This window comes from Petaurus breviceps, unplaced genomic scaffold (assembly GCF_028583685.1).
Source record: "Petaurus breviceps papuanus isolate PSGF00001 unplaced genomic scaffold, PetGlider_PUasm1.0 90977, whole genome shotgun sequence".
In the NCBI taxonomy this organism is placed as follows: Eukaryota; Metazoa; Chordata; class Mammalia; order Diprotodontia; family Petauridae; genus Petaurus; species Petaurus breviceps.
In genome coordinates this window covers 36,932,499-37,074,112 of record NW_027187391.1, presented here as the reverse complement: position 1 = coordinate 37,074,112, position 141,614 = coordinate 36,932,499, and the positions used below count along the sequence as shown (strand labels likewise).

Genomic DNA, 141,614 nt, shown 5'->3' with positions numbered 1-141,614 from the left:
GATTTGGTATGGATGTAATGGTTGGACAGTTTGGAAATCTGTCTACTTGATCTGTTTCTGTCTTTATAATTCTGCCTGTATGCTTTGAAGTTCGGGGTGCTGACCTCTTTCCCCTGAACAAGGTAAACAATATATGTCTGACTGATTAAAGTAAGCTTGTTAACCCATCTTGAGTTGCTTTCCTTTAACAAAGCAGATCCAAGAACCTGTGCTAGCAGCCACCCTGGGAACGCTGGGGCGCTTGCTGCTACAGAGGTTCAACTCAAATAAATCAGAAATAGCAATATTTTCTTTTTATAGTGTAGCTTTTCACCACCCCCCCAAATCTCAAAGTATTGTAGGTAGAAGTATTTACATACCCATTTTAGAGATGGGTGCTATTGAAGCTAGATTTGGTCAAATGCACAAAGGGTTAAGAAAGAAAAATGAAGTAGAACATCAGATATGAAATCTAACAATTTTAGCAATAGCAAATATTTCAAATAGAATTCTTACTGTAGGGGCAGCTAGGTGGCGCAGTGAGTAAAGTGCCGTGCCAGCCCCAGAGTCAGGAGGATCTGACTTTGGTTCCGGCCTCAGACATTTAACACAAAAATACTAGCCGTGTAACCTTGGGCAAGTTATTTAACCCCAATTGCCCTCCAAAAGGCGAGAAAAAAAAAGAATTCTTACTGTACAATGTCTATCATAGTATCTAACACATAGTAGGCAATAAATATTTGCTGAGTGAATGAATTTAACTTAAATTCATTACAAGTGTGACGATCTTAGGATAGTAGATTCAGAGTTGGAAGAAACATTAGAGTTTATCTAATAAAACCCTATCTTATAGATGAGGAAACTGAAGTTGTGAGATGAAGAGACTTGCCTAAGGTCATATAGGTAGTAAATGGTAGAGTTAGAATTTTAACCCAGGTCCTGTGACTCTAAATCCAAGTGTTGTTTGTTGTTTTTTAAATATATTGACAAAGCCCGTGGTTTCTAAAAAGGGAGCCACTATACCAGGGGTTCTTAACTTGTACCTTGTGAACTTTAAAAGTATTCATTTTAATAACTGTATTTGAATATGATTAGAATGCTGGACCTGAAGTCAGGTTGACTGGGTTCAAATCTGGCTCAGACACTTACTAGCTACATGACTCTGGGCAAGTCAGTTAACCCTGTTTGCCTCAGTTTCCTCATCTGTGAAATGAGCTGGAGAAGGAAATGGCAAACCACTCCAGCATCTTTGCCCAGAAACCCCCAAATGGGGTCATGAAGAATCATAAATGACTGAAAATGACTAAACAACAACAAAATTTGAATGTAATTGATTTTATTTGCAATCCAAAGTATTTTCTCATATGCGTTTAGAAATATCAAGGGGTCCAGAGGCTTCACCAGACTGTCAAAGGGGTCCATGAAACACAAAATAGTTAAGAATCTTTGCACTACACCAATTTTTAGGAAACATGTTTAAAATCTGAGAAATTTTTTTTTCTTTAAGCCAAAAGAGAAAAAAAGAACTATTTAGCATGAACTGAAAACCACAATTCATTCATTGATGGTGTTATCTTGGCTAGGAACACATGGGAATGTTTTTTGAGCCTGCTATATAACCAGTTGGTACAATTAGATGAGAGATTAGATAGAACTTAGGCATTCTGATATAAAAATCACTGTTTAGAAATGAATGGATATGTCTACTTCTAAACACAAATTACATCTATATCACTGGAAAACAAGAAGTCTTGACATGTTTTTGTTTGGGGGAGTTTGATAAATGTCCCTCTCCCCAAAGGCCAAGGAAACTTAATATAAAAATGTATTTCTAAGAAAAAGATTTTGGCTCCTAGTTCATCATTTAAGTCAAGAAGCACAGATTTTCAGTTAATAATTGTATTGGGGAAATATTAAGAGTCTGTGTTTGCCTCTCCCATAATATTTCAGAAGATTTAGTCCCTTAGCTTTTAAAATTTACCTACAAATAAGGGTTACATTATTTCTAGCAAACTCTTTGATGTCTTCAAAATTAATTGCTTACTGAATTGATTGCCACTGTCACTTTGAAAGTGGATGGGAATTTCACCGTACAATGCTCTCTGTTTTACAAGGTATATGGAAATTTTGCTAACTGCATTTGATGTTTAAGTTCAGAATAAAAAAACTATTAAAATGAGAAAAACAAAAAAAGGGTTGGGCACAGAAATAGAGGTCATGGGACTTGGAGAGCTAAATAGTATGCAAGTCTATATATGCATTTACAGATGTAGATATACATATATAAATGTATATATACATATATACATACACAAATATATATACATATATACATACATACACAAATAAAAATTGTCTTTTTTCTCATCTCAAAACCACCTTCAGCACTGTCATGAATTATACCATTTAAATACAAAGGTTCTGGGGTCTCTTTCTCAAGCTTATTTGAAACTGAACACATGTAACATCTGTTCTCTGTGAATGTTGAATACTTGGCACTGAAATGGGATATTTTTTTTCTTTGGCATGAAGTGATCTTGAAGATTCATTTAATCAAAACATCAATTTTCTTTCCACTTTGCAGCTTGGAGAGTTGGTTGATTTCCTGAGCTTCTCCTCTACAATGGACAGCTGAGACTCAGTCTCCCTTTGTGTGCAGGAGGGTAGCTATGGGTGTGGGTGTGGGGATGAACATGCGCAGGAGTCCTAAGGCCATGATGAATCCTGAGACACATTTTGCCCAGATGGAAAGGATTTAGTTAGAATTTCATAAAAAACCTGAGCTTTTTCAGGGTAGTCTGCTAAGAGAATAGAAAGTATATGTTTTACCACATACTGCTGCTTATAAGACAGTTTCTCTTTTTCTCTTTTTGGAAGAACTTGATGTGAGCAAAGATTTTCCTATTAGTAAAGTGGGTAGATGTCAGAAACATCATGGTTTATGGGGTTGCAGCAACTTCCTGTTCTCTCCTTCCTTGCTTTCTTCCCTCCTTCATTGATTACATATCCACTAAGCCAAGCAAGTGCTTAGTGGGTTGGATGCACTGAGAACTTGACAAGAAAGAAAACAGAGCCATTGGTTCTTATTTTGTTTCTACTTCCTCTGCCAAAGAGAATGACCTTTGCACTGGAAAGAACAGAATAAAATTGTCTAACAAGGAGATGAAATCCAGCATAAGTGAAGAGACTGTAAGACCTCATAGTTTCCTTTGATGCACCCAAATCACCTGACCCAGATAAACTGCTTGCTCAGCTACTGCAAGATCTGGGGGATGTGATTGTTGAACCCCTGTCAGTGATCATTTGAAGATTCATGGACAACAAGAGAGGCCCCTCAGAACAGGAGAAGGGTAAGTATTGTTTCAATTTTCAAAAACGGTAAAAGAATAGAATCTGCAAATGGCAACCTAGCATACTTGATATCAGTTCCTGGGAAAATTCTAAACCATAATATTAAAGAGATGGTTTGCAAAAATCTAGATAAGGAAGGGCTGATCAGAAAGAATGAGCATGGACTGATTAAGAACAGTTCATGTCAGACTAAATTTATTTCCTTTGTTAAAAGGTTTATTAATCAAGTAGATCAGGGAAATACTGAAGAACTTTATCTAGATTTTAGCAAAACATTTGTTAAAGTAGCTCATGTTGTTATTATATATGGGGGGGGATAAAAAGATGTGGGTCACGTGATAGTAAAATTAGATAGATTTTGAACTGGTTGAATGGCCATGTCAGATTAGTAGCAGATGTGGTGTACTCCAAGAACGAATACTTGGTCCTGTGCAATTTAATATTTTATCATTAACTTAAAGCATCGATGACATGCTTAGCCAATGTGTAGATGCTACCAAGCTGGGAGGGACACCTAACATCCTAGATAACAATCAGGACTCCCAAAAATAGTGAAAAATTGGGCTGAATTTAATAGGATGAAATTCAGTGGGTATAAATGCAAAGTCTAAATATTATATCACTAGAACTGGAAGGGACTTCATTAGCCATCTATTCTGACCTCTTCATTTTATAGATGAAGACACACAGGCCCAAAGAGGTTAAGCCCAAGAGGTAGAATTCAAACTGGAATTCTCTTGACTCCTGAGCCAGTTCCTCATATACGATGGGGGAGCAGAATGACTAAATAGCAATTCATTTCAAAAAGTTTTAAGAGTATCAGTGGACTACAAGCTCAATATGAGTCAACAGTGTGATATGGTAGTCAAAAAAGTTAGTGAATCTTGGGCTACATTAGATGAGGCATAAATTCTAGGAATAAGAAGTTGATGGCAATATAGGGTTCCTCAGGGGGTAATGGATTCTTTTCAATGGAGATATTCAAACAAAGGCTTCCTGATCCCTTAGCACGTAAATTACAGTGGAGATTTCTTTTAAGGTCTGGGTTTGACTAAATGGCGGCTAAAGTTCCTTCCAATTTTGAAATTCTGTGATTTTGTGTTTTGCAGGCCAGAAAGACTTAAATGGGTCTGAAGGACAAATGTAACCTCCCTCTGAGGGCTTTTGTCTTCTGGGTTTCTTCTGACTTGAATAAAAGGGGGGACTGACCAATGAAGGCCCAGTCCTTGGAGGATATGTGTATTTATCCTTCCTGATGGGTTGTATAGAACATGTATATGAAATATTCTCCACCTACTTTGAATCCAACACATAAAATATTGATAATCCTACTTTTCACCATGTGAGTGGGCTAGCTCAATGGTCATGATGAGTCTTATCATTTGCTGAGAAGCCAAAACTGAAAAATCAGACAAAAGATTCATTCAGAAAATCTCTCTCTTCCCAGGTAGCATTGGAGTTAGGAGGGCTGCTATGGGCTACCAACAGCTTAACATTCCCTTCCCCTCCAAAGTATTTGAGTTAAAGACTTTTCAGAATGATTGTCACCCTGGCTTTCTGATTTAAATAAAAAGAGACAGAGATTGACCCTGAGTTTACATATTAAACCAACTGACAACCCATACCAAACCAAACCAAACCACACAGCAGAGGTAAGTTCACAGATGACCAGAAGGTGGCAGCAGATATCAGAGTACCCACAGGTAACACCCATCCATCCGTCAATCAATAAACATTTATTAAGTATCCACTATTCTAGCCACAGAGTACCAGAGAGAAGAATAGCCCAGCAGTGCAACCTGGTAGCCTGCACTTGGATGATGTCACCCAACCAGATAAAGTCATTTTGTGGCTCTTCAGAAGCAACAAATGGCAGCAATGGGAGCAAGTGACAGGCAGGTGATAGCTTTGGGATCCAACACCATGCCCTGGCTATCCATGTTCCTTATAGGTGCACCTTTCCTTGGGACGTACATCTGTGCGAGGATGGATTTATGGAGGGTGGAGGAATTTTCCTTGTCATTTTTTTCCATGTTTAATTAAGAGCTCTTTCTGCTGCACTGCATTGCCTCCCTTCATAGGAATAGTATGGAAAGCTATCTGCAAACCTCGCAGCACAAGATAAAGGTAGGCTGCTATTTAAAAGGGGAATAAAATCCATCTCATAAAGTCTTCCTTTTCCTTATGCAGGAAGGAAAACTGTGTTGAGAATCAAGATGTTCAGAATTTTTCCAAGATCCTACAATTGGAGATTTACAGCTAGAATAGACTTTAGAGTTCAGTTACTTCCAATTCTTTAGTTTGAGGGTCATCAAGGGCATCAAAAGGAATAGAAGTGACAAAAGGGCTGCCTGAGTGTGTGTGTGTGTGTGTGAGAGAGAGACAGAGACAGAGACAGAGAGAGACAGAGACAGAGAGAGACAGAGACAGAAGGGGAGAGAGAGAGAGAGAGAGAGAGAGAGAGAGAGAGAGAGAGAGAGAGAGAGAGAGAGAGAGAGAGAGAGAGAGAGAGAGAGAGAGAAGGGCAGTCCCAAACCCTAGAACATAAGCTCCTTTAGAGTAGGGATTGTTTCCTTCTTTATACTTGTGTCTCTAATGAGTAACACATAGGTGTCTAGCACTTAGTGAGCATTTAATAAACACTTGTCTATAGATTGGATAAGAGTTTTGCCCAAAGGAAGTTGAATTTAACATTTAGCAGAAGCTTTCAGTCCAGCATATCCAAACAATAAAGCTTAGTACCTAGTTAGCAAGAACAATTACTTTAAAAAGGAAGCTATCAAATGGATATCCACTTTCTTTCAATTTCTTTGCTACAACAAAAAATATAGGGCTATAGGTATTTTTGTGTTCCTTCTCTCTTTCATAAGATCATGGATTTAGAAGTGAAAGGTCATGTCTAAAACTCTCACTTTACAGATGAGCAAACTAAAGCTTAGAAAGATTAAGTAACTTACCCATGGTTACACAAGCTTGAAAGTATATGAGGTAGGATTCAAAATCACATTTTCCCAACTCTAGAGCTTACACTCTAGCCACTATAACACATTGCCTCTCTTGATTTCTTTTGGGTATATGCCTACTAGAGTATTGCTAAATCAAGGGATATGCATAGTTTGATTACTACTTTTGAGTGTAATTCCAAATTGCTTTCTAGAATGTTGGGTCAGTTCATAGTTCTACCAGTGATGCATTAGTGTGCCTGTATTCTCACACTGTATTATGGTTCCAATTCTGCCATATGCTAACTAGGTGTTGTAGAAGTTCAGAGCAGGGGAAAAAAATCAGTGTTGGCTAAATGAGTAAGTGGAGACTTCAGGGAGAGCACAGGTCTTGAGATGGACCTTGAAGACTAGGTAGGATATAGGCAAGCTAAGGCTATTTAGGGAAAGGCAACAGGTACTTACACTCTCTATGGAATAAGCTAGACAATCATTTGCTGTGTAGCCAAAGTCTGGAAAAGCTTCTGGTTTTGCTGGCCCAAGTCCTCTGTCCAACAGGCCATCTATGCCCTCATCATGATCCTCATCTCCTGCTTGGTAGCTCTTCCCCCTTCCACTCTGCTTCTTCTCCTGAACCCTCATTTTTGGGAAACACTCCAGGGTAGAAGAAACATCCAGTTTCCTAGTTGATTGTAATCTCAGGAGCAAAAACAAAGTCATACCAGCCTAAGCTAGCCCCTCTCTCCTTTCCCTCTAAAACACCTAGAATAGCCTTGATATGTGAGATGAGATGATCCACCAGAACCAGGTGAGGGAGCAGTCCTGAAGCCGACTCAGGGGTGCTAGGCAATCATGGACTTCCTCATTATGCCATAGCCTGAAGATGAGTGTGCTGTAGGTTCTCTGGCTGTATCTTTCCCAGTCCTGCTTTGAGTAAGTTCCCAGTCTCAGAGTGAGGAAGGTCAGAGGCCTAACCTTGTCTGGTGGTGACAGGCCTAACCCGCTGATGGGAAGTTAAGAGAAATTGATCTAGTTTGGAGGTATAGTCTTGACTCTGGTGTGAGCTGTCTAGCACCTTCCCCCTGCCTCCCACTCTCTTGAATATCTCTCCTTAAGTCAGCTATTCCCTAAATATATAAGTAAAAGTGTTTTCTTTTGATTTCCATTTTGAACCCAGGTCCTCTGACTTAAGATCCAGCACTTCCCCCTATGCCTCAAGTGTTTCTGGAGAATTTTCAGACGTTATCAGGCTCATACACCTTAATGGACAACATCCACATTTATTTACCAGTGTTTCCCATAGCTTCTCCTACCAATCCCATATCACTGGGTTGAGAGAACAGAAGCATCACGTGAAGCAAGTATACTCATTTGCTTACAGATGTAGGAAAGCTCACTTTGACATGATGCCATAGGATTTAGAAAGAGCTTTCAAGTAATATCAAAAGCCAAGTCAACAAACATTTACTAATCATCAATTGCTAGGCACTGTGCTCACTACTTTCCTCACACAAACCTGAGAGATGGATGGTGGGAGTGTTATCCCCATTTTCAAGATAAAGAAATTGAATATTAGAGAAGCAAAGTGTATGGTGCAAGGTCGTACCCATTGGTCACATCACTGAACCTTGGGGGAAACTTTTTTTTTGCCTCCTTGCCATGAAGATTAAAATGAGAGTAGAAACTGTAACACCTCTCCCTAGTAGTTGAGGTCTTTCCTCTCTTCCTCAGTGGCAGGCAGCAAGTAATGACTGGCATTCTTTGTTCTATATCATCAGTCAATCAATTAACAAGCATTTATTAAAAATCTACTATGAGCTAGGCACTGTTCTAGGGGCTGGGTATTTAAAAGGGAAAAATAATGAGACGACTCATTTTCTCTGTAGGAAAAGGGACAGTCCTTTTCCCACCACTATTCTCCTGAGCTCTGTAATTTCAGAGTGCTCTCTGCCAGCTTTAGCTTCAGCACATAAACTGTCCACCTGGAATGAGTTTATAAGTATGATGCATAATTGCTTAAAAGTCTTGGAACTCAAAGGCTTGCAGCTGGTTTCCAGAGGAAATTCACATTCTCATACCCCAATTCTCCCTTTCACTCCCATGTCAAGTTCTATTATACTCTAAATTCTGTGGCTAAAGAGTTTTGGAAAAACAAAGTTCTTTTTTAAAAAAATTAACTTGTACCCAGAGTTCCAAACTGGGACCTTGGATTTACAATCTAATAATAGCTGGCTTTTATACAGTACATTAAGGCATATAAAGTACTTTACAAATGGTAACTTATTTTATCCTCACAAAAACCCAGAGAGGTTGGGGCTATTGTCATGTACATTTTACAGATGAGGAAATTGAGGCAGACTAAGATTTAAGTGACTGCCCAGTGTCACACAGCTAGTAAGTATCTGAACTTAGGTCTTCCTGACTCCAGGTTGAGCAGCCTGCCACTATGTTACCCAACTGCTTCCATCTGGTCCTTGATCTAGAACATAGATCTTCAGAGTAGTCAAATCTTCAATAAATCATGATAAGACACTAACAAGATTTCAAAATGAAAAGACCACAATAATCTGGTTTCCTTTTCCTTTCCTAAGAGTAAGATCAGGGAAAGCCTTGATCTAAATGAGGAGTTTTCTAATTAACCTGATAAGATCACAGGGCACTGGTCCCTGATCAAATTGAAGAGTTCCTCCAATCATACATGAGATCCCAGGGCTTGCTTGGGCCATTGCCCTTGGAAGCAGCTGATGTGACACTGAAGCCTCCTATTAACTGGCTGATTAAAAATCTGACACATTTCCTTGTACATGAGCTAATCTTATTCTCTGAAATCTAGGCTTTCTGAAGTCTAGGCTTTTTTTTTTTTTTTTTTGCTTTTTGGAGGGGGAAAGGTGGTGCAATTTGGGTTAAATGACTTGCCCCAAGGTCCCACGGCTAGTTTTTTTGTTAAGTGTTTGAGGTCAGATTTGAACTCAGGTCCTCCTGACTCCAGGGCTGGTGCTCTATTCACTGTGCGGCCTAGCTGCCTCAAGTCTAGGCTTTTTGGAGATGATCTTGACTCCAAAAAGGCTTGATTTGGACCCTTTCCCTTGTACCTCTTTTTTCTTTTATTTTTCCTTCTTTTCTTTTACAATTCAAAATAAAAGATTATGTCTATTTTTACATTCATTTAAATATATTCTGAGTTCCAAACTTTTTCCTCCCTTATATCCCTCCCCCACTCAAAAAGGTAAAAAATGTGGAAGAAAGGTTATATCAATTATACATGTGAAATCATGCAAAATACATTTTCATATTAGCCATGTTGCAAAAGAAAAAAAGTAAGAAAAATAAAGAAAATTGTTTTTTAAAAATTTGTGCTTCAATCTTTACTCAGACTCCATCAGTTCTCTCTTTAAAGGTGGATGGCGCACCTTCCCCAAACCATGTAAAAAGGGGACTCTAAACAACATTTGGAGCTGCAGAACCCACAAAATGACACAGAGAAGCTAACCTCCATCTGAGGACAGCCCGGCAGGCTGGCAGGAATCAGCCAGCACAGCGCTCTGGGAGCAGAGCCCAGCCCCACACCGAGGCTTTAGCCCCAGGCCGGGCCTGACCAGCCACTGGCCAGAGGGACTCCAGATCAGCAGCAGCTGTGGCCGTTTCCAGATTTATCAATACATAGATGCGAAGGACAAGGTGAGAGGCCAGTGCAGTCTGGACTTTGGGACCCAGTAAATGGGAGTGCGTGGCTTTTAGCGCGGGGGAGAGAAACCGCTGAGACCAAGGCACAGCCAGCCAGCACCACGTGGCGGCTTCAGCTCCTGGCCTGCAGAGTGTAGGGGGACCAAGCACCAGTCTGAGGGGTAATCACACTTGCTTTAACCTGCTTGGATCTGGATTGCAGTCTAGGGTGGAGGTCTTGGGGTGTGTGTCCAGCTTGCCAGAGCGTGTGGAGACCTCAGAGAGGGCACCCATCAATACCTCCGGCAGCTGAGAAAACCCCAGCATTTGGGACAAAAACTCCCCTGTCTGATGGCAGTCCTACTGTGGCAAAAAGCCCATAAATCAAGGAATTGAGTGGCAAAATGAGCAGGCAAAGGAAACAAAGCAGACAGAAGATTCCAACATTATACTCCTATTTTGGGCGCAAGAAGGAGCAAGGCATGGATCAGGAGGAAAACAGTGAAGTCAGAACTCCTGCACCAAAAGCTTCAAAGGAAAATACAAGCTGGTTACAGGCCATAGAGGACCTTAAGAAGCAGATAAGAGAAGTGGAGGAAAAATTGGGAAGAGAAATGAGAACGATGCAAGAAAATTATGAAATGAGAGTCAACAGCCTGACTGAAGAAAATAATACCTTAAAAAACAGACTGACTCAAATGGCAAAGGAGGCTCAAAAAGGCAATGAGGAGAAGAATGCCTTAAAAAGTCGAATTTGCCAGATGGAAAAAGAATCTCAAAAGCTCAATGAGGAGAATCATTGCTTCAGAATTAGATTGGAGCAAATGGAAGCTAATAACTTTATGAGAAATCAAGATGTTGTTAAACAGATCCAAACAAATGAAAAAATAGAAGGCAATGTGAAATATCTCATGGGAAAAACCACTGACCTGGAAAATAGATCCAGGAGAGATAACTTAAAAATTATTGGACTACCCGAAAGCCATGACCAAAGTAAGAACCTAGAAAGCATCCTCCAGGAAGTTCTCAAAGAAAACTGCCCTGATGTTTTAGTACCAGAGGGCAAAATGGAGGTTGAAAGAATCCACCGATCACCTCCTGAAAAAGATCCCAAAAAGAAAACTCCTAGGAATATTATAGCCAGGTTCCGGAATTCCCAGATTAAGGAGAGAATATTACAAGCAGCCAGGAAGAAACAATTTGAATATTGTGGAAACAATCAGAATAACCCAGTATCTGGCAGCTTCTACACTGAGGGAACGAAGGGCTTGGAATGTGATATTCCGGAGGTCAAGGGAGCTGGGACTAAAACCAAGAGTCACCTACCCAGCAAAACTGAGTATTATGTTCCAGGGGAAAACATGGTCATTCAGTGGAATAGAGGACTTTCAAGCATTCTTGCTGAAAAAACCAGAGTTGAATAGAAAATTTGACATTCAGATACAAGAAGTAAGAGAAGCATGAGAAGGTAAACAGGGAAAAGAAATCATAAGGAACTTATCAAAGTTGAACTATTAACATTCCTACATGGAAAAACAATAATTGTAATTTATGAAACTTTTCTCAGTAGTTGAAGGGATTAGAAATATATATATATGAGGGTATATGGGCATATGAATACATATGTAAATGTGTGTATATGTTTACAGGTATACATAGATAGAGGACACAGGACCAATTTAACAGGAAGGGATGATACTTAAAAGGTGAAATTAAGAGGTGAGAGGAATATAATGCGAGGAGATGGGGAGAGACAGATTGGGGCAAACTATCTCATACAGAAGAGGCAAGGGAAAAGGGTTACAATGGAGGGGAAGAATAGGAAGGTAAAATGGAATGGGTCAACCTTATTCCCATTGAATCTGGCTTGAGGAGGGAGTGAAATACACACTAAATAGGGGATCTCACCCTCCAGGAGAATAGGGGAGGAAGGGGATCAGAGGGGGGAGGATGGAAGGGAGAGCAGGCTGTGGGGGAGGGAAGTTGGAAGCACCCACTTTTGAAAAGGGACAGGATCAAAGTAGATAACAGAACAAGTGGGAGATGGGATAGGAAGGAGGGAAATATAGTCAGTGTTTTACAATATATCTACCATGTTATTGTTTTGCATTAGCTGCACATGTACAACCTTTACTGAACTGCTTGTCTTCCCAGTGTGGGTTAGTGGCAGGGGGGGAAGGGAATGAATCTGGAATTGAAAGTTTTAAAATCAAATATTCAAATATATATATATGTGTGTGTGTGTGTGTGTGTATGTGTGTGTATGTGTGTGTGTATGTATATATATATATATATATACTATTATTAATACCATCTTACATGTAATTAAGAAATAAGATATACAGGCACTGAGGCATAGAGATCCACTGGAAAAGTCGAAACAGGTATGGGAGAAAATATGGGAGAGAGCAGATTGGAGGTGGGGATATCCTGTAGGACTGCTGTTTTGGGGGGATGGGTGGGGGAAAAACGGGGAGAAAATTTGCAACTCAAAATCTGGCCGAAACGAATGATGTAAATCAGAAGTTAATAAAGCATTTAAAAAAATAAATAAATAAATAAAGGTGGATGGCATTTTTCATGATAAGTCCTTGGAATTAGCTTGGATCATTGTATTGATCAGAGTAACTAAGTCTTTCACAGTTGATCATCCTTACAATGTTGTTACTGTCTACAATGTTTTCCTGATTCTGTTCACTTCACTTTGCATCAGTTTATATAAGTCTTTCCAATTTTTTCTGAAACCATCCTGCACATCATTTCTTATATCACAATGGTATTCCATCAGATCACATATCACGACTTTTTCAGTCATTCCCCAACTGATGGGCACCACCCTCAGTTTCCAATTCTTTGCCATTACAAAAAGAGCTGTTATAAATATTTTTGTGCACATAGGTTCTTTCCCTTTTTCTCAGATCTAGTTGGGATACAAACCTAGTCATGATATTGCTGGGTCAAAGGTTATGTACAGTTTTATAGCCCTTCAGTTCACAACTCACAGTCAGTTCACAACTCCACCAACAATGCATTAGTGTCCCAGTTTTTCCACATCCCCTCCAACATTTATCATTTTCCTTTTCTGTCATGTTAGCCAACCTGATAAGTATGAGGTGGTACCTCAGAATTATTTTAATATGCATTTCTCTAATGATTTTAACATGTTTCCATGACTACAGTTTTTTATTTATTCTTCTGAAAAGTCTGTTCATATCCTCTGACCATTTATCAATTGGGGTATGACTTGTATTTTCATAACTTTGCCTTGGCTCCCCTTATATTTGAGAAATGAAGCCTTAATGAAAGAAACTTGCTGTAAATCCTCTTCCCCCAAATTTCCTGATTTCCCTCTAATCTTGGCTACATTGGTTTTGTTTACCTTGTACCTTCTTTTTAGAGTGCAGCAAATGGGTAAGGGAAGGAATATTCTTCTATCCTTTGAGTAGTAACGGTGATTTACAACAGGTGGCTATGACCATAGGAAACATGCTTTCTTGCAGCCTGAGAAAAGAGTTCAAAGATACTGCTCCTGAAACTCAACCTCTTATGTAAAAGAAAGTGAGGAAAGGATTTGGAATTTCCTAGGTCTCATGCACTTGGAATCTAGGTGGGGGAGGGTAAGAAGAAGGAAAATATGATTTTTGCTAATTATTTTTTTGAACTGAGAAGTTGGCAGGGGGAAAGTTATAGATGTGGAGCATTTAATGTGGTTTCAGATAAGGTCACTATATTGTTAATTTTGTTTTACTTTGAAGTAGTAGACCTCTGATAGAGTAAGGGTTATCTGTAAATGGTTGTAATATAACAAAAATACGTTAACAAAACATAAAAAAAGGAATTAAGCCTTCTAAAGAATTCATGGACAGAAGCACCAGCCTTGAAATTCGCCTCATGAGTAACTCCAAGTTCAAAAGTTTCTGAGTTTGAGGCTTTGGGCACTAGGTCTTCCAGAGAAAGAAAATTTCCTGATGCACTCTCTTTTTTGGAGAAAGAAAAGCACACAACCCTTGGTTCTTGCACAGTACAGCACGTGGAAAGAAAAGCCAGTAAGTTATTCAGATAATGCAGTTCTGATGAGAAAAGGTTGCCTTACTTATCAAACCCCAAAACATTCTTTTTCCCTTTAGGGTAGTCTAATTCTCAGTCCTCATGTTTAATGCTGACTTCCTAAAGCTCTACTTTTTGCATAGGCAGCAAACAGAGAATATTGCTCATGCTCAGTATAACCCACTAAGAACAGCAAATTTAAGTATGACCCAAGGACTGGGCCCTCCTTGGCCAGTACCTCTATTCAGTTCAGTCTTTTCAGTTGTACCTAATTCTTTATGACCCCATTTGGGGTTTTCTTGACAAAGATACTGAAGTTATTTGCCATTTCCTTCTCTGGCTCATTTTATAGATGAGAAAACTGAGGCAAACAGGGTTAAGTGACTTGCCCAAGGTCATAGAACTAGTAAGTGTCTGAGACCTCCATTACACACACATAACTGGAACCAAGCATGGACTATTTGACACGCTTTGTATGACCTAACAGGAAGGGCAGACCTGAGTATAATCACTCCATTATGCAAGCAAACAATCCATAAAGCTTTGGAAATTAACTCTTCCATTCAGTCCAGAATTGCACAAATAAGCTAGTGGAGGCTGGTAGAGAGGTCATACCTCTGTTATGGAAGTTATGGAAGACCCAGAAAGTTCTTGCTTCCAAAGTCCTTGGTACTGTCAAATGGTTCAACATCAAAAACTGATACTTTATTAGTGGAAATGACATCACCATATGCTTTGTGACTGTACCCAAAGGACTATGCAGCTTAAACGTAAGTGTGTCTCCCTCATTAGAATGTTAATGCTTTGAGAGTAGGAACTAGATTTCTTTTTTATTTGTATGTACAGTGCTTAGCATAGGAAGAACTTAGTAAATTTTTTAAATTAATTAATTCAACAATTCCAGTAAAGTAGCAAGGTATAAAATAAAGTCATAGAAATGATCAACCTTTGTGTATATTAACAACAAAAAACCATCAGGAAGAGATTGAAAAAAGAAATTCTATTGAAAATAATTACAGGATGTTAAGTTTCTGGGAGTGCAGTTACCAAGTCATACTCAAGAATTATATAAATATAATTACAAAAAATTCTTTACAGAAGTAAATATAGATATAGATTTAAAGGTCCCATCATAAACAATGTAGAGAAGCAGAAAAGGGATACTTTTGACAGTTATGATAGGGGAAGAGTTCCTGGCTTATCATTGAATGGAGGGGACCCTCTATCAGGAGAAAAAATGGGCAACCATTATTACACAAAATTGAAAAGCTTTTGCTCAAACAATATTAATGCAGTTTAGAATTAGAAGGGAAATAGTTGATTGGGAAAAAAGTTTTTGAAGCAATTTTTTCTTCTAAAGGTTTGGTATCCAAGAAATGTTGGTAATTCATTCAAATATATAAGAACAAGGACTAGACAATTGTCAAAATAAGAGATACGATATATTGCTAATCATATAAAAATGCTCCAAATTGCTAATAAAATGCAAATTAATATAGTTCTGATGTTCCACCATATACTCATTAGATTGCTAAGAATCACATAAAAAGAAATAGGGAATTACTGGAGGAGATATGGAAGGACAAGTACACTAATGCACTGTTAGTAGAGTCCTGAAGTGCTCCTATTATTTTGAAAGAACAACATGGAATTTGGAATACCCAAAAAGTATTTAAAGTGTTCATACTATTTGACCCAATAATATTATATCTAGTCTTTTAGCACAAAATATTCCAAGGACGGAAAGCAATCATGTGTGTAAAATACTTATAGCAGCACTTTTTATTGTAAAGCAAAGACCCTGAAAAAAAGTAGTTGCCCGTCAACTGAAGAACTGTGAAACAAATTATGGTATTGGAATGTAATGGAATTATTATTTCATCTTAAGAGATGAGAAAATGTTGGTACTGGCTAAGAAATACAGTGGTGGATCAGTGGAATAGGTTAGGTACACAAGACACAGTAGTCAATGACTATATTAATCTACCCTTTGATGAAACCAAAGACTCCAGCTTCTGGGATAAGAACTCATTATCTGATAAAAGCTGCTGGAAGAACTGGAAAATAGTATGGCAGAAACTAGGCATAAAACAACATCTTTATATCCTATACCAAGATAAAGTCAAAATGGATACATGATGTAGATATAAAAGGTGATACCATAAGCAAGTTAGGAAAGCAAGGAATAGTTTACCTGTTAGATCTACGGAGAAGGAATAATTTTTGACCAAACAAGAGATAGAGAACATTATGAAATGCAAAATGGATAATTTTGATTTCATTAAATTTAAAAAATTTTGCACAAATAAAGTCAATGCAACCATGATTAGAAGGAAAGCAGAAAGCTGGCAAACAATTTTCTTTTTTTAAAATTTGTTTGTTTCCTTTTAGTTTACAGGATTCAGTTCCACAATTCCTTGAGTTTCACATTTTGTCCCCCTCTCCCCCTTCCCCCCATGGCTGCATATAGTCAAGTATAGGATCTGTAAATACTTTCACATTATACATTAGTCAGGTTATTAAGATGGATTGTATCAGATGGAATGAGTAAAGAGGGCATAAAACCAAACAAGAAAAGGAAAAAGATCAGGTATTTTGCTTCCATCTGGATAAAAACTCAGTTCTTTCTAGTTCTTTCTCTGGATGCACACATTTCTCTGCATCATGAGTCTTTTCGGATTGACTTATATCACTGCATTCCTGAGAAGAGTCCAGTCTATCAAAGTTGGTCATCACACATATGTTGTGTCTATAGTTGTGTACAAATTTCTCCTGGTTCTACTCTTCTTAGTCAGCATCAGTTCGTATAAGCCTCTCCAGGTAAATATGAAGTCCATCTACTCCTCATTTCTTATAGCACAATAGCATTCCATAAACATGCATACACCACAACTTGTTCAGCCATTCCCCAATTGATGGGCACCCCCTTAATTTCCAATTCTTTGCTACCACAAAAAGAGCTGCTATAAATATTTTTGTACATATGGGTCTTTTTCCCACTTCTATGATCTCTTTGGGATACAACCCTAGAAGTGGTATTGCTGGGTCAAAGGGTATAAAATTATTTATAGCCTTTTGGGTATAATTCCAGATTGCTCTCCAGAAAGGCTGGATCAGTTCACAACTCCACCAGCAATGCATTAGTGTTCCAATTTGCCCACATCCTCTCCAGCATTTGTCATTTTCCTGTTTTGTCATCTTAGCCAATCTGACTGGTGAGATGTGGTACCTCAGAGTTGTCTTGATTTGCATTTCTCTAATCAATAGTGATTTAGAGCATTTCTTCATGTGCTTATAGATATGGCAAACAATTTTCATACCCAGTATTTCTGATAAAGGCCTCATTTCTCAAATATGTAGAGAATTGAGTCAAATTTATAAGAATACAAGTCATTCCCCAATTGATAAATGGTCAAAGGATATGAACAGGTAGTTTTCAGATGAAGAAATTAAAGCTACTATAGCCATATTAAAAAAATACTCTAAATCACTATTGATTAGAGAAATGCAAATCAAAACAACTCTGATGCACCACCTCACACCTATCAGATTGGGCAATATAACAGAAAAGGAAAATGATCAATGTTGGAGATGTGAGAGAATCAGAACTTAATGCATTGTTGGTGGAGTTGTGAACTGATCCAACCATTCTGGCGAGCAATTTTTACCTATGCTCAAAGGGTAACCAAACTGGGAATACCCTTTGATCCAGCAATACCACTATTAGGTCTGTATCCCAAAGAGATCGCAAAAAAGTGAAAAGGACCCACACATACATAAATATTTATAGCAGCTCTTTTTGTGGTGACAAAGAATTGGAAATTGAGGGGATATCCATCAATCACAGAAAGGCTAAACAAATTGTGGCATATGAATGTAATGGAATTCTATTATGCTGTAAGAAATGATGAGCAGACAGATGTCAGGAAAACATGGAAAGATTTACATGAACTTATACAGAGTGAAGTGAGCAGAACCAAGAGAACATTGTACATAGTAATAACATTGTATGATAATCAGCTATGACAGACTTAGTTCTTCTCAGCAATACAATGATCTAAGACAATTCCAAAAGACTCCTGATAGAAAATGCTATCCATATCTAGAGAAAGAACTATGGAGTCTGAATGCAGATAGAAGCATACTATTTTCACTTCTCTTTTGTATTTTTCTTCCTTGTGGTTCTTCCCTTTTGTTCTGATGTGGAAATATGATTAACATGGTTGTACATATATTACCTATATTGGATTGCTTATTGCCTTGGAGAGTGGGAAGGGAAGGAAGAAAAATTTGGAATTCTAAGTCTTATAAATGAGTGTGTGTTGAAAATTATTTTTATATGTAATTGGAAACAATACTATTAAGTGGGGAAAAATGAGAAAACAGAGGGATACATAGCATACTAGGAAGACTTATGTGGAATTGAAATTTTATACCTCACTTTATTTTGTACTAATTTATTATGATCAATCTACTATATATTGGTTGACTCCCTCCTTATGTGTTTGAATTCCCTAAAGCCTATAACTTCATTTGCCTGTTGAGTAACTTCAAAATTTATAATCCATGATTAATTATTGATTGAGAATTGTATCTAATCATTCAGATTTGATTGTATAGGCCCTATTAGTAAAATCTATTAGAGTTTAATTTCCCTGTTCCTTTGGGCTAAAGCCCAACCACAAAAATTCTAGTATGTGAGCTTTTGCTGACCCTGAAGGAAGATGCATCAACCTGGATGTTTGCCCACCACAGAACTTTCTAAAGTATGTTAGTTAGGGGATGTTGGTTCACTTGGTGAGGAACTGATGTAAGCAACACCAACCAATCAGGAGTGAAAAACGTCTATATAGTCACTGTGTAAATCCTAGAAAAGAGTTGCTCTGTCAGATATATCCTTCACTACTAAGGAGTCTTGGATCTAATTTATTGGTAATTGCTATCCATACTAATAAAATCATCATGCTTGGAACTCTGTGCCTCAGTTTCTCTATCAGATTTTTTGTAACATTCGTATGAACTGATGCAGAGTGAAATAAGCAGAATCAGGAGGGGTATTTACCCAATAATTATACCATTGTAAAGAAAAGCAACGGTGATCAATGAAAGGACCCATCCTCCAAAATACACCCTTTCCGTAATTCCTTATAGCCTAATAACATCCCATTGCATTCAAATATCATAATTTGTTCAGTCTTTCCCAAGGTAATGGGCACACTTTGTTTCCAGATCTTTGATATAAGTATTTTTGTATTCATAGGTCCTTTCTATCCTTTCTTGGATCTCTTCCCTTCTGTTTGTCCAATTCACTTTCCCCCCTTCCCTCTGGAAATAGCTGCGTTCCCCTACCCTTCTCTAAGGCTAATCCCTCAACTTGTCCTTTTGGTATTTTCCCTGCCAATCCCCTCATCTTGACTTTTGACTTTATTAATTCTGTTTCTCCACCATTTCCTTCTGTCTCCTGTATTCAAAACCTTACTATTAGACTATTCTATCCCTTAGCTTTGCTCTCAGTCTTTCACTTTCACTGACTGGCTTAATTCTATTTATTTGCAACTATGCTCAGATTTCCTTAACCCCCAAATGAAACAAATAAACCTTTCCTTTGACCTTTCTCCCTTATAGGGCTACCATCTCTTTCCATTCTTTGCTCATGTGCTTGAAGAAGTCTTCACTCCATGCTCCCACTACTTAATTCTCCATTCCTCAAACCCTTAGCAACTACTTTCTCCACCCTTCTCTCTTTTATTGAAACTATTCTCTCAAAGATAGCTAGAGATTCCTAATCTCCAAATTTGGTGCCCCTTTCCTCAGGCATGTTCATAATATCAAAGATTTATTGCTGGAAGGAACCTCAGATGGTATTTAGTTCAATTTTATTAATTTATAGATGAGGAAATTGAGGCCCAATGACATCAAATTAGGTCACACAGTTAATAAGCACCATCAGAGGCAGGGTTTGAAGAGTTTTATGGTTTCAAAATCAGTGGTAGGTACCATGCTGCCTACTTGATTCTTCTGACCTCTCCTACTGGAATAATTCCTTTGGCTTTGTAAATATCACACATGCCTAGTTCTCATGCCTCTCTAATTGTATTTTGTCTCTCCTTTGCTTGGCTACTTTTTCTCTTCCTTACTCCTTTATTGCCCCTAGTAATTGCTGACTTCGATTCCCACTTGTATGCTGGTGATTCCCAGATCATTACCAATAACCTAACCTCTCTTACGGGTTCCAGATCCACATGTCTCTACCGTTGTTTAAATATGTTCACCTGGATGTTTTACCATGGAACTCAAACTCAACATATCTAAGTCAGGCTAATACTCTTTCCCCTTAAAATTGATTGTTCTCTTTACTGTCTGTGGAACTATCATTTAGTTTGTTTCCTGTGTTCAGAAACTCGCTATTACCTTTTGAATATTTCCTCACCGTCACCACTCCTTAATCAATGGTCATTCCAAATTTTAGAAGACACACTGAGAAGCTGGAGAGGCAGATTAAAGTTACTAAAAGAGTTTGTGAGGGGATCAGAGACCATGACATACAAAGATTCATTGATTTAATAGGAAATGTTCAACCTAGAGAAGACTTTCAGCAGGGGTGGAAGTTGGGGATATCTTCAAGTATTTGGAGGGCAGCCATGTGAAAGGCAGTCTACCTTACCACAAGTTATAAATATCTCCTTTTATCTGATTACATAGCACCCATTGGAGTTCAGGTCATTATTGTTGCTCACTTTGACTATTGCTTTAGTCCAAAGTCCCTGGCATTGTCAAATGGTTTGGTGTCAGAAACAAAGATTTGATCAGTGAAAATGACATGAAAGCAAAATGGCCATTTGCTTTAGCAATGCACTCTTATGGACCATGGGACTTTTTCATTTGGTTTAAAGCTGGAACTTTCTCTATGGGCTACCTCCCCCAATAGAATATGAGCTCCTTGAGAACAGAGGTTGTCTTTTTGACCTGTATCCCCAGGACTCAGTACTGTGCTTGGCATATAGTATGTCCTTAAAAAATGTTCATTCAGCAGTCTTGTAATTGGATTCCTTGGATTGAGGTTCTCTCTACTCAAATTCAACCTCCTTTCAATTGCTAAAGTAATTTAAAAAATATTACTCCCCACCTTCCTCCACGCTCACCAATATCAATAAACTCTAGTGGCTCTGTTATTTCTGGATCAAATTTAGTCTTTTGGAATTGAAAGCTCATCACAACCTCCTTTTCCTACTTTTTATACAATTTGCTTCCATGTATGCACTCTATAACCCAGTTACACTGGCTTACTTAAACATATAACTCTATCTCCTGACTCCATGACCTTCTACTGCCTACGGTATTCCATGAGCCTGGAATGCTCTCCCTAAGATTCCTTGACTTTTAAGTCTTGGCTCAAATCTCACTTTCTGTAGGCAACCTTTCTTGGTACTCCCATCTATTAATACTCTCCCTTTTGAGATTATTTCCCATATATTGTGTATATCATATATATACCTAATTATTAACATGTTGTCTTCCCCATCAGAATGTAAGCTCCATGATGGCAGAGACTACTTTCATTTTTCTTGATATTTCCAGTTCTTAGGACTGTACCAAACACATAATAAGCAGGAACATTTTTGAATATGAGGAATAGCAAATATATGTTTTTTTTCAACAAAAACAAAATTCTGTTAAACTTCTTGAGTAAAGCCCAAAATGTGGCAAAGCACTGGCAGATCATTAGTTCTGAGGTAAATCACAGACATGGCCAGCCTTACAAGTAGGCAAAATAATTATAAGCTTATGTGTTGTATGTTGAGGGAATGGGTAAACATATAATACAATCCTGGAAGGTAGGTGCTATTATCCCCATTTCACAGATGAGAAAACTGAGACAGAGATGTTAATTGTCTTGCCCAGGGTCACACAGGTACTGTGTCATATTTGGTACTAATACAAGGTAGGATTCAATCTAAGGTCTTCCTAACTCCAAGTTCAGTAATCCAGGCACTGTGCTATCTGGCTACCTCTATTACCAGTTGTTTGAAAGTCACTCAGCATCAACTTACCCGTAAAATGGGTTAATCATATTTATGCTATCTACAGGTCTCGTAAAAGGATCAAGGTCTTAAAATATAAGTTAAATTCTCTAATAAAACTGAAAATGCCATTTATTGATAGCTGAGTGCCAGCTATCATCATTATTATTTATCCACAGTAAATGACATCTTAATGATTGTGCTCATTGATCTCAGATCAGGAGAGAGGAAGACTCGTGAGGGAAATAATACAACATAGGTAATGATGAAGGCAATGTAAAAGGAGACAGGCAGAAACAATGACAAGGTTTACCTGTTTCACAATTTTGCTTATGACTGGTACTGATGCCAAATGCCAAACAGGATTTATTCTAGTTTTCTATTCCCAAACACTTTATTATCCTGAAATGACTTGAAGATCCTAAACAAATGTTTTTGAACAGGGCTTTTTGCTTATGAAGCTCCAAGTTAGGTCTCTATTAAGCCTTTGGAATTTTCATTGCAAAAATTTTAGGGAGTCCTACTGAGTTGTAACATACCTCTTTCAGAGAGACAACGTCCAAATGTTCAACCTCTAAAGGTGATATAGGATCATATTACTGTTCCTTCAACCTTTCTGGCTTCAGCTTGATAACTTTTAAATTTATTTCTGGTACTGAAAGTAAAAAGCAGATATGTTTTAGTTTTCCAAAACATATTGATAGTTTACATGGCACTGACTTTGGAATCTGGGTAATGGGAGTCCTAACAGAACTGCCCCACATCCAATATTCAAATCTCATTATAGGTTCACTACCACTGTATCTACCAACCACTTCCCCCACTCTGCACCCATCAATGTCCTAACATGCCTCACTGCTCACTAGAACAGGTTCGTCCCTCAACTTAGTTCCATGTGATAGAAACCTAGCCTTCCCTCCCCCCAGATCCTTTCCCATAAGAATAGGTGTGCAATCATAGTCATATCATCCATTTGGCCCAAGACAGGACCACAATACTTAACTATCCATCTTGACCAGACAGACCACAATAGCTAGCCTTTTTTTTTTTTTTTTTTTAAAGCAATCGGGGTTAAGTAACTTGCTCAAGGTTACATGGCCAGTTATTTCTGGGTGTGGTGCTGAGTATCTGAGCCCAGATTTGATCCAGGTCATCCCGACACTGGAGCCGGTGCTCTTACTCGCTGAGCCGCCTGGCCGCCCGGCTGCCCCTATAGCTAGCCTTTCATTAGACACCACCACCAGGATGTAGCGCAGGATGCTTGACCACCCTGTAAAAGGGGCTTACCCTACAACAGCGCCTGTGCAGTAATAGTAAAGAACTGACCTAGAGTGAATTTATGATGTAGAGAATCTTATTATGTCATTACCATATATACATACCCCCCCCTAACTGTGTGCATTATGTGTAATTGAATGCAGTTACACTAAGGCTGGGACCCCTCCTCCATTATCTAATCCCTCAACAAACTTCTCCTGCCTTTCTAATATGTCATGTTTCTATATCCTATGTAAATTTTGATGTGATCAGCATCAGATTCTCTATAAAATTGTGTCTTGCCTTACTGAAATTGCTAAATTCCTCTAAAGGACTTAGCCACTCACCAGAGAGTGAAACCTCAAAACTATTACAAATCTTTCCAACTGGCTTAGAGTCAACCTATCTTTGTAATTCTGTAGAGATGTCTTGCCACAACTCAACTGGAACTTCATCAAGAGGACCTGAGTTCAAATCTTGCCTCTAACTCTTACTACCTGTGTGGCCTTGGGAAAGTCACAACACACCTAGGCCTATTTCCTTACTTGTAAAATGAGAGATTGTACCAGATGGTTTCTGTTCATGTGGTAGTAGTACTGGTTACTGTAGTTGTAGAATAGTAAAGTGAATAGAGGACTAGAACTGGAATCAGCATAATTGGGTTAGGATCACTCTTCTGACACCTTTTAGCTATGTGAACCCAAGCATGTCAGTGACCTGTTTGAACCTCAGTTTCTTCATCTTTAAAATGGGGATAACAGCACAAAACCTACAGGGCTATGATTAAATAATGTACATGAAGTGCTCTGCAAATATAAAGTGCTATATATAAATTTATGAGAAAGCCAGAGATCTTTCATTATGAACTTGACAAACATTACTACAAACTTGAGAAGCATCAACAAATGAACATTTCTCTATATGCAATGAACAGAAAAAGAAGACTGCATATTAAAACAGGAATCTCCTTTTCTGGGGGTGCATGTGTGTGTGTGTTTATTTTTAATGCTTTACTGCCAGCATTTTCTGTTTTTTTAGAAACACTGAACCACTCTCCCCCTCTAACTTTCCCAACTCTAAAAATAAAACAAGGGCAGTGGATTGTACTGAGATTGCTTCCAACAACTATACAGACTCTGGAGTAGTTTCTACTCAAAGACTGACATTGAACAATGATGACGCTTTCTGACTTTGGGGCCAGAACGTGTGACTTTAAAACTTCTAGGTCAGAAGAGGGTATGTGTATAAAAGGTGTGACTTAAACTCTCAGCCTTCTTCCTTGTGGCTATAAGCAGGAGGGCAGCTACACCAGGATACCATATTTCTGTGACTGTATGGTATCATTGTCTGTTTTTTGCTTTCAGGTGAAAAAATATTACAAGAGGGGAATAACTGGCAAACATGTGAGTTTAGTCATTTATATGGTAATTTAAGATTTTTAAAACACTTTACTGTAGGGAGAGTGTGAGGTAGGTCCTACATGGAATATTCCTGTTTTTACTCATGATCCCATTTCCCCTAAGTAAGCATCATGTGGGAAATACTAAGGTGCATTCAAAGGTCAAATCAACGACTGGAGCTATTAGCAGAATTTACCAGTAGCAGCAGCTGCTGCAATAATGAAATGACCCAATAGCAACCTGGATATGGACATGCCACAGCAGCAACTTTATAAGCATTTCATGATCTGGAATAGTTGCAGACAAGCAGCTAAGCAGCCTAGCTCAACAGCTGCAAAAGTATCAATAATAAGCCAGGTCCCAAAGAAGAGATATGAGAAAATACCTTCTCCTTCCCCTCTGCAGAGCTGTGTGGAATAGAATATATAAATAAATAACATGTGTGGTTTTTTAAAACATATTGACGAGTTTTGCTGATTTTCTCCCTTCTCTTCCTTTAATTCTTTTTTAAGAGGTGACTCTATAAAAAGAGTAGGGAAAGGAATATAAGGAGAAAACTAGGTGATGTAAGAAAAGTTATCAATAAAAATCTATTACTAAAAACGGGGAAATTTCATGGAAATAAAAACTTTAGAGGAAGAGTTCCATTGTGAACATATTGAGTTTGTGATACCTATGAGATAGCTATGTGGGAATGTCCAGCAGATAGTTGGTGATGAATTAGCTTGAACTTGAATTTGAGTATATTATATATGATAAGATATTAATATATTATTCATTTAATAAATCAACTTTTAATTATTATTCACTTAATTAATAAAATACATAATATAAAAATACACCTAACTCCTTGCATTATGTCACAGTTCACACTGCTTTTATGAAAGCATCTGTTTTGTACAATTGTACTCCACTCCTTCACCTACTAAACAGCTTTATTTAATGACAATTTAATCATAGTATTAACTATCTCATAAGAACTATGTAGTTCCACAATTAGAAGATGTGATGCTAAACATATTTTTTTTTGGAGGGGGGGAAGGTAGGGCAATTGGGGTTAAGTGACTTGCCCAAGGTCACACGGCTAGTTTTTGTGGTAAGTGTCTAAGGCCAAATTTGAACTCAGGTCCTCCTGACTCCAGGGCCAATGCTCTATTCACTGCGCCATCCTAGCCACCCCTAAACACATACTCTTGAAAAAGAAGTCCAGAGTTCCCCTCTGGGTATAGAATCACTCCAATGGGCTCTTTGGGACAGTGTGACAAAGATCATAAATACATAGATTAAGAGCTGGGAGCTTATAGGTTACCAAGTCCAGCAGTGTCAAACTCAAATAGAAATGACCATTATACTATACATAAGGATGTCTAAGGGCAATGCATTAACTTAGAAAACCACATATTAACATACTGTTTTATTATATTTCTATTTATTTTGCTAAATATTTCCTAATTACATATTTATCTGGTTTGGGCCCACTTGGAAGTACTATCCATCAAAGCTCTGGTCTAGTTCCACTCTTTACTTTATAAATGAAGAAAGTGAGGCTAAGAAATGTTAAATAATCTGCCCAAAATCTCACTGGTATTGAGAGGCCTCGGATTTGAAGCCTGGTCCTTTGACTCTAAAGCCAAAGTTCACTTTCCAGTGCTACCTTAGCCTACCTCTGGATACAAAGTTTTAATTGTATGTGGCCAAAGGGTGGTATGTAGTAGTGATGAGGTTATAAGATGCAAACTCCAAGTACTAGCAAGAGGGTCACATTCAACACTGTGGATTTAGGAGAAAAACAGAATTTCAATTCCTACTTTCCTGATATTATCAAGCTAAGTGATAGAATTTAAACTATTTGATTCAAAAACCTTAAAGTAATATATAAACACCTGTCATGATTATTATATTTCTATATTAACATTAATATTATTAATTATGTAAAATTATCATTTTATTTATATATTTATTATATATGTTATAATAAATAATAAAATATAATAAATTAATACTACTAATTAATAATACTATTATTATGCAGTGAAATTAATACAGCATTAGGGTCTTTATGGATACAAAGTTCTGGAGTTAATATCATATTTTACTTGTTTGAAAGAGACCAAAATCAACACATACATTTCTACCTTCTTCATATCATATTCTTTCAAAATGCAGATGGTAAAGAACCCAACTTCATTTCCTAACCAGCTCAATTCTTCTTTTGCAATACTATGAATCACTATGGAATCTTAAATAACTTTAGTAGTAATACATATAGCAAGCAGATAGGCATACTGTATTTATTTTTAAGACATCTGAACAGTGGGAAAGCTGACACCTTGTGGTGAGAAAGGGAAAAGACAATTGTATGGAAATAAATATTTTCTTTCTACAATTCTGGTCACATTACAACTGCTCTCTACAATGAATGCATATTGTTTCCAGTGCTCCCTTATGACTTTTTTAAATGCCTAAAAAGAGATACCAATATAATAAATGGCCTTGTTTCTTAACAATCAAGACAAACATCTGTTTATAAATCATTCATTTTAAAGACATTTCTGTATGTGAATTCCAGAGCCCACATAAACCTTAATTCCTTGCTATATCCCACCAACTTTCCCTGATTTGTATTCCGTGGCTATTTTTCAACTTGTAGTGCTCCCAAAGTAGTCCTAATAACACAAATGGAAACAGAATTAGTTCTGCACTGTCTCATCTCCTTCATACCATGACATACAAAACAAAGCCTGAGTGCAAATTTTATTACTGACTTCTTTTGATGACAATTTATTTTGGTGTTTTAAAATCCTGCCCCCCCCCCCCCATGGTTTATAACAAACCTCCATTTCACTGACACTGAAAGAATTATACAGGGGGAGTGGCATAAAGAATATTAGAGAGATTACCAGAAAAGAACTATTCATGCACCAAAAGTGAAGTGTAACTAACGCTTTGCTTGTATCTGTTTGTTTAAATGCAATGTCCAGAAACCTAAAAGATCCCTAAAATGACTGGTATGGAGGCTTAACAGGAAAACAAGGACAAGAGTCTCACAGGATGATTAAGTGTGGATGAGTTGTGTTTGAAATCACAAACCTATTATATCAAAATTATGAACAGTTTACAATAGCTTAAAATTCTTTGTAGCTAAGAAATATATAACTGGTATATACATAAAATTTGAGACTTTTAAGTTTCCCCAAAAGACTAAAAAATGAAAAACCGACCAAATCCAGATCCCCTAAAGAAAAAAGTATGACCTTGGTTTAACTTGCTGCCAGTGAGAGAAATTATATGCATGACGTAGCTGGCGCACAACTTTAAATAAAGCAAGATCACTAAGTCAATGTGTTATGAATGTCATTTTGGTGTAAATTTCAAATACAATTTCATAATTTTGATAAGCCCTTTCTTATGTTATTAGGCTGTTTTTCTACTGATAACTGATTTGATCAACAGTTTATTAAACACATACTATGTGCAGAGCAGCCCACCTATTCACCAAACTTTTCTCTCAGCAAGGCTTTGGTGAGCTGGGTTGGGAATTCATGAGATGAAAGCAAATACAGGACTAGGAAGAAAAGGAAACTCTAAAGAATCTGGAAAAAAAAGAAGACCTGGGCAACCAAGTCAGTTGAGGATGGTAAGAAAAAGGTAATCAATTGTTTGGTTTACATGATACATGCTGAAAACTGACAGAGAAAAAAGAATTCATTTTAGACTAAGGGGTTCATAAACTTTTCTGTGGGTCAAGGATTCACTTTGGGAGTCCAGTGAAGCCCATGGATTCCTTCTCAGAACATTTTTAAATTTACAAAATAAAATATGTAAGATTACAAAGAAAACCAACTATACTGAAACAGTTATCAAAACATTAGAAAATTAATAGACCTCAAGTTAAGAATTCTGGACCAGGTGACTTTATATGCCATAATCTTAATTCTTAGTTTGAACTGGATTAATTTTTTAAAAAGGAAGAAAGAAAACAACTTAGTGGAGTTTGCCCCCAAAATGCAAACCTTTAAGGTATAGTTCTCAAAAATAAATTTAGCTCCCCTTCCCATTTGAAAGTATCTCATTTTCTAATACTTTCAGGCATCTGGTTATCAATGATAAGCCTCAGAAATTATTCTTCCAACTCAATGTTTTATTGCCCAATTTGTTACTTTCATAAACAACTTAAATTGACTACCTGAACTATAAAATGAAATTAATTGAATCTCTGAAGCATTAGAAAAAAAATTTAAATTTCTGAAGGTAGTATCCTAGATGATTGCAAACCATACCAAAAAAAATTGGACTAAATTTACAACTTTCTTTTGAATCTCAATGACAGGACAAAGAATCACAAATGAAATGGTTTAGTGTCTAAGTTTACAACATTACATAAATCTCTAATCTCAGTACTCAATTAAAATAGAAATATTACTAGCAGCCTTGGCAATAATGTGAAAGATGAAAAAGTCCATTTATTTTCTTGGTTCCTTTTTTACCTACTATCCAAATTTTCATTTTAATTCTAAAACAAAAGCTAGGAGATGGGGTTAGAGATTTGTTTACTCTCAAATGTTTTGAGTGAATTTAAACACATTGAAAATCCAATAAACACAGCAAAAAATGAATCTTCTACTCATGTAGTATAATATTAAACATGGTTCATTATGAAATATGGATATTCATGAAGGTTTATTTCTTTGATGTAAAAACTAGCTTCACCTAGAAATACTTCATGCCATTTATAACTGAGTTGGGACATCTTACAGAGTTATTTGAAGGTCAATAAGAGAGGTTAAATGATTTGTCTATAAAGTTTGTCAAATAACCTAGAGTGGGTATTGATATTCTACTATCTGAATACCAAAACTTTTCTTTTAAAAAAAAGTTTACTCTATTTGAATAACAATTTCTAGGGGATTCATTAAAATCAAAATTGTAGTTACTTTTATATCTTAATGTAGTCAATTCAATTTTGAGGTATATGAGTTCAATAAGATACTTTGCAAAGAAGGAGGAATTCCTAAATTTTCAAATCAACTGCAGTCAATCTCTTCACCCCCAAATAAACTCCAATATACTAATTCTATTAACTTTTGTACTCTACCCTGTCAACCAAAAGCTGACAACATATTACAATGAAAAACGAAAGACAACCCAAGTACAATTTGTTTTTTAATAAAGATAATTACAAAAGATGGAAAATCAGCTCAGAAAGGCAAATTACTTCTTTAATAGATCAGTTTTTAGACATAACATCATAACTCACATCAATTTTAAATACTATCACATAAAGCATGGTGGAGAAAGAAATTTTGCATCATAATTAGAAAAACTCACAATACAACCTGCCAACAACCAAAAAAAAAAAGCCGTTTTGAAAATAAATACAGTCCATGCCAAGTAGTACAAAATGAAGTCAGCAGTCTCTTTTGAAAAGAAACCTGTATTTTTTTTTCTCCCAATATTTCCCAATTTAGTACTTTTTCCTGAAATTGGTGTGAAGCTCTCTAATTCAAGGATTGCTGAGCTGTTCCGATTTGGCTCTGTTCAAAAGGCAAAATATAAAAATGGCACAATTTTAGTTTAAATGCACTTTGACTCAATTAACATTTGCAACTATATACAACAAATCAGGTATTTATATCAGTAACAGAAAATATCTTTCTTCATTTTTTGTTCACTCAAGTTCTGAGAACTGGGTCTAGGTATGGTAATTGATTTTGTAAAGTCAAGCATAGTTTATCATGAGTTGATGTAGATGCTTTCTGAATATATATCACTAGAAATTCCATAGCTGTATCCATCATTCCTACTATATATTAATTTTGGTGGGTTATTTTAAACTTTTATTTGAAACATAACCACATTTAACTAGTTAGAGATTCAATTAGTACTAGTTTACCCTTTGGTGTCTGTCTTTTCACCACTGTTGTCCTTGGACTTCTCCTCTTCTTTAACATCTGAAAATAAAAGATCAAAAGAAATGTACAATAAAAACAAACATCCTACTCAGTAAAGCTCAGTCCTTAAATAAAAAAGAAAACAATTATATGTCCTCTTAAAACTGTCACTGAATATACACAAACTTTAAAGTTTTGAGCAACTGAAATCTCACAATTCGTATACCTATGTCACCTATGTTAAATGTCTTACTTAATTTCCATTCAAGTGATCAAAAAGTAAAATAAACCAAAGAGCTAAACAAAAATTCCAATATGGAAGGTAGAGTGAGATGTTAAGTCTCAGGCTATAATCAAACTTTATTCTAGGTAGTTATATCATGTAGTTGGAGATACAATACACACACATACATATATGTACACATATAAACACACACATATGCTTATTCCCTTCCATGTGCTTAGTGCAGTGTCTGGCACATAGCAGGCACTTAATAAATATGTACTGAATTGAATATATAATGAACTCTGTTGGTTTGCTTCGATTTCCCATTTTATTTTGGTTTTGGAGACTAAGAATTGTTAAAATGAGATAATGTGCATTAAAAAAAATACTGACTCTTTAAAAGCTAAGAAAGATGTACCTCACTTTTTGGCCAGTTATTTACTTAGCACAATGCCCTATTTGAGTATAGCTGCAATTGAGTTCATGTCACTTCAGAGATGAAATATTATCTCCTTAGCAAATCTATCATTTACTACATTTTGAAGACCAACAACTAACCTGTTTTCTTGTCCTCAGTTTCCTTCTTGTCCTCTTCTATCCGTGCTTTCTTCGCTCCTTTCTTATGATCAGCCACGTTTCTACGCCCTCCTTCCCCTTCATCCTCGGAATCTGAAAATTCTTCATCACAAGCTATCCGCTTGTCTGATGCTCGAACTGAAACACAGTGTAAAGGTATGTATTATATTTTGACAAACAGCAGTATAAATTTGCATTCATTATATTCCATTAAGCTTCAAGGACAAGTTTTATTTTAATCTAAGTTCCACCCAAAGTATAAATAACACAAAATAGCTATAACATACCAAAGTTAAAGTCAAAATGGACATCTTAAAATTTAAGAATTAGTCCATGTTTCTCTCTCAATAAATGCTAAAACATATTTTAGTACCAAGGGGAAAAACAGTTATAGGAAAATAGAAATCTTGGAAAGCTGGAAAATCTAGGTATTTTAAAAATATAGCTTACAATGAAGAAATATTCTTACACTGCTATGCTGTACCAGCTATTATAATTACTATTTCTAAAGAGAAATAGGTATGATGCCAAAAGGGGCTTCAGAAATCAGAACAGGAGATGCTCAATGTAATAACATATTTAAGACTACTACTCACACATAACAAAGCTTTTAAAAGATTAGCAGCAAATCTTTTCAAACATTCAACATTTTAAAAAAATGCATAATAGTTAAAACATTTTTTGATTAAGCATAAAATTCTACTCAAGTAGGTTTTGAATCTTTAAGACACTGCAACTCAATTTGTTTTCAGTGGGAAGCAAGCTATTTTTTCTAAGAAAGAAAAATATCCTAGAATTTAATCTATATCAGAGTTCTTGGTATATAAGCCACTTTCAAAAAAGGTTGAAAAACTAAGAAAACCAGTGTACCTAACACAATTTTCATTATATTTATTATAAGCTTACTAGAAATTCGTTTGTCTGGATCTTCTCCATCTTCATCCCCACTGTCTTCATGAACAGCATCTTCAGGGATGGCTTGCATCTGTACACCAGGCGCATGAGGTAACATGCGCAAGTTTTCAAATAAACGTTGTCTATATTGCACAGGGAACAGTCATTCAAATAATTCATTTTTTTCATTAGTCCCTAATTAGTCCCTATATTTTAAAAGAATCTTGTCCAAGAAGATATGTAATCTTTTAAAGCTTGACTACCTATAAATGTACATAATATTTCTGGAAGTTTTATTGGTTATATTTTTTTAAATCAAAATGGAACATTTTCTATTTTCAACAGTTTTTTCAAATTTCAACAGTTATCCAAAGTACACAGAAAAATTGTATACACTGGAGTCATACACATACAGGTTATAACACAGAAAACTGTAAGAAATACTTGGGTTCAAATCTATACATATTTAATTTTCTTTTCTTCTCTTTAAGGTGAATGGGCTCGACTGTAATCTAACCAACAGACTGATATGTAATTTCATTCTTGGAATTTCAAATTACGCCCCAAAAAGAGGAAATAATTTATCTGTATGATTAGCCTTATGTTCCAACATCCAATGATTTTTAAAAATACTAAAACTGAATAAAAGCTACATTTCTTTTCAAGTAAAAACCTTCAAGATGATGCTAAAAATAGAATCAGTCAATATTTGCTATGCCATAGGTCATATTCAAAATAAACACTTATAAGTCAGAGCATACTCTTTAAAAAATTGCATTCAGATTTATCATATATCATTCACATCAAGAACTGGCTATTTTTGGAGGGGGGAATGTAGGGCAATTGGGGTTAAGTGACTTGCCCAAGGTCACATGGCTAGTTTTGTGTGAAGTGTCTGAGGGCAGATTTGAACTCGAGTGCTCCTGACTCCAGGGCCAGTGCTCTATTCACTGCGCCACCTAGCTGCCCCTAGAACTGGCTTTCTTAACAGGGTAACATCTAAATTTTAAAAAATTTCTTTCATTGGTCTTAACTAATGTCTTTGTTATGTGAACTTATTTATACTAAAAAATGACAAAATTTGTAACAAAAATATCATCATTATGTCAACTAATAATATATTTGCAGTACACATTGCCAATTTAAAACAGTATTAAAGGAGAATGGGAAAATCTTGCTATTAGGCACGTATATTATCATCAAAAAGCAATCTAAATCTCAGTTTATGTTTCATTAATGGATTTCATTAAGAAGCAATTTCCTAATACTTTCATCAAAGTTATAACAGTACAAGAATAATCTTAATTCATGAAACACAGAAAGTGTTTCAAAATAAACTGATAAAATAATGCTTTAAACCTATTAAGGTGGTAAAATTTTAACTGAACTTTGTTGACTTCAAGTGGACCAGTGTTTCAATATTTTTTCAAATTTCTAATGTTTCAATATTAATTTTTTCTAGGTTATATAGTCAATAAAGTTTTCTAAGCTAAAAAGTCAGTAAAGCCTATGTATATTAGTATTACTTAAAGACTATTTACAAGCATTTTCTGATATTTCATTGTTTAAGTTCACAATTGCTAGAATTTACAGACAGGTTCTATCTACAAATCAGAATCTCTAGACTTGGAATGTCAGAAGAAATATAGTCAAAGCTGTACTTGAACAGAAATCCTCCAGAATATATCCAAGAAGTGATCATCTAGCCACTGAATGAGGAAGAAAGCACTGGCCTCTGGTAAAGTTCATTCTAGGTTTGAATAGTTGGTTCTATTTGTTAATTGAGTGTCAATCTGTCTCTATGAAACTTCTGTCCATGGTTCTTCATCTTGCCCTCTAAATCAATCAATCTATAAACAATATTTCTAGCAAGAGGCAGAACAAGTCAAAAATTTTCCTAGGCGTTAGCCATTTAGATACATTTGAAGATAACTGCTAGTTTTTCAGTGAAATATTTCCCTTGATTTCTATCAGTCCCATCTAAAACGACATATAAAAACATACAACATATGCATGTCTCTCTCTCTCTCTAAATGTACATATACACATATAGTGTATTTACAGTTTCTTCAACTCTTTATATAGAGTATTGTTTTAGATGCATCAATGCTTTATTAGATTATGAGGTTCAAAGATCTTAAATCTGGACACAATTCCACCAAAAAGTTAGGACTTATAGTTGTCAAGTTCAAAACTGGACTGGGCATTTGCTAGATTATATAAAAAAAATACAAGACTTGTGTTTACCTTCCTATTAACAATAAGTCTTAACCACTGATAGAGATAATATTATTCTCAAGATTACTTAGTCAAAAAAACATCTTCAAGCAAGGACTTGAATCACTAGTCAGATATGTTATAAAGGGGTTTCTTATTTTACTATGGGTTGAACTAGATGGTCTCTGAAGAATCTCCAACTCTGAGATTCTGTGAAAAAAATATTTCAGAATGACAATTTAATAATATTAAGTATAATGGAGAAGTAAAAAGTGGGAAGAATATAAACACAGTTCATTATCTAACACTGATGCTTAAGTTTTACAACTCAAGTTATAAAGGGATAAAATATACAAAGAAACTTTGAAACGTGTTTGCATGTGTATGTACCAAAAGTTTTATTTTATCAAACATTTAATAAAATAAACTACTTCAATCACTACTTACTTGATCTTCTCCATGTACTCTGGGGTATTCTGATTCGTCATATTTGATGGACTAATGTGCAGTTTAAAGTCTGGTCCAAAATACTCAAAGTAATCATTGTATGGCAACTCTATTGAAAACAACAAAACAAGTTACAGATACAAAGCTCATCTTTAATGCAGACACAGTAAATATCCATCAGACCTAGATTTTAAAAATATTTCTTAGAAAATTACAAGAATAATCAGGACCACAGCAGGCTAAGTTATAAACAAGTCCACATAAGTGAAATGCAAAAGCATAGGAAAATCTAAAATACAGGAATAATCTCTTAATACTTAAGTCCAAATCTTCCATAACAAGAAATTTGAGCTGCTTAAGTCACTATTCCTTTTCAACTCAGGAATACTGGTAACCTGAGCCATTTGGGGATGTTGGGGAAAAAGAGGAAGGGACGCAAGAGGGACTACATATATGATTTCATTAGGAGAGGAAACTTTTAGTGAGGAAACTCCTTCTGCCAATGCAGCTGCCTTATATCTTATAGTGTCAGACTTGCCTTGGGGCACTGAGAGGTTAAATGATTTACTTGCTGGTCACACAACCAGTATGTATTAAGAGGAATGGTTCAAACCCAATCTTGCTGACTTTGAGGTCAGCTCTTTAGTCACTGTCACAATATACCCTCTCTTCCATCTATCCCACCCTTTTTAAAGCTAACTGAATATGAACTATTACTACATTTGGTTCAAAGAGCATCTATTAAGTACTTACTATGTACAAGGCATTGTTACGGTCTGGGAACATAAAGATAAAATGAAAAAAGGACTGTACACATTCTGAAATGTAATAATATTAATTTCATTAAGTCAAAGGACAGAACCATGATACTTAATTTAAAAGACGGTTTACAACTTCCAACATTATTAATCATTTACCAAGAATTTATTAAACTTGTGTAGGGAGGAGACAACATGCAGAGAAGAACACATAAAATATATACAAATAAATACAAAGTAACAAGGGAGGGGGGTGGAACCAACACCTGGGAAATCAGGGTGGGATGGTGCCTGAGCTTGGTAAGTAGCTGGGAATTCTAACAGGCAGAGCTGAGAAGGGAGTACATTCCAGGCACAGGGTACACAGCCTATACAAACATATGGAGAGAGATGACAGGATCTGAGGGATCATGGAAGGACCATCTAATCCAACTCTATCCTTTTACAGATGAGTTGTGATGTCCTGACTTGCCCAAGAACTGGATTCAAATGAGGCAGAGCTGCACAGTCCTCAGCCTCACTCTCTCTGTGAGTCATTAAAGTCCAATGGCTGGACAAAATTCAAGATGATTAGCAATGGCCTGAGGTTCAGTGGATGACCTTGGTATCTCTGATGCTTGACCAACTAAGCATTCCATAGTGCCTGCTTCAACCTCTTTCATGGCCATTGGAACCAATTGTTCTCATCCACCCATTCTGCCAGTCTTCACATGCCTGGGGTAGACAACTTCCTAACTCACCAACTAGTTTGAGACTTGTTGGTTACGCACTGCACTAAACTGTCAGGAGTTAACTGCCAAGCATAAGGAACAATACCAGTCTGACAGGTCCTTAGAGTGTGAAGGTGAATGGTGTACAAGGCTGGAAAGAAGACTTAAGGCAGGCTACAAAGGGACAGGGAACAGAGACAGATATCCCAGATGGGGCCATGACGTAAAACAATGGAAATAATTGAACATAAATTGAGAATCAGCTAGCCAGATAAGAGAGCCACAGAAAAACTGTCAGGAAAACGTATCTAGGAGAGGGTAATTCCCTTTCTGCTTTTATACTATTCCTCTACCTTACTCCCTTTTACGATGCAAACACACTGCCTAACTTGCTCTTCACACAGGACACTCCATCTGTCTCTGAGCCTTTCCACAAGTTGTCCCTCATATCCGGAATGTTCTTTCCCTTCAGTTCTGTCTATTTTCTCTCTGCCTCTTGTAATAATTTGTATTCTTCTATATTAAGCAATTGCTGGATTTGAACTCAGGTCTTTCTGACCCCAATTTAGTGTTCTATTCACTGCATTACTGAACTGACTACTGTCTGGCTATTTTACCTAAACCTAACCTCTCAACCCACTATCAACCCATCCTGGCACAAGTGTCAAATAAACTCTGCCATAGTTTTTTTTTTTTTTGCCTTTTGGAGGGCAATTGGGGTTAAGTAACTTGCCCAAGGTTATACGGCTAGTATTTTTGTGTGGGTGTTAAGTGTCTCAGGCCAGAACCGAACTCGGGTCTTCCCAACTCTAGGGCCAGCGCTTTACTCACTGTGCCACCTAAGCTGCCCCAAACACAACATAGTTTTTTATAAGGGGTAAGTTGATAGTATCTCCCATGGACCCATTTATCCTCCCAGTTAATAGTCTGAACCAAAGTGTTACCATCTATCACTGTTCCCCTAAATGAATGCTATTTTACCCAATTAGAATTCAAGGCACTTTGAAGGTACAGACTGTCTTTGCTTTTGTACTTGAATACCCCAGTGCTTAGAACATGCCTGTTCTATAATAAGCACTTAACAGTCTGTCCATAATACAGTTCATTTATTTCTTCATCCTTGGCTTTCCTGGCATTCTTTAAGCCTCAAGTCAAATCCTACCATCAAGAAGCCCATAGCTGCTAACGACTCTCCCTGAGATTTCACATACTCTGTGTTATATATGTGTGTATGTTTATGTATATGTACATATATATTTTACCTTATTTTCATGTATGCAGGGAAAAAAAAGGAAATAAAATGACTAGGATTTATATAATGCTTTAAGGTTTGCAAAAAGGATTTACATGCATTTTCATTTGAGAAATTGATTTTTTAATACAGTTTTTGTTTCATTCAAATACTCTTCTGTTTTACTAAAAATTAATTTCTTATTAGTGAATATTTTAATAGTATATCCTACACCAGTCTGGGATCCTTTTATCAATGGTAAAACAAATTACTATTCTTTCTGCTACACCACACTGACAACTCCTTAGTCACATCTGTCCTCTAACTCAGTGGTTCTGAACTTGGGGTCTCTGAACTTACTCTTTTCAATATTTTGATTACTGTATTTCAATGTAATTGATTTCCCTTACAATGCTATATATCTTATTTTATATATGTAAAAATATTATTCTGGGGGCGGCTAGTGGAGCAGTGAATAGAGCACTGGCCCTGAAGTCAGGAGGACCTGAGTTTGGATCTGGCCTCAGGCACTTAAAAACAAAAACTAGCTGTGTGACCTTGGGCAAGTCACTCAACCCCAATTGCCCTCCAAAAAGCAAAATAAATAAATAAATACGTAAAAATAAAATAAAACGAAATCATTAAGGAATAGCACTAAAAAAATACAAAAAAAAAATGTTATTCTGAGAATGTGTCTACAGGCTTCCCTGAACTTCTAAACAGATGAATGACAATAAAGGTGAAGAACAGTAAGAGCTAAAGACTTCATCCTCCTCTTTGTTCTGAGAAAGGATTAATCATAAGTAATTTTATCATTTTCTCATTGTTTTCACTGTTTAATTGGGTAATAATACTTACCATTTGGAATTTCACAATCTAAGGCAACAGCAGTTTCATATGTCCAACACCGTGCAACATTACGGATTGTGTATCCGCCTCCTCCGAGCATCAGCAGGGGCAAATTGAAAGTTTTCACAACTTCTACACATTTAGCATGACCTGATACATCAAGAGAAGACATATAAATGAGCAGTTTTACTCACAAAATAAACCATAACTTAAAAAAAAAAAGGTAAACAGCCAAAATAGTAAAAAAAAAAAAGTTTTCAAACACTGTATGTAACCTTTATAAAGATTTTTTGTTATTTTAAAACATTTCAAAAACATATACATGCTAGAGGTAATTTCTACTACTTTAATCAGAGCCAAAAGTACCCCCAAGTTGTGCCTAACCAGGAACCCTTTCAACAGCATCTCCAATAAGTGAGGAAGAGGGAACTTGTTAGCTCTCAAGGCATCCCATTTCACTCTGGGGTAAAGAGAAACTGCACTGTTTACACAGAAAAATACTGCCTCTTCACTGGAAACTTCACTGTCACTAGGCCAGGGTTTCTTATCTGGAGGTCTGTGAATGTATTTCCAAAGTGGAATATATTTTATGTATTTTTTTTTAATATGACCATAGGTTCCTTCAGTAGCAAACCTCTCCTCCACACTTTCCCAGAAGCATCCCATTTAACAGTATTTTAAATACCGCCACCAAAGGAAAAAATGTCACTATAATTAGATCAACACAATGAAAATGCTTGAAAAATGTTCAATGCATACTAGTGTTGCCTGTCTTTTAAAAGGTGGAATGTTTTCTCATCTCTTTGGAGCCATGCCTATTCTTTCTAATTTTACAAAATTCATTTCTAAATTTTTTAGTTATATTTTTTTTCCATTGCATTGTTGTGATCATTGTGAATTTTATTTCTGAGCTCTGCTTGATTGCACCGTCATGCAGATCCTATGCTTCTCTGAATTCATCTCATCTTACAGAACAATATTATATTCACATATCCTAATCAATGAGCATCTACTTGGTTTCCAATCCTTTGCTATCTCAATAAGTGCTGCTATAATTTTAGTATATGTGTATATTTTAGTATATTAGTATATGTGGGTACTTTGTTCTTACCAAAAAACTTCTTGAAACTTAAGTTTGTGGAATTTGTGTCAAATGTACGAACATTTTTGAACTTTTATTTTCAAAATTCCAAATCACCTTCCAGAATGGTTGTAACGATTCACAGCTCTACCAACAATGTGCACAACAATTCACCACCTCTCCAACACTGACTTCTCATCTTTTGCCATTTTTTTTCCAATTTGCAGTGAAGTGAAATCTCAGGTTGTTTTGTTTTGCATTTCCATCATTAGTGATTTGGATGACTCTTCCATATGATTAATATTTGGCAATTCTTTTGATCACTTATCTACTGAGGATTGGCTTTTAGTCTTTTCACCTTCATGTAATCGGTTATCTATTTTATTTTTTGCTTTGCCACTATCCCTTGGTGAAGGATATATTTGCTATACATCACTGTAAAAGAATACAATTTACTCTTTAATATCAACTTTTGATAACAAAGTAATGAATCCTTTTAGAATGTATCATGGAATATGGTACCAAAGCCTAATTTCTGGCAGAACGCTCTCTAGTTTTCCCAGTATATTTGTCAAAACCAAGTAGGGAGTTCTTTCCTAATAAATTTGTTTTATTAAACATGTTTATTGATTTCTATTGTTTCTGATTCTCTCATGTTTCACCATCTACCTCTATTTAAACCAATGGTTTTGATAGTTTAAAGGTGCTACTTCATTCCTGCCCATTTCTTTTAGCTCCCTTGATATATAGAACTTTCAAAAATTCTTTTTGAATTCTGCAAAGTATCCCTTTGCTAACTTGTAGTATAGAGTATCATAAACTAACTTTGATGATAGTCATCTCCATTATATTGACACAGCACTTAAAATTCTAGTTATAAAGGATACCTTGTAACTGAACCAATACAAGTCTTTTGTGTACTTCAACAGTGTGATCCCCAGCTACTTTATTTTGTAGTTATTTGGAATGCCTTTTTTTAACACCTCTTTGGTGTTTGCTATTATTCAGAAATAGTTGATTTTTGAAAATGTGAAACTTTGCTCGCTACTTTTTAAATAAACGTTTTGCTGATTCCTTAGGTGGTGGTTATTGTATCATTTCAGTCATGTTGAAACACGTCATTTTTGTTAAAACTTTGTCATTTCAGTCTTGGTTACCTCATTTGAAGTTTTCTTGGCAAAGATTGGAATGGTTTGCCATTTCCTTATCTAGCTGATTTTACAGATGAGGAACTGAGACAATGTTAAGTGACTTGCCCAGGGTCACACAGCTAGTATCTGAGGCCAGATTTGATCTCCGGAAGAGGAATCTTCCTGACTCCAGGCATTGCACTCTAACCACTGTACCACCTAGCTGGATACCAGTAAACAGGGATCCTTATGCCTTAAATTTCCTCAAGCTATTGTTAGCATTGCTAAAACTGTATTAAACAGTGGGCACCACTGTTAGACTTTAAACTGGAAAAAAAATTATGTATATTCCTGCTGTCATGATGCTTGCTTTTGGTTTTGAACATTTTATGACATTAAAAAAAGTCCCTCTGCCCATTATTTGCAGAGATTTTAGCTTAAATGCATACTGTACTTTGTCAAAGGCTTTTCCCAATCTACTGACAATTTAAATGTTTTCACTATGAATGTTTTTCTTTCCCTAACATTGAGAACATCTTTGCATCCCTGTTATAAATCTAATTCCAACATAATGATTTCTTAGATAAAGCAATAAAGTATGATCAGGTTTTAGTGAAATTTTATAAATCAATATTCACTAATAACATTATTCCATAGTTATTTTTATCATTTCTTGGTTTAGTTTAGAATTTCATTTCTTTCATAAAAGAAATGTGACAGGGTACTTTCTTGATTTTTAGAATGTAATATGGACATTTTAAAAAAAGGTTTTATAGAAATCTGCTTATCTATCAGGAGCAGTATTTTTCTTGGTAGTTTCTTTACAGTTAGTTCTCAATCTTCCCTTGTAGCCATAAATAATAAAGGGTTGCCTTGGCTAAGCTAGAAAAATGAAAAGTGGCAGATGAGTTCTTTAAAAATGAACATACTAGGGCTGTTCATCTATCAATGTTTCTATATTACCAGCCTACTTCCTTTTCTGATCAGACCTTAAAGATGGTATTTTCAATGCTACTCCTTAATGTATAAGTTACTAGTGATAATGCTGGGTGGCTACTAACCCTGCCTGTCTCTCCATTGTACCTTGAGTCACCTGCAGTTTTGATCATTATAAGATAAGGAGGCTTCATGATTTATACCTATCTAAAAGTGTTTTCCCAACTTTTTAGCTTAAATACCTCATTTGAATAGCTCATGTTAGGACCACTGTAATTGGAGACCATTTTATCTCATCCTTTCAATTCTCTTCTTGAAGAAAATACTCACAAAACTGAGGCATAAACATGTGAGATGTCTGCTGGTACCTGAACTGCAATTATTTTCTTAGTAGTCTTTTTGCTTATGTCCATCACAAGAATGGAAAAGCAAAATGACCAGGAGTCTCATGAAATGATTTTTCTTGGACCCTTTGGATGAAAAACTCTGACAAGGATTTTATGTTTAAAGTACCTAAGGTAACTTATTATTTACCAAACCTCTAAATACTGATATATTAAGCCACCTTTCCCCCCTTTTATACATATTCTGAATACTTAAGTGAAAGGAGGTTACTTGGGGCCCATTAAAAAAAAAATTAAATCATGAGTCACCATGTTCGAAGAATTCATATATGCCCAGTGGCCAGACTATTAATGATGAGCATCTCACACTTAAGCTCATACATCTAATCTGCTCCCTGAATCATACTAAACCTTTACAATGTGCAAAACATTCAATAATGTGAACTTTTTTCTTCAAGAACTTGAGGTCACTTACCACAGTAAGTTCTGAGAGTAGTACTTTTGTAGAGGAATAATTACTCCTCTAGAATGTTAGTCTTAATTTCTCTGTAAAATCTCAAAGGAATAGGTGCCTACATAGTACAGATTCAGCTTCAAATACCATTTAACTAAATTTACTATTTTCAAAAGGAAAACTGAATTTGTGATTAGTCTACATAAACAAAGAATACAGTATGCGATTTGAATGTACTTTAATAAACCCATAGGTTACATGCTATTGTCATAAAAACAGTAATTACTGCTTTAATGCTTTTTTTTTTTTATCATATATTGGATCTTTATTTCTCTTTTTAATAAGCCCAAGTGGGGGATTTCTGGTTCAAAGGGTATGAACAGTATAGTTACTTTTCTCGCATACTACAAATTTCCACTTCTCTTTTTATTATGTTATTGAACATGTTTTCCTTATTCAAATAAGTTTTTATTGCTTTTATTTTTTACATCACCTGTATCTCTATCTGTATTTTTTTCTTACCTCCTTCCCTAGAGATATCCCTTATTATGAAGATTTTTTTTCATTTTTCAAATGCTTTATTAACTTCTGATTTACATCATTCATTTCTGCCAGATTTTGAGTTACAAATTTTCTCCCTGTTTTTCCCCTACCCACTGCCCCAAAATAGCAGTCCCACAGGATATCCTCTCCTCCATTCCGCTCTCTCCCATATTTTCTCCCATACCCCTTTCGACTTTTCCAGTAGGGCATGGTGGATCTCTATGCCCCAGTGTCTGTATATCTTATTTCCCAATTATATGTAAAACAGTATCAATAATGTATATATATGTATATATATTTGAACATTTGATTTTAAAATTTTGAATTCCAGATTCATTCCCTTCCTCCCTTGTCACCCACCCTTACTGGGAAGATAAGCAGTTCAGTATAGGTTGTACATGTGTAGCTAATGCAAAACAATAACATAGTAGATATACTGTAAAAGACTGACTATCCCTCCCTCCTATCCCACCTCCCACTTGTTATATTCTCTACTTTGATCCTGTCCCTTTTCAAAAGTGGATGCTTCCAACTTCCCTTCCCCCCAGCCTGCCCTCCCTTCCATCATTCCCTCTCTCATCCCCTTCCCCCCTACTCTCCTGTAAGGTGAGATACTCTATTTAGTGTGTATTTCATTCCCTCCCCAAGCCAAATTCAATGAGAATAAGGTTGACCCATTCCCTTTTGCCTTCCTATTCTTCCCCTCCATTGTAACCATTTTCCCTTGCCTCTTTATGACAGTTTACCCCATTCTGTTTCTCCCCATCTCCTCTCATTATATTCCTCTCTCACCTCTTAATTTCACCTTTTATGTACCATCCCTTCCTTGTTAAATTTGTTCTGTGCCCTCTATCTATGTATACCTGTAAACGTATATACACACATTCACGTATGTATTCATATGCCCATATACCCTCATATATAGACACACACACACACACATATATATATATATATATTTATATTCCCTTCAACTATTTTCATACTAACAAAAGTTTCATCAGTTACAATTATTGTTTTTCCACGTAGGAATGTTAATAGTTCAACTTTGATAAGTTCCTTATGATTTCTTTTCTCTGTTTACCTTCTCATGCTTCTTGTAGCTGAATGTCAAATTTTCTATTCAACTCTGTTTTTTTTTTTCAGCAAGAATGCTTGAAAGTCCTCTGTTCCACTGAATGACCATATTTTCCCCTGAAACATGATATTCAGTTTTGCTGGGTAGGTAATTCTTGGTTTTAATCCCAGCTCCTTTGACCTCCGGAATATTATATTCCAAACCCTTGGATACCTCAGTGTAGAAGCTGCCAGATCCTGGGTTATCCTGATTGTTTCCACAATATTCAAATTGTTTCTTCCTGGCTGCTTGCAATATTTTCTCCTTAATCTGGGAATTCTGGAACCTGACTACAATATTCCCAGGAGGTTTTTTGGGGGGATCTTTTTCAGGAGGTGATCGGTGGATTCTTTCAATCTCTATTTTGCCCTCTGGTTCTAAATCAGGGCAGTTTTCTTTGAGAACTTCTTGGAGGATGATTTCTAGGTTCTTACTTTGATCATGGCTTTCAGGTAGTCCGATAATTTTTAAATTATCTCTCCTGGATCTATTTTCCAGGTCAGTGGTTTTTTCCATGAGATATTTCACATTGCCTTCTATTCTTTCATTTGTTTGGATCTGTTTAACAGCATCTTGATTTCTCATAAAGTCATCAGCTTCCATTTGCTCCAATCTAATTCTGGAGCAATGATTCTCCTCAGTAAGCTTTTGAGATTCTTTTTCCATCTGGTAAATTCAGCTTTTTAAGGCATTCTTCTCTTCATTGCCTTTTTGAGCCTCTTTTGCCATTTGAGTTAGTCTATTTTTTAAGGTGTGATTTTCCTCAGTCAGGCTGTTGACTCTCATTTCGTAATTTTCTTGCATCGTTCTCATTTCTCTTCCCAATTTTTCCTCCACTTCTCTTATCTGCTTCTTAAGGTCCTCTATGGCCTGTAACCAGCTTGTATTTTCCTTTGAAGCTTTTGGTGCAGGAGTTCTGACTTCACTGTCTTCCTCCTGTTTCATGCTTTGCTCCTTTTTGTCCCCAAAATAGGAGTCTAATGTTGGAATCTTCCGTCTCCTTTGTTTCCTTTGCCTGGTCATGTCGCCCCTCAGTCACTTGACCCCCTGGGCTTTTTGCCACAGTAGGACTCTGCCACCAGACAGGGGACCTTTCGTCCCAAATGCTGGGGTTTTCTCAGCTGCCAGAGGCATTATATGGGTGCCCTCTCTGAGGCCTCCACACGCTCTGGAAAGCTGGTCATGTACCCCAGGACCTCCACCCTAGACCGCAATCCAGATCCAAGCAGGTTAAAAAGCAAGAGCGATTATCCCTCAGCCTGGTCTCTTGGTCCCCCTACACTCTGCAGGCCAGGAGCTGAAGCTGCCACGTGGCGCTGGCTGGCTGTGCCTGGCATCTCAGTGGCTTCTCACCCCAGAGGCAAAAGCCGATGCACTCCCACTTACTGGGTCCCAAAGTCCAGACTGCACTGACCTCTCACTTTGTCCTTCGCATCTATGTTGATAATTCTGGAAACCGCCACAGCTGCTGCTGATCTGGAGTCCCTTTGGCCAGCGACTGGTCAGGCCCACCCTGGAGCTAAAACCTCCAGCTCACAGGGGCCTGGGCTCCGCTCTCAGAGCCCTGCGTTAGCCGATTCCTGCCAGCCTGCCAGGCTGTCCTCAGCAGGAGGTTAGCTTCTCTGTGTCATTTTGTGGGTTCTGCAGCTCCAAAGTTTGTTCAGAGTCGCCTTTTTACACTGATTGGGCAAGGTGGAAGCTGGAGCCGCTCGGAGGTAGTGCTTCTACTCTGCCATCTTGACTCTGCCCCTGCTTTAATGTTTTCTTGGTAGCGGTCTCTAAGAACATTCTAGATTGCTTTATTGATGCGAAAAAAAATTCAGGAATCTGTGTGGATAATCTTTCCACTGATTCAGATTGCAATCCTTCTAAATTTAGGTCTCTGTGATAGGCCCAATTTCCCTGATGCAGTTTTTCCCCTCTCCCCCTCTCACATCCCTAATATGGGGAGGTTTTAACTTTAAGACAAACCTTTGCAGATATGATTGGCTCAGTTTTCCATGATGCTGATTCATGATACTTTTAAGGGCATAAAAAGTCTCAGCCATATGAAATCTAGGCCTCTCAGACTTAGGTGGGAGGCTAAAACCATACCCAACTGAGTTGGATGCATCTACGTGAGAAGGCAAGTAATTACATAACTTTGTTACGTTAAGGCAAACTTCTTTGGTAAATTTTCAATGGCTTATAAGTCCCCTAAATTTAACCTGAACTAAGAGTACTGAAAAGTATTTAAAGGAGCACCTTTGATATATGGCCTAGTTTCAGCAATTTTAGATGAGTTTAGATTAAATTGGGGGATGAGTCCTGCAAATAAAGAGGAAGGTGGAGGTAATTCCATCATTATGTGGCTCCCTGTTGCAAGAGCCTTCCTGATGATATATTTCTGTATGGTGTATCAAGCAAGTTCCTGCTTAGGAATTAGTTTAATGGGTGCTGAAGAATCTTGTCCAGGAAGGGTAAATCAAGCTCAGTATTCCGTTTTGGTTTTTTTTTTTTTGCTTTTTGGAGGGCAATTGGGGTTAAGTGACTTGCCCAAGGTCACAAGGCTAGTTTTTTGTGTTAAGTGTCTCAGGGCGCATTTGAACTCAGGTCCTCCTGACTCCAGGGTTATTCCCTGACTTTTGATGATGGCACTGTGCAAATTGGACTACCAGCATAAGAAGACTGAAAGGAACTGGAATGGAGTACTGAAGCAGCTAGAGACTGAATTCTCAGCTTTCAGGGACCATGCAATGAAAGCCAGGAGTCAACTAGTGGCTGATAAATTAAAGGGATCTCTCCTGATGGGAATGGAGCTTGAAAATTTGTCAGTCCCCATTCAGGAACTCACCTTACAAGAGCTGGTAGTGAGCAAACCTTTTCCACCAATGACTGGATTATTTGTAGAAGTTCAAAGAGAAACCTAAGGAGTCCCTAGTTCACTATACCAAGCCTGTCTCAGGTGCAAGCAGATCCTACTTTCTCAGAGGAGCCTTGCTTGAAGGCTTCAGACTTTACCTATGGGTCTCCCCAGACACATAACCACACAAGAATAGGCTGATTAACTGGTGAAACTTGAGCAACAGGTTGGGACAGTTGTGGCTTGTGCAAATAATGTCAATTTAAATAGGAACTCTTGTGAATTGAGGAAGTATCAGAGGCCATCACCCTGCTAGGTAGGCAGAAGAAATAAACACCATCCTCAGGAGGGAGACTGGGGAAGGCTCTTGAAACATGAGGTTGATAAGAAAGCAACAACCAGCTCAACGTGGTATTAACAAAACCGTACAAAGAAATTAAGAAACCAGGCACCAAGGGTCCTTCAGTCCCATCCTGAGGTATCCTCTAAAGCCTATGCCCCAATTAGATCATTAAGGGGAGGCTACAGAGGACAGATAATAGGTTCAGATTCTGTGAAAAGCCTTTCAGCAATCTATAGGCATATTACTATGGGTAAGGTCAAAAGAAAATATTCAGAATTACCTGCTCCCCATGTAGTTAACACCACAAAGTATCTGGTCCCCAAAGGGGCAGATAGAGGTGAAAGATATTTCTTTTCAAGTGATAGAGATGAAGGAGGCCAGATCACTTCATTATACCAGCTCTCTTTATACAACCCTGCGTCATTTGAGAGGAAGGTGGATGGCACCTGGTAGCTTACAGCAGACTGGGAGGTGAAAAGTTGTCAAGCCTATTTCCACAGCTGTTCCTGATCCTGTCAATATTGTAGATGAGTTAAGCAGGACCACAGTGAGTGGCAGAGGCAATCAACTTTACCAATGTTCTTTTCTCTGTTTCTGTGGCTGAGATTGGTCAAGAGTGATTTGCTTTCACCTGAAATGGAGTCCAATATAATTTTATCATCCTTCCCCAGGGTTTTCTCCATTCTCCTTCATACTACCACATTATGATAAGCAGAAACCTAAAGAAGTCTGAAACGGCATTGGTGAACACCACTACATTGATGGTGTAATGTTAAAAGGGCCAGATGAAGCCCACTGTGGCAGGAGACCCATAAAGAAGGACAGGGACGGGGGTGAGAATCAACCATAATGTAATCTAGGGTCCAGATTGCTCAGTCGAATTTTGGGGAATACAGCAGGTAGGGAAAAACCAGGATTCCAGAAGAGTCTGGAATAAGTCATGGACACTTGCTTTTTACATGAACTAAAAAGGAAGCGAAAGACTGACTTGACTCTCCAAATTATAGAGAACTTTTATTTCTTACCAGGGTATCTTGATGGTCCCCATTTAGTCACTTCAAATCTGCCCTTTTCAAATGAGATACCAGAGCAGAATACAGCCCTGGAAAGATATAAAGCAAGCTATCTTATAGTTTGGGTCCTTATGGCTGTGTAAGGCTCATGCTTCTGGAGGTTTCTGTCCACATAGATTAGGATGAGCAGCACCTTTAGTGGAAACCAAGAGGTGTCCAGAATAAATGACTATTGAGACTTCCAGAGTACCAAATTTTTCTAGGGCAGCTAGTCACCAAATCACTTTTAAAAGGCAATTGCTTGCTTCTGTCTCGTCCCTAATTGTGATGCAAGATGGTCCCTCTTAATAGGACAATTACAAAAGAGGCTTCTAGTGCTAAATGGAAATGATATATTAGAAATTACACTTGCTTGAGATCCTCTGGTGTGAGTACCCTTCATAAGTAAGTGATGACTATAGCAGAGACAGATCCTGGGAATCTTGTCTCCTCCACTGGCCTAATGGGGCTTTTTCCTATAAAGATATGAGGAAAAGTTATTCTGCCTGGTTGACCAATGGCTCTATTTGCTGAGAGGAATGTGCAAATTGACTTCTGCAGCCCCTAATCTGATAACAGGTGATACCCCAGACAATGAGGATCCTCCTAAGTCCATTCAGCAGGCAAGATTTTTATCTATATTAACTCCTGAGTGGTGGCCATAGGTCTGGTCAAGTTGTCTGGAGCCTGTATTGCACAGGACTGGACAATAATCCCTTTGAACGTGGGACCAGGGGAAGAATTATGCTGATGTCTCCCACTGAATACAGTTATTTGTGGAGCATGTCAACATCCATCAGAGACATCATATGGTAAACCACCAGTGTGGACAGGTAGGTGGTGCAGTAAAAAACTCCTAGAATCTGGAACACCTGAGTTCAAATCCAGCCTCAGACACTTGACACTTACTAACTGTGTGACCTTGGGCAAGTCACTTAGCCTCAATTGCCTTGCCTTCCCCCCCTCCAAAACAAAACAATTAAACCAATAGTGTGGAGGTGCTTTAAGAAAAGCAGAGGTTAGGGAATGGGTCTAATACCAAGTTGAACACTGGGGCAGTAATGCCATGCTGTGCTGGGCACAGGACCATACGATCCCCTTAACCGAAAACAAAGCAGTTATTACAGCCCAACTGGGCAAGCTGGAGCACAACCCAAGTGACACTCAACTAGTCTCCAACAAAATGACAGTCTCTCATCTCAGGGACAAGAAGTTTGCTCCTGATAATCAACAACTGAATCATTATGCATTTGATTGCTAAGGTGAGGTGTCCAACCTCCCACAAACAATGTTTGTGGCAAATCAATGACATCCTAGGAAGAAGTATTTTCTGGTCCAGTAGTTTTTGGGATCCAGTCTCCAAAAGACTTACCTGATAAAAATGGACTGTTTTTGGACTTAGTTCCAACTAACCCACCCTGGCCCTTCCTTTCCCAGTGCAGGGTCTCAGTTCTCAGGGGTACCATATCCCTGAAAAGTAGCTTATGTTTTCCTTAACTGGTGGGCTTCCTTTCCTCTGGATATTTTAGGCAACTCCTTCCCAGAAAGAGCCTGGGAGACAAAGGGGTAGAATTGTTGGGAGTATTCTTGCTTTCTAATAGCATACCACTATAACAATGGTTGGTTTATAATTACCTGGTAGAAAGGGGATCCCTGAGTTGACCTGGTGGCACCCACAACATGAACCAGATTTTAAAACTTGAGACTTGGTCCTTCTGAAGGAAGGAAGGAAGGACTAGTATTTCTGGCTTTTTTTACCTCCATATTTTTGTTTCATTTTTTTTCTTCCTCTTTTCCCTTTCCCCCTTTAGTACTGTGCAGCAAAAATCCTATAAGCATTAAATGGAAGAAGGTCCTCTAGAAGATCCATAAGACCTGGCTACCAAAGCAGTGCTGTTTTCCTGATATACCTTCTTTCCTCCCACTCGAAATAGAGGAAGCATTAATTAAAGAAGCCAAAAGTGACTTGATTGGCCTAAGTGATTAATTCTTGCTTCTCTGATGTACTTTCCTTTTCCTCCCAACTTCCAGCCCTCTCCTGGGGTAGGTACAGGACAAAAGCTGTCTTGGGACTTGACTGGCCCTGGCTTCCATATCACAGATTCGTGATCAACTAATGACACTGTAAAGTCCAAACCATGTGGAATCTAGGCATCTCAGTCTTGATGGATGTCTAGGACCATACCCCAGTGACCTACTGATCAGATTTGTTTCTATGAGGAAGCAAGGGAGGACGGGTCAACCAATGCCAAAGATAAGTGTCACTGTTTGCTTGTTGCATATCCTTGCTGTGTTAGGGCAAAATAAACTTCCTTTTGTTAAATATTTAATGACTTATGAGAGACACTTGTGTTTTAAAATTTGAAACCGAACTAAGAGACTGCTGCCATTAAAACTGCACCCTCCAACAACAGTCTTTGATGCTATGGCTGCAAAATCCACTCTTTTGCAGCCAATTTGAGGATGAGCATCTTTCAAGCTTATCTAAGGTGGACCTCAGAAAAGAGAGCAAATCTCACTCAAACCCTTTCTAGGGTGGTAGGACTTGCCAAAGATTATATTCCATTGGCATTGTCTTTAACAACCCAAGATTATCTTTACACTATAGCCAAATGAGTTTGGTGAAAGACTAATATTAATTTTAAAAATGACAACATGCAAAAAGCCCAGTGGTTATTTGTTACTTAATATTACATACACACACACACACACACACACACACACACATACACACATACATATGTACACCTGAGGTTTAAACTCTTATCAAATCAGACATAATTAAGTTATAGAATAATAATTTTTGAAAACTGCTCTCCCACCCTGATCTGGGAATATCAATTTCTAAAGTAGTTACCTTTGACGGTAAGATTGAAACAACCAAGTCTGTCACCAGATAATGAGTCTGCACCACACTGCAACACCACTGCACTAGGCTGATACATCTCCATCACTTTTGATATTATCTACATGGAAACAGGACATCAAAGTTTAATCCCTTGTAGCACATAATAAAAAATGGAGGAGATCTGGCAAATATAATACTTACTGGTTTAAATATCTGCCCATAGGACTCATCATCTATACCATCTCTCATTGGAAAGTTGACAGCATAGTACTTGCCTTTTCCTGCACCAATGTCCTAAAAATGCATAATTAATTAAAACTTGGGGAATTTTTCATAACAAATATAAAACAATTAGTTTAAAGAGTAAAGTGACAAATCTAAAATCTGACATGACTATTAACAAATATCAGTATACATTAGACATGAAAAGGAAAACAGCATGTAGTAGTATACACCCAAATACGTGGTAACTGATTATTGATGACAGATAAAAACATCTAGATGAAATTTGGCATTTACTACAATTATCACTGAAGGCAACAAGCCGGAGTTAGTATTATGAATACCCATGACTATTGCCAGAAGAAATCAGAGCTGCCCAACTCTGAACCAAGTAGCCATTTACCACCAAATGAAGTCATGTACTCTCATACCGGTGACCCAGACATCCAATCTGTTTTCTAGTATTCCCTACCTACAACTGTTTGTAGATCAACTCATAGAAAGAGATATGTTGTTTTCATTGTTTGTTAAAATTTTGTAAAACTTGGAAGTTCAAGTAAGAATTATAATTCAACATAAGGCATTATTGGCCTTTTGCAACACAGATAAATGCCAGGCTATAAGTGTAGACAAAAAAAAGTTCCAACATATCTGACAGTGGAAGCAACTGTTTAAGTCTGTTATTTAATAATGGCTATCATTAATACAGGCTGCAAAAGACATTACATGTGTCACCTCATTTGATACAAGAATCACAGAAGGTAGTGATACAATTATTGCAATTTTATAGTTGAGGAAACCAAGGTGGAGAGAGGATATGTGACTCGTCTGAGGAAGGAACTGAACTCAATTCTTCCTGATTTCAGGTCCAACACTCAATCTCCTACACCACAGAGCTGTTTCTATGAATTTAAAGTATTGTTTTTACTGCTAACAAATTAAGCAATGATACAGATTTTGCACCATCTTATGCCTATGAGTAAAGAAGGGCATATTTGTGAGACATGTTGGGAGTTAGAAGTGATAGGGCATGGTAACTGATCAGATATGGGTAGTAACACGAGGAGGTGAGGATGACACCTGGGTTGCTATGTTAGGTGAGTGGGAAAGACCATGCTATTCTTAACAGTAATAGGGAACTTGGGAAGAATAGAGGGAAGGACTGTGGGGATAGAGGAGATCAATTCTGAACATGACAAATTTTAAAAATTCAATTATAGAGATGTCCCATAGACAGTAAAATGTGAGAATGGAGGTCAGGGCTGTATAAACAGAGCTGATGACATCACTAAGTAAAATAATATAGAGGGAAAGAAGGGCCCAGGACAGAGTCTTGAGGGACTCATGTTTAGTGGAAATAATATGGATGAAGATCCAGTAAAGAAGAATGAGAAGGAACAGTTCCTATTAGACAAGGAGAAAGAGAGCCAGGAGACTGCAGTGAAGGGAAGACCTAAAAGATAAGAAATTATCAAAGAAAAGAAGGTTAGCAGCAGTGTCAGAAATGACAGAGAGAACAAAGAAAATGAGGATTAAGAAAAGGCTACTAGTAACTTTAAGAGAGAGCAGTTTTGTTGAAGGATGGAGCTGGAAGCCACAATGCAGAGAATTGAGAAGGAAGTGAAGGTACTGATTATAAACAGGGTTCTCAAGGAGTTAAGAAAGAGAGGAGACATGGAAAATGATAGTAGTTTGGCAGATGACCTAAGTTTTTGGAGGATACAGTAGACTTATGTGTGTTTTATGAAGTAAAGAAAAAATGAGTACAAGGAGAGATTAAAGATTAGTGGGAAAGTGGGGGAAGAAAGAGGGCAAACTGTTGGAGAATACAGGATGGACAGAGATCTACTTTTCCCTGTAAAGGAGTTTGTCTTGTCTAAGACAACGGCTACCTCTTCATATGAGATAGATATGAAGGAAGAGATAGTGAAGAAAGGCATCTGAATAATATGAGATAAAGAGAGTTCTTGGCAAATGCCCTCAGATGAAATTACGTAATATAAATTTGTGGAACCAGTAAATATGGCTTTGTGATTTTTTTCAGCTTCCTTCAAAAGCACATTAATAAGAGGGAAGGTGCAGTGCATCCTGTGAGTAAACAGGAATTTAATAGTTCATAAACTAGGAAGTGTAGAACAGCGCTTCTTAAACTGTGGGTCACGACTTGACATGGGGTCACATAACTGAATGTGGGGGGCCATAAAAAATCTGGCAATAGTAAAAGGTTTCTGAATGCAAATAACCAAAAAATTAATTCAAAATCAAACGTGTAATGAATCCAAGATGTTTCTGGAAGTATACATCATGCGACTTCACTGCAGCCTTGGTTCTAAACATACAACAAGGCGCACTTGGCTTGCCATCATGTCACACAATGCCAATGAACACTTCCAGAAACACCTTGGCTCAGATTCGAGACTATTGTATGTTATGAATTGCAGTGCTTTTACTGTACATACAAACCCTTATTAAATGAATTTTGATTGGGATTAGAACAGAATTTCCAACAATTTATGAAATGGTCCTAAACATACTTCTGCCATTTTGTAGTATATATGTATGCAAAGCAGCATTCTCAGTACTGATCATTATGAAATCAAAGTACTGATCAACTCTGAAAAACACTGAAGATGCTCTACGTCCTGCAGTATCAAATATTCCATCAAAATATAATTCTTTATGTAAAAAGAAACAAGCACATCATCTCATTAGTATGTAAATTTGCTTTCATCTTCAATAAATGGTAAAATTATATATAAATCAAAGAAAGAACTGTTTTAAAATAAGTTTCTTTGTGATTTATTATCAGTAAATGTTTGAATTTGTATACGTATTTTTTATAACTATATAATGGGATCTCATAAAAATTTCTTGGGTAAGGGTCATTAGTAGAAAAAGTTTAAGAAGTCCTAGTGTAGAACACTTGTGGGTGATGGTGATGTCAAGGGTAGAACCATCTTTGTGTATAGCTAAGGTAGTGTAGAGAAGTAAGCTGAGGAAGTAGGAAGTTAGGATGTTTTGAGGGAGTATAAAAATGGATACTGAATTCTCCTAGTAAAAAGGCAAGAGTTGGAGGAGAGAAAGATTGAGAACTAGGTATTTAAACGGGGCTAGAAGTTGAATGTCCTGGAGAAAACAGTGACCAAAATGTTAATTAAGTAAAGTATAAGATATCCAATTACTTTTTATCACAAGTAAAATAAGGCTAGCCTTATAATTTATCTAAATCTTTAACAATTCTAATAGCTTAATAACTTAGGAATCACATTATTCTTGAAATTTGGATTTTTTCATGCCTTCCTAGAAATAGTGGTTCTCATTTCAGACATAATTCAGTTTTCTTGAGAAGCAATTTAAAAATGTGCATTATTTTCATGGAATAATGAATACACTAACACTACATATATAACATTCTGGTTTTTTTTTTTTACTTCATAAATATACATAAACAGAGTATGAAGAAAAAAAAATCATCCTTTCTGACCAAGCCATACACTGATCCATTAAACTCCAATGACTCCCTATTACTGCCAGAAACAAAAATAAAATTCTTATTTGGCTTGTAAAGCCCTTCATAGCCTGGTCCCTTGCTACCTGTCCAATCTTCCTATATATACTTTACTCCCTTTCATATTACTCTGTGATACAGACACGAGACTCTTTTCTTAATCAAGATACTCCATCTCTGATTCCCAACACTACATTTTCAGTGGCTCTCCCCCGTTCCTGGAATTCTTTCCCTCCTCATCTATGGCTCCTGGCTTATCTGACTTCCTTTAGGTCAGAGCTAAAATCCTACCTTCTACAAGGAGGCTTTCCCTGTCATTCTTACTGGTAGTCTTCCATCTTTTAATCACCTTCAACTTGACCTACTTCTATCCCATGAATGCGGTTTTTACATGTTGTTTCCACTATTAGATTGTGAACTCTTTGAGGCAGAGGTTGATTTTTGCCTTTCTTTGTTATCTCCAAAGCTAAGCACAATGTCTGGCACATAGTAGGCACTAATAAATACCTGCTGACAGTGTAGAAATTATTTCTATGCAGGTTTATCAAACAAATCACTCAAAAGCCATACAAAAATATTGAACATCAAAAAAAATCTATAATCCCAATTTGAGTAAAAAAGATGAAATAAAATGAATAATAAATAATAAAATGAAAATAATAATAAAATGAAATAATAACGAACAATCACATATTGATATGGCTTCACTTGCATTAATGAACATGATGGGACATGCCACAGTATATGTTGCAGGAAAATTTCTTGCCAATGTTAGTATGAAGCAAGCAAAATTGAAAGGGTATCTCCTATCAGATCACCTTAAAAATGCATCTAAAGATGTCAGGCTCTTTTTGTGTGAAGAAAGCTCAATTTGAAAAAGCGAGGCATTTACAAATTCTGTATTTGCCTTTTCACAAAAAGACCCCTATTAAATTGCTTACCAGATTGCCAAACCAAAGAAGCCCCCACATTACTGAAGAGACTTTAGTAAAACCATGAGCACTGGAAGGGTCAAACTGGTTTGTTGGATATGAGAGGAAAAATCTGGGAGTGGCTTCACTGTCAAATAACGTGATAAATTACAGAATAATTGGCATATCTTTTAATATTTTGAAGCAGGTCACTGAGGAACCGGCAAGCTTGCCACTGACCCCTTCAATATGTAAGTATGGATGAAAGTACAAACACCTCTCAATGAAAATAGCTGACAACACTTTGTGAATCCCTTTTGAAAACAGTGGGAAAAAAAAACAAACTTTTTTTTTTTTGCCAAATAAAACTTTGGAATGAAGTTTTGTATACTTTGCATAGGTGGAGTTGCTTTAAACCTTGGTAATACATCTCATTATGCTACTTTAACAAAAAAGAGAAGCTCCTCATGTCACTGTTGTTCACTGCTTTTAAAAATTAATTAATTATTTGGTTTATTTATTTATTTTTTGTTCACTGCTTTTAACGACATGCAATGTCAACAAAATCTTCCAACAGCCTTGAAAGAAGTTTTGTCACTTGCCATAAAAGTGATCAACTTTATCAGATGCTGGTCTTTGACTTATCATATTTTAAAAAGTCTCTTAGACATGGGGGCAGAAAATGAAGTGCCATTATACTACATGAAAGTTCACTACTTTACAAGAAGACAAGTCTTCTTGTTCTTGCTTGAACTAAGAGCATTCAAAAGAAAAAGAAAACTTTCTCTGGGGAACACTATGAAAGAAAAGGTTTTATTCATTAGTTGTCTTCCTGGTAGATATTTTTAACCATAAAAATTAGATAAATCTTTCAATTCAAGTTCCTGAAATCCTTATTATGGGTGCTACTGAAAAATTACAAGCTTTCTTGGCTAAGCTGGTAGTGAAGAAGAAAGCAGAGGCCATAAAATTCCACATGCTGGGGAAAGTACTTTACAAAGATGAAGTAGAGTAAAATTCTGTTAACTTCTTGGAAAAGAGAAATCTCTAAATACACTGGAAATAATTCAGAACTCTTCCAAAGTTATTTTTATTTTGACAGTATCACAGCTGAACCATGAACTGATAATCCTCTACTTTCTGATATAAACTCTATCAAACATTCTGACCTAGCCCAAACTGAACTCATTAATCTTAGGACAAAAAACTTTTAGAATTTAACTCAAAAAAGGCAGATCCTGCTCTCAAAATGCTCACAGTTCAATGGCGGAGATAACACACAAATATCTATGTACAAACAAGATACAGACAGGATAAATTGGAGATAAATAAACAGAGCAAAGGAACTAGTATGAATGAGGATTGGGAATGGCATCTTTTAGAAGGTAGAATTTTCACTGAAAATTGCCTGAAAGGGGCTGCTAGGTGGCGCAGTAAGAGCACCAGTCCTGGAGTCAGGAGGACCCAGGATTGGTTCTGGCCTCAGATACTTAACACCCACACAAAAAAACTGGCTGTGTAACCTTGAGCAAGTTACTTAACCCCAATTGTTTAAAAAAGAAAGAAGGAAGGAAGGAAGGAAAGAAGAAAGGGAGGGAGGAAAGAAAGAAAGAAAGTCAATTTTCTATCAAACAAAATATTTTAACATCACCTACACAACTGGTATAGAACTCTATATACAATGTGAAAAATGTCATGGAAGTTAAAAAACTTTCAACTAGAAAGCAGGAAATGCTGTTAATTTTATTGCTCATTATGAAATATTTAAATTATAATAAATCCCAAATTTCTCATGAACATATGTATGGAATGAAAACTATCTAAATTGCTTTTAAAAGAAGATAATAAGCTTTCAATATTCTCAATAATACAGCATTCATGACTTTTAGGTTAAAGAAACAGCACCACCTTGTGGACAGATGAAGTAAAAATCATACCTAGAAAGAAACACTGTATACTGATTATTCCATCTCCCAAATATGCCATTTAAATAGTTCAAAGTCATAACAAGAGAGAAATAGAACAGGTTTGTCTTAAAAATTTATTAAATTCAACAAATATTTATTAAACACTTACTCTGCAGAAGGCACTGAAGATACAAATATAAAAAACTATAATATAGCACCTGCCTTTATGATACTTCCAGTATAGGGCAAATACTACCCATTAAACATAACATCTATTTCTCTTTCTTATCAAATAGCTCATGATTCATGGATTAGTTATATCAAAATAGAAAATCTCACTTAATACACTAATTTAGTTTGCTGTGTTAAAAGTATTTAGATACGTTTATTTTCTTCCTAACATTTAGCAGGACCCCAAAAATTGTTAACAAAAATAGTCAAGATCATTGGGATGTTTAATAGATGAATGATATGCATACAGGAAAAAAAGGTAAAATATTAATGATGATAATCTAAGGTATTAAAAGAGGAAAAAGTAATTTTAACAGTTAATAGAAAATTTTCTTTTAAAATGTTAGAAATAAACCTAACATGAATTTTTCATTATTGCTATTCCAGTGTATAATGAAGAAAGCAATTTAAAGTTTCATTAGTAAACAAAAAAAAATCAGATCATAGAGTTTACCAGAAAAACCATGTCTATTTAGTTTTTTAAATTATGTAATTTTTGGTAGAATGCTTATATAATCCAGTTTCTTTAAGTTCTTTCAATTTATACAGACAGGGCTTCTATGGCAAATTTCTGTTTTAGACTAAGTTGGTAGAATATTATGACCATTAAAAAAAAGATAATGTAGTGATATTTAAATGCTACCTTTTATTAGCATAAAAAGAAAAAACATGCAGATATGTAATTTTATTAAATTACTGCAAAAAAGACGTTTTAATTTAAATCTATTTTGGTAAGCAAACTTAGGAAAATTAATTAGTATTGGTATAAAATAAATGGCATGCTGATGGCAAATTTCATAGACATACTTTGCGACAAAGCTGAATTTTTAGGAAGAGTGGTTGTATTTAAGTATTACCATCTGATAACATATATGCTTTTTGAAGGTTTGCACAATTCTCTTTATTCCTAAGAGAAAGACAGTGACTCCGAAACTTCCCTAAGATTATAAATTGTAGAACTGCTGACCTCCATTGATAGAGAGTTCCTTATACCAGTGAAATAACAGAGGCAGATTCATTACCCAATAACCAAAAAAAAAGAGAAAATAATCCCAGTATGTGCTCTGTTACTGAAAAAAATGCTTTTTGATGGAATAATTTCATTCTTCATAAATGAGTGCCAAGGAAGACTTAGAAACAACTTTGTTTGAGTTACAAAATACATTTTACCCTGAACATAATGTTGTGTCCCATTAAAAGTCATCTAGTGCCATAAAAACATTACTTTGTAGGTGATAATAATCAGGTCAAAGGATTCAGGATTCTAAGTGATGAGAGAGAAACTAGTTCCAATGCCTTCATTTTGCACAAAAACAGAAACTGGAACCTTGAATGGTTAATTACTCACTAGCCAATTAACTTTTGGGTAAGAAGGAGCTAGAGTTTGAATCCAGTTCTCAATTCCAAATCGAGCATTCTTTCCACTATACTAAACTACCTTTCAATATTAAAAATGGAAGATGTGGACAGTCAAAATTTATAGTATATATTTTGTAGTATAATAGTAAATAATAACTAGTCTTTATAGACAATTGACAGTGTAAGAAAGGTGCATGGGACAGCTAAAGTTACCAAACAGTGCAGTATTCTGAACGTGCAGAAACTGGATTAAAGCCTTATTAAAAACAAAAACACCATCTTTTTCCTTTTACAATTAACTTGATTCTCCTTTGTTGTTAATAAAGCTGTGCAAGACAATGTATTTCTATGATATTTAAACACACAAAACTATTAAGATTCAAATTGGATACCAAGGTAGGGCTGCATATGGGAATTGTCTGAAGGATTCCCATCCAGAAAAACAAGCAAAATTCAAGAATTACTTGTTTCAGAAAAATGATGAAAATTACAAACACTTAATTACAATCATGTTAACAACTAACAATATCTAATGGTTGCATTAGTTATGCAGTGGTTCACAAAGACAAGCACCTCTTACAATTGTATTTGCTTAATAAGATTTTGTTGAGGAAATTTAAAATTAAAGCATAGGTCACAGAAAACTCTAAGCATATTGTGTATAACACACAGAAATTAACAAGGCATATGCATTAATTAGGTAACATATGAACTCTATAATTTCCCATGAGGAAAGAAATTAAAATGCTTAGTAGTCTTACCCTCAGATCTCCTGTGCCAGGAAAATATTCACCATATTTGTGGAATGATACAGTCATTACACGGTCTGTTGTATAAAATGCTTCCTCAACACCATCACCATGATGGATATCAATATCAATGTACAGAACTCTCTGATGGTACCTACAAAAAGATTTATAGGAAATAAATATTTACAGGAAAATAAATGCAGAAAATATTGGTTCTTAAGCTAAATTAATTCTAAAAATATTTGTTAAGAAAGAAGGAATTTGACAAATTCACAAAACTCCCAAAAGCTATTTGGAGTGACTATCAATGATCACTTGAATTATTAAAAAATTAGCATTCAATTCAATGAACATTTTTAGTAGAGTGATATTTTTTCTCCTTATACTCTGGGTGCTATTCTTTAATCTTTTTGTATAAAATTCAGGCAAAAAGTACTAGTCTTCCTACACATTTCTGTTTTAATGTAACATAATATCTGTCAGTGTTTCCAACAATTATAAGGAAAGATTTTCTGATGATGAAACACAATTATAGTAAATCTATGAAGTGGTGAGGAAAAATCCTGGATGTTATTAGCTGCCCTATCCCTTCTAAGCCGTTAAGGATGAAAGGTGATGAAACTCTAAAACCGTACGGAGAATGGCAACAATGAAAAGAAAACATCAGGTCCCGATTATGACCTATAAAGCAAAGAGAAACACCTCAAAACTTGTTGGTCATTCAATATAATTATTTACTGATTACTTGGTGAAAGTCTATTCCCTTCTCACCTTTCTTAAGTCTTCAAAGAATGTTCCCAATGGTAAATGGGCATTTCTTACCTTCTTATAGTAGAAAATCATAAACAGACATTAATTTTGAGTTTTGCACACTTAACATTTTCTTCTCTTCCAAAAATTGTCAAGAAATAAGCTCTCTTAATGTTGCAGTAAATGGATACAAGTCAAGACTCAAGAAGAATAAAATAATTTTAAAATTATCTTTTGCTAATGGGGGGGAGGGTACTTTCACTAATATGTGGGATTTTCAATACAGTTACAATATCAAAAAAAGTAAATATTGGGGCGGCCAGGTAGCACAGTAAGAGCACTGACCCCAGAGTTGTGATGACCTGGGATCAAATCTGGGCTCAGACACTTAACACCCACCCAGAAACACCTGGCCATGTAACCTTGAGCAAGTTACTTAATCCCGACTGCTTAAAAAAAAAAAAGTAAATATTAATATTTGAATGAACTTACTTTAGCAATTCTAGGATGGCAAGGACAATATCATTAACATAACAGAAACCTGATGCTTCTGATTTCTTTGCATGATGAAGACCTCCAGCCCAGTTAACAGCCATGTCAGTCTGTTGTCTGTTTAATTTTACTGCCCCAGCTGAGAAAGAGAAATTAAGAAAGCAAAAATGCTGTCAGGTCTAACAATGGATAAAATAAGAAAGGATTTAGCATATTTTTTCATTACACAAAAGATGGGGAATTTTTAGGTCTTGATTTTTAAATCAAGAATGATTTTAGTGTCTACCAGGTGTTTTAAAAATAGGAAGACTTAAATTTTAAATCCATTTGTGGATGCAGGATTAAATCAAGATTACTTACCAACAGAGCCACCAGTTGAGAGCTGGCAGAACTCAAAAAGCCCATCAAACACAGGACAATCTTCTCCAACGTTAACTGTGAAAGAAGTACCAAGTCTAATTTAACCTAATGTATTAATGCAAAAAAAAAATTAAAGACAACAAATATTAAGCACCTTGTACATATAAAGGACTAAAGCTAGTCACCACCATGAAGAAACTTTGGAGTTACTATAAGGCAGGTGCACAAATGCTTAAAAAATATAAAGTATTATAAGATTCCAAAGAAAAGAGATTATTTTTGTCTGGAGGTTTGCTTCAGGGAAAATTTCTTGTAGGATGAGTCAGAAGTAAGGGAAAGAAAGTTTTCATATTTATCAACTAGTACAGTTTAAGAGAAAGCAGTGTCACAGACTGGAAAGGTAGATTATAATCAGGCTGTGGAGGGCTTTGAACATCCAGCTAAGAAGTCAAAGCTTCATTCAGGAAGCAATGAGGAGTTTTTTGAGAAATAAAATTATGCAAAAGAATGTGTACATGGAAGCATTTTATGTGACAGAATAAAGGAAACACTGGTAGTCAGAAAAAGAAGAGAACAGATACTTTAATAGACTAAATGAAAGGTAATGATATACCTCATAGCACTAGACAAAAATATCAAAATTAATTTTTCAAGAGAAATACTGAAAAAAAAAAGCAGGATGATGGCAGTTTAGAATTAACATATCTCCCTCAAGCCACATTACAGCAATAATCATTAAAAAAAAATGATCTGGTAATGGTTACTACATACACACACACACATAAATACAATGGAAGAGAATAGTTAAATATACTCCTAAACAAATGAACACAGTAACCCAGTATTTAATAAATCTAAGAATACTAATTGCTAAGGAATAGGTTCCTCATTCAACAGGAAACGCTCAGAAAACTGGAAAGCAGTCTGGTGAAACAAAGATTAAGAGCAACATCTTATACCATCTACCACAATAAATCCAAATGGACAAAAGATCTAAATAAAAGGCTAAACCATTTTAAAAATAGGAAAGAATGAGAAGGAAGGGGAAAAATTCATAACTAGACACAAAATAGAAGAGATCACATATGACAAAACAGACAATCAAGATGATGTAAAATTAAAAATCTAATGCACAAATGAAATCTGTTCAGCTAGAATAAGTTATGGAATAGGAAAAAAAATTCCTTTCCATTAAATAACTGACAAATATCTGACATCCATAAAATGTAAAGAGTTGACACAAATCTATAAAACTAAGAAACATTCCACAATAGACAAGTGTCCAAAGAATATGAAGTTTTCAAAAGAAATATAAGCTATCCACAACCACCTGAAAAAAAGTTCAAAAATCACTAATAATAAGAGAAAAGGAAATTACAAAGATAGAAATTATACCCTTCAAACTACAAAAATGCTAAAAGATGGGAAAACATTGTTGGAAGAGCTACAGAAATACAGGTAGCACTAAATTACCGTGGATTGGAGCACACAAGTTGGTAATTGTATTAAAAAATACCTAAATTACTTACACAAGTTGACCCAGAAAGTTCACTACTAGAGAATTGGGCATTCCCTTCCAAGTAGGTTACTTTCACTAAGAGGTTTATATGTACAAAAATGGTTATAAGGGCTAAGGGAACAAACATTTCAAAGTACCTACTATAAATCAAGCACTATGCTAATGGTTTTACAAATATCTCATTTGATCCTCACAATCTCTGATCCGGTGAGGTAGGTGTTATTATTATCCTTATTTTTTTTTTGTTTTTACCGTTGAAGATAGTCAGTTTTTAATTTGTTAGTATTCAAAAGTTCAACGACATATGTTAGAAAGTTTCCCTTTAAAAGTTAGTTATATCAGTCAATAAACAAAAGCTAATAACTCAATTTTGAAATCCTGGAATTTTCTAGTTATATTACTTTTACAATCCTAAGTCAATCTTTTGTCAATTAGAACAAAAACTATCAGCACAATTAAGACTCACAAAATGTCATTTTAATCATTTCCAAGTGACTACAAACTTTTATTACTTCATTTCACCCATAGAAAGGAATTTCTAACATCTGAGTTCAGTTTCCCCATCAATAAAATGGGAAGACTAAAACTTGAAGTATCTTATAGGGTTGCTATTAGGCTCAAATGAAATACTGTATATAAATTGCTTGGCAAATTTTGAAGTGCTATATAAAGCTGTCACTGTTACTCTCATTTGTCATTAAGCAGCACTGAAAATTAATCGAAGCAAAAAAAAAAATCTGCTCTGTCTAGGCACTTCTTTCCATAAATGTCAATTTTTTAATATGCACTGATAAAATACATATAGAGTGGGAGTAAGGAATAAGATTAATGTTAATCCTATCATACTTAATAAGTGATCATTTAAGATAAGCTTTATATAATCTCATATATAAAATCTCTATATGAACAGAGGAATTCTATGAAACAACATTAACATCTACTTTTAATATTCAAACTCACATCTTTGCATCTGTTTGCTATACTCAGACATGTTATCTGGCCTTATTGAGCGCAGAAATTTGATGTATTCATCACTGTGATACTTGGTCATTTCTTCAGCTGTAGCTTTGTGAGGCCTCTGTAGGAAAACAATGAGAATTTTAAGATTATATCTAATTATTTTAAAATAAATTCACTGACAAAGGATGCTTAAACATTCCTATTTGATGCCATCACTAAAAAAAATCTGTCTGAAAAAATAAATTAACCTATTCAGAAAGACCAGTCCAAAATATTATTCCCAACCCCACGTTTTTATCATGCTGTCTCCTTCCCTGAAATGCCCTTTTCCTCTGTCTATCCAGAACCTCACTCCATCTTCAAGCTGGAGTTTGCTCTGGCCTTAATGCCTTCCTAGTACCATACATCCCTCTTTATCAAGTTTCTTTCTAAGTGGGTAGGTTTTTGAGAAACCTCATAGATGTCCAATCATTCAACTTTGGGTCACATGATAAGAGGATTGGGGAATGATAAGATTTCCCTTGAAACACAGCACCCTAGATATTAGTGAGTAATTACAAAGAAAGAATAGGATTTGAGACACTCACAAAGTCAAAGAGACAAATTCCAAGAAAGGAGCCAGTAGTAATAAAACCATTAATCAATAAATATTTATTACATTTCTACAGTACACCAGGCAATATGCTAGGTGCTGGAATTGCAAAGACAAAAACAGAACCGCAACAAACTGATAACCTCAAGCATCTATACATAAAAGTTTTAAGTTTAAGTAATAAGAAGTAAGAGGAAGTAGATGTCCTAAAGCAAGAAGGTAATAAACTTGAACTTCATTGAGTATCACTGAAATTTGATGAGATAAAAACCTATAACTGGAATGTACTCGGGATGGGTTATGCTTTAATAAAAAGTTATGGCATAATTATTTAAAAGGAGAGGAAAGGAGATAATGGTAGTATTATATATTTAAAAAAATTGTACTTTTGCAAGGAAATCTACAAATCTGGAACCAGGGTAGGGAAAGCATGGTGGCGAGCATTTGGCTGAAGACCAATGGATTGAGAAACAGAAGTAATTTTGTCAGTAAAGAATATTACAGAACACCTGGGTAGAAAAAGGAACTAGATGGGAAGTTTAACAAATGGAAAATAAACCTGATATAAGAGACATAATACAGTGGTAATAGAAGACTTAAATTATGCAGATATTTGCTAGAGTTCTTTGTGCCAAAAAGCACAGCTAGTAATTTTTTGACAAGCCTTAATGGTGATTTTGTCATTCAAAAAGTAAAGGAAACAAGAAGGGGAAATTCAATTCTGGAGATGATTGAACAGAGGAACTGGTTGTTAGAATAGAACTGATGGGAACCCTTGGGGGGAAGTGACTACTTCCTCTTAGTAGTACGTGTGATGTAGAAAAGGAAAGCTAGGCATAGTCTGGCATGCACTTTATATGTTGGGAGAGCAGATTTCAAAGGGTTAAGGGCTTTGAAGAATCGTTTCCAGATCCTATGACCTAAAATTCTAGAAGGGAAGTCAGCTCAGGCAGGTCAAGATACACTCAAAAATTAAATTCCTGAAAATAAAGGGACACAATTCTAATGAGAAGCAAAAATAGGAGTTATGAAGAGAACAATGCAAATGAACATGGAACTCACTAAGCAAATGACAAATTATAAAAATCTATGCCCAGAAGATCATAGCAAAGTCAGGTAATTGAAGGCAATGACAACAGAGAAAACACAAAGATGCTCAATTCTTTTCCATGTCTGTTTTATCTATTAAAGAAATGATCTCAGGGGCGGCTAGGTGGTGCAGTGAATAGAGTACTGATCCTGGAGTCAGGAGGACCTGAGTTCAAATGTGACTTCAAACACTTAACACAAAAACTAGCCGTGTGACCCTTGGCAAGTCACTTAACCCCAATTGCCCTCCAAAAAGCAAAAAGCAAAAGCAAAAGAAATGATCTCTACAACAGAAATACCTGAAATAAAATGGTTAATAGGGAGCTGATGCCCAAGATAAGAAAAGGAACACCCAGTTAAGTTAACATGGCTAAATTCAAGTTACCTAGCTCAGATGAACTAACTTCATGGTCTGGCACTAAAAAAACTGGAAGTTAAGATGGTTAAGCCACTGTCAACAATATCTGAAAGAAAGGAAGGCTGGAGGAGGACCTAAAAAGACTGGAGAAGGGTAATGTTCTGATTTTCAAAAGGGAATGGTTTATACGCTACAGACTAGAAAGCTTACCTTTGATTCCCAGGAAAATTCTAAAACAGAGCATTAAAGAGATGATTGGTGGACATCTAGGAAAAATGAACTTTTTTTTTTTACTAAGTCCAGAACAGCATCATCCAGAATGGGTCATGCTAAAATAGCTGCATTTGCTTTTCTGACAGAATTATTCAACTGGTAGGGCGGGGGATATCATAGAGTTTACAAAGATTTTAGTAAACCATTTGATAAAGCAGTTTTCATACTATTCTGTATACTAGAGGGAAACAAAATTAGATTCTGAATTAGCTGAATGGTTGGATTCATAGAGCAGTCATTAATGTATTAGTCAACTTGGAAATCTCCAGGCAAGTGTCTCAGGGATCTGTGCTTAGTTACCCCTGTTCTATTTAATGTTTTTATCCATATCTTGGGATAAAGATTTAGATGACATCTTATCAAATTTGCAAATGACACAAAGATGAAGAAGAATAGCTAACAATGAATGATATTCAGTATCTTAAAAAAAACTTCTTTTATTGGCTGGATAGAGCATTAGACTGAATCTTAAAAGATGAAATTCAAAAGGGATGTAAAGTTTTACATTTAGATTCAAGAAATCAACTTCACAGATACAAAATGGGGAAAGCATAGTTTAAAATGAAGTGAAAATTCCCTAAGTCAACAGTGGGATATACCAATCAAAAAAGCTAATGCAATCTTGTGCTACATTAAGGGCAGATATTCCAGGAAGGAAATGACAGTTCCTCTACACTCTTCCCTGGTCAGACCACATCTAGAATAGTTTAGGAAGGATAATGATAAAACAGAGAGTGCCCAAAGCTGGTCACCCAGAATAGTAAAAGAGCCTTGGCTTAGCACTCATAAGAGCATCACTTAAAGGAAATGGAGATGTTTAACTTTAAGTGAGGACTGAGGCAGCACAAAAATATATGTCTTCAAGTATTTGAAGATCTGTCAAATGGAACAAGGATTAGAGTTGCTCCATTTGGCTACAGTTAGAACCAAAAATAATGAAGAGGTTTGAAAAAAGGAAAATTTAAGCTTGATATTAGGAAACATTTCTAGCAGATCTATCCAAAAGTGGAAGATGGTATGTATCTTCTCAGTGGAGGTTCTCAAGCAGAGGACAGATGATTAGCAATTAGATATATTGTACTGAAGATTCATTTTCAGGTATACACTGGACTAGATGGTTGCTCAGGTCCTTTCCAACTTTAATAGTGTGGGTGGGTTCTGTCATAGTAACATCAGGGTGGAAAAGAAAAGATTGCTCAATGATCTAAGGTTATTTGGCACAGTGGAACATTAGAATTGGAGCCTGGGATCCAGTCACTCAGTACCAACAAATAACTTGGGCAAATCACTTTCTTTCTTTGAACTTTCATTTACTAACCTATAAAAAAACAAAGGCCTGGGTGGGGATGTGATGGACCTTCTAACCCAAATTCTGTGGTTCTGGCTTCTCTTCCTAATTAGCCAATGTGCTGCAGCAGAGTGGAGACTCTCGATTCTTTTGAATTTTCCTCAGCATTCTGTGCAAGGATATACAAAGAAGCTGGTGCCTGACAAACATGCTTGATGTTTTGTCTTTTTTCCCTCCTACTGTTACATTTTATCAAGTAATTCAGTTAATGTATTGTTATTAAAATGTGATTCTTTAAATATGAGGTGATAGACTATTTAAGGTCCAGGGGTTCCAAGAAGGCTGAGGATGGAGAGGAAAAAGCAACATTTTTCTCTCACTCACCACTATTAATACTACTAATTTTGTCAAAACTGTGCTCATTTCAAAGTAGTAGCTCAATTAAATTTTCAATCATGAATCTTCTTGTGAAAAGGTGATACTTACATATATTTCCATTTTTCTGTATAAGCCATAATTCAGCAGCAAGTTATGGGTCATGCGGATCCTATGAGGTTTCATAGGATGACCCTGTCCATAGTAATAATTTCCAATATCACCTGAAATAAGAAGAAATAAGTACAATCAACAATGCTAATAAATTTATAGTTTACATGGAAGCATTTTAAAGGATATCACTATATAGGCCTATCCCTACATAATAATACCCTAGTTTTACATCATTTCACAGCTTTATCATCAATTAAACAAGACACACCAAGCTTGGAGACAACCACCGAGGAGTGGAAAGTGCTCTAGGCAGTCTCAACTCTTTCAGTGACTCACCGTGTGACACCTATATTGAGCTCTAAAATGTTTACATCTAACATGCTATTATTAATCTCTTAAGTCCCTTCTAGTTTGAAAAAAATCTGAGACTTTCATGAAATGTTTTCATCAAGTCACTTGAAAAAAAAATTTTCAATTCAACAGTTTATAGACGAGGATGGTGGTTTCAGGCTACACTAGGACCACAATTTTCACTAACAAGATAAAATATCTTAAATATTAATATCTTACTTATTTAGATAACTGTTTCACTGAACTGAACTAGTTATCTTAACACCTTGTAGAGATTTTCCTTACAAGAAAAATATACTTAGTTAATATTTTCAGCTAGGTGAACAAGAGAAACTTAAATATTATATTAAAAATGATTCTTGCCTTTTATGTTCTTGGCAAATCTGACAGGGAAAGATTAACATCCTTTTCTGATTTTTCAGCTTTCTTAGTTTAAGAAGAATAAATACACAGGAAGAAACTGTTCCTACTGCTGTGTTAAAAGGAGTATCTGATACATTTTTTTAAAACCCCGAAAAATAAATGATTTTTCAAAAAATGTCTCCAGTAAATCTAGATGCTCAATGTGACTACAACTAGCCACTCATATATGTATGAATTTTAAAAATCATATCAGGGGAAAGGTGGTAGAGTCAAGATGGCAGAGTGCGAGTCAGCATTTTTGCACAACTCACTCAATACATATCTCCTCTACAACTAGAAAACGTGCCAAACTGACTGGTAAAGTCAATAAAAAGCAACAGTGAGTCATTTTTCCAGCCTAGAGAAGTTTAGGAAGACAGATGGAGAGGTCTGTGGACACCAGATTGGGGGCTGACCATGAACAGCAAAGAAGGCAGCAGCAACAGTAGTGGGGAGCATCCTACTACCCAAAGATTGCAAAAGGGCAAAGACTGAACACTAGTGCTGGAAGCACAGGGGCAGAAGGAAATCCCAGGGATCCCTGAACAAATGTTGGGAACAGGAACAGGTGCTAGCTGGTAGCACTGTAGTCCATTACCCAGGTTGAGGTTACAGTTTCAGGACAGAGAGGAATAGTTGTGAACAAGGGAGGCTTTCACTGTGACAGAGCAAGGAACAAGTTCCAGAACCATAACTATGTGACTTTAAACCCAGGAGCAGAGTGAGGAACCCAGCTCTAGCCTTTAGCCCTCCATACAAGCCTTCAGTGGAAAAACCTGGGTAGGAAACCAAGACCAAAATGGAATCAGCAGTTTAGAACCTGTAGAAGCTCTTAGTGAGCTAACAGTGACTGAGTCTAGCAGCAATCTACTGAAACTCAACTATACATAAGCCAAGACACCTAAACCTGGGCCAAAAGCTTATAAAACTCAGGTGAGGAGGGCAGTGAACATACTTCTCTCCAGATCACATCACCTTTGAATCACCAAAAACCTTGCAAGTCCCTAGGCTGAGCTGTGAAAACAGAAGGACATAAAAAAAAAAGCTATCTATAGCAAGAGCCTCAAAGAAAAATGCAGATTAGACACAAGCCCAACAAGAATTCTTAGAAGAGGGTTTTTAAAAAGATGTTTTAAAAGAACTAAATGAATAAATTTTAAAAACACTAATAAGGAATTTACAGCAAAAATATCACAAAGATCATATACTATGACTAACTAGGATGGATTTAACCAACCACATAAATAAAATAAACAAAAAAAAATCATATTATTCCAATAGATGCAGAAAAACCTTGACAAAAGACAATACTCATTCCTAATAAACTTTAAAAAACACAAGAATAAATAGGAGCATTCCTTTAAATGGTATATAACACCTAAAATCTAAATCTAAAATCAAGAGCAAGCACTGGTCAAGGGGATAAACTGGAAGCCTTTCCGAGAACAGCAGGGGTGAAGCAAGGATTGCAGCATCACCAATGCTATTCAATATTACATTAGAAAAGCTAGCTATAGCAGTAAGACAATAGAAAGAAATTAAATAAGTGTAGGCACTGAGGAAACAAAACTATCACTCTTGGAAGATGATATGATGGCTTACCTAGAAAACCCTAAAGTCAACTTAAAAGCTAATTGAAACAATTAACAACTTCAGCAAAGTTCCAGGAGATAAAACAAACCCACATAAATCACCAGTATTTCTCTATATTACCAACAAAACCCAGGAGAAAGAGACAGAAAAATTCCATTTAAAATAGCTATTGACAGTATAAAATATTTGGAAGTCTGCTTCTCAATACACACACAGGAAGTAAACAAACACCATTACAAAATACTTTTCACACAAAGACAGATTGAAATAACTAGAGAAATGTTAATTGCTTATGAGTACGCTGAGTCAATATAATAAAATGACAATACTACCTAATTTAATTTGCTTATTAAGTGCCATAGCAATTAAACTACCAAAGAATTACTTCATAAAGCTAGAAGAAAAATAACAAAACTCAACTGGAGAAACAAAAGATCAAGAACATGAAAGGAATTGATAAAAAAAAATGGAAGGAAAGGGGCCTTGTAGTATGGGAATTTAAATTAACTATAAAGCTCTAATCATCAAAACAATTTGTTACTGAATAAGAAATAGAGGCTGATCAATGGAACAGGTGAGGTATAACAGATATGAAATGAACACAGTAATCTAGAGATTGATAAACTCAAAGATCCCACCTACTAGGGCAAGAAATCACTATCTGATAAAGCCTATAGGAAAAGTGTAAAGTAGTCTGATAGAAACAAGGCACTGACACTTTATATCAAGATAAGCTCAAAATGAGCACATAATTTAGACATAAAGGATAACATAATAAGTAAATTAATGAAGCAAGTAAGAAATTAACTATCAGACAAATGAATAGGGGGAGGGTTTATGACCAAACAAGGAATAATGAGGTTCACAGAAATCTTGAATCCTGATTAATAAGAAATTTAAAAGTTTTTGTACAAACAAAACCAAAGTAGCTAAAATGAGAAGGAAATCAATAAAAGGAGTATGTGTATATGTGGTATCTTTGCAGTAACTTTTTCTGATAAAGATCTCATTTCTAAAATATATAGGAAAATGGGTCAAATTTATAAAAGAGCCATTCCTCAATTGATAAATGGACAGAGGATATGAACAGGCATTTTTCAGAGGAAGAAATATAAGCTGTCAATTGCCAAATGAGAAAAAGGCTCTAAATCATTAACAAATAGATACAAATTAAAATGACTGAGGTACCATTTCATACCCACCAGATTGGCTGACAAAAAAACTGGATGGCAAAAAAGGAAAATGACAAATGCTGAAAGAGATATAGGAGAACAGAAACACTAATGCACTGTTAGTAGAACTGTGAAGTAGTACAATCATTTTAAAAAACAATTTGGAACTATGCCCAAGAGGCTATTAAGTAGCATATGAACTTTGGATGTAGCAATGCTGCTACTAAGGCTATACCCGGAAGAGATTTCCATTCCCCCTCCTTCCTGACTAAAAAATAAAAAAAAGAAAAAGAAAAAATCCATATGTACAAAAAATATTTATAGCAGCTCTTTTTTTTGGTGGCTAAAGAACTGGAAACTGAAAGGACATCTATCAGTTGGGGAATGGTTGAAAATGTGGCTTATCACTGTGATTGGAAACTACTATGCTATAAGAACCAACTAGGTGGATAGTTCAAAAAACCTGGGAAGACCTACATGAACTGATGCAAACTGAAGTGAGCAGAACCAGGAGATCATTGTACACAGTAACAGCAATATTGTAATGATGATCAACTGTGAAAGACTTGTTTAGTTGTGTCCAACTCCTCCTCATGACCCCATTTGGAGTTTTCTTGGAAAATATATTGGAGTGGTTAGCCCTTCCTTCTTCAGCTCATTTTACATATGAGGAAACTGAGGCAAACAGAGTTAAGTGACTTGCCCAGGGTCACACAGCTAGTAAGTATCTGAGGCCACACCTGAACTCAGGTCTTCCTGACTCTAGGCTTGAAGCTCTATCCACTGTACCAACTAACTGATCAAAGACAATCTGGAAGGATTCATGATAAAAACTGCTATCCACCTCCAGAGAGAGTACTGATGAACTCTGAGTGTATACAGAAGTATAACTTAAAAAAAATTTTTTTTCTTGCCTTTTTTTGTTGACATGGCTACATAATAAAGAAATATTTTACCTGATTTCACATGCATGGGTATCATATTGCTTACCTTCTCAGTGGGCAGGGGAAAGATTCTCCCTCCAGAGAATTTGGAACTCAAAATTTTTTAAATGTTAAAAATAAATAGGGGTAGGGGCAGCCAGGTGGCGCATCGAGTAAGAGCACCGGCCCCAGTGTCGGGATGACCTGGGATCGAATCTGGGTTCTGATACTTAGTACCACACACAGAAATAACTGGCCGTGTAACCTTGAGCAAGTTACTTATCCCCAATTGCTTAAATAAATAAATAGGGGTGGCTGTGTGGCACAGTGAATGGAGCACTGGCCCTAGAGTCAAGAAGACCTATGTTCAGATCCAGTTTCAGACACTTAACCCTTATTAGCCGTGTGACCTCAGGCAAGTCACTTAACCCCAACTGCCCTGCCTTCCCCCACCAAAAAGCAAAAAATAAATGTCAAAAATAAATAAAAATAAATAAATTCTTAAAAAGTATATATTATATTGTCTCAAACATTCATAGACAATCTTGTGATGATATATTTGAGATTGAATCAAAGTTTACATGTTTTAGATTGTCAAATTTTTAACCCCCTCAAAAAAACAATACTATTTTTAAACATCAGTCATTACCTATTGTATTACATTTTACAAATTCAAGTTATTAAAAAATTTCTACAACAAATGCCAACAATGAGTGACATGATTGCAGTTCATTTAACTTTTCCAATTCAGTGAGAAACTTAACATTCCATAATCTATTTTTGTGCATCTTTTAAGAATATATTCTTTGCTTCTTATACCAGAGTCACTATTATTGGATATCTTTTCTTTTGCTCAGGATTTGTATTTTCATTGGTTTGGGAGACTGGTTATAAGAAAACACATTCTAGGGGTGGCTAGGTGGCACAGTGAGAGAGCACCAGCCCTGGAGTCAGGAGGACCTGAGTTCAAATCCAGCCTCAGACACTTAACACAAAAACTAGCCATTCGACCTTGGGCAAGTCACTTAACCCCAATTGCCCTACCTTCCCCCTCCAAAAAGAAAAAAAAGAAAACACATTCTACCAATGCAAATCAATAACCACTTTGAATCTTACAGGCTCAGAGACTTCAGGTGACCTGCCCAGGTCATGGCTCCATTATTTGTCTCAATTTTTGTCAGGAGGCTTATATCCAGTCTTCCTTATTCTAAAGCTGTCATGCTGCCTTTGTATACTAATTATCATATGTTATACATTTCATAGAAAGCAGTTTTAATAGTTTTAGAAATACTGCCTTTCTTGTTTTTAGTAGTTTCTGGGCTACTTACTCATTTCAAATTATTAAATAAATGGATAAAAAGTTACTTCTTAATGTGAAACAAAGAAATTATACAAATAAACTGCTTATGATTTTATGCGATAGATACATGGTTGTGTTACAAGTTGCTGAAATATTCTCAATGGATTGAAGCTTTATGATTCAATAGTATAGTTACTGAATGCTTCTTGAGAGTCATCTATCCATCTTCAGCACAGAAAGAAGTCTTTTGAAATGTCTTAGTTATAAAATATTTTCATGAAAATTCTGGGAATAAAGATTTTTTGTTTCTTTGCCATGATCTTCAAAATAATTACTAGAAAACAACTATCTATTTTTTTTAATGCAGTAGTATTTCCAAAATAATAATAAATATTTATATAGCACCTTAAGATTTGCAAAGTCATTAACACATTATTTTTCATTAAGTATTCATAGTTAACTGAAACTTCCAGCTTCAGCCAACTTTTGAGATAAAGCACCTTGAGTCTATTAGCACTTGTTTTTCTCTTTTTTCTAGCTTTGCAACTCTCTTCTGAAAATGATTAAAATGATTAATTGATTTAATCTCAAATATAATTACAAGATTAGGTATGAATATGAGACAATACAATATATATTTTTAAAATTTCATTTATTTTTTAAATTTATTTTTAACATTTAAAAAATTTTAAGTTCCAAATTCTCTGGGAGGGCGAATCTCTCTCCTGCCCACTGAGAATGTTAGCAATATGATACCTATTACACATGTGAAATGAGGCAAAACATTTCCATATTATATAGCCATGTCACCAAAAAAAAGGCCAGAAAATTTAAAAAAATGTTATACTTCATTATATACCCACAGTTCCTCAGTACTCTCTCTGGGGGTGCCATCAACAGGGACTGGAAAGCCTATAAGTCACTGTTATGAAAGCAAAGGTACCTTCTATGAAAATAAAAGGGTAATAATAACTCCATTCATTGCTGTTAATTAGCCACAATTCAAAAATTATCTAGAGATCTGTTATGATTGTACTTTTAAGCAGCAAAGTGGTATTTACAAAGGCAAATATTCAGTGAACCCTGAAATGTCAGTTCAATCAAACAGTAACCTCATCCTATAAGCAAAGAGGATATAGTTGAAATGCTATTAAACAATGTATCTACATAATTGTCAGAGAGCAACAAGTTAGAGTCAACTCTACTATAAAACTGGTTCCAAATATGAACATTTAGAGAGTGGTTATAAGACTCAGTGATACATGATCTCTAAGTTTCCATTCAGTGTTCTGCCACTAGAGTTGGATGACTCAGGAAGAGAAGGCTGCCGAATTTGCATAGCTCTGCTTCACTTAAATCCAATTCATTAACAAGTCAAGTTATCACCAGTGATATCGCTGATCCACTTAGAAATGAAAGATAAACAATAGTTTTGAAATTTTATGATCACATATTGGTAATTCCTTGTATTTTCACATTTCCATAACCTTTACTGTTAACACCTAAGGTCTATGACAACTGAAATATACAATAATAAAATATCTACAAACACTGATTTGAGATATTTCCTCAATTCTTTATTCAACAAATATTTACTACGCAAACTCTTTGTACAAGTTACTATGCAACAAACAGGATAGAGACATTAATTTTCCATTAAAAGAAAATATCACAAGAGTATTAGTAATCAAATTATATATGGATTCCCTCAAGAAGCTATCACATTCTACTTTAAACTGCCTAAAAGATTTAAAAGGTTAAAGATGCAAAAGGAACAAGTAGGAAAGTATATTGGTCTCAATCTTTCAAAAACCACTTTTCCTACCTTCAGTGGTATGATGATTTAGATTACTTTTTGAAGAGAACAGAGAGAGAAGTGGTTAAGGTATCTTCGGGGTGGGGAGGGGGAGACAAAGATAATCTCAAAATTCTACCTCCTTGCTAGAGTAACTTTAAATTTTGAAGTACTATGAAGTCCCCTTTCCTCTCTCCCGCACCAATCCCCCCTAAATTAGTTAGGAAATAAGAACTCAAGTAACAGAAAAAAAATCTCCTTCAAAATTAGCATTGTGAAGGAACTATAACCACAGGCTATTAGGACGTTGGAGCCCACCTAATCTAACCCACAAAAAAATTCCCCAAACAAGATTTCTGACAAATGATCTTCTAGACTACACTTAAAAATGGTCTCCATATTGAGACATCTTTAACTGGTAAGAAAGAATGTAAAGCACTATAAAAACAAAAAATATTTAGCATTTACCAATTAGACGAGACCTTAGAAGTCATAGTCAAGCCAGTACCTGAATAAGACTCCTCACAACAAAATTTCCAACAGTCCCTGCTGGAAGACTGTCATTCCATATACCTCATCACTTCTGGAAAGTTTCTCCTTACATGATGTTACTAAAAATGCCGTTTGGCAATTCCCACATACTGGTTCTGATTCTGCCCTCTAGAGAAAACTTCTATTCGTAAAAGATATGCAAAACAGTTCAATTTCTGTGTGATCAGAAAAGTAATTTGCCTTTTCTATTATTTGGCTCTCCACATCATGTCAAAATGATGCCTGTTTAGAGTTATTTAACTGATTTAATTGGATCGTAAATCAATGAATTCTCTCTAATGTAAGTTCTCCTAAGATGCCCCATAGTGGATTACAGGTGACCCTGGACTCTTAAAGGTTTTCACAGTATCTGTTCATGCCTTGGTCCAAGCTAGCAGTTGCCAAGAATGGGCCTAGTTTAGAGTCATGACCATATCATTGGTCATCAGTTGTTTTAACCACAGCAACTCATAACAATCCTACCACCCCTTAGGTGTGAAAGTTTATAACTTATTAATTAGTGATATAATAGAATTTTTAAAGTTCTACCTGAATACTCATGGAAATAATATATAATAAAAATAATTTAAAAGCCATCATAAATACATTTAACCATGGCATATATCCCTGCAACTGTTTCACCATGGATTTAGAAGCCTTGAATATCCATAGGAGCATATCAACAAGTATTTATTAAACTCTTATTAAACAACGAGGATTTATTAAATACCAGGCTTAAGCACCTGAGATACAAAGAATAGCAAAAATAGTACCTGACTTCAGGGAACTCACAATCTAAAGGGAAAACAACAAACCAACAGCTATGTAAAATATATACAGGATACATCAGAGTTGGCATGGTCAAACTTGTTTTAGTTAAAATCACTGAGAGCAGGAGAGAATAAAATACAGTGGGGAGAACTGAAGCAGGAAGAAAGCTAATGCAATAGAGTCCAAGCATGAGACGATCATGGCCTGGACTAGGGTGGTAGTAGTATCAAAGTAAGAGAAAAAGACACAGATGAGAGAGACTGAAAAAACAGAATAGATTTGGCAACAAAGCAGATATAGGTGTGTATGTGCTTATGTGAAAGACGAGAGAAAAAAAAGACAGACAGAAAGCTAAAGTGAGAGCAAGTCAAGGAAGACACCTACTCAAAATTGAGCCCGTGTGACTGGTAGAAGCCCCAATGGTAACAGGGAAGGCAGGAAAGTATAAAGGGAGTAAAATTCAGGGAGAAAGACTAGGCATATTGACTTTAAGAAGTCTATGTGACATCTAGTTTGAGATGTCCTATTGGTTACTGGCAATGTGAGAATGGAGGTTAGAGGTCAAAGGAGAGGTTACGGCTGGACAGATTTGAGGATCATCAGCATAAAGAAAAGTATCAGATCTATAGCAGTTGATGAGATTGACGAGAGAAATAGAGGGAGAAAAGAAAGAGGGCCCAGGAAACAGCTTTGGGGAATAGAATATATTGCCCTGTACTTGACTGTTCAGTTGATGCTTCACACTATATTTATCCCAGTACAGGCCATGTTTCTCACCCCCAAAAAAATCATTGTATTAAGTCAATAGTAGGTATATTCGTATAAAATATTTGGTAATATATCAACCAAAATATAACACTCTGGAGAAAGACAGACCTAAAAAAAAATATCAATTGTACATGAGTAGGGCCAGTCAATTTAACAAAATGACAATACCACCTAAATTAATTGATTCAAACTACCAATGTACCAAAGAATTATTTTACTGAGGTAGAAAAAATAATTAAATTCTTATGGGAGAACCAAAGATCAAGAATTTCCAGGGCAATAATAAAAAAAAAGTAGGGAAGGAGGGTCTATTAGTATCAGATCTAAAGACTTAATTACTCAATTTGGTACTGGTTAAAGATAGGATAATTGTGGAACAGATTAGGTATACAACACAAAGAAGCAAGAGAATTCAGTAGCTGTTCAATAAATTCAAGGACTCTAATTACTACAGCATGCATTCACTATTTGACTAAACCTGCGGGGAAAAGTACTTGTTACAAATTGGGTAGAAACCAACACTCATACCATACACCAAAATAAACTCCAAATGGATACGTGATTTAGACATAAAAGGTGACAAGCTAATTGAAGGAAGGAACACATCTATGGACAGAGGAAGAGGTCATGCTTAAACAAGCAATACAGAAGAAAGCATAACAGAAAATAAAACAAACAATTTTGATTCCATAAATTGAAAGTTTTTGTATAAACAAAACTAATGTAGTTAAAGTAGAAAGGAAAATAGGAAATAGGGGGAAAATTCTTGTACTAAGTCACCAAGTTTGCGTGATATTCTCATTTCCAAGATATATACAAAGAACTGATTAAATTTTGTAAGATTAAGAGCCATTCTCAAAGAGTTATCAATTAGTCATATAAAAAGATCCAAATAATTAATAAATAAATCCAATTAAAACAACTTCAAGTTCTACCTCACACCCATCAGATTGGCAAAGATGACAGAGGAAAATAATAAATGCTGGAGGTGCTATGGGAAATTAAGTACATTACTGCACTCCTGGTGGATCTGTGAAAAACAATCTGGAACTATGTCCAAAAAGTGACTAAATTATGCATACCCTATGACTCAACTATAGCACTACTAGGCTTTTACCAAGAGATTAAAGGATGATATAAAAATATTTATAGCAGTTTTTTGTGGATGCAAAGAATTGGAAACTAAGAAAGTCATCATCAATTGAAGAATGGATAAAAAAACTGCGGTATGCAAATGTAATGGAATTATTATTGTACTGCAAGAAATGATGAAACGGGCAGTTTCAAAGTAAACTGGAAAGACCTCTAGGATATGATGCAGAATGAAGGGAACAAAACTAGGAGCATAATTTATAAAATGACAGCATGACAGAAAAAACAACTTTGAAAGATTTTTAAATTTAAAACTCTTATTAATGCAATGAATGATAAACCAGAGGATTAAAGTGAATCACCTACTCTTCCTAACAAAAGTGATAAGCTTAAAATATAGACAGATACAGCTATATTTGGCCAAGTAACGTGGCAATTTGTTTGCTGGACTATGCATATTTATTGTGAGGGTATTTTCTGTTTGTTTTTACTCTTCTATTGAAGGGGTACAATGGAAAGAATTTTTTTTTAAATAAAAGACTCAGTATTAATACTCAGAATGAGCAAAATTAAGCTTTACAAGATGGCTTATAAAGAGGACATGTTGCCCATTAGGCAGTAAATTTAAGTAATGACGACAGAGGAAGATGATAAAAATGAGTAATAATTTTGTACCAACTGAAAAAGTTTAAACTCTCACAGCAAATATAATTTTAACTATAGCAAGTTATCTCATTTCGTATATAGCTATTATACAGGATGTGCCAAAAGTCTTGATGCAGTTTTAAGAACTACATCTTTTGAAACACCCTTCCTCCCCCATATAAATATGTGGGTATATTTACACACATAGTAATAAGTTATATGGGGCTCCTGTTTTTTTTTCCAGAATTCCTTTGCTTTTCTTCATTTCAAACTCCTGTTAAACTGCTTATTATCTTTAGATAAGTGTTTTCTAAACTATTCTAAAGACTCATCCCATATGATGTCAATAAGGGTTCTAGGTCAAAAAATGACAACATGACATATATTATTCATTCTAAAATATTAAATTTCATAGATTTGGAGCTGGAAGGGAACTCAGATCAACTCCATCTAACAGATGAAGAAACTGAATCAGAGAGCTAGTAAGCAGAATCAGAATTTAACCCCAAGTCTTTTGGCTCTAAATACAGAACATTATTCTGCCTCTAAAATTATGCACACACAAAAATATTCATTTTACAATGTCCTAAAGCTTTTATTTTGTCACCAAATTTAATGAATTCTCCTTCATCCAAGAGGTATCCCATGCTCAAAGACTCTCGGAAATGGCATTCAGGGTTCTATAAACAGATCTCAAGCTCAGAAGTATTTTGTGGCCAAATTAATTAAAATAAATTAATGTTGCTTAATTGGTTGGTGGATTATCTAACTTCTTCTATTTTTCCTTCCTGATGATTTCCTAGTCATATTGTTATTGAAAGTAGCTCTTATGATATTAGTCTTGCACACAGTAGGTGCTCTTCACAGAGTTAATGAAACTTGTGGCTAAGATGGGCATTTTTATGCTCTGTTGATCTCCAGTTTTTACTTTTCTTTCTCCTCTCTCCTACTACTTTGTCATTCTGAGTTTTAAAATGAAGAGGATGAAATTAAAAGGCCACCAAAAAAAGTGAAGACAAGACATGAAAATATTTTCTAAGAGGATAGTGGCCTGGCACAGAGAAGGCACTTAATAAATGTTTATTGACTTGAGTGAAACTTGTCAAATTTAAGGTTCTTTTTGAGAAGCACAAATTTCAATCATCTGTGGTCTTTTGAAATTTGGTAAAAATCCTTCCCTAACATATGTTATCTAATTGTAAGGTTCTTGAAGACATGGAAAACATTTATATTTATTACACAGAACTCAGCACCATGTACAGGAAGGAGAGGGATTAAGATTATTAAGTAATGCTAATGATTATAAACATAATAAAGTTATCAAACTCAAAGATATCACTGCCAAATTGATAGCCAAAAAAGGCTCAAAAATACAAGAGAGACTCAATTCGTTTTCAAAGATAAAATTCAGAATGTGTGACAGTAAAAGCTTATCTAAATATAGTACTCTAAAAGAAAATCAATCAACTCTTAAGCATTTACTAAGTACCTGCTATGTGGCAACACTGGCACATAGATAAAATCAGACCCTACTGTGTAGGATCTTACACTGTATGGAGGAAACAACAGGGAAACACAAATATAAAACATATACAAGCTAATGGGGGAACAACGGGGTTAGGAAAAGTTTCATGTAGGAGCTGGTTCTTGGATTGGGCTCTGAAAGAATCAAGTGTAAATGGGTGCATGATCTAGGTATAAAGGTTGATACTGTAAGCAGTCTCGTAAAACAAGGAATAGTTTACCTGTCAGACTTGTGGAGAGGGAAAGACTTTATGACTAAACAAGAATTAGAGAACATTGTAAAATGTAAAATGGATAATTTTGACTACATGAAATTGAAAAGCTTCTCTATAAACAAAGCCGATGTAACCAAGATTAAGAGGGAGGTGGGAAATTGGGAAAGAATCTTTACAACCTATGTCTCTGACAAAGGTCTCATTTCTAAAATATACAGAGAATTTAGTCAAATTTATAAGAATATAAGTCATTCCCCAATTGATAAATGGTCAAAGGATATGAACAGGTAATTTTCAGAGAAAGAAATTAAAGTTATCTATAAGCACATGAAGAAATGCTCTAAATCACTATTGATTAGAGAAATGCAAATCAAAACAACTCTGAGGTACCACATCTCACCAGTCAGATTGGCTAAGATGACAAAACAGGAAAATGACAAATGCTGGAGAGGTTGTGGGCAAATTGGAACACTAAGGCATTGCTGGTGGAGTTGTGAACTGATCCAGCCTTTCAGGAGAGCAATATGGAATTATGCCCAAAGGGCTATAAATACTTTCATATCCTTTGACCCAGCAATACCACTCCTAGGGTTATATCCCAAAGAGATCATAGAAGTGGGAGGAAGACCCATGTGTACAAAAATGTTTATAGCAGCTCTTTTTGTGGTGGCAAAGAATTAGAAATTAAGGGGGTACCCATCAATTGGGGAATGGCTGAACAATTTGTGGTATATGCATGTTGTGGAATACTACTGTGCTATAAGAAACGAGGAGCAGATGGACTTCATATTTACCTGGAGAGGCTTATACGAATTGATGCTAAGTGAGAACAGTAGAACCAGGAGAAATTCGTACACAATTACAGACACAACGTATGTGTGATGACCAACTTTGGTGGACTGGACTCTTCTCAGCAACGCAGTGATATAAGTCAATCCCAAATGACTCATGATGGAGAGAGATGTGTGCATCCAGAGAAAGAACTGAATTTATATCCAGGTGGAAGCAAAATACCTGATCTTTTTCCTTCTCTTGTTGGGTTTTATGTCTTCTTTACCATTTTTCATTCCATCTGATACAATCCATCTTTATAACCTGACTAATGTATAATGTGAAAGCATTTACAGATCCTATACTTGACTATTTGCCACCATGGGGGGAAGGGGGACAGAGGGTGAAACTCAAGGAATTGTGGAATTGAATCTGATAAACTAAAAGGAAACAAACAAATTAATTTAAAAATTAAAAAAAAAAGAAAATCTAGAGATTCTAAAAGTCTGAAGGGAAGAAAGAATATAATTTGGATCAGTCTTTGCAATGGGAGGGAGATGGTATATGATGGAATGTCTTCAGGGATGATAAGTAGACCAGTTTAACTAGAATGCAGAGTAAGGGAAGTAATATATAATTTACTAATATATCAAGGTAGTTAAAGGTAGGCAAGTTAAGAACATAGATTAAAAAGAGTCCCACATGAGAAGTAAATCAATTCAACCCAAACATTGAGCATCCACTGCATTAATGGCTATGCTCTTCATGCCAGACAAATGAGCCAAAGTTTAGATAAAACAGTTAACTGTGTGATATATAAGAAATCCATTTCAGAATGCAAATGCCAGCTGAGTTCAGAGGGTTAGGGGGAAAGCCCTTCTAAGGAAAGGCATCTGAGTGCCACTGTTTTAAAACAGGTGAAAAAGAGATGATACTCTTGGTGGTTCCATTAACTGAAGAAGCAAAAAAGCAGAAGAGTTTCTTCCTGGGACAGGGAGTAGTTGGGTTTCGTTGACTAAAGTGTCTGGAGGAATTTGATAAGGCTGGAAAAAAAGTAAGATGTTGTCAGACTTGGGGAAGAGAGGAGAGACCAGTGTCACATAAAGCATTTAGTCTAATGATCTTCAGAATATGTCACTAAAAACTTTGATGGCAGACCTTAGCACAGTAAGATAATTAAAGTGGTCCACAATAAAGAAATGCTGACGAAGTCAACTTGTATTGCTATTCTCATTGTTTCTATTTCATCATTTCACCTAGGACTACTTGCCCTCCCACAAACAAAAAAAAAACTGGATATATTCACCATATTGTAGGCACCATAATTCAAAATCTTCAGAGCTCTAGAAGGGTCAATTCAGTTCTAAAACACTTACTATATGCAGGCTGGTGATTAAAAAAAAAAGTCCCAGATCTCAAGGACCTTACATTCTACTAAGAGGGATACATTAGGTACACAAATATGCTAAGTTACAAAGAGAGAGTGCTACCAAGGGAAAAGAAGAGACTAAGTTTCTCCCTTGGATACCACAGATGCTACTAAAACCAGAAGAAAAAGTACAGGCTGGTTTACTCCATTCAGAGCCTACAATTCACTGCCAAGACCGGCTAACAGCTGTTTGAAGCATTCTGTGGATCAGGTTTCCCTGATCACTTCAGACCTTCCCTTACAACATCAATTTAAAAGAGAGTGCTCTAAAACTATATTTAAATAAAAAGAATCATTTGCTAATATAAATAAAGTCTATTTTGGTTAAAAAAAAAACCAAAAGATTTTATGGAACCCCAAAACATGTTCAAAAAGTGAATTATAAGGCTTACTAAGACACCTTAAGCCCCATATTCAACTTTTAAACAATTTAAATAATTAAGCCTCCTAGAAAGTATATTTCTAACAAAAACAAAACTATTGTTTTATTCTCAGTCATAAAACAAAATCCCCACAAAATATTACATCATTCGATAAAAGGCCATTTTGGGGGTTAATAAAACAGGCAAAAGAAAAATTATGTTATTTTCACTAGAAAGATGTAGTATTGCTTTAAATAAAAGTCCAAAGGCAAATCATCAACATCTATTTTTTGGTATGACTATCTATGATTCCAAGTTGGGACAGATGACTTTATAAGGTCCCTTCCAAAAGGTACCTTATCAAATTTAGGGAAAGGTTGGCTTATAAAGGGAAGCTTCTGAGTTAATTTCAGACAAATTTTCAAAGGCACATCAGGCCAAGATGTCTAATTTCTTTGCTAGAATTTGGGATTTTTTCCTTTAGCATAATTTGTTCCACTAACTTAGAAAATATCTGCACCCTCTCCACTCAGGCCCTACTCTGATGTCTCATTATGTTGTGGAGATAACTTCAGGGTTCACTAGCGCAACACAAGTGTTAGCAAGTCCCACTACACTTAAGGGGGAAAAAGGTGTCAGTGGAAGCTCTTCACCAAGTTGGCCACAGGGTGATTTTTTTTTTCAGCCACATCCATTTCTAAAGAGCTTCTAACAAGAATACAGAAGGATTGTGAACGTGTACCAGTGGAGCGAATAATCAGATCGTTTACCTGCAATAACGTATCACTTCTGAATTGCTGCAGAATGCTTCTTCCTTCACCAGGATTCTAATTCTACCTATATCAAATGTTCCAAAGGGGCATTAAAAACTCCTAAACCAGGGGTTTTCGAACAATGCTTCTCCCCTCACCCCCCCCCCAACACACACCCACCCCTAGTTGAACAAAGAGCAACAAAGAAGTGGGCGGCAACCACGTCTAACTTGGCACGGCAGAGATAGACAGAAGCTTCACCAAGGCCAGGCCCCGTCAGGTCTGATTTCCAAACACAAGTAGCAACAAATACCTCCACGTCCCCCAGTCACCTCCCGTTTCTCTTAATTCTATATTAATCACTACACTGAAAGTCTCAAAGTTTAAAAAAAAAAAATCCTGACTAAAAACCCTTGGTTTTAATCGCCAAAAACGATGACATTGAAACCGAAGTAGAAGAAGGGGGCTCTCTATCCCACTGGCCCTGAGAACGTGGGGCTCCATAAACCGGATGGACAAAGGCAAAGGAAAAAGATCATTCCTTAACACGAATATTTGCGGTAATCCTACCCTGGCCTTAGGATTTGGGGAAAACTCTTCCACCTTCTGCAGTGGATGCATTAAGGTGGGTAAGAGAAGGAGCCAGAAGGAGGGAGAAAGGGAGGAGGAGGGAGTACGGAGAGGGGAGGGGAAGGAAAAGAGAAAGGGGCTGATGGGGGGAAGGGGAGAGAAGGCGGGGCTCGGGCTCCAGGGGGATGCACCGCTTTGTGTGAACATCTCCCATACAGACTTATAAACCATAATTTCGGGGGTGACGGTGAAAATAGGATGCACTTCTCGTCACTCCCACCAAACCTCTCCTTCCCACGCATGCAAGTGGGAGTGAAAGGCGGGCCTAATTCGCCATTACCCCAACCCCAAAGAAGCCTGGGCGGGCTCCCCAGGGGGTGGTGACTTTTAGGGAGGAGGATGGGGATGGTTGGGTAGGTGGGGAAAAGGAGAGATGCCCATTTTCCCGCCTGCAAACTCAGCGGGGGCGGAGACGGGGGGGGGGAGGGAAGGAGGAAGGGAGGGAGACAGGCGACCACCCCTCACTCACAGCAGGAGAGGATGACCCATCCCGATTTCAGTCTCTTTTCCTCCTCCTCCCCGCCCCCCCGCCGGTGGGGGGGAGGGAAGGCCAAGGTTGAGTGCAAGGTGGGGGGAGGGTGAAAGGGGAACCTGAAGACCCACTAGCGTGCGCTGCCCCCCCCCCCCTCCTCCCGCAGAGGGTCGGCCTCTTTTACCATCATAGTAGTAGCAGACTTTCTTCTTGCCGCCTCCCTGACTGTACGCCATGGGCTCCCCGTTGCCGCCGCCGCGGCTGTCGCTGCTGACTCCGGGCACCTGGGCTGCTGCAGCCGCTGCTGCCGCCTTCGCGGCAGGCTGGAAGCGCGCAGGGGACAGAGGATGGCCTGCGCTGGGACGGTGGCGGCGGCCACGGGGGCGCTACAGGCGGGCAGGGAGGGAAGGAAAGAGGGAGGGAGGGAAAGGAGGGAGGGGTGACGGGAGGGGGAATCGGCACCGCCCGGCAGAGGGGGCCGACAAGTGGAGTTGGGGAGGAAGCAGCGCCAATTCGCGACACTAGGGGGGTGGGAGAGACTCCCTACCGCCTCCCGGGAGAGTGGAGGGGCGGGGACGCGCCCATTGTGCCTGCTATGAGAGAAGTAGCACAAAAGAGCTTTAAAGATTTGGAGGGCAAAGTCCTCTATATGGGCTTTCTCTTTATAGATAAAGAAAATGAAAACAAATAAAAGGAACCGAAAAGGAAATATGGAAATACTCGTTTCTTTAACAACTAAATATTCAGAGCTTCTGCTTGGATTCCCCTCTCTTTTCAGCGAGGGTGAAATGGTAGCGCCCGCTCCGCGCCTGCGCAGTTACGCATTCATCCGTTCTTCCAAACCTAAGCATCAGCCACCGACACTCCTTTGCGTCCACCTACGCCTCCCTCTTCCTTCAGTGTCCCCACCAGAATACCCGCCTGGATCAAACCACGTGTTCTACTCCAGAGGGGGAGAATGGGGGGCTGGAAGAGACCACTGCCTTCCTCTTCCCGTGTGCGGCTGCGCTTCCCTTTCCCCTTTTGCCGGAGCTTCCCTCTTCTTCGTTCTCTATTACTAGTCACCATCTTTGCTGTCGTGGACCCTGAACTTCTCACTGGCTCATTTAAAAATAATTAAATTATGAATACATGTGCGAGTTCATACGTGCCGTGGCTCACCTCGACACAGTCCTTCCTCCCCCACCCCTTTCTTCCTTCTACCCCCTCCCGCCCAGCCCCACTTCCTCTCTTAAGAAACAAAGTTACTTGATAGAGAAGACATTTTTTTGGATGCTTAAGACATTCTATTTCCAAAGCTCCTTAATTCAGCAAACGCTTAGTACTCACTGTGCAAAACCATGTGCTAGAACCTCCCAGGTTCCTTCTCTAAAAAGAAAATCAAAAAGTAATACATTCAGTTGGCTCTTTTGCTTTTTCTCATAAATCGCAAATTTGTTAGCTGCTGGGAAGAAAATAGCTAAATTTATTGAAAGTTTAGGTTCTTCCCCAAAAGTCAGTTGTTTCAAGAAAGGAAAACAAAACACGTCCCACTGGCACCTAGCACAGAGCCCTGCATATAGTATATGATGCAAAAACAGATAAGTGAATTTCAGATGCGTTTCTGTGCCCTCCTGAGTATGATTACTGGGATGGCTGCAGACGATATTACATCTTCTCAAGATGCATCAACAATACGTTCAGTATGTACGTATATATTCCAACACGAAGGAGGGGGAGATAATACACTCCCTAAGACTCAAATGGCAGTCATCTGTCTGAACCACGTCTTGCTAGTATCATGTACAGTGATGCATTGTTGAATATGGTTGTGATCTTTTTCATAGATTATTTCTTAAGCTTTGGGGCTTTTACAAGGGGTTCATTTCCATTATCTTCTGGCTATAGGCATCCAAAAATAAAAATTGAGTTATGAGTAAATATTTCTACTAATATACTTTAAATATGTGCCCCACTATTAGCACTGACACTACCCCAAGCGTACCCCATGATGAGTAACTTTAAAAGTCTTTTGTTTTTACAACAGCTTTATTTCTGAACATATCCCATCTATCTCCCATCCCCAGAGAGCCATTCTTTGTAATAAAGAATAAAAAAGAAAGAGGAATAAAAGTAGTTCTTCAAAACCAGCCAACACATCAATCTCTTCTGACACATGTAATATTCCACACACATACTTCCCTACCTTTGCAAAGAAAGGAGGGAGATTAATTTTCACAGCTCTTCTCTTGGAGCCAAGCTTGGTCATTAAAATATATAAAATTTAAAGGGCTTTTGTTGTTTTTCTTTCCATTTACATTGTTGTCATGTATATTGTTTTCCTGGTTTATCAGTTCATATATCTTTCCATGCTTCTTTGAATTCTTCATATTCATCTATTCTTAGAAGATGTATAAATTTTAACAGATAGCTTCTCTTCTCAATTAATCTTTTTTCAAAGCAAAGGCATTAACTGAGATGGCATCATGAGACCAACAGTAACAAAACTTCTCTCCATAAACACTTGAAGTATACACCCTCCAAACTGTACAGTGTCAATGATAAAAGTGGGGCACATACTTAAAGTACACTAATAGAAAATGTGTTCATAACTTAAGAAATATGTGCATCCAGAGAAAGAACTAGAAAGAACTAAGTTTTTATCCAGGTGGAAGCAAAATACCTGATCTTTTTTGTTCTCTTATTTGGTTTTATGTCCTCTTTACCATTTTTCATTCCAGCTGGTACAATCCATCCTTATAACCTGACTAATGTATAATGTGAAAGTATTTATAGATCCTATACTTGACTATAAGCTGCCATGGGGGGGAGGGGAAGGAGGGAGACAAAATGTGAAATTCAAGAAACTGTGGAATTGAATCCTGTAAACTAAAAGGAAACAAACAAATTAATAAAAAAATAAATAAATAAAATTTAAAAAATAAAATAAAATCATTTTTTAACTCTTTAAAACAAACAAATAAATAAATTATAGCCAAAACATAGCTGGAAAGTACCACATGCAAACATCCCAAAGCCTAAGAAATAGTCTAAGAAAAAGATCATGGCTACTGGGGGAGAATTCAAATCAATTCAACATAACATTTACTAAGCACTTTCTATATTTTTAAAAACTCTGAACTTAAAAAAATTTTAAAACAGCAAATTGATTATTGTTATGAATAAAGAAAATAACATGAACAAATGAAAGGCATTAAAAAATGGGCCATAATTTTAAAAATCTACAACCAAACCTTTTATCCAAGTAACCAGCAGCAAAATGATTCAATTTTTACGCAACAAAATAACAAACGTTGATAAGAATAAAATCATCAAAAGGACAATTCACAAATGATACCCATTCCCTGAATAATTGCAAATTGCTTCCAACTTTATGCAACTAATTCTGTTTTTCCAAAACTCAGTTTCCTTATCTGTCAATGTACAAAGTATTACCTTCAGATTTTTTCCTTTTGAGAACCATATTTCAAATTGAAGCTGGGTGATCAACTATGTCTTTGTAAGGACTCTCTAGACTTAATATGAACTTTATAGTTGTACTTACTCTAAAAACTAGGCTCTGGTCATAATTCAGTTCAATTCAATGCTAAGAGTAATTATTGAGCAACTACTGTATGCCAGGAACTGTCTAAAGACAAAAATGAAAATCCTCAAGAAGCTTCCATTCAAATGGGGTTTAGGGAGGATTTGCATACAGATAAATACAAAACATGTAAAAAGAAATATGTGATTTATAGGGGGCACTAACCACATGTGTGTTGTATAGCCACTCTATTTTTTTATACATAAAATAATTCTTCAAACAAACATGTTTTTACTTGCCAGGATTCTTTTCTTGGCCTAGTACTAATGTGACAACACCATGGGCAATGTAGTAGGGAAACTTAAGTAAATTTCAAGGATTGGCACCTAGGGTGTTGCCCCAAAGTAAAATAGCCTCAGGCTTAATTCTAATCTCCCCCAAATGTTGGTGCTTGTCTTTACATGGCAGAACATACAATATGGTAATTCACAGGATTTGAACAGCCCCAACAATCGAAGATTATAGTGCTATTAGGATCCAAACTTGAGGCTTAAAATTTTAAAGTACCTAGTGACCAAAAAATTTCAAAGTGAAGTAGAAGCTGTCCAATAATTTTATTCATTTGACTACATTATATGTCTTAGTGACTATCAATAATCAAACACAAATTTTTGTCCATGAGTTTCAAGGTATTTTACCACCTCATTCATCTCAAGGGATATCTATAGAGCTATATGTATATTTTTCTCCTTTTATATTCCATATCAGCCAGTCTTGCCAACATGTCTTGGAAGGTGTTGAGTTCCACATTACTGGAAAGTTTTGGAGACTGAATTACTGTTTTTTAGAGACATTATAGACAAGATTTTCTGTTATAGGTAGAACTGAGTGGCTTCTGAGGTCTAAGACTGTGATGCTCTAATTCTTATTCTGTGATGACGAGAACTATAAATAATTATAGTAGCTGGTATTTGTATAGTACTTTAAATTTTGCAAAGTGCTTTCATCACATTTGATCCTCACTACAACCTCGTGAAATGATACTATTATTATCTCCATTTTACAGATTAGGAAACTAAGGTTGAGAGAAGTTAAGTGACTTGTCCAAGGTAACATAGGTAGTACAGGCATACCTCGGGGGTATTACAGATTCAGTTCTGGACCACCACAAGAAATTGAATATCACAATAAAGTGAATCAAATTAATTTTTTGGTTTCCCAATACATATAAAAGTTATGTTGAAGAGAATTCTGGGAAGATGGCTGAGTATGTCAGAAAATTTCAAGCTCTCAAGATTTTCCTCCACAAAAGAGATAGAATAGGGCCTCTGGGCAAACATAGAGCCCTGATAACAAATAAGAGTAGGGGCAAAACAAGGGTCCTCTTGGGACAAGAGGAGAAGACCTGAAGAAAAATACCAGGATTAGCTTTTCTCCTGGTGAAGAGTAAAACCTTTAGGCTGGGGTCTACTTTAACAACAAGCTGCAAACCCCGGGGTTAGGTGGTTTGGGAGGCTGACTCTGCCCCAACCATAGGAACTTTTATCCCCAGGACAGTGAGAGGAGGTGGACCTCTGACCTGGGCAAGATCTAGGGAACCTTTGCTGACAAGGAACGCCAGACCCAGCTGTGATGTAAAAAGCTGCAGGGCAAGAAGGAACCAGCACATGCCTGGCTAGTGGTGAGTGCAGAAGCAGTGGGACAGGGATGCCTCTGACTGTGGGCACTTACCTGAGATTGGAGGTCTTGGTTTGAGTTCAAGCTCAGACAGGAGAACTGAAGAGAATCAGAGGCCAGAGGCACCATCCAAATACTCCAGGACTAGAGGTGATTCTAAATTATTACCCCCCTCCATCCCCCCCCCAAAAAAAGAAAAAAAATGCACAGGCAAAGGAGAAAGAAGCCAACCATAGAGAGTTACTATGGGAATGGAGAAGACTGGGTTCATCTTCAGAGGAGGATTCTGAAGCAAAGAAACCTTCTTCTACCTCAAATAGTCACCTGTGCAGAAAGAATTCATTGTAGAACTTAAAAAAAAGACTTTAAAAATCAAATGAGAGAAATTGAGAAAAATTAAAAAGAAAAGAATAATACAGGAAAAACAATGTTATGACAAGAAAGTCAACTGATTAGAAAAGGAGATCCAGAATCTTAAGGAAGAAAATGACTCCTTTAAAATCAGAATTGGGCAAGGGAAAACCAACAAAGTTATAAGAAATGAGGAAGTAAAAAAAGAAATATAAAAAATGGAAAAATAGAAGATAATGGGAACCATCTCATAAGAAAAAGAATGGATCTAGAGAATAGATCAAAAAAAAGAAAACATAATAATTGGAATAGCCGAAAGTTCTTATCGAAAATTGTCCTGAAGTGTAAGAAATAATTGAATTTTGTTTCCACAGAAATTATATGAAAATATGATTTGAAGTCACACTGGTGGCTAATGTCAGAAACAAAACTGCTTGTGCAAGGGGGTACAGTGGGGTATGTTGACCACCTGAAAATCTGCATGGAAAAAAATGGACATTTCATCAAATGTCAGACTTTGAGGACTCTGTTAAAAGAAACCCTGAACTCAATAGAAGATTTGGCATACAAGAACCAAGAGAAATATAAGGTACATGCCAATGACTAAGTACAAGGGACTAAATAAGGATAGAATGTTTACCATTTATGTATGGAAAATGTAAAGCCTATGTCTAAGATTGTCACTAGTAATTAGGCAGCTTATAAGAAAGATTGGAGTAGACCTGAGTATGATATTGAAAAAGTTACCCACTAAGAGGGTTAGGGTTGCTCTGGAGACCCCAAAATACCAACACGCCAGGTCCTGCCGAATGAATTCAACTCAAGTCTTCTCAACCAAAGAAAAGTAAAGTTTATTAAAAGTTCACTTGTATTAGACACAGAGTAAGTCTGTGCTAAATCATTCTATGGCGCTCTCACTATTCCATGGTACTCTCACTCTGCTATAGCATTCTATGGCACTCACAAACATGAAGACAGGATGGGGTCCTATATACAGAAGGTTGTTGGAGGAATCTAGGGGTAGTCTAGGGGAGGAGTTTGGAGAGGGTCTTCAGGAGAAGTTAATGAAGTCAATGACTGATTAAGGGTGGGAAACTACAGACAATAGTGGACTTGGCCAGTTCAAGGGTGTATTGATATTTTGATAAGCTCAAGGGTGGGAAGTAGATGAACAATGGAGGGCTAGGTTAGTAACTAGGCTAGTAGTTAGCAGTTAGTAACTAGGCTAGAGGTCTAGGCCCAGCCACAATGTAAGGCTTATTGCCTCATGCAAATGCCTCACCAAACTATACAATTTAATCAGAGTCCAAGGGAGGTTCCCAGAGCCTGTACCTCAAGGACTCAAGGAGAGCTGGAGGGGCTCCCAGAGCCCATACCTCATCAATGTGACTTCAAAAGGTAAAACTGTTCAAGAACAGCTAAAAGAGTAATTATCTTATACAAATGAGGTACAAGAGGAAGAACCAATACAGAGGAATTAGATGGGGGAGATCTGTTAGTTCTGGAAATCTACTTTTATCAGGAATGTATTTAAGGGGGGTAAATATATATACAACTAGTGTTGAGGTCAGGAAACTATAAAATGTTGAGGTTTAAGGTTAGAGGTGCTCAAGACCCCAAAATACCAAAATGCCAGGTCTTGCCGAATGAATTCAACTCAAGTCTTCTTTCAGCCAAAGTGAAGCAAAGTTTATTAAAGGTTTGCCATAATGGGTAGACTCTTAAGGAGCCTGGGTATCTGCGATACTTGTACTGGACAAGTGGGCCAGAATCGTCTGACACAGCGTGAGTCTGCACTAGATAATTCTCTGGCCTTCTCTTCATGGAGGCAAGATGGGTCTTATATACAGAAAGGTTGTGGGAGGAATCTTGAGGTGGTCTAGAGGAGGAGTTTGGGGAGGGTCTTCAGGAGGAGTCAATGAGGTCAGACTCCAGCAAATGAGTGATTAAGGGAGGGAAGTTGCTGCAAAGGAGGGCTAAAGATTTCAGCAGAGCTACAATGAAAGGCCTATGGCCTCAGGCAAATGCCTCATTAAATGGGAAGATTCAATAAAAGTTCAAGGGGGTTATGTACTCCAGAACATGTACTCCCTCAATGGCCTAGCTTTTGGGCTTTCAATATGCCTTCCTCAATAAGATTAATCATTTCCAGCTTTTGATTTAAAGTGAGACAAGTGTGACTTTCTCTTCCACTTGAACACTTAAAGGACATTATAGGGTTATTAATTAGTCTAATTTCAATATTGTGTTTTAGGCAATAGTGAGACTCAAGGGGAGGATTGTTGTCATTTGTCCTTTGTTCTCAAAGAGGAACATGAGATCAGGTGCTGTGACTTTCAAGAGAATTAGATTTAAGTGAGGGAGAGCTGGGGAGAGGGAGAGATCAGAGGAACTGCAGACTGGCGGAGCAATCAGGACATACTAGGCCTATCAGTTAAGTTTACCATCCTACATAGGTGTGGTTCTTGGCACCCCAAAACAATTACACTGAAAGATCAATTACACCAAAAACGCCAAAGATCACTGATCACAGAGCACCATAAAAGATATAACAATAATGAAAAAGCTTGAAATATTTCAAGAATTACCAAAATGTGACACAGAGATATGATGTGAGCACATGCTGTTGGAAAAATGGTGATGATAGACTTGACTTGATGCAGGCTTGCCACAAACTTTAAATTTGTAAAAAAAAAACAACAACCACACAATATTTGCAAGTCACAATAAATTGAAGTGTGCCTTTGTAATGGTAATGGAAATTTGAAGATCTTCCCTGCCCCTTAATAAGCCTAAGGGAATTTGAAGACCTTCCTTGATTTGAAGATCTTCCCTGCCCCCTAATAGGCTGAATGTAATCACATGGAGCCTGTGGTGGGAGGAGTTTTCTGAAGGGTGGAGCAGAGCCCATAGGAAGCTGGGAGTCAGAGCAGTTAGAGATGAAGGGAGGAGGGGGTGTACCAGGCAGACAGCTAAGCTTGTGAGTAAATGTTTGTTTGTGGGAAGGCTAAAGAATGGTGTGGCTTCATGCCGTGTTATGGCTTATGAACTTCTATGTTTGTAGGTCTGTGTTGATTTCACAGGCAGATAGTGAATCGATGATGGTTCCTGCAATGTCTATGAATATTGTTTTGGCTTTGTTAAACTTTGTCTTCCCAGAAACAGAAACTGTGAAGGACTTGAGGTGGACTGGACACCTTGAGCTTCAATATGGAATGGGAACTGGACAAGGAGTTGGACGAGGATCTGAGAGCTACCTACCTGTGAATCCAGGTGATGGTTGGTTGAATTCGGGCAAAAGCTGAAACCATGGAATTTGGGAGCCAGCCTTGAGTCAAGATGAAAAGACCTCTCCTTGGGTACTTAGTGCTGACTGACAAGATCATGATTTACTATGATCTAGGGGTGAGAGAACTTTGTACTTTGTATCCCTTAAGGAGGATTAAGGACTAACTGGAGTTAAGGACTTATCTTTTGTTTAAAACTATGTGGCTGCTTTAGTGATAAATTGTTATGTCATTGTGAATGCTGTACTTTAGTTTCTGTGAATGTTTTGGCTTAGTTTACTGCTGAAAAAATAGAGAGTTCACTATACTATGTGATTAGAATCTTAAAGCTATTCACAGTAGCAGTCCTCTGAAAAGCTGCTCATACTTGGCTTTACTGGGAGCAAGGAAGGCAGAAACTGGTTACATTAGGCATAGAACATTAATGCTAAGAACACTCCTGTCCCATGACTATCTCCTTGTAAAGAGGAGGCAGGGAGTAAAGAGAGAAAAAAGTATAAGACAATAGGATAGAGGAAAATATACAATTAATGATCATAATTGTGAGTGTGAAATGGGATGAATTCACCCATAAATGGAACAGGATAGTAGAATGGATTAGAAAGCAGACTCTAATAACATATTGTTAGTGGAAATACACTTGAAACATAAAGCCTCAATCAAGTTAAAATATGGTGCTGTTGCAAAATCTCTTATACTTCAACTGACCTGAAAAAAAAAAAAAGCAAGGGTAGCAGCCATGATTTTAGCAAGGCAATAGCAAAAATAGACTTGTATTTGGATCCCCAGGTCTTATCACTATGCTTGGTATATAGTAAGCATTTAATAAATGCTTTTCATTCATTCATTCATGCATTCATTACTTATTCATTCATTCATCCATCAGGGACCCCATCAATTGATGAGCTTGCAGGGTATAGAGCCTTTATTTGAGACTTTATCATCATTTTCATTATATCTCATCAGTTGGAGAATAATTGTTTTATTATGGATCAGAGCCACTTCTTTGTTATAGCTCATTAAAAAGAGGTCAGTTCCAGAATTTTCTATCAACCCTTACATAGAGAAAAGAAAGCAGCAGAACAGCTGAGGGTAGGGAAGAGGAATTAGTATAGCTTTGGAACTCTGCCCTGGGCATGAGTTGTCCTGATGAGTGAGTGAGGGAGGGAAAAATCATCTACTACACTGTAGCTAACTGGCCTCAAACTTGACTTCACATCCATCTATGCTAAACATGCCATCTATTCTGTCACTGGGTATAGTGCTCCCTCTCCCATTGTTCTGGGATTGGCCTGTCTCAGGCTGGCTCCCTAACAGTTTAAGCCTGATGTTGGAATAAAATGAGACAATCATATGTCATTCAACAGTTAACAAAAAGCAACAGTCATAGGGGAAAGATACTTAACAAGGATATGTATCAAGAATACAGTGAATTGATTCAACAAAGGCAAGCTCCCCTATTTCTGAATTGCCCATAGTGGTCTGTCAGGCAGGTAGACATTTCTATCTCTTGCTCTGGGAAAAGTAGTCAAATTGTACTTGCTTTGGCAGCACATATATTAAAATTGGAATGATACAGAGAAAATTAGCATGACCCCTATGCAAGGATGACAAGCAAATTTGTGAAGCATTCCATATTTTTTTTCATATTTTTGGTGGTTTTGGGGGGACCATATCTTCTTTCACAACATGACTAATGTGGAAATATGTTTTACCATGATTGCACATGTATAACCTATATCACATTGTTTACTGTCCAAAGAAGGGAGAAGGGTAGGGAAAGAGGGAGAGAATTCAGAATTCAAAATTTAAAAAAATTAATGCTAAAAATTGTCTTTATGTGTAATTGGGAAAAATAAAATATTATTTTAAAAGAAAAGTAATCAAATTAATGTTACCATTGTTTCTGGAAAGGTGTGGCAATGAACTCCATTCACCATTGGTGTGGCTTCCCAAACCTAAACTCCCTTTCCTGTTCAACACTTCCTACACGTATTGTCTGTTTCCATTAGAATGTAAGCTCCTTGAAGACAAGGACTGGCTCATTTTTATATTTATAACCTCATTCATTACCTAGCACAGTAGTTGGACCATAGTAGGTGCTTGATCAATGCTTTTTCATTCATTCACTCATTCATTTCAATACTCTGTGTTTTAGGAATTTCATTTTGGCATCTGTGTAGAAGATGGAATGGAGAGGGAAAATTAGAGACAGGGAGGTCAATTACAAAAGCTCAATAGTCTAGGCAAGAGATGATGGAGGCCTAAACTGAGGTAAAGTCTCTATGAGTGGAAATAAAAGGACAAATGTGATAGATGTGGAAGCAGGGCCAACAAGATTTGACCACTGATTAGATAAGGTAGCTGGGAGAAAAGAAAGAGTAAAGGATGGTTTCAAAGTTATGTGAATCCAAATGACCAGAAGAATAGTGGAACCATCAGCAGAAATGAGAAAATCTAGCAGAGGGGTAGTTTGGGGGGAAAATATGAGATCTGTTCTGGACCTGTAGAGCTTGAAATGCTGATGGGATATCCAGATAAAGTATCCAACAGTCACTTGAAAATATAGTACTAGAATTCAGGGTAGAGATTAGGGATGGATAGAAAGATTTAGGAATCATCTGCACTGCTGCTAATTAAAGTCTTTTGGGAGTAGAGAAGATTATTAAGAAAAGAAAGAAAAAAGGGAGAAGAAGATCCAGGATAGAGCCTTGGGAGAGTGAAAGGCAAACTCACATTTAGTAGGTAAGAGAAAGATAATGATCTAGCAAAGGAGAAGGAGGAGTGGATAGACAGAAGAAAAGTAAGAGTATGCAAAGGAAAGTCTAGGAAATGGTCATCTCAAAACCTCAGATAGATCAAGGTGGTTGAGGGCTAAGAGAAGGTCATTGGATTTTTTTTTCATGAAAGTACTATTTATGCCTTTGTTTTTATATAATTTCAGAACATTACTATTCTCTCACCCTCACCATATCAGACAATGAACTTTCCCTTAAAACAAAGGAGAAACACTTAAGCAAAAAACAAACGGAACTAATATGACAATGTATGTAACATTCTCAACATTGTGTCAAGGGAGATATTTTTCATGATTGGTTCTCCAGGATCATTATTAGTGTAGGCCTTTTAGATTTAGCAGTTAAAGGTTGATAACTTTGGAGAGAGAGTAGTTTCTGTCTTATGCTGGGGTTTGATGTTGAATTATGAAAGACTGACTGAAATTATAAAAGACTGATTGGGAAAAGGAAACCTTGAGTGTGGGCAACTCATTACAGAAGCGTGGCTATGAAAGGGATATAGGACAATAGCTTTAAGGAATGACAGAGTTAAGTGAAGATTTTTTTAAGAATCATGGAGACCTGGGAATGTTTGTCATTAGAGGTGTGATAGTAATGGCATTTAAAGATTCCCCTGTATTGGCTTGGTTTTCAAATTGATTGTGTTAAAACCCAGAGCTTGTTAATCCCACCTGTGGGATGGACTTTTTGATGTGAAAAGAAAGTCCTGAACTGGGAGGAGCTGGTGACGTAGATTTGGAGAGACACAAGAGACAGGCAGAAGACCTTTTTGGAAGCAGCACCTCGTGGAGAGAGAGAGACTAAGAGAATTGCTGGTGGCCGCTTTGAATTGCCCTGGACTTTTGAGACCTGCCCCCTGAGCTGCCAAGGACTGAGGAGACATGGCTGTTTTGCTGGTACTTTGTCTGTCTGTTTTGATGTTGTTTTGCCAGATTTGTCCACTGGTGAAAGATAGTCCTGTTGTTGAAGAAGTCCTGGAACCTGGCTGTTCACTAAGAAGCCCTGAGACTGTCCTGCAGACAGAGAGTGAATACTGTCCACTGGTGAAGGACGGTGCTGTTGTCGCAGGGGTCTGGAGACTGTCCTGCAGACAGAATGAATATGTCCACTGGTGAAGGACAGTGCTGTTGTTGCAGGGGTCTGGAGACTGTCCTGCAGACAGAGTGAATACTGTCCACTGGTGAAGGACAGTGCTGTTGTTGCAGGGGTCTGGGAGCCTTTCTGTTGGTTCAGAAGCCCTGAAGAAGGATTTTCTTGTTGTATGTTTACAGAAATCCTGGGAGAGGGCTTTGCTAATGTGTTCAGGGGTTCTAGGACTGTTCTACAGACAGAGGATAAATTCATGAAGGGATTGGCAATGTATCTTATGGCCTTGCTAAGCCTTGTCTCCCCAGGAACTAAGATTGCTGAGAACTTGCCTCTTGTCAAGATGAAAAAAAGACCTCCATTTGGGTATTAAGTGCTGTGTTTAAACTTGATGTAACTCTGGGGTAGATTCAATTGTGATCCAGGGGTGGGGAACTTTTGACCTTATGTTTGGAAACTAATCTCCATTTGAGAAGAGGGGCTTTGTGGTGGACTTAATTAAGGTATAGCCTAGGGGTGGAGAAGTATTTAGAACAGAGACTTTGTAATTGATTGAATGATTGGAAGGTCCTGGGGTGGGGTAGTCCTTGGAGATTATTTAATCACATTTAGTAAATGCTGTATTTGGAATGATGTCATGTTTTGATCTTCTCTGTTCTTGGTTGGTCACTGAATAAAATGGAGAGCACCTATGCTGGTATTCTGAACCTTGGGAAGTTGCCTTTCCTTGGCATTACATTACAAGAGGGAAAGGAGCTAGTTGATAAGGAGAGAGAGAGAGAGACAGAGAGGAGATAAACTCCAGAACACAGTAGGGATGGGATCAAGAACAAAACTTGGAAGAGCTAGTTTTGGTACGAAGGACCATCTGTTTGCTAGAGATTGGAGCAAAGAAGGAGAAAATGGAGAATAATGGAGTGTTTTTGAGGTATGAAGTGATGAAGAAGAGGAAATTTGAAGTTGATGGCTTCTCTTTTCTTAGTAAAGGAAGAATACATTTTCTCTACTGAGAGGGACAGAAAAGGTGGTATAGGAAGCTTGAGAAGGGAGATGAAAGTTTAGGATAGATAGAACATTTATTAAGTGCTTACTATGTGCCAGGTATTGTGCTAAGTACCAGAAATAGAAAATAAATAACTGTCTCTCTCCTCAAGGTGCTTAATGAGGGAAGATACATGTAAAGGGATGGTGGAACAGGAGAAGGGAAGAAGAAAAGGGTACTTACACAGATACATGACAGGGTGACTTTGCAACGAGGCATGGAAGCCTGGTTTCTGGGTAAGTAAAGCAAGAGACTTAGGGGACTCAGACCTTAGAGGAGCTATGAATGGAGTCCTAGTTTCAACTGATAAATGCATGATTTTGAGAATGAGGAAGTCAGTCAAAAGGAAAAAAGAATTGTCATGCCAATAGTCAAAGTCCAGTTGAGAACAGATAATATAAATTTTTAGTAAACCCAAGAAGCATGGTAAAATGACTTAAAAAAAGTTTTCATTGCTATCTTTTTTTAAACATCATCCTAGTTTTCCCATTATGCTTCTTCTTCTCAGAGTGCCATCCCATATGAAAATAAAATGGGATTTTTTTTTCAAGGCAAAAAAGAAGTGTGAAAACATGTACAATGTGCAATACCAGTGGACATTCAATATCTCCAAGGTGATCAGGTAGGTGGGAGTATACTCTATATCTCCTTTCTAGTCATGTTTGATCTTTATAATTTTACGATATTCATTTTTACATTTTTTGTGTGTGATGGTTCTTCCCATTTCCATTTCCAGTATAGTCATTGTGTATATTGTTTTCTTGGCTCTGCTTAACTTCACTATCAGTTCATGTAGCTCTTTCAATCCTACTCTGTATTCATCACATTCATAATTTCTTTCAACATAATAATTTGTAATTTCTTTCAGTATTTCTTTCAACATTCCATTATGTCCATATACCTGACATAGAAAAAATTTGAGGGACATAGTTTCTGGGTAATTAATCATTTTATTAATTATGCTAGCATATAATTAATAAAAGGGGTCATTGGTACTCTCAAATGCCAAAGACCCATCATGGAACCCATTCAATGCTTATATACCCTTGGAAGAGTGGATGTTCTTGAGGGTGGCAATCAACTCTGATTGGTTAATAAGTGATGAAAAAGATGAATATTATAATGAGAGGTGGACTTAGTCTAATGAAGGACTGGGGAAATGTGACTTTGATTATATCATTTACTTCCAAACCACCCCCAGCTTTGGGCAATCTAATCAAAGAATTTATCCCCACCCAAACCTGAGTAGAACACAATGGGCTTCTCTACCACAGGTCTGGCACCAATAATCCACATGAGTGTTGGGGGCCTGTGAACCAGTTGTTATACTAAATAGCAATAGTGAGACTGTGTCTAACTTGATTGTATTGAATCTAGAACTGTATGGATGTGTTGATATGGAAAGTTTAAACACATTAAGGGCTAAAGGCTGCACAAACTGCTGCTCAGTTCAATTGTGTCTGAAGACTACCTACCTAGATAATGCAATAAAAACGTATGTGTGTTCCTGAGTATCAAGTATGATCAGGTACAGAAGGTACTGCTAATATTATCCTCATTTTATAGATGATGAAAATGAAACTTGAAACAATTAAGAGACTTGATGAGATTTTTATAGCCAATAATTTTGTTGGGATTTGCTTTTACAGAATATTCAAGACAAAGTAAGGAAAATCCCACTCAGGAACATCTGAAAATAGAGGCTTGATTGTTCTGGTGTTAATGGGGGGAGATATCAGCATGACAGAATTTTTTAAAAGAATTCAATAAAATAAGGTTCATTTAAGGATTCATCCTACACACTCTAGTAATTTGCTGATCCCTTGGCAAAGTCTTTGATTTCTCAGACCCCCAGGGATTAGTCTGATAGCAATAGACTATATGCATGTTTGAATTTATAAATGAATAATATACATCTAGATAGCCTTGGAGATCCCTTCCAGCTCTATATTAATGTCACTCCACTGTTCAAAAATCTTTTGTGTTTCCTCTTAACTGTAGGATAAAATACAAATTCCTTAGCCTGACATTTATGGTCTTCCACAGTCTTGTTCCAACCTATCTTTGGAGCTAGGAAGTTCCCTGATTAACTTGTTGAGTTTATGGTAGAGGAAGGAGGATTTTGTTTGAATCTCATTAATTTAAATTGAGACTGCCTGGCTTAATGGATGTAGGGGTAGGGAACTCAAGGCCTTGAGGCCACATGTGGCCCCCCTAGGTCCTCAAGTTTGACTCTTTGACTAAATCCAAATCACCCCTGGGATAGGGCATAGGAGACTTGGTTAAAATCCCACCTCAGACACTTACTAGCTTTGTGATTAGGAAAGTCATTTAACCTTTCTGAACCTCTATTTCACAGAGTTGTTGTGATTATCAAATGAAAAAAATGCATCTAATGCGCGTTATAAACCTTAAAGCAATACAGACACATAAGCAAGGTACTATTGAGATGGTTGGTTGGTTATAGGACAGAGCCACCCCTTTGTGTTAGTCCTATAAAAGGATGTCTTTATAGTGGGAACCTATTACCTTTTGCCTTTTCCTCTTTTGGAGGACAGACCAGAGAGCACTGAGATATCAATGAAACTGAGCCCTGGGGAAGTTCCGCTCCTCCAGTCCCCACAGTGCTAATGGCTGATTTGGGGCAGAGGCATATGGAAGTTCTTCCTATTCACATAGCCTGAGAGTTCTTGGACCCCAAAATTCCTGGCCTTAGAGAAACAGGGGCATAAAATCTTAGATCAAGAGATGACAGTCATAGAGAAAGGTGTTTCCTCTCTAACAATCCTAAGTACATTTTTTGTCTGGGGAGTTACAATCCCTTTGAGCAAGTAGCATGAGTCTAGATACTTATATGTTTCTCTAGCATGAAAATGTCAGCAATGTCTAGTTATTTTCCTTCCAAGAGGAAGTCAAATCACAGCGGGGTGCTATGAATTTCCTGGACCAGTATTTCCCAATGCTTTTGTTTTATGAACCTCTATCAATAACAACAAAAAAGCATCACGAACACCAAGGTAATTGAATAATATCTTCATAATAATTTAATTTAGTAGCTTAATGATATCTTCATAACTCCTTATGATATTCCTTTTAGATTTATTCATTAAACTCTAAGAGAAACTATGACAACTTTTATCCCTGACCCTGTCTCCCAACTAACATTTATATCATATGATTACAATTACATAATATAAAATTTTATTCTATTTCATATAGTGAGGTGGGGTAAAATGCACTAAAAATTATGATTTGGGGAGGATGTTCTCAAGATTGGACCCAATCCATATAAGTCTGTTGGACTCAGTCAGTCCTGGATCTTCATAGCACTTACCCACAGGTTATATTGCCCTTTAAATATACTATGCTGACTTCAAATTGAACTATTAGCTCTTCTCCTAATTTGCTATAACATCTCAGCCCATTCTTCATGCCTAAACTGTACTTCTTTCTTATAGCTGCCTTTCAGATTCTTTATCTCCTTTCCAGACTGAATTCAGGTACTAACTCCTCTCTAGAGATTTCCCTGATACTCGCAGCATCTGTTGGTGTTCTCTTCATCTTCAAAAATTCTTCTCGCATGTCATGCAATCTATACTTTATCCTTCTACTTCTATCAAATTGTACTTATTAGTATACATTATCCTGTCCTAATAGAATTGGTACTCCTTGAACACCGAAAGGGTTTCTATCTTCCCAGCAGAATTTGTGCTGAGCCATAACAGTGTTTCCTTTTTTATTTTTTTTCTTATCCTCAGAGCCCTGCATAAAGAAGGTACATAATAAACTCTGTTTTGGATTGAATAAATCACTCAGTTTTGGTAGCTATTTATGAATATGTATGTATGTATATGTATATGTTTACATATTCACACATACCCACATATATCTATACATACATATGTGGCTGTTGTGGTTTAGTTGTTTCAGTCTTGTCTGACTCTTTGTGACCTCATTTGGGGTTTTCTTGGCAAAGATACAGGAGTCTTTTGCTATTTCCTTCTCTAGCTCATTTTTACATGAGGAACTGGGGCAAACAGGGTTAAATGACTTGCTTAAGGTCATACAGCTAGTAACTGTTTGAGGCCTGACTTGAACTCAAGAAGAAGAGACTTCTTGACTCAAGGCCTGGCACTCTATGTACTGTGCAACCTAGCTGCCTTATAGATAGATAGTAGGATAAATTTAATCTGTAATTTAATCAAGGTGGCTATTATCCATGTAGATTATGACTCTATACCTTAGAAGGTAGTTTTCATGAGATATTATGATAAAAAATTCTCACCTTGTGACCAAACTTCTGGTGATGAACTGCTCTGAACTTAGTCCAAACCCCTGTTGGTCTGTTGCTAGGCTGAACCAGAAAACTTTTTAACTTGGGTGGAGTTGCCAGTGCCCAGTGGCATAAGCCTCAATCTATGCCATGTCTATGTGTTGATCATGATGATGATAGTATCAGTTGGATACTATGAGTGTAAAATTCTTAGTGTATGCTAAGGAAAAAATAGGTACCAAAAGCTCTGAGCTTGGATTTGGAGGTTAAATTAAACCAATAGACTAATGTAAGTAACACAACCTTATTCTTCTCTAGACAAGAAAATCAAGCATAAAAGTTCTTAAGGAGAACATTATGACTTTATGCATCAAGAGACTTATTGGCATCCTAAAGTCAAATCTCAAAGGGGAGATGTTTGAAATGTTTAACAACTAAGCAACAATAATTTTAACATATGCTTTTGGAACAGTAAAATGGATTACAACAGATTTGGAAAACATCCTAATAAAAACCTTTACAGTATTAATGAAACTCAGGGGCTGTCATCCTGAGGCAGCTATGACATCACTTACTTGAGCAATAGTAAAACCTGACAATAGCTATATAATACTGAATTTGTCAAGTCTTACTGAAAATGAATGAAACCTATGACACAGATAAGATAAATGAGGAGAATTAAGGGACCTTCTATTACAACATCCACATGAATTCAGCCAAGAATATATCAACAAACAAGCACGAAGTAAATGGTTGAGTCCTTCAAATTTGTTTATAGAAAGAGAGGAGCTTATGATAGCAATTCAGGGTCAGGTCCTCATCCCTAGAAATAATAGGAAGGTTGTCTTTTAGTACTCCAAACTTATCGATCAATGATGATTATGACAGGAAATTGTAAAAACTGTTCAACATTACACTGTAGTTTGTAACAGTTTAGTACCTAATGAATAATTAGAAAGTCATTATCTGATAGCCAGAGGTATATACAGAAGCTCACTGTCCTTCATAAAGTAACAGATGACATATCGCTATTCTATAGCTGTATACCCCAAACTGTTCTTGAGAATTTAACATTCTGGGACCAGAGTATTCTCACAGATAGAATTGTTGCCTACAATTGTCTGGACATAACATGGAGCTATAAAAAAACTCAGAGCAGCACTTTAAAATAGATATCACAATACTAAATCCTCCATAATCTCTAAACTACATGGAATGAAAAGCTTTTAAAATATGGCAATTTAATAGAATAAATCAAAATTACATGAAGCCAGGATAAAATATACATGCACACACACAAATATACACATGTATGTGTATATGTATATACACTCCCATACACATATGCATGTATTATTCCTCTCATCTTTTCTGCTACTAGAATTGTCCCAAAGATTCTTCTTATGAGCTTATACTAGGTAAGTATAAATGCTCTTACTTAATTATAAATGCTCTTAATTATAAAAATTAATTATTTTATCCACTAATGCAACAATCAACATAACATTAGATATAAAAGAATAACTCATACCAGCACTATTTCTATGTGAACTCCATCAAAAAAGATGAGAAGATAATAATAATAATTTCTCAAATGTATATAGAGCATTAAATTTTTATAAATTTGAACTCTTTTGAGCTTCACAACAATCCTCTGAGGTTGAAACTATCTTTATTTTATAGATAAGAAAATTATGACTCAGAAAGGTTAAATGATTTGCCAAAGGCCACACAGCAAGTAACCAACTGAGGCAGGATTCTGACATGGCTGTCCCTGATTGCAAATCTTTTACACATTTCACTATGCCATGATGCAGCTCATGGACTAGTAGGGGCTAGGAGAAATGAACCTTCAATAAAGCCTTTTTTGAGTTGTCTTTAAAGATCAAAATTCTGCATCTCTTGTTCTGTCCTACCCTGAACCTCTACTATGATCTCATATACCTAGCCAAGCACTAGCATAATTTGGAGCATTGTTGATTTGACATACTGAAAATAAGACTGGAAAAGTAGAATGAGGCCATATTATGCAGCGGAGGTGTCAAAACATATGGCCTGCCTTTAGTACTCGGGAGTGTCCCCAACCAGATAAAAAATGTAACTGGGAAATATTTAAGAAAATAAATAAAAATACAATAGAACATAAATAATATCAATATGTGATTATCCAAGTTAATATGCCATGTGCAAAAATCCTTGTATATGGTTTAGTGGTGTTTTTTCTCTGTTTGACACCACTGTTGTAGAAGGCTTGGATTGTCAAACTATGGATCATTTGGCCCTAACAAGATGGGTAGGAGAAGTAGAATAGATATAATGCTTATTTTTGAAATGAGGAAACTGATAAAGGGTAAATGACTTGCACTAAATTACAGGGCAACTAGTAAGTGATAGTGCCAGGACTAAAACTCTTCATGACAAGTATTGTTTTGGAGTCAATATGGGCTAAAGGAAAAGCAACATTTGATCAAATTCTCCTGCTCATTCTTTCCTACTACTTCATAGCAATTTCTCTCTCTATAAGTAAATGTGTGATGTTAACTGCCATACCAGAGAAGGAGAAAATAACTCATGCATAAAACTTATATTTTTAAATGGTGTTTTTATTTAAGAATATTCTGTACATTTGAGTAGAAATCTTGAGAAAACTGGAGAGTGTTCTAGTTCCTTGGGTCTCTAGTCCAAATTAGGTCTCCATCAGCTATCTGGGAAGAAAACAAACTTGCGCTCACAGATAAGTTCCTGGGGGTGAGGTAAAGGGAGGACGTAGAAGTTCCCTCACTGTGGCAGATGATGTATTACCAAAGGTAGCTCACCAACTTTTCCTTCTGGAGAGGTACTAATGCTGATTTGTGTTATTGATATTTCAGTTTTCTGGCACCCAGGGATTCTAGAGTAATGATTGGCTAAATGAGATGTTGAATATAGAATTAGAAAAGTCATATTTCTTATCTTTGTTAAAAGCCTCTTAGAAGAGGATGTGAAGATCTATTATCTATATTCCCAGGAACGAGGACGATAACAAAAGATTCTTCCATTTGGGCCAAGATGATCATTATTTATGAAATCATAACTTTTAGAACTAGGGAGAGGTCTGAGCCATTTCAGGATATAAAGCAAATTAGTCAAAAGCAAAAAAAATTAACAAGGGTGAAAAGGAAAATAGATATTTGGCAAGAATACAAGTATCCTAAAGCAGTTCTCTTTATCTCTAAACAGCTTGACCAATGCCAAGGGAAATGGCCTTGAGGCATGTTCTGTGGTGCAAAGATAATAAGGTTTTTGCTCAAGGACATTACAGCTTTCCCTTGCTACATTTATAGCAAGCATAGTCAATTCATTCACAAAGGAATGCTAGCATTTGTAGCCTTAACATCCTAAAGAACAAACATATACTTGTATAAATTATAAAAAGCTATAATCTGGATGTTATAGAATACAATGTGTCTGTCACAATACAGTTGGACCTAATACACCTTATTTTCTCATCCTCTGTTATTCTTGAAAATTCAATCAACACATTGGAGAACTTCCTGTCTATATTTTATATCTTGAGGGTGCAAATGGTATTTGAAGAGCTCTTTCCACTATCCAGTATCACTTTAAAATTTCCCTTTCTACAAAAATGCAACTTAATCATATTTCACATCTTTATTTTATTTGCATATATGCATAGAGCCATTATATTTACACTTTGATTAAAAGTTTAAAACAGGCAGCTAAACATAAAAAGGTTATCTAGTTATCTCATATTTAATCATTAGCCAAGTCTTCTCCATTCCACCTTAATATCTCCCTTCTATTCTCTCTCTCTTTTTTTTCTACTCACAATATAACTACCCTAGGCCAGGTCCTCTTCTGTTCTTGCCTGGGGACTACTGTGATAAGTCTCCAAAGTGGTTTCCCTACCTCAACTCTCTCTTGTCCTTGATCCATCATTCTCATGCCTGCCAAAATGACATTCATAAAGTTTCAGTATGACCTAGTTCCTTCTCTGTTCAAGAAGCTTTGGTGGCTCCCTATTGCCTTTAGGTTAAAATAAGAATTGTTCTGTTTTGTATTTAAAGCCTTTCACAATATGGCTCTAGCCAATCTTTCCAAGATGATCACATATTGCTCTTCTTCACTCATTCTGCACTATAGTTAAACTAGCCTACTTTCCATTTCCTGCTCATAACATTCCATCTTAATGACTTTGCACAGACTGTCCCCCTTGCCTGGAATATATATATTTTAAAGCTGGCATTTCTATAGCATTTGGGGGGGGGGGCGTTGCAAAGTGCTCTACATATATTATCTTCATTCACAATAATCATGTGAAGTAGGTGCCATTATTATCCCCATTTTACAGATAAGGAAACTGAGTCTGAAGAAGGCTAAAAGACTCAGAACCACACAGCTAATAAAGTATGGTGGAACTCAACTAAAGTCTTCTTGACTCCAAGTCTAGAAGCTTTACGTACTACTCTACCTAGCTTAATCTCTGCCTTCTCCTCCTCAATCTTTTTGCCCTTCCTCCTTTCAAGATTCAGCTTAAGTGGGCGGCTAGGTGGCACAGTGAGTAGAGTGCTGGCCCCAGAGTCAGGAGGACCTGAGTTTGGATCCGGCCTCAGACACTTAACACACACATACACACACACACACACAACTTAGCCACGTGACCTTGGGCAAGTTATTTAACCCCAATTGCCCTCCAAAAAGCAAAAAAAAAAAAAGATTCTGCTTATGTGCTGAAAAGCTAAAGTTCTTCAAAAGGACTTTCCTAGTTTCAACAGTGGTTAGTAATCCTATTGCATTACTATTTTGTTTCCCCTATATTGATGGGGTTAAGTGGTACAGTAGTTAGAGTGCTGGTCCTGAAGTCGGTAAAATTGAAGTTCAAATTTAACTTCAGACACTACCTGTGTGATCCTGGGCAAGTCTCTTAACCTGTTTGCCTCAGTTTCCTCAGCTGTAAAATGGGGATACTACCCAAGGTTTTGTGAGCATCAAATGAGATAATATTTATAAAGTGCTTAGTACAGTGCCTGGCATGTAGTAATAAATGTAGTTTAATAAATGTTTGTTTTCTTCTTTCCTATGTTGGTCTATAGAGGCCAAGATATAAAATGTGAATTGGCTTATAGGGGTTAGTCCATTGAGCATGCTTAGATTTGGTATTTTTGGAGCCTTCCAGTGGCCATATGTGACTGAAAGCTAAAGAGCTTATACTTTGACATAATAAAGAACCTCCTTATTTGTTACAGTGCCAGAAGAGTTCATGACTAGGTAGATATATCTCTCTGCAGTCTCTTCCCTTTCAGTTGCAAACTGTGTCAGGATTGTTTCAAGCTACTGTGTTAGGGGAAGGGAGACTGGGAAAAAGGCAGCTTTCTTTAACTCTTCTGTTCTCTGCCCTTGGCCTTCATATGACTGAAAGCATTGGGTATCTAATGCACACATCCTTCTAGGCAAGCCTGAGTCTGAGTTTGGGCTGCCTATTTTATGTCTGTTATTTGCTTATCATAGGTGAATGAGCATCTCTCATGAGATGGGATGGATGTATCAAGGCTTGGAGGTGACCTTCTGAATCTGAAAGGTCCTGAGTTTCTGTCTTATTGTGTTGGAGTTGAAATGTTGCAGGGGAAGTCTCCAGAAATTATTCCAGTTTTCTTTGGAGAGGATAGGTACCAATAACTAAGCTTGGTTCTTTTAGCAACAGCCATGTACTGGGCAGTTAGGTGGTGCAGTGGATAGAGTGTCAGGCCTGGAGTCAGTCCTCTTTCTGAATTCAAATCTGGCCTCAGACACTTACTATCTATGTGACCCTGGACAAATCACTTAACTATATTTGCCCCAGTTTCCTGATCTGAAAATGAGCTGGAGGACTAAATGGTAAACTATTTCAGTATCTCTACCAAGAAAACTCCCAAAATGGGGTCATAAAGAGTTGAACACAACTGAAAATGACTGAAAAACATGTACTGGGAGTTGTTGGATTGTTCACAGACTAATTAACAGATATGTAAATTGTTCTATGTTGTGATGTATCTTCCTTAGAGCAAAAACAGAGAAAGACAATTATAAACCACTTTCAGTAATGAACATGGAATGAAATCCTAAATAAAATACCAGCTAGGAGAATATAGTTTATTACAAAGATTATACATTGTGACCAAGTGGGATTTGTACTAGGAATGTAGGAATGGTTTAACACAAGGAAAACTATTGTCATAATTAATAGCTGAAGATACTATCCACCTCCAGAGAAAGAATTGATAAATAGATATTTGTATAGTATGGTTTCACACACACACACACATATACACATATATTTGTGTCTAGTTGTAGCAATCTTTAGGGTGAGGAAGGGAGAAAAAAGTATACAACAAAGAATAAAACAAAACTTGGAAGCACAGAAAAGCAGGGTAGTTTTGAAAATGATGAGTAGTATTTATTACATAGTTTTTTTTAAAGTAAGCAGTATAAAATGGAAATTCATGCTTTTATATAAAACCTTTTTATGTTGTACTGTGTATTTGGATTTTTTTTGTCTTTTTGTACTGAAGTTCAAAAAGAATAAACTTTTTTTTTTAAAGTATCATCCTCCCAGAAGATTGTAATAGCAGTTATAAGTTAAATTACTGAATCTTGGTTTAAGTAGTCCTGTTGATGTACATTATGTTTCTTTTATGTTTAGATTTCTTTTGTGTATATGAATAAATTACCTGTCCTATTATTGATTTATATTGTACATTGAGTATCTTTGGGGGAAATCCTACATGTCAGCCTTGATCAAAGTCAAAGTTATAAGTAAATCATTTCTGGGGTGACAGGGTGGGAGTTTAATGAATCAAAGAGTATGAGAAAAGGGAGCTTAACACCTCTTATTAGAGGTGAGGTTCACTAGGACTGACTTGAACTAGTACTAAATCATGTTTGGATTGAACTCATGGAATAAATGCAATATCTCAGTCCCTATGGGCCCAACAGTGTTTCTTCAATGTTAAAATCCTATATTTATTTCTGTGAACATTGGTAGGGACTGTCTCAGTTTTTTATTTGTTTCCCTAGCACGTGGTACAATGCCTGTCACATATAGTATGTGCTTAATAAATGCTTGCTGACTGATTGGAACAACACTTTCTTATAATAAATTTACTTAACAATAAATAGCAAAAGGCTTCTTGATGCTTTTGACTGCATTAAGAGGGTCATGGTGTCCCAGATCAGAGAGGTTATATTCCAGATGCATTATGTTCTAGTGAGACCATATCTTGGAATATTGAACTCTATTCCAGGTACCACATTTTAGGAAGCACTACAAATTGTTAAGAAGAGAGGAGTCAAGATGGTAAAGAGTCTTGGGAACATGCCATAAAAATGGGCAAAGGAACTGGGAATCTTGGAGAAGAGAAACTAGGAAGGATGGAATAGGTCTCATTAAGTATTTGAAAGGTTGCCACTTGGAAGAGGGATTAGATTTATTCTTTGGCCCCAGAGAGTATAGGAGCAATGAGCAAGAGACAAATTTAGGCTGAATATCAGTAAAAGCTTTCCAACAATTAGAGCTATTCAGAAGTGGAATGGATAATGATGACCCCTCACTAGAGATTTTCAAACTAAATCTAGAAGACCCCTTGCAGATTTCCTAAATTCACTCCTGCTTCAAACTTCCCTTTTTCTTTTGAGGGAACCATCATATTTCCAATCACACAGATTCTCAACCTGAGAGTCATCATCATTTTTTCCCTATTCATCACTATGCATATACAATTACCATATCTCATTCATTCTATTTCACTAACACATTTCTCTTTTCTTTGCTCACACAACCACCAAGTTGAGAGACTCATAATCTCCCTCTCAGACTACTAGAATATCCTCCTAATTGGAGCCTCCTGGCTTCTGGTATCTCCCTTCTATCCATCTTCCACATGGTAGTCTAAATAATTTTCTTTTAGAACAAGTCAAACCATTTCACTTTTCTGCTCAGGAACCTTCATTAATGCTCCCTATTGCTTCTAGGATAAAATACAAGTTCCTCAGCTTGGCATTAAATACTTAACACAATCTGACTCCGGTTTATGTTTTTAGTAATTTCCATTCACTATGCTCTCTCTGCTCAGATCACATTTTGAGATTTCTCTTCTATTCTGGCTTTCACATTTTAGGAAGAGAATTGTATGCTACAGACTGGTTAGAGAAAAGCAAACAAGGTAGGTGAAAGGTATTTTTAAGGGAGTTATTATAGTGCAATGCAAAAAGCACTTGATTTTTAGGTAGGAAAATTTGGGTTCAAATTTTACCTCTGTAGTTTGTTTCCTATGTATCCATAGGTGAGTCATCTAACCTTTCTTAGTCACAATTTCTTCACCTGTAAAATGGTGTTGAATTAGATGACATTTAATATTCCTTTAGAGCTCTAAATCTGTGATCCTATTACTAAATACCTCCTGAGGTTCCTTCCAAAGCTGAGCAGGATTCTGATTAATCTGTCAACAAATTAGAGGCTGAATAGATTACCCTTTACTTCAATGCTTATTGATTGATTATCAAATTTAGTTAGATTGGTACTCAGATTATAGGGATAATCTGTTATTGCATCCATCCTTAAGGGCCCTCATCTATTTTAAAATTCTGTAAAGCTATGATCTTTAGTGTATATTCATAAAATATCTTTGAGAATTCTAATTCCAGGTAGGAAGATTAAACTTGAAAAAGAGCAATTTCCTCTTAAAAAGGAGGAAAACCCCTCACTTTTCTCGCATAGAAGTTCGATATAAAATAGGCAATATTAATAGGATGAATTCGACATCCTTTCAGTATTTGCCATTTGCTGCCTAACTGAAGTCTAGTGCTCTACAGCCTCTCCTGTTCTAAGGCATTTCTTTAAGCTAATTTGAAATCAAAGAAACTGAAGATGGAAAGGACCTATTAGGTCATTTAATTTTTGCGCTTCGCTGAGATTTTTCTTACACTGTGTTTCCATTGACTTTTAAAGTACCTCTAATGAGCAATGAAGTTCTTGACATTTGATGGAAATTATTCCACATTTCAGTAGTATATTTTTACCTGAATTTAACTTAATTCATTTTCATCCTATTGACCCAATTCTTTTTTACTAAGCCCTCAATCAGTAACAAAGCAATTCACCAAACAGAGAACAGACTCAGAGTCCAGTTGTGAGTCAAGATGAGTTACAGAAAGAAATAAGTTTAGGGAGTCTAGTGGAGTAACCTGTGCAGTGGAGACACTATGTTAAGCGGGAGCAGCAGAAAGACATTACAGGAAGAGACATTTGTGCCCTGCAGTGCCAGAGATAGGTACTGCCTTGACCACATGTGTTCTTAACATTTTTGTCTCCCTGCTAGTGAACTTTTCCCACTGAGTCTGTATACATTTATGGGAGAGTATGCCACAAGCAGGAATATTTTGTCATTACTGTTCTTACTATACTATTGCAGTAAATGCCTTTGCTTTGAGCTAATTATGTCAACCAGATGACTATTAAAATGAATATACCAGCAGGGTCTTGTGAGTTAGAGTACCATGTACTTTGAGTAGTTATCCCCTCAGAGGATCAACCCAGTGAGTTCAAATGAAGGGGAGGGAGTGCAGAGGGAGTACTGTTTGGACTTTTCTCAGATTTTTGTTTTTGAATATTCTATTATTACAAGGATACATTGGAGAAAGAATATTTATTTTGTTATGTTTGCAGATTGTAATTGTATAGTCAGTTTTCTGATGTTTCTTTTACAATTTGGATTGGTTTCTTTTTTGAGATACATTTTTCATGGTTCCATTAAATACAGCTATCTATAGCATTAATGTGTTCATTATGCTTATGAAAGTATGAGCAGAAGTTATGTTGTATCCTTAGAACACTGGTAGCTACCAGTGTACTTAAAGCATGCTGTGGGGGCTAATCAATATTAATTTTTTCATCTTTCAGTAGATCTGGACTATTTGTCAAATTGTGGCTTGCAGCCAGACAGTTTGTCCTAGGTCTTTATTGATTTCAGGTTTATCAGATTATCTAGATGGCTAAGAAATCTTGAAGCAATCAATCTCCAGTTATTAATCCCTTTTCCAGAGCCTCACACATCTCTGAGTAGTTTTTGAATGTATTTTATTTCTTTCTTCAGTTAATCTGCTTGTCTTAGTGAGGGATGAGCTTGGACATGTATTTGGAATATCTAAGTGTTGATGAGATCCATTGGAGAAATGTTGGGTGCCCCGTGTGTTGGGAATTTTGGCTCAGGAAATACTGGTTTCTTAACTGAAGGTGAAGGGTGATTTCCAATCAACTCTAGGTCTCTTATTCTCTGTTGGGGAAGACTTTTCCCTTGAGGGGGAGAGGTTTATTTTTCTTTTCCTCTTTATTGTCTTTGAGTTGGGGCAAGTATTTACATTAAGAGAAATAGTAACTGATAAACAATTTTGTGAAGTTTTATTACATAACCACGTTTTGTTTTATTTTGTTTAACTCTTCATGACCCCATTTGAGGTTTTCTTGGCAAAGATACTGGAGTGGTTTGCCATTTCCTACTCCAACTAATTTTACAGATGAGGAACCAAAGCAAATAGTTAAGTGACTTTCCTAGAGCCACTTAGCTAGTAATTGTCTGAGGCTGGCTTTGAATTCAGAAAGATGAGTTTTTCTGACTCTAGGGCAGGTGCTTTATCCACTGTGCCACCTAACTGACCCATGTTTTTAGGAATAAATGTAATCTCCAGACCTACCAGCTTGATAGCCTGAACTCTCAAGATGATATTAATTTCTGGACTGTTGAAGAACTATACTAAAAAGACTTTCCTGAGACTCTTTGGTCTCTTCCAAGTACCTTTGGGAAGGCACTTGAGAGTACAATGTTTCAAATCACCAGAGAGCTATCCAGAATTGGGAAAATGGACAAACATGCCCCAAATCTCCTCAGTCAATTTTCTGGGGAGAGTGAATATTATCTGGGAGGAGAATGTAAAAGTATGCAAAGGTAGTGTTTATACTTTTATTCTTTAGGAAGTGTGAAGTTTTTCAGTCAAATGATGAAATGGTGGGTCAACTAACTACTGAATGGATGAAAAATGAGAACACATATGGTGGCCTTCACAAAACAAGCTTGTTTACTGGCTCTGGAATTAGACAAGATAGGAGGCAATCTGCCAATGGAGAGAGAAGCATCCCCTGTGGTTGAGGAGAGAACCAGCTATGTAAGAAGTCAACTCTTTTTATGGAAGAAGTCAACTGCTTTTTCTCATGTGTCTCTTCTGGTTGTAGAGTCAAAGGGAGCTATAAAGAGGAAAAGGCTCTACCTGCTTGAAATGGACTTGTCCAGCCCTTGTAAGCTTTGTAGGGTCTATTGAGATTGTAGGGCAACAGCTGAGTAGCTGTAATGGGAATGTAAATTTAAAGATCTTCCCTGCCCCTAGGCTAAAGTGCACCTGGAGCCTGGGGTGGGAGGCTTTTTTTTTTCAGTAGATACTTCTTGATTGCCAGTGTGTCAATAAGGTTGTTACATTCTCTGAGCCAAGAGAAGGCTATAAAAACCCTGATGTGTAGCTTTGTTTTGGGGCTCACTTTGAGAAGTGTTCTGTGATGTGATGAAACTCTGGGAAGCTGTTGTCCAGAGCCCCCTGGCTTTGAAACCCAGATGTTGTTTGGTATGGATGTAATGGTTGGACAGTTTGGAAATCTGTCTACTTGATCAGTTTTTGTCTTGATAATTCTGTATATATATATATATATATATATATATATATAATAATGTCTGTATACTTTGAAGTTCGGGGTACTGACCTTTTTCCCCTGAACTAGGTAAATGATACATATTTGACTGATTAAAGTAAGCTTGTTAACCCATTTTGAGTTGCTTTCCTTTAACAAAGCAGATCTAAGAACCTGTGTTGGCAGCGACCCTGAGGACGCTTGGGGTGCTTGCCGCTACAGTAGCCTATGTTAGCATCATCTGAACCTAATGAAGAGCCAGCTCAACCACTGAGATACCTGCTTGAGTGAGACCAACAGGGGATGGACCCATCCAGGTGAGACACCATGCCCTATGGAAGTAAGCCAAGCCAAACCACCCATATAATGGGGATATCATGTTCTTTGAAGAACTAGAATATGATGATTCATATAAAACATCAACAACACAGCAAACATCATGGGGACATGAAGAAGGGTAGTTAAAAGCTTCTGGGGTCAGGAGTTGGGAAGTGCCCCTTTGCCACATATATTCCACATATGTGTCTTACTACCATTTTAAGTTAGAAGCCGCTGTTTCTAGGAACCTTGTCTTTGCAAGGATAGAGTGTGCCCCTAAAATGAAGGTTTTCTTCACTGATTTCTAGAAGATAATTGTTGTCTACTGACTGGTTGATAATGGGAAGTATATTAGTGATTATGAAGGATGGTAATTAGAGATCCCAGTACCTCAAGGTCACCACCAGAAGACTGAAGAGAGAAATAGCCACTTTCTGGGGACCCCAGCTTGTGAGTGCAAGTGTCCAGTTCACACTTCAAAAGTGCTGTTCCATGAAGATATCTGGGAAGAAGAAATGGGAAATATGGTCTAATTAATACAAGGGTTGGCAAATTAAGGCCTGAGGGCCAAATTCAGCCTGCCTGTTTTTGTGCTACTAGGGAGTTAAGAAGGATTTTTACATTTTAAAAATTACAGCAAAACTTTATTTTAAAATACAAAAGCCACGGGGGGGCGGAGCCAAGATGGGCGGAGTAGAAGCACGATCCTCCCCAATCCATGTAAAAAGGGGACTCTAAACAAACTTTGGAGCTGCAGAACCCACAAAAGGACACAGAGAAGCTAACCTCCCGCTGAGAACAGCCCGGCAGGCCGGCAGGAATCGGCCAGCTCAGCGCTCTGGGAGCCGAGCCCAGCCCCACGCCGAGGCTTTAGCCCTAGGGCGGGCCTGACCAGCTGTCAGCCAGAGGGACTCCAGATCAGCAGCAGCTGTGGCCGTTTCCAGATTTATCAACACATAGATGCGAAGGACAAGGTGAGAGGCCAGTGCATTCTGGACTTTGGGACCCAGTAAGTGGGAGTGCGTGGCTTTTCCCCCCGGGGCGAGAAACTGCTGAGACTCCGGCACAGCCTGCCAGCGCCACATGACCACTTCAGCTCCTGGCCTGCAGAGTTTAGGGGGACCAAGCACCAGTCTGAGGGGTCATTGCTCTTGCTTTAACCTGCTTGGATCTGGATTGCAGTCTAGGGTGGAGGTCCTGGGGTGTGTGTCCAGCTTGCCAGAGCGTGTGGAGACCTCAGAGAGGGCACCCATCTAATACCTCCGGCAGCTGAGGAAACCCCAGCGTTTGGGACGAAAACTCCCCTGTCTGGTGGCAGAGTCCTACTGTGGCAAAAAGCCCAAAAGTCAAATCATTGAGTGGCAAAATGAGCAGGCAAAGGAAACAAAGCAGACAGAAAATTACAACATTACACTCCTATTTTGGGGATAAGAAGGAGCAAGGCATGGAACAGGAGGAAATCAGTGAAGTCAGAACTCCTGCACCAAAAGCTTCAAAGGAAAATACAAGCTGGTTACAGGCCATAGAGGACCTTAAGAAGCAGATAAGAGAAGTGGAGGAAAAATTGGGAAGAGAAATGAGAATAATGCAAGAAAATTATGAAATGAGAGTCAACAGCCTGACTGAAGAAAATAATACCTTAAAAAACAGACTGACTCAAATGGCAAAGGAGGCTCAGAAAGGCAATGAGGAGAAGAATGCCTTAAAAAGTCGAATTTGCCAGATGGAAAAAGAATCTCAAAAGCTCACTGAGGAGAATCATTGCTTCAGAATTAGATTGGAGCAAATGGAAGCTAATGACTTTATGAGAAATCAAGATGTTGTTAAACAGATCCAAACAAATGAAAGAATAGAAGGCAATGTGAAATATCTCATGGGAAAAACCACTTACCTGGAAAATAGATCCAGGAGAGATAATTTAAAAATTATTGGACTGCCTGAGAGCCATGACCAAAGTAAGAGCCTGGAAAGCATCCTCCAGGAAGTTCTCAAAGAAAACTGCCCTGATGTTTTAGAACGAGAGGGCAAAATAGAGGTTGAAAGAATCCACCGATCACCTTCTGAAAAAGATCCCCAAAAGAAAACTCCTAGGAATATTATAGCCAGGTTCCAGAATTCCCAGATTAAGGAGAGAATATTACAAGCAGCCAGGAAGAAATAATTTGAATATTGTGGAAACACAATCAGGATAACCCAGGATCTGGCAGCTTCTACACTGAGGGATCGAAGGGCCTGGAATGTGATATTCCGGAGGTCAAGGGAGCTGGGACTAAAACCAAGAGTCACCTACCCAGCAAAACTGAGTATCCTGTTTCAGGGGAAAATATGGTCATTCAGTGGAATACAGGACTTTCAAGCATTCTTGCTGAAAAAACCAGAGCTGAATAGAAAATTTGACATTCAGATACAAGAAGCAAGAGAAGCATGAGAAGGTAAACAGGGAAAAGAAATCATAAGGAACTTATCAAAGTTGAACTATTTTTTTTTTTTAGGCAATTGGGGTTGAGTGGCTTTCTTGGGGTTGCACGGCCAGTTGTTGTTTCTGGGTGTGGTGCTGGGTGTCTGGGCCCGGATTTGATCCGGGTCATCCCGGCACTGAGGCCAGTGCTCTTGCTTGCTGAGCCACTTGGCCAAAGTTGAACTATTAACATTCCTACATGGAAAAACAATAATTGTAAGTTATGAAACTTTTCTCAGTAGTTGAAGGGATTAGAAATATATATATATATATATATATATATATATATATTATTTATATATGTCTTTATATGAGGGTATGCAGGCATATGAATACATATGTGAATGTGTGTATATATGTTTACAGGTATACATAGATAGAGGGCACGGGACCAATTTAACAGGAAGGGATGATACTTAATTAAAAGGTGAAATTAAGAGGTGAGAGGGATATAATGAGAGGAGATGGGGAGAGACAGAGTGGGGCAACTATCTCATACAGAAGAGGCAAGGGAAAATGGTTACAATGGAGGGGAAGAATAGGAAGGCAAAAGGGAATGGGTCAACCTTATTCCTATTGAATCTGGCTTGAGGAGGGAGGGAAATACACACTAAATAGGGGATCTCACCCTCCAGGAGAATGGGGGGGGGGAGAGGATGTGAGGGAGGATGATGCAAAGGAGGGCAGGCTGGGGGGGAGGGAAGTTGGAAGCACCCACTTTTGAAAAGGGACAGGATCAAAGTAAAGAATAGAACAAGTGGGATGTGGGATAGGAGGGAGGGAAATATAGTCAGTCTTTTACAATATATCTGCTATGTTATTGTTTTGCATTAGCCACACATGTATAAACTATACTGAACTGCTTATCCTCCCAGTAAGGGTGGGTGATAAGGGAGGAAGGGAATGAATCTGGAATTCAAAGTTTTAAAATCAAATGTTTAAATATATACATACTATTATCAATATTGTTTTACATGTAATTGGGAAATATAGAGATCCACCATGCCCTACTGGAAAAGTTGAAACGGGTATGGGAGAAAATATGGGAGAGAGCAGATCAGAGGTGGGGATATCCTGTGGGACTGCTGTTTGGGGGGGATGGGTGGGGGAAAAACGGGGAGAAAATTTGTAACTCAAAATCTGGCGGAAACGAACGATGTAAATCAGAAGTTAATAAAGCATTTAAAAAAAAAATACAAAAGCCACTCATAGCTTTCAGACCATGCAAAAACAGGCTATGGACTGGATTTAGCCCTCAGACCTTAGTTTGTGGATCCCTGTAGTACATTTGAGAAAAGAGTAATAGAGGAAGAAAAACAAGTGATTTTGTCATCAGAGCATATTAGAGAAGAGACAATCGATAAGGAGTTATGGGTATAGATCATAAGCCTGGCACAGAGGCATGGTATGGTTATGAGGGGGACCTCAATTATCCAGATATCTACTGGACTGCTCTCTGTACCAAAATCAGAGGATAAGTTAAATTCTTTACTAGCTTTAAGGATAATTTAGCCCTCAAAAGGCAGAGAAACAAATGAGGGAAAATTCTGTTGTGGATATGATTTTCACTAACAGGAAAAAAAAAACTACTTTCTGGGGTGGAAATGATGGGAACTCTCAATGAAAATCATTACTCCCTCCTAGAGTTTGTGAGGAAATGTGGACACAGTCTGACATGTAACCTAGATCTGGAGAAAGTAATTTTAAAATAGTTTAGAGAAAAGATAGGCAAGATCGTATTTAATAAAATTCCAAAGAGGAAATCAGTCCAAGAAGGATAGAAATAACTGATAAGGGAAATTCTGAAGATGCAGAAGGAAACAATTCCAATGAGGAGGTAAATGGGAGTTGTCTGAAGAGTTGATTGCACAGGGAACTCATCAACCAAATGAGAGTTGAAAACAAATGTACAGAAAATGTAAGGAACCATAGATAATAGAGAGTGAATATAGAAGTGTGGCATGGTCCATAGTGTCAGGAGAGGTAAAATTCAAAACAAGTGGAGGCTGTTGATAGGAGCCAAGGATAATAATAAGGATTTTAAGAAGCTATAGTGGGAGGAAAGGAGGATCAAAGAATGACTAGAACTGCTGCTTGGGGTTAGATGGGACAATAATAAATGACAACAGAGAGAAAGCAGAGCTGCTCAGTTCTCATTTTGCTTCTGTTTCGACTGCCAAGGAGAATCATATTTGCATTGGAATTGATAAAGTGAAAATGGCTAATAGAGTGTCGATATCCAAGATATTATAAGAAAGGAGATAGTAAGAGTGCAATTACCCTCCTCCTAATGGAGTGGTCATCTGGACCAGAAGAACAAGATCCCTGGGTTCTGAAAGACCTGGAAGATATTCCTGAGCCAATAACTGTAATATCTGAATGATAATGAAAAAGAGAAGAGGTATCAAAAGACTAGAGAAAGGCAAATGGGCTGATTCTCATGTTTCCTCTCTGCTGTGTAGTAGCTGTATGAACTTGAGTCACTCCTAACTTCCAAGTCTCAGTTTCCTGATGTGTAAAGTATGAATAATATGGGTGCCATTACCTACTTTATCTCACAGTATTATTGAGGATCAAGTGCAAATAGTATGTTTGTGTGAAACATTTTATAAATTGTAGATGATTACATAAATGCAAGTGATTGTTATTAACAGAGGATATACGATGCCCATCCCCCTTCTGACTCTTCCTCAAACCAAGGAATCAACATAAAACATAGCTTCCAGAGATAGATGACATTAGCCAGTTTGTCTTTGTCTTCCTGTGCCTAATGTGGCACTGGAGCACAACTGAATTATCTTGCCAGCTTGTGGACGTCAATAAAAGCTCAACAATTCTAGGCAAGTTTCAAGGAAAGATACAAGAATAATCATAAAGAGCCATCTATCATCACAGATAAATTTTGCTGTAGTCATAGACAACATTTGCCTTAGTTACTATTAGGAAACAGCTGCCTTAGCTGTAAATATAGGGCTGGAAAAAATGAATTTTTTGAGAAATTTTCCAGTCAGACTTTCTGTGCTCCATTCTTTAGGGTCAAAGTTTTATAGAAGCTTTTTAAATGCAATGGTTCTGCTTTTGAGTGGTTAAAAATGTCCTTTAGTTGACTTTTTCTGCACATTGCATTTTTTTCTAGTCAGCCAAGTCGGGTAAAAGAGTTGAGGCCAGCCAAGTTCACTTTCTTCAGCTGCCTCAGGGGCTTGACTGTGCATGGACTTAAAAATAGCATTGCGTTCCAGCCATAGTTACTGGGAATTGGTCAGAGCCCAAAGTATTTATACTGGTCAGTAGGCCTTTTATTTAATGGCATTTAAATCAAAATTATTAGCATCCCAATTTGTGACATTGAGACTTCATCCTTATTATATATTAGATATCTGAAACTCATTCTGAATGTGAAATTTCTTTGATTCCTTTTATGTCTGAGTAATAATGGTTCATACTTTCTGTGTAAATGAGTGATAAAAGCATTTGGGACTATATAATCACAATTCTTTTGCAACTGCAATGCTCTTGTGTAGACATATTCTATACCTACAAATACATTCTTTTAACACACTTGACAATTATCAATGAAATTGAATATTTACAAATACAAAGGAACAAAACAAGAAGATTGCATATAAAACAGCAAATTTGCTATATCATAGCTCATTTGAAAGTATATGCTAAACTTAAAATGGCAGTACTATTATAATCCTGCTTGACTATATTCCCTTGTGAACTTCCCTTTGTTTTATTGTTCTATTTTATGTAATTTAAAGTGATTAATTGGTATTTTTCTTGCTTTTGTTTTTGTATCACTGTCACTTTCTTGCATCACTTTTCTTTTTTGCATCACTATCCTTATCTACTCCCCTGAACCATTCCCCTTCCCCAAATAAAATCCCTCCTTTGTAATAGATAAAGATAGTTAAGCAAAAAAAAAAAAATTGCATTGTGCTGGTCATATCTGAAAATATGTGTTTTAGTCTACACTTTCTCTCTATGGAGCATGAAGCACAGTTTAACATCATCCTTCTAGAATTATGATTGGTCATTGCTTTAATCAGAGTCCTTAGGTCTTTTAATTGTTTCCCTTTACAATGATGTAGCCATTGTATAAATTGTTCTGGTCCTGTTCAAGTCACTATGCATCTGTAATCTCAGTCACAAAGCCCATCGGAATGGGACTCTCCTTGGTGGAGATGAAAGCCCTGCTCTGCTTGAGGGGCAGGGCAGAGTTGACAAAAACCAGAGAGCTTCACATTCATTAGTCTTCTCCAGGACTCTTCAAGCTTCAGTTACTTCAGGTGCTTCTGGTGTTTCTGGTTTCCAGATTCGAAGAGAAGATGGAAGAGGCCAACCCCGTTTCAGTTTGCTGAAGGAAAAAGATTGATTTCTATTTTTCTATTATTTGGAAAAAGGGTTTTCTTTGCTATTCACTATGTGTGTTCATTATGGAACTGGTATTTGGTGGGAAGGGAGTCAAACCTTGGATATAAAGCTTAGGGTCCTCCTTCCTTCCCAATAATGATGCAGTGATAAAAAGTTAGATTGAACTTGATTATATTCCCTAGACTAAAAATATCTAAGAGATAAGAGATGTAATTTTTGCTTTGTATCCTCCCCCTACCTCCTCCTCTGGGGAGAGCAGAGTGACCTCAGGCGGCTATCTTCTGTTTCCCTTCTTGGCAGGAATTGAAGCCTCTCTTGGAGAAGGGTGGGGGGAGAAGAGGCTGGAGATGTCTGTTCTGCCTCTCTTCAAGCTTTACAGCAATGCCCCCCATGCTACAGGGGAGGGAATAGTGCAGACCACACATGGAACCTCATCATATAGCAATCTATATGTCATCCAGGATTCATCCCTTTTACCATTGCTTGTAGTACATTGCATTTACATACCATAATTTGTTCAGATATTCCCTGAAAAAAATCCAACACTTCATTCCCAGTTTTTTGCCGCAACAAAAAAAAATACTGCTATAAATGTTTTTGTACATATGGGTTCTCTTTATCTTTTTTGGATTGTTTTGCAGTATAAGACTGAGGATTAACGGGTATAAACAGTCTAATGGCTTTGTGTGTATAGTTACAATTGCTTTCTAAAATGTATGGAAAACTTCACAGGTTTACCAACAGTGCATTTGTGTGTCTGTCCTCCTATACCCTCTCCAATAATTATGATTTCCCTTTGGTGTCATCTTTGTCAGTCTGAGGGATGTAAGATAGAATTTCTATTATTAGCTATATTGTATTATTTCTTGCATTGTGGTGTTCAGATATTTGAAAATGTTATGTTCTTCCAGAAGATATAATCCTTAATTTGTCTCTAAGCATCTCGTCTTTGAGATCATCGTTTTCCTTGTATGGAGAACATTTTCTTTTAACATTATTGCTCTTTCTGGGGTGGCTAGGTGGCACAGTGAGTAAGAGCGCCTCGGTGTTGGGAGAAACTGGGATTGGTTCTGGCCTCAGATACTTAACACCCACACAGTGTAACCTTGAGCAAGTTACTTAACTCCAATTGCTTTAAAAAACAAAACAAAACAAAAAAACCCATTATTGCTCTTTCCTTCTCTTTTTCAAGATTGTGCTTCACTTCTATGTGTTTGTATTCCTAGTCACTTGTTCTCTTTTGTTTCTTTGGAGAGACTCTATCATGGATTCAAGTTTTCTATTATGCTAACTATTTCTGCTCTGCAGACCTTTCACAATTTTTATTTCTCTCTTAAACAATTCAGGAATATACTGTTTTCCTTCCATGCTCTCTTGAGAATCTATGAGGTCTTTTGCTTCACTGGATTTTAATTAATTTTCTTTTATCTTAAGACATTTATTCACAGATGTTTTCCTTCCAATATCTTGGTGCCTAAATATCTTGATATCTTTTCTTCTCAATAAAGTCGGTAAACATTTATTAAGCACCTATTATGAGCTAGGTACTAGGTTAAATTCTGGGGATACAAACCAAGCTTAACAGTCTCTGCCTTCAAAGAGTTCATAATCTTATGGGGGAAGACAAGACGTAAAAAGAAACTGAAACATGTGCAGAGCTGAATGGGAAAAGGTAGAAATTACCCAACAAAAGTGGCATGATGAAGGCCTACAGCAGGGGTAAGAAATATCTGAGGTCAGAGTTTCAGAGTTCATTTCATCTTGCAGAATGAGGAGTTTCTGGAGATCGTGAAATCCAGGAGAGCAGCCAGGTTAGAAATGATCAGGGGAATTCCCAGAGAACCCTCCTTATATGGGGGGAGAACCAGGAAGAGATTTCCAAATTCTACCCTCCATTCTCTCCAGTCAGAGTAAAGAAGGGGCCCGAGAGGCAAGGGCGACTGAGGAGGTATGTTTTAGAGTTTCTTATGTTTTAATATCTTTTCTGTTGATTTATCTGTTTGTCCTCATGCTTTTCAACTGAATTTTTTTTCTTCCTGACATTTTTGGTAATTCAGTCTTTTTCCTTTTATTCCTATATCACTCACTTTATTATTACTCCTGCTTTGACAAAAGATTTCCTGAGGGTTGGACCTCAAAAATGTTTGAATCTCCTTCCATTTTGGGAAATTTTCTTTTCAATAGCCTTGGTCCCTGCCCCAAGTAATTTCAGGGGGATAGAACTGGCATTATATGGATGCCAGTCCCCTTTTCTTCTGGCTTGGTGCAATCCTATACACATGCTGACACTCTGCCCCAATTCCCCTTGAATGGAAATAAGTTGATAGATTTGGGTGGGGTCACATAGGTAGTAATAAGCAGATAACCAATAATAACAAAGTTTATTTACTCCCCCTTGCAATTAACCCAATGATTATAGGGAACATTTTTCTTTCTGAGTCTTTTTGTGTATCTTTCCCATGTCTAATTTTTATTGTCTTTAATTTTTGTGATTAACAATAGCAAACATTTAAATAGCACTGTAAGGTTTGCCAAACATGTTACAATCATCTCTTTTATCCTCTGAACAACCCAGTGAGGTAGATACTATTATTATCCCCACTTTATAGAAGAGGAAACTGAGACTAAATTGCCTCAGTTACTTGCCTAAGTCACCACAAAACTGGTGTCTGAGGTCTGACTTGAACTTAGGTCTTCTTGACTGTCACTTAACTGCCTTATTGCTAAAGTTAAAACTCCTTAGACTAATTAGGGGTTCTTACCTTGTGGTCCGTGAATTATAAAAACAAACAAAATATGGATATATATATATATATACACACACAGAAATACATCTATATATCTATAAACAAAGATGTATAGAGATAGATATAGGAAGCTACATTTTAATATAATTTGTTTTCTTTGTAATTCTATATAATTTATTTCCTACATTTAACAACATCATTCTGAGAAGTCCATAAGCTTTATCAGATTGTCAAAGGGGTTTATGACACAAAAAAGGTAGAGACTCATGACACAGGAGATTCGTGCTTCCTTTAGAGATAGAAGTTCAGGGTTAGCTGTTCTGAATCTGGATTCCTGCAACAGAGAACTGGGCCTTGCTTGGAAGAAATAAGTAGTGGCAACAAGATGTAAATCAAGCAGATGGGTCCTGCTTGACCTTGATAATGAAAAGAAGTTGAAATGAAAGCTGTTCCAAGGCTAAAATTATCTCCAGGAAGTTACACTGGTTGGTATCTCTAATCTCCTAATATTGAAATTTGCATCTGCCACATCTATCATTATGCCACTTTTCCATCTTTATGTCCCAAATGTTCAGCTTGGTATGAATCCTATGCCATTGTACTACTCAATATTAACCAATCACCAATATTTACTGAGAACATACCAGGAGGCAGCTAGGTGGCATAGTGAATAGAGCACCATCCCTAGAGTCAGGAGGACCTACGTTCAAATTCAGACTCAGACACTTGACATACTTACTAGCTGTGTGATCTTGGTCAAGTCATTTAACCTAAATTGCCTTGCCTTCCCCCCTCCAAAAAAAAATACAACATATGCACTAAGTACTAAATCCTTATCTATTGATCTATCAGTTATATCTGGATCGATGACCCAGACATTAAAGACTTCAGGATAAGTACATTTTTTTTCTTTCTAACGTCTAAGGGTAGTGGTTTGATGGATTTACTTCGTCCTTTCCCTATGCAATTTAAAGGAGCTTATTAATTCTGATGAATGAAAGTCTGGGGCTCAAGCTAGATGAGACACTTATTTATTCTCTCTTACCCACTGGGTAAACTTCAGCTAGCCACTGTGTTTCTTCTCAACTCCCCTTCTGCATGGCATTCACGTAGAAACAAGTCATACAAAGCATTTCATGCATGAATATATCTATTCATGAGAGTGGTAGGAGACTGAGTCAAAATGAAAGAACTAAGATGAAAACATAAGCCCAGAAGTTCCTCTAGGGGGCCACCAACCAATATCCAGTCAAGGAAGAAGGGAGTGAATGAATCATGATGTTCCAGAGGAAAGGAAAATCATAAGCAGCTCTTTAACATTTCTTAAAGGCTGATGTCATGAGGCTTGGTCTTAGAGCTTTTGTTGTGTTTCCAGAAAAGGCAGAGAGCTTCCTATGCTCAGTCTGTTGTTCTGAGATATATACTGTGAGGCATCCTCAAGGTCCTAATTGCCATAGTTATTGTGTCACTTCCTTCCCCAGCCAGCTTCAACCCCACCACATTTCCCCTTGCTCTGACTTTTCAAGTGTCCAGCCTTGTGTTTAATATCTGAACTGAACTTCTCCTGTGTTGTATTACAATACCCCAAATGCTTAGTGAACCCCTTGATACTTTGCTCTTTGTACACTTTGTACTGTATACTCTGTATGTACTGTACTGCATTCTCTTTGTACAAAAGAGTCAGCTTCTCATTTTAAGGGCATGTTATGTATACAAAAACAATATAAAGTAATATTGGGAGATAATGAATTAGCAGCTGAGGAGGGGGAGGTCCCAGAGTCCCAGAGACAGGTTCAGGACAGAACCTTGAGGACACTCTAACATGATATGGGTGACAAATGAGCAAAACAGACCAAGAAGTTATGAGAAGAGAGCAGTGTCACAACAACCTAGAGAACAGAGGATATCCAGGTAGAGAGATTGCTCAGCAGCATCAAATGGAGCAAAGAGATCAAGAAGGATATAGATTGGGAAGGGACCATTAGATCTCACAATTAAGAAACCACTGGTAACAAAAAAATAGTTTCCATTGTGTGATGATATCAGAAACCACATTACAGAAGGTTTAGAAGAGAATGAGAGAAAAGTAAGTAGAGGCTATTAGTACAGATCACTTTTAAAGGAACTTTGACTATAAAAGAGACAAGAAAGACCTCTCCATTGGTGTTCTGGACTAGGACTGACTCAAGTCAGTCCCCTGGTAGTTAATGTTCAATACTAAAACAAAACGAGACATTTGTAGGTCATTTATCAGTTAACAGAAAGTGAATTACTTAATCATAGCAGAAGGATATTCAACAAGGATATGCATTGAGGACATCTCTAGGTGATTCAGTAGAGGGAAGCTCCCTTGCCTGAGGTGCCCATTATTTTCTACCAGCCCAGCATCAGAGAGAACTTAGAGATCCTTGTGACTGTTTTTAGTTAGGTAACTGGAAATAATATCAACAGCTTGAGTATTTATTCCCCGGAAACAGTCAAATCTTGAGAATTTTCTCAGTATCATTTGAAGAAAAACTTGTCTAATTTTCATGGGAGCAGGTATTTGAATACTGCTTCTTTCACAACAGGGAAAGAATTCATGGACAAATAAGAGATAGGACCATAGAGAACAAAATTGACAATTTTAATTGCATAGAATTAAAGAGGTTTTGCACAAACAAAACCAATGCAGTTAAAATTAGAATATAAACAGTTAACTGGGGGCAGCAGATCTTAGCAGAAAGTTATATAAGGAACTGATTCAAATTTGTAAAAACAACAACTATTCCTAAATATATAAATGGTCAAAGGATATGAATAACGGATTTTCAAAGGAAGCAATCTAAGTTATCAATGGCCATATAAAAACACTAGAAGTCACTAAAAATAAGAGAAATACATATCAAAACAATGCTGAGGTTCTGCCTCACCCATCAAATTGACAAAGATGATAAAAAAGGAAAATGACAGTGTTTGGAGGGGTTATGAGAAAACAGAAAAACTAACATACTGTTGATGGAGGTGTGAATTGGTCCAGCTCTTCTGGAAATCATGGCTCCCAAATCACCAAAATGTGTATACTCTTTGACCCAGTGATACTCTTACTTTGACCAATGCCTACAAGAGATCAAAGAAAGAGGAAAAGGACCCATGTAACAAAAATATTTATGACAGCACTTTTGGATGTTTCAAAGAATTGGAAACTAAGGGGATATTTGTCAGTTGTTGTTCAGTCATTCAGTCATGTCCAACTCTTTGTGACCCCGTCCGGTCCGTTATGGACCATAGCATACCAGGCCCTTCTATCCCCCACTGTCTTTTGAAGTCTGTCCAAGTTACTTTTCATTGTTTCCATGATATTACTATTTATCCATCTCATCCTCTGCTGTCCACCTTTCTTTTTTCCTTTAATCTCTCCCAATATCAGGGTCTTTTCCAATGAAGTTGAATACCACTCTCAGAAAATAACTCAACTGCAAAATTCCAAAAAAAAGATTTGGAAACAAAGTAGCCATAAATGATAGCTTTGGAGAATATATCAAAGAGAGACAACCTCAGAGTCATGGGGACCTTAAGAAACATTGAAGAATAGACTCTGATCATTATATTTTGCCAAATTGGAGAGAAAAATACTTCCAGAATTATCTATAATAAACAGTGCTCTACAAGTCAAAAGAACACACAGAATTCCAACAGGAAAAAGCTAAAAACATTCAACCCTCTCACATGTAATGGTAATAGTAATTTTGAATTTGAAGACCCCTTTGTGTTGGCAAAAGTAGCAGGTACTTAACACTTAGTAACCGATCAAGCCTCTGATTGATGGAAGAGAAGGTATGAACCCCTGTCTCCTGTTAACTGACATAACAGGAAGAGGTTGGCTGAAGGAAGTGAAGTAGGTAATACTGTGTATATAAGAAAAGCCCCAGAGAGGCACAGTCAGAATTTCCTTGAGACTGAGACTGGTGGCAGAACAGCTACAGAAGAATGGAGAACTGAGTCCTGATAACTTGTGGTGGTAGAGCTTCTTCTGAACAGAAGCCCAGAGCCTGGAGCCAGGAGCCCGGAATCTGGAGCCAGGAGCCCCAGAGCCCAGGAGCCCAGGAGCCAGGAGCCTAGGTGACTGAAGCATGATCAGGATGCTGAGACTTTGTTTGTGGCTTGGTTGAGCCTTGAATTCCTTGGAGCAGAAATGGTGAAGGAGCTGACATGGATCAGACCCTTTGAATGCCAGTGTGGAGCAGGACCTCCCCAGAGAGCTGGTCAAGGAACTGGGAGCTGTCTGCCATTGAATCCAGGTAGAATCTGGCACCATGGAAGGGGATCCAGGGAATCTGAGAACAGGCTCCAAGTCAAGATGAGGAAAAGACCTCTCCTTGGGTACTGAGTAATTATGGAATTATAGTTTACTAGTGATCTAAGGGGTGGAGGGTTTTGTGTATGATACTTAGTAAGACTTTACTGGATAAGTGACTGATTATACTTTGAGTACTTTGACTATTGTTACTGATAAGTAACTGATTGAGTTAATCTAGACTTTGCCCCAAGAGTGGAAGACGTTGACTGTGTACTTTGATACTACTGATAAGTGACTGATTGAATTAATTTAAGAGTGACTATTTTGTGATTGATTGAATTAACTGAAGAGTGACTATTTTACTTTGAGACTATGTTGTGAATATCATATTGTGATTTTCTGTGATAAATTGTCATATGGTGAATGCTGTATTTTGAATTATGCTGTACCTTGATTTTTCATGGATGTTTTGCTTTTGTTATGGAATAGAGTGATCACTATACTGAGTAATCAGAACCTTAAAAAAGCTGTTCACAGTAGCAGTTCTTCTGGGAAGCTTCTGTTCATTGCATTACAGTATGTTAGGGTCAAATTTCAATATTACAACAACAAAGTAAAAGTTATTTAACCTTCCATCCTGGAGAAAAATATTACTATTGAAGAAAAATAATATTAATGCTATATTCTGTGTTTTAGACACGCTTGCTAGGAACATTTTTTAGTTAATTGGTCATTGTTCTAAATAGCCAAGTACTAGTGAGAGAAATGTACAAACTGTCACAGTCTACCCATGCCCTCAGACATTTCTTTTCCCTAAGATGATATAACATTTATAGGAATCTTGAACTATGAAAAAATCATAACTGATACAATTTAGGCTAACCTTTCCATATAGTCTCTTAATAATTAGTCATTAATTCATACCTTCCTGGACCACTCCCCTCAAAGACTGAAAGGTGTCCTTTCTGTGATCAGTGTCAATATCATCCTTTTTAAATAGATAAAGGTGGGTCATAGTAGAATTCCTTTAATGGCCAGTGAAAGAAAAGGCTGCCCTTAATAGGGTCAATAGACCAATCACTTCAGAGGGTGAGGGAGGTAATGATCCAAGGTATTCTTTGTTCAGAATATAGTTTCCACACTGAATTCACTTCTTTAAGAAAAATAATTAATTTTTTATCTAATTCACCTTTTGGGGAGTGGGGTAGACAAATCTGGAAAGGGTTTAGAACAGGGAAATACTTCTTAATCTTTCTAGAAAAAATAAGCTGGGTTTTAATACACTTCCACATCATAAGCAAAAAACAAACAAACAACAAAATGATAGCAATCAGGCTATTCCTAAACGTCATGTGAAAACCAGGATTTACCAGCAAGCTTAAAATATGACATATGGAAAATCATAGGTCACAAGCCCAGAATCAGTTTTTGAGTTACTCTAAGAATATTGTTTGAAGGCAGAAGATGAGCAATTTAAAAATCAAAAGGATGCTGCTCAAGAACTCATCAGAATCATATATATTTATTTTATTTTATTTAAAAAAATTTTTTTTAAGCAATCGGAGTTAAGTAACTTGCTCAAGGTTACACAGCCAGTTAGTTATTTCTGGGTGTGGTGCTGAGTGTCTGAGCCTGGGATTTGATCTCCAGGTCGTCCCAACACTGGAGCCGGTGCTCTTACTCGCTGAGCCACCTGGCCACCCCTAAGCAATTGGGGTTAAGTAACTTGCTCAAGGTTACACGGCCAGGTGTTTCTGAGTGGGTGCTAAGTGTCTGAGCCCGGGATTCGATCTCCAGGTCTTCTCAACACTGGAGCCGGTGCTCTTACTCGCTGTGCTACCTCAGAATCATATATATTTAAATAGTGTTTGAAAGTGAGAAGAAAGGGGTGGCTAGGTGGTACAGTGAATAGAGCACTGGCCCTGGAGTCAGGAGGACCTGAGTTCAAATCTGACTCAGACACTTAACACAAAAAGTATCAATGTGATCTTGTAGCAAGTCACTTAACCCCAATTGCCCTACCTTCCCCCTTCCAAAAAGCAAAAAACAAAAAAACAAAAAAAAAGAAAGTGAGTAGAAAGTCTAACAAACTGAATAAATACCTAGAATAATAAATATTTTCAACTGAGATCAGCCAGTAATTATCTATATGCCAGAGTCTCCATAGTATTGTATTGATTACATTTCTGAATATTATGGAAGGGCATACGGGGTAGACAAAGTGGGGGGTATGGAGAGAAGTAAAATGAGAGAGTAGAAAGAAGAGAGTTGTATCTCTCGCAGGAGTCACTTACATTTAGTGTATAATCACTAAAGTTGGGAAAGAAAGTTGCCATAGAAATGATTTCTTCCTAGGGGAAGAAATTTTGTGTGTTTCCTTGTGTGTCCATTTTAAAATGCCCTTTTATTTTATTTTACCAGAAATAGGTTTGAAATTTGATAGTCTACTTGTGCAACTCAATTATTGTCATATTATTATGTAAATTAAGAATGCATTTTGCAAGCCATGTGGAAAAGAATTTATTTTTCTCATATCACCTTTTCAAAATTCTTTGTGGCTTGGTGTCTGTAGCTCTGACTCCAGTAATAGAATTGTAATTTTCTGAAAGGAGGAAGAACTGTCTTCTTTCATTTTTAGCAAAGTAACTTATTCAAAGAACTTCAAAAAATTTGCCAAACTGATAGAGTTAAAGTAAAATCCATTTTCAGTTCCTTCTCCTATGTCAATGCAATTGTCATTAGCAGTTGCTTGATTTGGAACTTGTCTATCAATCTGTCATGTCTGATGACAGAAAAAATTGTGCTTCTCTTGTGCTGCTGTGACACACTGTCTTCCAAAAAAGGTAAGCTGTGGACAACAATGAAGAGGAGCTAGGAGTGGAGCCTCCCCAAGGGACATCCATCTCAGAAACTCTTGGATTCTGTAGCCAATAGGAAACAAAATGTTAAGAGGTGTAGGGCTAGGTTTTGAGAGGTGAATTAATTCTGTCTTGGAATAAACCCAGAACTTTAGAAGGTTACCAACAGTTGAACAGTGTAAAATGATAGGATCATTTAGGCAGCACAATGGATAGAGTGTTGGGCCTGGAATATGGAAGACTTGAGTTCAAATATGTCTTCAGACACTTACTAACTATGTGACCCTGGAAAAGTCACTTAACCTTGTTTGTTTCAATTTTATCATCTGTAAAATGAGTTGGAGAAGTAAATGTCAAACCACTCTAGTATCTTTGCCACAAAAATTTTAAATGGGGTCATGAGGAGTTGGACATGACTGAAAAGACTGAACAAAAATAATAGGATCATGGATCTTGAGATAGAAGGGAAAGTTAAGTCCAATGGTTTCAATTTACAGATGAAGAAAATGGGACTCAGAGGAATTAAGGTCACGAGTCATGTTAGCTCAGATTTCTTTACATACAAACAATTAGAAATAGCCAAGATATGAGATAGCAATCGGGTAAGGCATAAGACTAGATGTATGTGTCTCAAAAGTGTTCATTCCCTGGAGTGAGATGGAGGAGCTTTAGAATAGAGTCCAGATCAAGGAGGGATGCCTGGCAGGTCTTCTGTTGTTGATCAGTCATTTCGATAACATCCAGCTCTTCATAACCCCATTTAGGATTTTCTTGGTAAAGATACCGGAATGATTTGCCATTTCAATAGTGCACGACATAGCCGCTCCTGAAGTCTTCTAGATGTTCCTATTTTTGGAATTATGTTTAAAGCATTAAATCCCAAGATATAAAAGTCTCCTGGAAGAGGTCTGTAATCACTCAAAGGAGTTTGGCTACTTGATCCACACAGAAAAGCACTGAATGAAGAATGTCCATTTCTCAGATTTCCTAAATCCCAGCTTCCCACATGAATTTGGATGGACACTATATAGAGCTTTTAGGACAGATAGTACAGATCGAAAATCATCTAGGCTTAGAGTTGGAAAGAAGACAAAAAAAAAACCAGTTTGGATTGTTTTCTGGACATTGCAAAGCTTTCTTAGTTACATAAAACTTCTCATGAAACAAAGACCCATCTTTCCAAAACAGACATTTTTCTGGTATTGCTATATGACAACACAACTTAGAACTTTATAGCCTCTGAAGAACTAAATATGAGTATCACACAAAAAAGAGCAAGAAAGGTGGATTTTCCATGTTATAACCAACGAGGAACTCTAAAGGAGGAAAGGATGTCACTAAAAATTTGTATGACAGTCAATAAACATTTATTAAGTGCCCAGCTAAACCCCAGCCATGATGCTAAGTGCTAGGGTTTCAAAGGAAGTAAAAAAACAAACCAAACTAAACAGTCCCTTTTCTTGAGGAGCTCACAGTTTACTCATAGGAAGAGAAGATGGACTGATCAGGTGGCAAGAGTGAGGGATGACAGGTGAATGAGTAGAATGTACCAATGCTATCCTTTTGATATCATGAGAACTCGAGGAAGGCCTTCAGAAGAATGTTTGGTGGATGCCTTGCGGAAAATTTTTGGGAGAACATGTACAAGAGTTACAGAGGATGGGAAAACACAGAAGGGTTGTAATGGACATCATTGCAGGGAACTCCCAAATCAATGAGGTTATAGGTCTATTTCAACTTTTGAGATTTTTTTTTTCCTTTTGGTGAGGCAGCTAAGTGGCCCAGCGGATTGAATACATTACTTGGATCAGGAAGAACTGAGTTCAAATCCTGCCTCAGACACTTTACTTAGCTTTGTGACCCTGAGAAGTTACTGTTTGTCTCAGTTTCTTTATTATGTAAAATGGGAATTGTAAAAGCTCTTATCTCACAAGGGGTGTTGTGAGAACAAGATGAATTAATGTATGTAAAATGAAAGTGCTTTATAAATGCTGGATGTTATCTTCATCATTATTTTATGGTGTTGGAAGTTCCCTTTTCTAAGACAGACCAGCAGCTCTTCTACAACTCAGTCTTAGCTTCCTGGGACAAGGAGAGATTGAGTGACTTCCCCAGCATCCCACGGCCAGCATGTGTCTGATACAGGACTTGAACCCAGGTCTTTCCAAGTTCAGCTTTGTGTACTCTCCATAGTGTCTCTACATAATTATGCTCCTTTAGAGTAAAGAAAAATAACTCAGCAACATATGAATTAATTAGCCTCCACTTTGTAATTTAATGCCTCAGATAGATCGAGTTAAAGGAAAATACAACTGGGAAGTAAAAGTTAATCACTGTTATTGCTACTTTCTTAACTTACTGTTGCTAATACTAAGTTGCCCTTTCATCACAGGCTCTTTTCACAAATCTAGCTCCTGGCTTTTTGGGTTAAGGCCCTAATTACCCATTTAGAACTGGCCTCTTGCTCTTTGAACACTTTCTCAGATCTGCCACTCTGTCCTGATTTAGAAAGATTACTTTTACTTTTTCCTGCTAGGTTGAGCTCTGCAAGCCTGCTTTGTCTGCCTCATGGCTTTTATCTTCTTATTTCACAAAATGGATAAATATGTGTTCTAGGGCTGGCCTTTTCTCCTGCTGTTGGTCCTCACTGCTCTTTGCAAGCAGGTATCCTACTTCTTAAAAACATCAGGCCCAATTTTGGTCTCGACATGAAAAAATAATAAACTAAATGTAGGAAGCAAAATGATTTGGTTGCTAGGCAGAAATAAGGCAAAAATGATTTGCATCACCAACTGCAGCCAGTCCCTTTTAATCTTACTTCATCAAGTGATTTACATAGACCAGAGGCATTCTGGGGATTGAAAAGATCACCTCATCACTGCTCTATACAGATCCTTTGTAATTTTTTTTTCTAACTTTGTTGGCAACTAGGGGAATATTTTGTTGTTTGTTGCTGTTCAGTCATTTTCAGTCATGTCTGATTCTTCATAGCACCATCTGGGCTTTTCTGGTCAAAGATACTGGAATAGTTTGTCATTTTTTCCCAGCTCATTTTACAGATGAGGAAACTGAGGCAAACAAAGTGACTTGCCCAGGGTCACATAGCTAGTAGGTATCTGAGGCAGGATTTGAACTCAGAAGATAAGTCCTCTTCACTACAGGTCTAGTACTCTATCTGCTGTGTCATCTAGCTGCCTTGGAGAATATGGAAGAAACCACAAAGAATTTTCTGACCTTTACTCAAAAAGGAGATTAGAGGGAGTCTGAATAACAGCAGAGAAGCTGAATCCCAAAGCCCGACTTAAATGCCTAAGACCATTTCTAATTGTTCATTGTGTGCATTCGTCAAGAGACTATGTTCAAAAAAGGGGTAAAATTGTCCTTGGGACCATGAGCAAAAATAGCTGATAGACCCCTGCTGACTGGGGGAAAGATCACATATTAGCTGAAGACCAGCAGATGGCAGCAGAGAACAGTTCAGTGGAGATGCCCACCGCAGAGTTATAGAGACCTGAGATAAGAAGATAAAGGCTGTCCAAGAAAGAAGAGAAGGGGTCTAGCTAGGGCATCACCTTCAAAGCATGCATTGCTCTGGTTGAATGTGTTCTCTCTCCCATCGATGCTATGATAACTTGTGGGAGAGTAACTGGGGGAATCTTTCTTGTCACTTATTTACTATGTCATTTAATTAAATCTCTGCAGTTAAATATATGACACAATGGAGAAACCACTGGTGCTGAATTCAGAGGATTCAGGATCAAATGCTTGACCCTGACCCATTCGCATCATCTTAAGCAATGCACAATCTCCCTGGACTTCAGGTCCCTGTTTAAAAAAAAAAAAGGAGAGGCAGGTAGGTGGCACAGTGGATTGAGTACTAGCCCTGAAGTCAGAAAGTCCTGAATTAAAATCTAACCCCAGACACTTACCAGCTGTGTGACCCTGGGCAAATCATTAAACCTCTGCCTCAGGGTCCTCAGCTGTAAAATGGGGATCATAATAGCGCATACCTTCCAGGGTTGTTACAAGTAACAAAGGAGATAACATTTGTAAAACATCTAGCACAGTGCTGGGAACATTATATCATAGGCACTTAATAAATGTTTATTTCCTTCCTTCCTTCCAAAAAAATGGGGAGCTTGGGCTACATAACCTTTGAGGTTCCTTACTGCTTTACACTAAGGGTTGATAATTTTTTGTGTTTGTGTCATGGACCCCAATGGCATTTGCCTGATAAAACCTATGGACCCCATATCAGAATGTTTTTCCCCCACTAAATAGTATTTTACTTTTTCCAATTACATGTATAGATAGTTTTTAACATTCACTTCTATAAGATTTTGAGTTCCAAATTTTTTTCTCTCACCCTCCCCATCCCTTTCCCCAAGATGGCATGCAATCTGATATAGGCTATACATGTACAATCATATTAAACACATTTCAACATTAGACATGTTGTGAAAGTAGAATCAGAACAAAAGGGAAAAACCACGAGGAAGAAAAAACAGAGAGAGAAAGAGACAGAGACAGAGACAGAGAGAGACATAGAGACAGAGACAGAGAGAGGCAGAGAAAGGGAGAAAAGAATGCTTCGATCTGCATTCAGACTCCACAGTTATTTCTCTGGATGTGGATAGTATTTTCCATCATGAGTCTTTTGGAATTGTCAGAGTGCTTTTAAATGCATAAAATAAATACATAATAATAAAGGCCATCTAATTCAACCTCTTCAATATACTGGGGAAGAAACTAAGGCACAGAGCAGTTAAATGACTTGAATTATAATTATATTGAAAATAAAGATATCATTTTTTCCACTATCCAAGTTCATAGAGCTCATGAAACCTAAGGTTAAGAACCATTGATTTGAATCTAGAATTCATGAAAATGAAAAAAGAAATAAACAAACAAAAAAAAAACCACATCAGTTGGAGCTGATGAGCTAGAGTTTGGAGTAGATGCACAACCATGTGTGCCTCAGAACTGGAGGGATCTTTGAGGGTGCCTACATATGAGGAAATTTCTTGACTGTACTTAAGAAAAATACCTATTAAGCAATTTGTTACAGTATTTTTTTTTTTGAGAAACACTTATTGGAGAATATCTTCTTTGAATGTTTCTTAGAACCAGTTAAATACTGTGGGACTAATTTTCTCCTTTCAAATTTAAATAGTAAAAATCTCAACTGTACTTCATAATTTAAAAAAAATCTAAAGGATAAATCCTATTTATAAAAATAAAATTAATTTTTTCATTGAGGTCCTATTTTTGTAGCATTTATAGAATTTGCTTAAAAAATTCTGGACTCTGTAAAATGAGTTCGCAAATGATTCCCAGAGCTAGGAGTTAACAGCATGGGTAGAGTTATTACAAAATAGGTTTCCCAAAGAGAACACAATTGATTTTGATTCCAAAATAAAATTAAAGACATTTGGTTTTTAAAACAGAATTCCACCCAGATCTTGTGTGGGCCACTGAAAATAGAATAAATTCCAGACATCACAGTTTCTGGGCTGGGATTCACATACTACAAATTTGTTATTTACAGAATTAATGTTTTTTTCAAGTAATATAAGCAAATAGAAAATTCTGAAAGGAATGCAAATAAGAGAATGGCCAGGAAAATTAGAAGGGGAGGTAGGGAATATGACAGGTTATGAATTATTTGTAAGAGGCTCAGGAAAATGGAATAGAAAATCAAAACAGAAACTTGGGGTGGGGGAGTAAGGGTGAGTTGAACTCAACCAGTTAAAACCATTTAAAAACTCTTAACAGCTGAGTAGTGAATTACTTAGTAGTTTCAGGAAGTTAATACCTTCATATATTCTTGTGCTAGATCCAAACTAAATATTGCAGTGTTCTCCAAAAGCAAATGCAGGGGTACCTACCAAAACCAGGAACCAATTTCTTAATGAAAATGAAATGAAATCACTTCCATCATCACACCAGATGCCACAAACCCCCAAAAGACACAGACTCTTCTTGTTTTTTTGACAGTATTAACTCACAGACATTATTCTATGCTGAATTTCAGATAATAAGGAAAGAGAGTTTTAGTGAATTAATATTTCTGGTCCTACTAAATGGCCCCAAAAGGAAGGTCTCACTATGTTGCTTAAATAGCCCAGAGCAAAGTGGAAATCTTAGCTAATGTATCACACATGACACACGGAATTGTGAATACAGAAGGTATCTATCAAAAGGAGGGTAGGACTTGCAGGTGTCATGATCATTCATGCTGACAGTCTTTGGCCCACATCTTTCTGCTCATCTGGTAGTAGAGATACCAATGTCTAGATTTGAGTGACAGTAGCAAATTTCATGGACTACAACCTTCACTTCTTTGTGCTATGAATTCCAGCCCCACCCGCATTCCCTTTCAGTGTGATTCATGTATAGGGTTTCCTGTGGTGGAATGTCCTGGCATTCTGGTACAGCACATTGATTTGCATACTCATCACATGAGTCCTTAAAGGCCATCTCATTCAACCTCTTCAATATACCAGGGAAGAAACCAAGACACAGAGCAGTTAAATGACTTTCTTAGGGTGATACAGCAGGGTCTTTATAGAACAAGGATTAGAACTGAAGTCTTTGGAGTCCTAGCTGTGTAATTTTGCTTCTTTATCATACTTTCTATTTGTATACTCTGACACCAAACATTTTTCCCAGAAAGTTTTTTTTTTTATGTTTGGAAGTCAGTGGGTGTTTGGTGATAAAAAAAAATTTAAAAAACAAATACAAAAGAATCAAAGAAGTTATAACCATTTCTAGATCACCTTTTCCCTCACTCCATTTCATGAACCTTTCCTTATTAGAGAAAAAAATTAAATCAGTTCAATGAAATATGTTTAATGGCAGATGAAACATTCCATACCCATAGTCTCTTATCTGTCTAGTGAAAGGAGGGAGGCATATTTATGTATTTTTTTTCTGGTAACAAGATTGATTATTATAATTATACTGCATTTAACTTTCATTTTGTTGTTCTTTCCATTTACATTGTTGTAGTCATTGTGTATACTGTTTTCCTGTATCTGCTTATATCACTCTACTTCTTTTAATTCAAGTCTACCCAGGATCCTCTGAGTTCCTCGTATATATTGGGTTTTTTTTTTTTTTTTTTTTTGCCTTTTAGAGGGCAATTGAGGTTAAGTAACTTGCCCAAGGTTACACAGCTAGTTTTTTTGTGTGGGTATTAAGTGTCTGAGGAACTGAACTTGAGTCCTCATGACTCCAGTGCTTTTACTCACTGCGCCACCTAGCCGCCCAATATACATTGATTTTAATGGTGCAATAATATTCCATTACATTCACATCTCACAATTTGCTTAGCTATTCCTCATTCAATGGGTACCTACTTTGTTCCTAGTTCTTACTTATTACAAAAAGTGCTGCTATGAATATTTTGGTATAAATTGGACTTTTCTTTCTGTCTTTGACCTCTCTGGGGTTTGAATCCAACAAAGGGGTGTCTGGGTTGAAAGGGATGAACATTTTAGTTTTTTTCCACATAACTATACATTGCTTCCAAAAATGATTGGAAATTATACATACAATTCACAGTACCACCAACTATGTGTTAATGTGCTGGATTTCCTGAATTCTGGCCAGGGAATGAGAGTGGGAGGGAATGAGATAAAATCTACCACAGAAAAAGTAACATTGATTATTATGGCCTTGTCACCTTCACTGATTTTCTGGGTGTACAATGAAAACCCAGGATTGTTTTAAATTGAATTTATTATTATTAGACCCAGTGACATGGAACAATCTTTCATGTAGTTATTTAAAAACTCTTCCTTTTTGGTCAACTTCTCCATAGACATGACCCTGTTGGTGAGTTGCCTTCTTTTATCTCCCTCAACCTTTGCCCCCTTCTCATCTTTCACTTCTGGAACCATAATCCATGACCAAATCAACTTTGTCATTTTTTCTGTATGGGGTATACCGGTCTACTCCTCCATGGCTTTATTCATTATCCCTATAACTCTAGAGACCAAAGTTCTTCCCTTCTCTGACCACCACTTCCATTACATTCCAACTAGAATGTAAGTTCCTTGAGGGTAGGGATTGTCTACTATTGTTCTCATCTACCCATTCTGGTGGGGGACTCTACCCCGAGCATATGAAGACATCCCCCACCATAATGGGAAAATAAGAACAATTTTTTCCAATGTCCATTAAGGCTGCTCAAGTAGACACTGTGGAGTTCTCAGAGTTTGGTCAGACATTAAAGATGCCAAGATCGTTGCCAGTTGTCTTGACTTTTGTTTTGCCACTCGACTTCAATGACTCTGGAAGAGAGAGTGAAGCTGATGACTTTGTGCAACTCTGCCTCACTTAAATCCAACTCACATGCGAGTTAAGACATCGCCCATTAATCCAACATCATAATGGTGTTGGTCCTCTTTGAAGGGTGAACAACAATAACAAGAAACATGCCAATGCTGTTCATGGGGTTTTCTTGTCAAAGATACTGGAGTGGTTTGCCCTTTTCTTCTCTGGTGGATTAAGCCAAACAGAGGTTAAGTGACTTGCCCAGGGTCACACAGCTAGTGTCTGAGGCCACATTTGAACTCAAGTTTTCCTGACTCCAGGCCCAGTGCTCTATCCAACGAGTCACATAGGTACCTCCGTGTTCTATTATACCACAGTATTAAACCATGAATGACACCTGTTGTGAAAGATCCATGTGTTGTTGGATTTTAGACTAGTAGTTTTATATAAAAAGTTCTGCATTGGCCTGACTCATTGAGGCTTCTATTTAGGTCACACCCATGAAGCTGGGAGATTCTCATATAGTCAGCTGGTACCGTGTTTCCCCGATAATAATACCTTTCCCGAAAATAAGCCCTCCCCTTACTGTGTAAGATTCCTCTAAAATAAGCCCTCCCCCGAAAATAAGCCCTATTGAGATTGCTACTGTAGTGAAGGTGATCCCCTGTGCTACACGCTACATTACGGTACCCTCTGTATGCACCGTCCCCCCCCGCCCCGTGAAACACACGCCGCGCTCCGAGCTGCATCCAATCAGAGCTGCAGCAGTGAGCATGTCATCCTGTTCTTTATTGAATTCATTATTGAATAAAGGTACATTTTTTTGTTCACATTTACCTGTTTATTAAA

At 37.0% G+C, this 141,614-nt stretch overlaps 1 protein-coding gene, 1 long non-coding RNA gene and 1 other non-coding gene across 3 annotated transcripts; 1 reads left to right on the top strand and 2 right to left on the bottom strand.

The window, feature by feature from the left end:
- Positions 1 to 29,810: 29,810 nt before the first annotated feature.
- HDAC2 (histone deacetylase 2) lies at positions 29,811 to 86,138 on the bottom strand. Its single transcript, XM_069077016.1, has 14 exons — positions 85,889 to 86,138; positions 68,204 to 68,316; positions 64,118 to 64,235; positions 61,639 to 61,713; positions 61,279 to 61,417; positions 60,049 to 60,190; positions 51,351 to 51,443; positions 51,159 to 51,267; positions 38,469 to 38,609; positions 34,912 to 35,020; positions 32,260 to 32,390; positions 31,336 to 31,491; positions 30,554 to 30,611; positions 29,811 to 30,194 (listed from the first exon to the last, which is right to left on the bottom strand). The coding sequence occupies exons 1-14, from the start codon at positions 85,938 to 85,940 to the stop codon at positions 30,164 to 30,166; spliced, it is 1,467 nt and encodes a 488-aa protein (XP_068933117.1). The 5' UTR covers positions 85,941 to 86,138; the 3' UTR covers positions 29,811 to 30,163.
- Positions 72,714 to 85,572, bottom strand: LOC138152923 (uncharacterized). The gene is made up of 3 exons (XR_011166231.1): positions 85,173 to 85,572; positions 84,621 to 84,687; positions 72,714 to 83,102 (listed from the first exon to the last, which is right to left on the bottom strand). It is a non-coding gene; the product is annotated as an uncharacterized lncRNA (long non-coding RNA).
- A 9,939-nt stretch (positions 86,139 to 96,077) lies between the features above and the next one.
- Positions 96,078 to 96,184, top strand: LOC138153366 (U6 spliceosomal RNA). Its single transcript, XR_011166348.1, has one exon. It is a non-coding gene; the product is annotated as a U6 spliceosomal RNA (small nuclear RNA).
- Positions 96,185 to 141,614: the final 45,430 nt, after the last annotated feature.

Coding starts and splice junctions, on each gene's coding strand:
- HDAC2 (XM_069077016.1), bottom strand. CDS start 85,940: ATGGCGTACAGTCAGGGAGGCGGCAAGAAGAAAGTCTGCTACTACTAT. Junction 60,191..61,278: donor GCCATCCTAGAATTGCTAAA/GTAAGTTCATTC, acceptor ATCTTTTTGTAG/GTACCATCAGAGAGTTCTGT. Junction 30,612..31,335: donor AACTGAGGACAAGAAAACAG/GTTAGTTGTTGG, acceptor TTTTATTTTCAG/ATGTTAAAGAAGAGGAGAAG.